This window comes from Eretmochelys imbricata, chromosome 5 (assembly GCF_965152235.1).
Source record: "Eretmochelys imbricata isolate rEreImb1 chromosome 5, rEreImb1.hap1, whole genome shotgun sequence".
Taxonomy (NCBI): domain Eukaryota; kingdom Metazoa; phylum Chordata; order Testudines; family Cheloniidae; genus Eretmochelys; species Eretmochelys imbricata.
This window is the reverse complement of record NC_135576.1, coordinates 13,534,973-13,672,352: the sequence shown is the minus strand read 5'-3', so window position 1 is coordinate 13,672,352 and position 137,380 is coordinate 13,534,973. Positions and strand designations below refer to the sequence as shown.

The 137,380-nt window shown below is 43.2% G+C and overlaps 2 protein-coding genes across 8 annotated transcripts; one reads left to right on the top strand and one right to left on the bottom strand.

The window, feature by feature from the left end:
• Positions 1 to 21,595: 21,595 nt before the first annotated feature.
• Positions 21,596 to 78,574, top strand: PIAS2 (protein inhibitor of activated STAT 2). Of its 7 annotated transcripts, XM_077816651.1 has the most exons (16): positions 21,622 to 21,691; positions 26,418 to 26,573; positions 33,728 to 34,202; positions 48,405 to 48,489; positions 49,954 to 50,004; positions 50,128 to 50,218; positions 51,336 to 51,470; positions 56,463 to 56,568; positions 57,234 to 57,307; positions 58,474 to 58,634; positions 59,387 to 59,520; positions 60,228 to 60,399; positions 62,886 to 63,025; positions 65,130 to 65,167; positions 77,330 to 77,440; positions 77,562 to 78,574. In XM_077816651.1, the coding sequence occupies exons 2-16, from the start codon at positions 26,451 to 26,453 to the stop codon at positions 77,595 to 77,597; spliced, it is 1,932 nt and encodes a 643-aa protein (XP_077672777.1). In that variant the 5' UTR covers positions 21,622 to 21,691; positions 26,418 to 26,450; the 3' UTR covers positions 77,598 to 78,574. The 7 variants fall into 7 exon arrangements, with proteins under 7 accessions (XP_077672776.1, XP_077672773.1, XP_077672777.1 ...); XM_077816647.1 differs by having other exon boundaries at positions 21,612 to 21,691; positions 26,339 to 26,573; positions 77,330 to 78,574; XM_077816645.1 differs by having other exon boundaries at positions 77,330 to 78,574.
• Positions 78,575 to 79,097: 523 nt separating this feature from the next.
• On the bottom strand, positions 79,098 to 102,279 carry LOC144264997 (elongation factor 2-like). The gene is made up of 12 exons (XM_077817084.1): positions 102,112 to 102,279; positions 98,642 to 98,856; positions 97,162 to 97,343; positions 96,548 to 96,685; positions 93,707 to 93,759; positions 92,710 to 92,891; positions 87,691 to 87,796; positions 86,983 to 87,096; positions 85,606 to 85,744; positions 82,996 to 83,191; positions 82,455 to 82,713; positions 79,098 to 79,211 (listed from the first exon to the last, which is right to left on the bottom strand). The coding sequence occupies exons 1-12, from the start codon at positions 102,277 to 102,279 to the stop codon at positions 79,098 to 79,100; spliced, it is 1,866 nt and encodes a 621-aa protein (XP_077673210.1).
• Between the last annotated feature and the right edge of the window lie 35,101 nt (positions 102,280 to 137,380).

Sequence of the window (137,380 nt, the reverse complement as noted above, 5' to 3'; positions counted from 1 at the left end):
AGAGTTACCACTGTTCATAACAACTACTTATGATTTATCATTTTACATCCTAATAGACTTCAAAAAGGAATATGTACGTAGAAGGATAGTTCCCCTTTGTCTCCTGGAACTGTGCACTATCACAGCAACAACAGAAAGAAGAAAGGTACCAAAATGTGGTTTTGGGTGGTGTAACATAGTGCATAGCCAGCCTTCCTCTCCTTGATCAGATTAGAACTATTCCGCTCCCCTCTACACTCTGCAGCATGGAGGGTACCATATGCCTGTAGCAGGAAGAGAGCCTGAGACATAAGCCCTTTTATCTGGGCTAAAGTAGTGGTCAAAGCTTTGCTAATATAAAGCAAAGTCAGCAAGGTTGTAAAAGCAGGAGTCATGCTCTGTCTGTGTACATGCTCACAGAGCCTGGCAAGAACAGGACTGGTACTGCAAAAACACACACGTTCCTAAGAAAGGCTAGGCACAGCAAACTCACGCAAACACATTCCAGAAGGATGGTACAAGAACACCCCTATACCAGGTATGTTATAAACACGCCCCCCAAAAATAAAAGGAACATACTCTTAAAGATGAGGTCAGGATGACAATATAATGGATAGAGATGTTTTGATCGAACCAGCATGTACAAGGTAACGAGTGGTAACAATCCACATCAGGGGGCAGTAACTAACCACGTCAGAGGGGCAACATATAACTTGTTTGTATTGGTCTATAAAATGGAGTCTCAGAGGGAATGTCTTTGGTCAGCCGACGGGGAATGGAAAGTCCCGCCATTCACTGAGCTGCGTCCATTGTCATGGGCATACATGTGCTAGTGTAACTCTAGACATTGATTCGGGGAGCTAAGACCATGCTTTGTCGACAATAAACCTGGCTGGGTGCCTTTGTACCTTAATGGACACTGTGGTCATTGAGCAGTTCGCTCGAGGTCTGCTGTGTCAGCTACCTGCGGAGAGCTGGGATGCCACACAGAGAGAGAACATACATGCAGCCAAACATCTAACGACAATGCCATTCACCTTCTGACTTATGTATTTGAGATAATATGGCAGTTACTTTATTTTAAGGCTGGTGACTATCCCTCTGTTTGTTCCAGAAGGCTTTTATTAATCTGTAGAAAAACTGGGAGGCAAGGGAGGGGGTCATCACAGCTATCATATCTTTTCCCTTGGAAGTTTGATTTAAGTGCAGAGCCATCTAGTGGAAAAGAGGGAAACATTTTTACACAAAATTTTCCCAGGATTTGAAAATTGTTTCTCATTTTACTTAAGTCATGGTGTATAAGCTTAATTTCAGATTTCTAAAGGGAAAAAGATGAGGCAGTTCAAGAAAGAGGCATTAAATTACAATCCAAGCTCTAACACTCCCTACTTCTGTTGCCTTGGGAAAGTTACAACTCCCTCTGCCTTAGTTTCCCTGTCCTTATTACAAGTACAATAATACTTTCCTATCTCCAAGTGGCAGTGTGAAGATTAATATTTTATAAAGCACTCTGAGGATGAAAAGGGCAGATTATTATTATTAAATTCTAGTCTGGGATAATTTGCTTGTACAATCACAAGTGCATTGACAGGGATGCTGAAAGAAGACGGATTAACTTTGTGGCATGTTCTCAGCAAATAAAAACAAACTTTGGCACAGGTGGGATGAGCGATTCTCTCACAGATAGTGTTTTGAAAATAATCTTAAAATTGGGGCCCTTTTACAATTCATCCTAGAAGACTTGTCTTTCTGTAATTACAGTTTGAGGGGTGGGAAAGGGGTTAGAGTTATTACTACTGGAGATGCCGGGGGTGGGAGGGATTGTGGTGCCTCCCACCCCCTTATATCCATTAGCCCAATGGTAGAGCACTTACCCAGGCTGTAGGAGGCTCAGGTTCAAATCTCCACTCTATCTGACCCTAGGGCTCCCACCTCCCAGGAGAGTGCATTAACCACAGAGCTGTAGGGTATTCTGGGGGGATTTGTCTCAATCTCTCCTGCTGAAGTGGTTCCACTTGATAGAAACATTTAAATATTCACGGAGCCAGAGACAGCATGAATGATTCTACAACCTAGTGGTTAGCACATTCACATTGGAGACCTAAGTTCACTTCCCATTCCGGTGATGGCACCACCTTCTCCGCTGTGTCTTGTGCGGAGCGCAATCTGGTAGGCATGCTCTAAGACTGTTTACAGTACTGTTGCTCCCACTGTTGATAGCGATGGTAGGCCTTTTTGCCAAAAATTTCCCCATGAAGAAGCCTCCTAAAAATGAAAGGGTAGTTTAGTCTCCATGGCCCATTCATTGTTTGTCTTCTGGTGAAACTGACACTAAGAGTGCGACCTGTGATGGTTAATTTTGTGGTGTAGAAACCTGTGCATGATAATGGCCCAAGTTGATTATCATGCACATTGTAGGGAGAGTGGTCACTTTGGATGAGCTATTACCAGCAGGATAGTGAGTTTGTGTGTGTGGTTTTTGGAGGGGGGTGAGGGGGTGAGAGAACCTGGATTTGTGCAGGAAATGGCCCACCTTGATTATCATGCACATTGTGAAGAGAGTTGTCACTTTGGATGGGCTATTACCAGCAGGAGAGTGAGTTTGTGTGTGGGGGGGGTGGAGGGTGAGAAAACCTGGATTTGTGCTGGAAATGGCCCAACTTGATGATCACTTTAGATAAGCTATTACCAGCAGGACAGTGGGGTGGGAGGAGGTATTGTTTCATGATCTCTGTGTGTATATAATGTCTGCTGCAGTTTCCACGGTATGCATCCGATGAAGTGAGCTGTAGCTCACGAAAACTCATGCTCAGATAAATTGGTTAGTCTCTAAGGTGCCACAAGTACTCCTTTTCTTTTTGCGAATACAGACTAACACGGATGTTACTCTGAAACCTGTCCATGTGGACCCTCCTGAGGCACATTAACAGTCCATTAATGTGCTCTGACCTAGTCCCATTTCAACGAGGACTAGATCAAAGCGCATTAATGAACGATTAATGCATGTCAGCAGGGTCCTCATAGACAATCCACAACAGTGAAAATAGATTCACCCCTTCCCAGCTTTCCACAAAACTAAATGTTTGTGTAACAAGCCCTAAGACTACCGAATCATCTCACATAGGCCACCAATGAGCCAATCAGATGATAGCAACTTTCATTATCAACCAACCGAGGTTGGATCGGAACCAAAAATATAGAGAAGTAAGCCTCTGATCCCAATCCTGTGACATGCTGATGAGCCCCACTGAAGTCAAGGGGAGTTGGAGCCATTGAAAACCTTACAGGATGGATCTTCTATTGCATAACAAATCTAATGAACCACTGAGTCACCCCACCCGGTATATTCCATACCAGCAGACAGCCTGAAAGCAAACTTTGACAAACTATCATCACACCAAGGACTTCAGCTCTGGTTAGCAAGGAAGTGGTAAAATCTAATACATATGTGAAAGAAAAGGAGCACTTACAAGTAAAAAGTTATTTAAAATTCAGTTTAGCTTCATAGTGATTTAGCCTTGCTGTTTAATTAGTATTTAGAATGGCATGTTGTTTATAGTCATTGGTATTTCAATAGATGTTTAAGTGTTTAAAGTTTAATAAGCTCCTATTCTTATAAGAACAAAAAATGTGCGTAATTACATTTTCAATTACTATAGAGAATTTTTTGGGTCCATGCAATTAATAAAAGCTTAAGGCACTTAAACATGATCTTGTTTTAAAAGCTAAATAGTTGAGCACTTCACTAATTAGCTCCAACACTTAGTGTTTTTTTCTAAATTAACAAAATAAAAATGTCATGTATTCGTTTCTTTGTAGCTGTTAAAGACACATGAGTTTGTAAACCAGTTTAATTTTAAAACTGAACTGTTCCCATATTTAATTCCAAATCTTTTTTTTTTTTTTTTTTTAAAAAGGTACAGGTTATGGGTCAAACTAGTTTCTGGTGTAGCTCCACTGATTTCAGGGACTTCAGTGTAACTCCACATACACCAGGGATTAATTTAACTATAATTCTTTGTTATTATTTAATCCTATTTTCTACATTATAATGTATATTACATATAAAAAATTAGAAGTACTTGTTGCAAAGTACTTCACTCAAAAGACAGAAAATCCCAGATATACACTTGCCCTTGACACTTTAATTCTGTGTCTGTGTGCATCCAACCTATGCACTGAATAAGGCACGGGTCTGGTGGAAAAAATAGTACGTGAACTTGTAATTAAAGATTGTATCATAGTGCATATACACAAAGGACCTGAATTAAAGTCGCATGGACAACCACAAACCTGACATTTCATAACTTTCTAGTCCTTGACTTTCTAAATAAGACAAATAACTTTATTGTACCAGTCTATTTGTATAATGGCATAATTTCCAGCTCAGGTAGAGGTACACATGCTAGTTTTGATCATGCTAGAGCACTAAAAATGGCAGCGTTGCTGTGGACAAGCTGCCTGATTATTTACCGAGGAACAGACTGTACCTGGCTGGCTATCCCATGCCACCACCTATACTACCACAGCTACACTGCTATTTTTAGCACTCTACTTTGATCAAAGCTAGCTCATGTACATCTACCAGAGATGGAAATTACACCTCCAGATGCAGGGTACCTTTCATTAGCTAGTAGCAGGACAAAGCTGTTATCCCAGAGGCAGGACAGGCCACTGAGGACATACACTGGGTCCACAGGGTGGAGCTCATCCTTGCCTGGCTCCTTTTCTGTTCTCTCCCCAGAGGGGTAGGGGGATCCTATCCCATATAGTGTCTCAAGAGCGGGGGATGAAGAGAGGGGGAAGCTTGGCCCAGTTCTCTCCTTGCCCTGACAGGTACGAATGAGGCTGTGGCACAGAAGTTGAATAAATACTCAATTGATTAAAAAATTATATTAAAGCTAATGTTAAATATATATATATGTAATACATAGGCTGGGAAAAGTGTGTCTGTACATCTGGGTATAGTGCTTAGATTATCCACAAATATAGTTTTTAAAAGTCATATAATACATAAAATACATGATCAGCAACAACCCAAATTTAGATGAATAGATTTAACAATACTGTTTAGATATTAGAATCAGATTACTCGGGTACATCACTCATGAAAAGCTGTACAGAGATTTGGTTGTGGAAAGCAAAATATATCAATGAGTGGAGATTGTCTCTCAGTAATTGAGAATTAGGTTGGTTGTCCATTTAGAAAATACAATCCATGAGGAAAGTATCTGTTACTTTCTTGACTGCGCTTCTTATCGGCGCTCCAGCTCATTATATCAAATATTCGATTGATAAGAACAGATTTAAAAAATTTATTTTAGCCAGCAGGTGGCGCTAAAGGGACAGGTTAAGGAATACAGTCTACTGAACTAGCTCTTACTGCACAGTCAAGAACAAATAAAGAAGAAGGATGTCAAATATGCTGGACCACCTCAATTCAAGGCTTTAAAGTAAGTAAAGTCTTTAAAATAAAAAAAATGTATGTTTTGGTCAATATTTTAAGGTAGTTGTGATTTTAATTATTTTATAGAATTGCAAACATTCGCCATTGATTGTTTTTAATGCCATTCCTAGGGATGCAAGAAACCACAAAAATCTGCAGAGGAAGATAAATGGAAAGAATTGCAGTCCAGGAATCTGAGCACAGGAGTGGGAAACAGGAACTCAGGACTGCTCTAAGTGTTCTGCAATTTTTTGCTGCCCAGGATGGAGAACATTTTCAGCACAAACACACACACACACACACACAGGATGATTAAAAAAAACAACAACTCCTCCACCAAAAAAATAAATAAATAAATACCCCAACCAACACTGCACAAGCAAAACAAAAATAAAACCCCCAAACCGGCCCGGTGCAGAGGAAACAAGCAAAACCCAAAAGAAAAGGATGGTGAAGCAATGTGGCACCCCAGAAGTTGGCACCCAAAGCAATCATCCTGCCCACCCACCCCTAAGGCTGGCCCTGCAGGAACACCTTTGGTCAAGTCTCTGAGGGACAGATTTTCAAAGGTATTTAGACACCTTAAATTAATTCAGAATTAAAATTCAAAATAAAATGATCTGGACAAACTGGAGAAATGGTCTGAAGTAAATCGGATGGAATTTAATAAGGACAAATGCAAAGTACTCCACCTAGGAAGGAATAATCACCTGCACACATACAAAATGGCAAATGACTGTCTAGGCAGGAGTACTGCAGAAAGGGACCTGGGGGTCCTAGTTGATCACAAGCTAAATATGAGTCAACAGTGTAACGCTGCTGCAGCAAAAAAAAGCAAACATCCTTCTGGGATGTATTAGCAGGAGTGTAAGCAAGACACAAGAAGTAATTCTTCCACTCTACTCCGCACTGATTAGGCCTCAACTGGGATATTGTGTCTAGTTCTGGGTGCCACATTTCAGAAAAGATGGGGAAAAATTGGAGAAAATCCAAAGAGCAACAAAAACGATTAAAGGTCTAGAAAATGTGACCTATGACGGAAGATTGAAAAAACTGGGTTTGTTTAGTCTGGAGAAGAACAGACTGAGAAGGGACACCATAACAGTTTCCAAGTACATAAAAGGTTGTTACAAGGAGGAGGGAGAAAAATTGTTCTCAAACTTTAAGGACAGGACAAGCAGCAAAGGGCTTAAATTGCAGCAAGGGCGGTTTAGGTTGGACACTAGAAAAAACTTCCTGTCAGGATCGTTAAGCACGTGAACAAATTGCCTAGGGGGAGGTTATGGACTCTCCATCATGGGGGATTTTTAAGAGCAGGTTGGACAAACACCTGCCAGGGAGGGTCTAGATAATTCTCAGCCCTGCTGTGAGCGCAGGGGACTGGACTAGGTGACCTCTCCAGGTCCCTTCCAGTCCTGTGAGTCTAAAGATAGAGAGAGGTGCCTCGTGGAATAATTTTCAAAAGCTCCTAGAAACTGACAACCGGGAGCAAGGAGGGCAGAACACCCAGCGCCTGCGCACTGACTGAACCCTCCCTCTCTGCGGGGCCCTCCTCCTGCCGGCAGGGTGGTCCCTCTTGCCCATGCGCAGTAATGGCGCCCGCAGCCGCCCGGTCTCTATAGTAACGGAGAAGCGCAGCGGCCTCTCTCCGGCACTCACCGCCTCCTTAGCCTGGTGGGTGGTCTTCAGCGTCTGATAGGAAAGCTCCATGGGTGCGGGCTTTGCGGGAAAAGACCCACCTAGCTCACCGCACCGGCGGGAGGCTATAACCGGCTCGGAGACTTGGGGCAGCCACCCCACAGCGTCTCATCCACCCACCACACAGCGGGAGGGGCTGTCTGAGGAACTAGCCAATCAGCGGGCTCTGTCCGCAGTCCTAAGCCATTAGAGCCCCGGAAGGTGGAGACTGTCTATCTAACTGTCCAATCAAAAGAGGGGGCTGCTTGACGAACTGCCCAATCGCCATATAGGGAGCAGGGCCCGCCTGTAAAACTGTCCAATCACCACATAGGGCAGTGGCGGGCCCCCCCCTTTTTTTTTCTTTAAACTCCTGAGCCAGTAAGCAGGTGTTGGCGTGCTGAGAGCTTGGGGCGAGGTGGGGCGAGGTAGGGCTCAGCTGCGATGGGCTGCGCCGGGCTGCGCCGCCTGCAGTTCCTGCCCCCGCGGCTGAGGCGGGCCCCACCGTTAGCCCCTCGCTCAAGGCCCAGGCCTACTGTGAGCAGTAGAAGACACTTGTCCATACGTACCTACTCTGCCATTAGCTTCCCTCTCCTTGCCAAGGCGTATTGTGACTGGCACAGAACAACTGTCTATACATGTTTCAGAGTAACAGCCGTGTTAGTCTGTATTCGCAAAAAGAAAAGGAGTACTCGTGGCACCTTAGAGACTAACCAATTTATTTGAGCATGAGCTTTCGTGAGCTACAGCTCACTTCATCGGATGCATACTGTGGAAACTGCAGCAGACATTATATACACACAGAGATCATGAGGTGGGGGGTGGAGGTGGTATTGTTTCATGATCTCTGTGTATATATAAAGTCTGCTGCAGTTTCCATGGTATGCATCCGATGAAGTGAGCTGTAGCTCACGAAAGCTCATGCTCAAATAAATTGGTTAGTCTCTAAGGTGCCACGAGTACTCCTTTTCTTTTTGTCTATACATGCCCACCCTGCCATGATTCAGAGTAACAGCCGTGTTAGTCTGTATTCGCAAAAAGAAAAGGAGTACTTGTGGCAGCCAATTGGTTAGTCTCTAAGGTGCCACAAGTACTCCTTTTCTTTTCACCCTGCCATGAGTTCACCTTTGCACAGGGCACATGCTGAGCAGTGTAGGACCCCTGTCAACATGTTCCCACCCTGCTGTTAGCTCCCTTTATGGCAGTGTTGGGGACACTGGGGCATGGCCACTAGGTAACTAGAGGGGATGGAAGACCACGAGTGTCGATGAAGCCCCCTCGCACTAGGCCCAGGTGTCCTTGCCCCCCTGCCCCGGAGACATTCGCAGCAGCTCTGCGTACTAGGCCCAAGTGTCCTTGGCCTCCCCCTCCCCCGGCCTGGAGGCACTCACAGCAGTTATGCTGAGGATCTGCAACAATATGCTGCAGAGTAATGATTGCCTGAAACTAAGCAAGGCCAAACAGGGCAGATATGGAAGAACAATGCTGAATAAAGCAGCTTTATGTATAGTTTAACAAATGATACAGAGAACCAGGGAACTAGCTGGGAACTGGATTGGCTGGCTATATGGATACTTGGGGCAGCTTGCTATTGGATAAGTATGCTGGGAAAAAGGATGTATAAAAGCCTGTGTAACTTCCTGCTCTGTGTGCAGGATTTGAGATTTTACTCTCCCTGTACCTTTTTGCAGCTTTAAATAAACTTTTCTGCTTCTCCACCCCGTTGTGATTATTGGGTGTAGCACACCAGGTAACGAACCAACTCAAGCTGTTGTTCAGCCTCTTGGCACTGGGTGCCGGCAACAGCAGGGAATATTCTGAGGGCTAGGGAACACATCTCAGAAGGTGTTTCCCCCATGTTTCCATCCTCTGTCATAGCAGGGTATATTCAGAAGGATGTGGGATATCTCAGAGCATGCCCACCCTCACAAACCACCACTTGCACCTGATAAAACAGCTGTTGTTTGCCATCTGAGGAGGTGTGGAGCCAGAATGTTTAGTGGGTCAGGGAGGCATTTCTGATGGGAGGTAATATGGGGGGATGTGGTTGAGGCAGGTAGGAGTTTGTCAGAGGATAATATGAGGGACATAAATGGGGAGTGATGGGAGTGTGCCCCGATAGATGATACCTAGGGGGCACAGCAGCTGAATTGGTTTAGGACAGTGCAAGTAGGGATGGCATGTAATTGTCCAAAGATAATTGACCTTGGTGGGTGTCGATGCACTGAACCAATTGAATTTAAAACAAGTTCAATACAACTGGTGGCTTAATTAAAAATGACGGGTTTCAGAGTAGCAGCCGTGTTAGTCTGTATTCGCAAAAAGAAAAGGATTTCTTGTGGCACCTTAGAGACTAACAAATTTATTTGAGCATAAGCTTCTGTGAGCTACAGCTCACTTCATCAAATGTTTCAAGTCGCTAGCATAGGCAAGGTCCTGATGGTAAAGCCAATCCTAAATCTTTACTTTGCATCAGGTAAGACTGCTGCTTGGTAGTTTAAAATCAAAACCACTATTTATAGAAAGACCTGGAGTTCTACTCACTGAATGCAGATTCTGAAACAATGACAGGAATTTCCAACAACTTTTAAAAAAGGAATCTTCAAAATACATTGTAACTATACCTATACTAAAAGCTATAGGTAAGATTGCAAAATGGTTTCAGTTATCCCGTTTCCATTAGATTCTGAAAAGTTTTCCTTTTGGGATGAAACTGCTCATATTTGGTCTCAGGCTAAAGGTTGGTTTTGTTTGTTCAGTAAGAGGTTAAAAAACTATATTCTCTTCCCATTAAAAAACATGAATCATGATTTTTTTATTATTAGCCAGAACTACAGCAAAAACTCCTAGAGTGTGAAAAATTGCATGTATAACATAGTACCTACTGAATAGTGCTTTTGCAAGTTGTAGAAAACAATGTTTGAAAAAGAATAAGATACCATATAGGCAACTAAGAAGAAATGCTTGAGTAGCAGCCATGTTAGTCTGTATTTGCAAAAAGAAAAGGAGTACTTGTGGCACCTTAGAGACTAACAAATTTATTTGAGCATAGCTTTCGTCAGCAACAGCTCACTTCATCGGACGCATGCTCAAATAAATTTGTTAGTCTCTGAGGTGCCACAAGTACTCCTTTGTAAGAAGAAATGGGCATTTAAGGCTGGCTTGTTGAGCAGGCTTATTTGCTTCTTTGTAATATCACTGCATATTTTCTCTCCACCTAGCTAGACAGATGTAGGGCTGCTAATAGGATTAAACTATATAAGATTGAGAATAGACTGCTAAGTGGTTTCAAAGCCCCTCTCCAAAAAACAAACCTTGACAACTGGGATAGGAAAAATTTCAGGATTGAAAGTATTGTGGCTCTAGCAATTTTTATTTGGTTTTGATGTATCTGTACCACTACAAATTCTGATGGTTTTTAAAGGCCCTGATCCTTTAAGCACATGAATAGTCCCATTTACTCTAATGGAACTGTATGGTTGCTTAAAGTAAAACACACATGTAAATATTTACAGGAGTGGGTCATACACTTCTTTCTCCTTCCATCATGAGACTAGGAGTCTCAGTGAAAATTAATATATTGCTATCCCTTTAATTCAGCCTACCAGAAAATATCTCCAATCAAGCAAACATGGAAACTCAACATGTGCTCTCATTTCACACTAATGGGATGTGAGCCTGGAAGCATAATTGGAGACCCATGAATACTAACATTATACATAGGAATTTCTCTTTAAGAATGATGAAAATAAAAAACCAAGCACAGCAGGTAAAAGGTAACAAAACTTACTCCGCTGCAACATTAAGGTTGTAAAGTTGAAATCAATACAGAAGTTAACATTAACGTGGTCCACATTGCACACCATGTATATTTTATTGTCTAAATCTAGTAAATAGGTATGCATTAAACTACACACTTAGCAGGAATGAAAATACACTGCAATGTAACTGAGTTAATATTCCTGGAGGAACCTTAACTTCTACATTTCCTTATTTTTCATTTTAGCTCTGAAGCCATAGCCATTACTTTGCATTAAAATATTTTTTGCATTTAATATTGCTTGCTCAATATATGTTTTAGATATGGTATTAAAACTAAGCATATCCCTCCTCTTAACTCACCAAGTAAAAGCCTGTTTGTAAAGAAGCCAAAGCTAATGAGTGGTGTTTTGTAATTGGCGTATTGATCATGTCATGTCTATGCATGAATGTTAAAATTCCATCTTATAAATTTTGTTCCTTTAATGGTCAAAAATGGACAGCCACTAGAGCTGTTTGCTATTCCATTTGGTCCCCAGCAGGTGTATCTACTTGGTGCAGAGACCATGCATCTTGGGGTGGTGCCTCACTGGTGTGGTGTTTGGCATACTCCTAAGGGAGCTCAATGGTCGGGGTGGGGATGGGGTGATGGCTGCAAGACAGTAAACATACTTTTCAAGGGGTGGGATAGCTCAGTGGTTTGAGCATTGGCCTGCTAAACCCAAGGTTGTGAGTTCAATCCTTGAGGGGGCCATTTAGGAATCTGGGGCAAAAATTGGAGATTGGTCCTGCTTTGAGCAGGGGGTTGGACTAAATGACCTTCTGAGGTCCCTTCCAACCCTGATATTCTATGATTCCATGAAAGTCTGTGCTTGATTTCAGTGGTTTCAGATCAGCCCCAACACTTAGTGGTTCAGGATCCATGGACCCATGCAATAATGAAATATGGCATTCCATACAGCTAGGACTATCCTTAGGCTGTTTTCCTGGGATGGGAGAAGGGGGAATGCCCTGGTGTACTGGGCAGTATATTCCAATAGTATTGTTGTCCATGCACGGACAGCAGGACAAATAATGGGTGCATCCATGGCCTGGAAACTGTGTTGATGTGACTGCTCACCATTAAAGCGCATGGTTGGCAGAATGGCATTGCACTCTCCTTGCTCACTATGGGCTGCTGGCAATACTTACATCTTGCACATGCCCAGTGGGTCACAGTACTAGCTCTCCTTCCCAATGAAAGACATCCCAGGCCTAGTAGAGCTAGCTACCTGTAGGTATTGTGGCAGCTGGTTGCTCTGGCACTTGGGAGTTAGGCACCTAAGCGCTTTTGAAAATCCCACCGAGAGTCTACCTGCATCTTTAGGTGCTTTTGAAAATCTGATCCTAATGCTCTCATGGAGGGAAGAACCATGAATAAATCATTAACAAAAAACTCTGCAAACTCACACACACACATAGCAAGTGAGGCTATTTCCTATGCTGTAAAATGTTTATAAAAACTCAAACCCCTATCTTGCAACTGGTTCTGCATGAGCTAGTCCCGCAGGCTCAGGGTTGCAGTGGGCAATTTAGTGGTTTACAAGGAAGTGGGCAATCACGTAATCCAGGCCCTAAATCTAGGGTGGGTAGAGGGGAAAAACATACCAATCCATTTAATAGAAATATTTTAATTAATTTAATGATGATTAAACGATGTATTCCTTGACATTAAACAGTCTCCTGTTGTGTTTGCAACCAGTACTTTGGAGCACTGTGCTAGTATATGCGAATAGGAAAGTAAAACAGGGCACACTTCTTTTTCAAAGCTAATCAAAGGACAAAAAGTAAGTAGTGAAGAGAATTTAGATTAACTTTCATTTTAAGATGTTACTATTAGTACTATAACCAAGGAAGCATTGCTCTATCTGGATAACATGCGTTTAAAACTATATGGATTATTTTTATCAGCTGGTACAACAGATACAGGGTTGAGTTATACTGCTGCCTTCCATTTCTAAGCTTTGTTGTGCCAATCATCAGGCCTACAGGTCATTTCAGGAATAATGCGTAATGGGTGTCTTTCCAACAAAAATTAAGTTTTCTTCAGCTATAGATAACGGAAAAATAAGGTTTACAACAGGCAGAGCACAAACTGAAACTATAGACAGTAGGTTTGATTCTCCACTAGGCTTGTGTAGTTGTTAACACCTGTGTAAAGAGGGTGTTAAATGCTACTAAATTAGAATTCTCCTCTCACTTTCATTGGAGCTAATATGTTACACTCTCTTTGCACAAGTGTAACAAGACAATGAATCTGACTCAGAACTTGCAGCTTAAAGGTTAAACATCTTTATGGTTAAATATTGTGAACCCCATTCAGCCCTTACTTGTTTCAGCCTCAAAACACAGCCTATCCCTGCTGCTAGTTTGTATTCATCATCCATATACCTGCTACCAGTAAGGCTAAAGAACATAGGAATTTGTTGGGGTGTAATGCTAATAATTTGTTAGATGGCTGTGAGCAGCTGTGGGGTTTCTAACTGCCTGGCCCAGGGTTTAAACCCTGGCTTGCAGGCACCACCTAGGCTTTACTCATGCTATCAATATTTTGTTAGGCAACAAAGCTATACGAGAGTCAGTATTCACCAGCATGCATGGCAAATGACCTTGAAAAGATTATTATTAAGCTAATGATGTATTTCTCCATTAACAAGCCTATCCCTGTGAGGGGAGAAAGCAGCCTACTTCTAGAGGCTTAGCTCCCCAGTTTGAGCAGTGTTTGCATAGAAAACCCTGCAGTTCTGGCTTCCTACTAGTAAGAGGTACTGAGGGGCTGCTTTCCTGATGGCTACTTCACAGCAAGGCAAGGTGTCTGATCCACAGATAGCTACCCCCTCATCCAGCTCTGTGCCTTTCACTACAAAACAAGAGAGGGCAGAAGGAGGAAGTGTGGGAAATGCTCCTGGGGCAGGGGCTTCCAAGAGGCTGAGGAGAAGGAGGAGGTGGAAGAAGCTGCCAAGAAAAGTCACAGTTGAGGTAAGCATGTTTAAAGCTTAGATGAGGGGTTGGATCATGGGGGGGTTGCTGAAGTCCTAGCAAGCTGCTGGGGGTGACAAAGGCTCAGGGTGGCTGAATATCTGATGGCTGGGGTATGCCCTTTTATGTGGGGAAGCTGAAAGGCAGGGGTTTGTCTGTATGCACAAGGGGTAGTTTGAAATTCTTTGGGGATGCTGAAGGGATGATGCACTAGGAAGGGAAGGGGAACATCTCCCCCATTTGAGTGTAATTTTCTACTTCTGGGGGATGTCCCCTAATGCAATGAATTGAAAGATAGCCCCGGGGTAGGAAGAGAATGGGGCAAGACCCTGAGTGAAAGAAAGAATGTGAGGGGGTGGATCCCTGAGAAGGTGGGAAGCAGGAAATGAGGAGGAAAGGGAGATGGCAGCTTTGGGGAAGGAAAAAGGGGAGATAGGGAGGAGGAGGATGGAAGGGGGAGAACACTTGTGAAAAGAAGAGAGTGGGACCTTGGGAGGGAAAGAACATTGCAGGAGGTGGTAAATTGGGAAGTCTTTGAAGAAAGGGAATAGAAAGGGCTGGGGAAGAAGACTGGAGAACAGAGGTGAGAGGGAGGAAGGGTTGAAAAGAAGAGTTAACAAGAGGGAAATGAAGCCAAAAGAAAAGTGGGAGACAGCAGACGGAAAGCAAGGTAGGCTAACTTTCTTATTGTCTTATAACATGTTAGATGTCAAAACATTCCAAAAACAGTCTGCTTGCTTATATAGGTCACCTGACATTGGGAAATGTGATTCTATAGGTTGCTGGGTGGATAGATGTGGCTGTGAGTTGGAAGAGGATAGAGAAGCCTGGCATCCCTCTGTGTGAGGGAGAAAATATCATGCTTTGGTGTCTCTTCTATGTCTCTGATTCTGTCTTGAATATGTTTTCACATGCAGCTGAAGGGAGAAATATGAGGTGCGTTGTAGGGAATGGCGGGAAGGGTCTAACATAAGAATGGTCATATTCGGTGAGGTCAGTGGTCCATCTTGCCCAGTGGTTCCCAAACTTTAACAAGCTGTGAACCCCTTTCACTAAAATGTCAAGTCTTGTGAACACCCTCCTAAAAATGAATATTTCCAGGGATTTTCTTCTTTATCTGAGTATAAATTATAAAAGCAGTGATCTTGGAAATATAAAATTTGCTTTTATGACATTTATTAATTATTTATCATTACAGTATTTTTATTACATTATGAAAATGGCAACACTCTTCCAAGATCTCCCTTTCATAGCTTGTATCACCTTGAATAAGCCTGTTATAAGACAAGGCTCCTATGTTTCATCAAGGAGTATCAGATATGAAACAGAATGAAGGTATTTAAGAAGCCAACTCAGAGAGTTCCTCCTACACAAGCATTCAGGTCTTGAGCAGTCCAGGCAAACGACACATGTTACAACAAAGCTTAAAGTTGTTCTTCATAATAATTTTAAAAACCATACTAGTTGTCCATTTAATTTGAAAAACAGCAAAAAAAATCCATCTCCCTTTCCATTTCTTATAAGGAGTCTTGAAGTTTAAATCTCCTCAGTGTGATAGATATTCTTGCTTTGATCTGCTTAGCTCTTGGAAGTCCAGGGGCTCTGTGCTGCTGGCCCCGGGCTTCCTGGGTTCCCTAGGGACAGCTCTGTCCATCATTAGGGAATTTTTCCCCAAGAACCCCCTGTAACATTTTGCAAACCCCAGTTTGGGAACCACTGATCTAGCCCAATATGCTGTACTCTGACAGTAACCAGTGCCCAATGCTTCAGAGGGAATGAACAGAACAGGGCAATTATCAAATGATCCTTCCCCTCTCATCCAGTCCCAGCTTCTGGCAGTCCGAGGTTTAGGGACACCCAGATCATGGGATTGCATCCCTGACTATCTTGGCTAATAGTCACTAATGGACCTAACCTCCATGAATAAGATCTGGTTTGGTTGGTTGGGCTGCATGATGTGTGTGTAATGGTCTAACTGAACCTAACTTTTTGTGCTAGAACTTATTCTAGTACAGAATTTCAGATGCTACGTGGGTTTATTTAGTTTACTATCTTGAATTTTTGAGCCAGATTATGGTAGGTTGTACAGAAGGGATGGGACAAGGGCACCAGGAGCCTTCCTCCCCCTAGGCTAGCTGCAATGGGCTCGTCTTTGCTAAATAAATAAATGACTAAATCAAGTTGTGTTATGACAATCTTGAAGAGTTGTGACAACTTTGTTAAACATGAGTTTACAGTCAGTAGGCAGGACAAGTCATCCCTAATCATGGTTTAACCTTGATGGAACCATGAGGTCCATCTGCAACCAGCTGACATGGTGCTAAACACAAAGGTCCCTGTCTAAACTGACTGCAAATTTGTGTTTAACATTGAATTAATGTGACACCTCAAGGTTATAACATGATGCAATCTTTTAGAGTTGTTGATCCCAATGTGACAAGCGAGTGTAGATGCTGTGTGTGGCGTACCACTACCAGCCTCCCCAAAAGAGCAAGGGCGGTGCAATGTTTGCAGTCTTCCATGGTCAGCAGAGCTGATTGGGCTTGAGTGGGGATTTGCATGTTGCCCTCTGTCCCAGGGCAGTGGAATTCTCACTTCAGTATGCGCTCCCCAGAAGAGTTAGCCAGAATTCTTCCTGACAGCACTCGTTGCAGTGTGGCCTGCTGCACAGGCCGTGGCTAACTCATAGTCTAGAGCCTTCTGTTTTTAAATGTTTTTTAAAAACATTTTGTATATTTGATACAAGCTTAAAATAAAAGTGTCCCTTCTTGCTGACTGCAGGAAATTTTGGAATTTCAAAACCTTCTGGGGCAGAAAGCCTGTATCTTCCTTTTTTTAATGCCTCTTCTGTGTCTTCTCACAATCTCCCTACGTGAGCTGGTCTGGTTGCTTGCCGGTTTGTTGGCTCCATATTGCCTTTTAATAAATTGGTTGTTTGACTTAACAGCAACATTGCCAACAAAACTGAATATTGTGACTAGGCAATTATTGTAATTAGATAATTCTCTCTAGCTGCTTTTGAAATATGCTTTTCAGTTGCACTTCAGTGTTTGTTTTGCTGTAAATGTCTCAGCATTTCCTTTGCAGCAGGAGACCCATTATTCCATTTCAAAATTTACTGCCAGTGACATTTTTTACTACATTTTTATTAATAAAAATGAAGCAAAAATATCTCATTATCACTTCTGTTGTGATGAGACTGTATCTGATAGTAAATGGATAAAACTGAGAGCAATGAAATTATGGGATAATAATTTCAATATAGATAGATATTGCACTTTAACATGTTCAGACTTATGACAGCTATGCTACCTTCCCTCACATTAATAGAATAACATCACTTCATATAAACAAACAAAAATTCAATAGTTGAAGCTCACACTTCTGTCCAAAAGAATAATAAATATTCTTGTTAAGGTGCTGGACAGGGATTCAGGAAATCTGGATTCTAATATCAACTCTGCCACAGACTTCCTCTTTGAGATTGGGCAAATTAATTAATTTCTTTGCTTCCATTGCCCTTCTGTAAAATAGGCTAATACTTCAACAGCTACTACAGTGCTGGAGAGGTCATAGGTAAGACTATAAATAAAGACTTTTTGATAAAATATAGATAAATGCATTCTGTACCCATATGTTGTAAGACTTTTTTTAGAAATTAAATGTTTCTTTGGTAAATGTTTGACAGTCATGGTGGCTGAAATCCTCTATCCACAGAACAGGAACAGTAGCAATGCAAGCTTGTGCTACCACTTCCTTTCATATGCCTTAGTCCAGACCTGGAAAGATGGTTTGTGGGGTGAGGAGGTAGTTTTTGTTTTTTCTAACTCCACACACAATAGTGCCAAATAACTCCTAGTCTTCTGGCTTTTATGATCTGGATGCTTATTCACGAAGAACTGAATTCACCAAATGGACAACCAACACTTTTCAGTCATTATTTATCTGGACTAGATTTGAACTAGCTGTAGTTCAAGACTAACTAGTTAAGATTTTTGTTGTGCTTATCATCTTTCTGTCATGTCAAACAAGATTTATAGGTCTTTATTAGCATTCTATGATTTTCTACTTCAGTTGTAAGCTTTCTGGGGGCAGAGATGTCTTTTAATGTACGTTCTGTGAACAAAGTGGGCTCCGATCTATGACTGGGGCCCCTAGGCACTGCTGCAGTACAAGTAAATATCAATTTTGAGGAAGACTCCATCGTGAATTAGTTAAAAAGCATTTTAAACGTATTTCCCTATTACCGCATCTAGCAGTGGATTATTCTTTTGAAAACAATTATCTTGTATATTTCTAAAACTCCTTTTACTGTGATATGAGATACAATATACAACATTTGTAAAAGTTTATGAGGCTTTACAAACATATATGGTGATATTCCCTGACCAGTCCAAGACAAGAGAATGGACAGTCGTTCAGAAGAGGGAGGGTTTGAAGACGAGGGACTGGTAGAAGTGGTGGATTTTAAGGAAGATACGAAGAGGAGGGGGAGGTATTCCAGGCATAGGGGGCAATTTGCAGTTCAACATGATAGATTTTTAGATTGTAAATGGTTTATGACAGGGCCTGTCTCGTTCTATGTGCACATTGGGTATCATATAAATCAAGAATAGTTATATTTGGAGGTTGTTTTGTGATGATATTCTGGGAGAGTGGGACAGTAAGTGATGCTGTGCAGATGGTGGTGTGAGGGGAAGTCAAGTGTTGAACCAGACTGCAACAGTGCAGCGGGGTCATGTTATGAGGGGGCCAGGCCATGATGCGGTATGAAGGCCACATAATGTGGAGGGACAGTCCCTTGGGGGAGGGATAGCTCAGTGGTTTGAGCATTGGCCTGCTAAACCCATGGTTGTGAGTTCAATTCTTGAGGGGGCCATTTAGGGATCTGGGGCAAAAATTGGGGATTGGTCCTGCTTCGAGCAGGGGGTTGGACTAGATGACCTCCTGGGTCCCTTCCAACCCTAATATTCTATGATTCTAGTGGGGAAGATGTGATGCTGTGTGGAAGCCTCATTGCAGGGGGCTGCCAAGAAGGGGAGGGAATGATGCCAGGTGAAGAGGGGGGCATGACGGGAAGGTGATGCTGTAAGGAGGCCTCATGGGGAGACAACAGTGACAGTTGTGTTTGAGACAGTCATAGTGATGTCTATGGGGTGGCCTTGTTGGCCTTGTTGCAGGGGGGGCAGTGCCAGGTGGGGAGGCTATGTGGTGGGGGATGTAGTAAAGAGGAGGGTGTCAGGTGGGCAGGGTAGTAGTGGGGGCAAGACATGGTGATGTAGAGGGCAGGGTATGAGGGATGATGCCAGGTGGGCTGTAGGGAGGATATGTTGTAGGGAGAACAGTGCCGGCTGGGGGGGACATAGTGGGGAACACAGGCTGTGGGGAAGTATGTGGGGTATATGGTGTCAGGCCAGGGAGAGATGGGGGACATTGTGATGCTGTGGGGAGGATATGGGGGGGACGGACTGTGATGCCATGGGCATGGGATACTGTCAGGTACTGGGTGGAATGTGTGATATGGTGATGCTGCCCTAGAATCACAGGATTAGAAGGGGACCACCAGGGTCATCTAGTCTAACCCCCTCCCAAGCCAGATGGCTCTCCAGCCTCCTTTTTGAAAACCTCCAGTGAAGGAGCTTTCACAACCTCTCTAGGCAGTCTGTTCCATTGTCTTACTCTTCTTACAGCTAGGAAGCCATGCGGGGGGGGAATGTGTGAGTCATGAGGATGCTGTGTGGAAAGGAGTGTAGTGAGGAGGGGGGATTATAGGGGTGCAGTGGGGAGGACATTGGGGTGCTGTCTGTGGGTGAAGGTGGGGGATGCTGTGGGGAAGGGACACTGTTAGGCATGGGGGTGCTGTGGGGGAGCGGGTGTAGTGGGGAGGGCATGGGGGTGCTGTCGGTGGGTGAGGGGTGCTGTGGGGAAGGGACACTGTCAGGTGTGGGGAGGGCGTGGGGTGCTGCCAGGTACGGGGGTGCTGTGGGGGCAGGGATGCAGTCAGGTGGGGTGTGAGGGAGCAGGTGGATGCTGTCGGGAAGAGGGATGCTGTTGGGTGGGGGTGCATGCAGTGCTGTGGGGCGGGGATGCAGTAGGTGGGGTGTGAGGGGGCAGGGGGATGCTGTCGGGTGGGGGTGCATGGGATGCTGTCGGGCGGGGGATGCTGTCGGGTGGGGGTGCATGCGGTGCTGTGGGGCGGGGATGCAGTAAGTGGGGTGTGAGGGGGCATGGGGTGCTGTGGGGCGGGGATGCTGTCGGGTGGGGATGCAGTAGGTGGGGTGTGGGGGAGGGGGATGCTGTCGGGTGGGGGTGCATGGGGTGCTGTGGGGCGGGTGTGACGGGGCAGGGGGATGCTGTCGCGTGGGGGTGCATGGGGTGCTGTGGGGCAGGGATGCTGTCGGGTGGGGTGTGGGGGGCAGGGGGATGCTGTCGGGTGGGAGTGCATGCCGTGCTGTGGGGCGGGGATGCAGTAGGTGGGGTGTGAGGGGCCATGGGGTGCTGTCGGGTGGGGGTGCTGTGGGGCGGGGATGCTGTCGGGTGGGTGTGAGGGGGCAGGGGGATGCTGTCGGGTGGGGGTGCATGGGGTGCTGTGGGGCGGGGGTGCTGTGGGGCGGGGATGCTGTCGGGTGGGGGTGCAGTAGGTGGGGTGCTGTGGGGCTGGGGATGCTGTCGGGTGGGGGTGCTGTGGGGCGGGGATGCTGTCGGGTGGGGATGCAGTAGGTGGGGTGTGGGGGATGGGGATGCTGTCGGGTGGGGGTGCATGGGGTGCTGTGGGGTGGGTGTGAGGGGGCAGGGGGATGCTGTCGCGTGGGGGTGCATGGGGTGCTGTGGGGCAGGGATGCTGTCGGGTGGGGTGTGAGGGGGCAGGGGGATGCTGTCGGGTGGGAGTGCATGCCGTGCTGTGGGGCGGGGATGCAGTAGGTGGGGTGTGAGGGGCCATGGGGTGCTGTCGGGCGGGGGATGCTGTCGAGTGGGGTGTGAGGGGGCAGGGGGATGCTGTCGGGTGGGGGTGCATGGGGTGCTGTGGGGCGGGGATGCTGTGGGGCGGGGATGCTGTCGGGTGGGGATGCAGTAGGTGGGGTGCTGTGGGGCGGGGGATGCTGTCGGGTGGGGGTGCTGTGGGGCGGGGATGCTGTCGGGTGGGGATGCAGTAGGTGGGGTGTGGGGGATGGGGATGCTGTCGGGTGGGGGTGCATGGGGTGCTGTGGGGTGGGTGTGAGGGGGCAGGGGGATGCTGTCGCGTGGGGGTGCATGGGGTGCTGTGGGGCAGGGATGCTGTCGGGTGGGGTGTGAGGGGGCAGGGGGATGCTGTCGGGTGGGAGTGCATGCCGTGCTGTGGGGCGGGGATGCAGTAGGTGGGGTGTGAGGGGCCATGGGGTGCTGTCGGGCGGGGGATGCTGTCGGGTGCGGGTGCTGTGGGGCGGGCATGCTGTCGGGTGGGTGTGAGGGGGCAGGGGGATGCTGTCGGGTGGGGGTGCTGTGGGGCGGGGATGCTGTCGGGTGGGTGTGAGGGGGCAGGGGGATGCTGTCGGGTGGGGGTGCATGGGGTGCTGTGGGGAGGGGGTGCTGTCGGAGGGGGTATAGGGATGCTGTGGGGTGGCGATGGCCTGGGCACGGAACCACCCCTTCTCCCCACCCCCTGAGGGGCCCGTGGCCGAGCGCCCGCCCCGCCCCCGTGCGCAGCGGGGCCGGATGGGCTGCGGAGCCCGCCCCGTCACGTGGGGAGCGCACAGAGGGTGCAGGATGGTGGCGGCTGCGGCGGCGCCCGGCGGCGGCAGCGGGTAGAAAATGGCGGATTTCGAGGCGCTGAGGGTGAGGACAAAACTCGTCGCTACCCCGAGCGCCGGCCTCCCCGCGCCCACAGCTCGGGCTGGATCCCTGAGCCGGGGCCGGTCACTGATATAGAGTCTACCCCCCCCCCCGCCCGCTCCCACTGGCCTTTTGGGGGTCACCACCTCATCTGCCAGCCCCCACCAGGGTCTTCCCTCCCCCGCGTCCTTCCAGCCCCTCAGGGTCTTGACCCACTAGCCCGGATCTCCCCCCCCCCCCACCGCGTCTCCTTCCCAATCTGCCGCCTCAGGGTGTGCGGCCCCCACCCCCCCCGAGTGCTCGCACACTGCTGAGGGCCCAGGTTAATTCATAATTCCCAAACGGGGATGGGGGGCGGGGGCAGTCCAAGTGGAGGTGTCCTGCCCTTGCTCCCCAGATTTGGAGCTTTCTGTGATTGCATGCCCGGGCATTGATCTCTCGAATTGTTATTTGCCAAAGTTAGGTGGGGGAGAGGAGAGGACCCCCCCCTTTCACACACACACTTCATTGTAAATGTGGCTTTTTTTTTTTAATCTAAAAAGGGAGAACACTTAAGCTGTCTTTTAAATGTGACTTGAAGTTAGAGATGAATGCAGGCCTCAAGTTAAGGTGCTTTGTGCGCACACACACACTATCTTTCATTAGCACATCTCAATGACCTTGTAGTCCTCACCTGTATGTTCTTTGACTTCAAGAAAAATGCTTTCTATTGTCTGACTTTTTTTAGAGGTAGAGGAGTGGAAAACTTGCAAATCCTGGTTTCCATTTTCATGTTGAGATTGTTTTCCGACATCTTGAAATAATCCTTATGATTACATCCAGTTTACACTAGTATAGAAAATTTCTGCCTACTAAGTAAGATGATTTGTAATTGAGATCTGAAAGGAGACAATTATGCAGTCACATATGGTACCTTTTTTCTCTGTTTCACAGAAATGTGTATCATTTTGTATTAATTGGGGGCTAGGAGGACTCTCAAACTGATTTTTAAAATCAGATTTGAGAGGTTAAATTTGCCATCCAAATATATTGAATGAATTTGTGAACAGTATACCAATTTCCATAGCCCTTGCATTTGTGTATTTTTTTGTGGCAGAACTATTCCATCTACCCTTTTTCACTCGATATCTTTTTACACCGTTACATTGAACTCCTATAAACACTTTCAACATCAAGCACATTTCTTCCTTTGAAATATCTGTTAAAAGTCTAATACAAAGAGCTGACTACATCTGCTTTTTTTTAATATCTTTTTAATTTCCTTAAAGCATCTGCAAACATCTTTTTTTGGTATATGACATTTTCCTTCATATTCTTATTTTTAGTAAATACAGCCCAAGTCTGCAAGAGTGCCATGCTTGCAGTGGGAGTTCTATGTGTAGGTTTGCAAAACCACTCTTAAACTTTGTCTACGGTAGGGATTTCTGCTGTCACCAATTAACATGAACCCCAGTGCTAGCACCAGTGGGAGCCCTGGTGTAGAGAAGACTCTAGTAGGTAGGCTCCTTTTCACCAGGCTTAACTAACATGTGGGAAACGCTGGCAGTTGCCAGAGCTCTGCCTGTGTTAGGGCTCCCGCCAGTGCTCACATTGGTTCAAACAAATTGGTCACAGGCCTGGTGGGGAATTTTCCTAATCCAGATAGGATTTGAGGGAAGAGCAGAGGTTGGTCTTCCTGAATATGAGCTTTCTTTCTGAATTGATTTAGTAAGATTTTTTCTTTTTTCTCTTTTTTTTTTTTTTTTTCCAGGCAATATAGGTGTGGTTTTGTTTTGTTGGCTTTTTTGGGTTTGCTTGTTTGGTGTTCCAACCCCCCTTCCCATGTCCTACTATTGATGGTCTTGTCTCCCTGCAAACTCTACACCAGGGAACTTCAGTCTCTTGTTTTAGCTCACTTGCAGTTTGCAATAGAAAGGAGGATATAGCAAAATGGGTGTTGTCTCAAAGGAGGTATAAGATAAAAGGTTCCCATAAAGTTCATTCCATCTAGCCCCTAATTACATTCCGAATGAATTAGAAATATACATCTGAAATGTCCAGTGTAGAGGTGGACATCCTGAATTTCTTCACTAGACGATGTAGGTTTTGACACGGCTTAAATTATCTGGAAGGGACTCTTCCTTCTCCATACTTCTATAGATAGAAACTTCTGTAAATTCTCCCCTTCTACAATTTGATTGTTGGTTGTGCTGCTTTATCTTCCCCTCTATTTTTATCTCCTCATAACGCCAGATAGCAGGAAGTAAGTTATATGTGGTCTTTAAGCATATTACTACTGTGCAGGAGCATAGCTAAAGTAGCTTTAACTGTAAGCCCTTTGAGGGATGTGATTTGTATGGTGCATTAATAAACTATACACATCTATGTAGATTGTCCCTTGCTATGGCTGATAGAGGGCTGTATGATCCAAGAAAGCTTTATATTATTACTAGTCTGGTGAATTAAATGATCCAGGAGAGCAGTGGTTTTCAAACTGGGATACGCATACCCTTTAGTGGTACGTAAGATTTCATTGAGGCATGTGAGAAAAATCCTGTATTGGCAGACACGCATGATGTTATCCCTTACAGACCGTATCTCTCTTCTCCCCCCCCCCCCCCTTTTCATAGGTATATGGCGACCCTATCTCTAATGGGGGTACACAGTAGACTGCATTATTTGGAAAGCAGGGTACACAGTTTAAAAAGTTTGAAAACCATTGCAGTGGAGAATAGGGGCAGGATCACATTCATTGTAAATTATAGGAGCCTCCAACTTCCATGATGAGGGTAGGATTTGATTAGGAAAACTATGCTTTCCCTTATCCTCATACCCAGTTTATATTTCTGCCTCAGTTATTGGTTTAGATAAGATATATTGCTAGGGGAAAAAAAAAATCCCCATTGTCGAGGCACCTCAGTGACTCTCAATCCTCAATGTAGATATTTTCAGAACACTTCCTCTGAGCGGAAATGTTGTTACCCCCATTTTACAGATAAGACAGTGGGGCCAGAAAGACTCAGGCACAGATTTTTAAAAAGAAAAGGACTACTTGTGGCACCTTAGAGACAAATTTGTTTGTCTCTAAGGTGCCACAAGTGCTCCTTTTCTTTTTGCGAATACAGACTAACACGGCTGCTACTCTGAAACCAGATTTTTAAAAAGTATTTCAGCATTGCTCTGCTCAACATTGCAAGACCTAAGTACCATTAACTTCAGTGAGACTTAGGCTCCTTACTCACTCAGCAATGCAAGGCCTATGTGACTTATGTTCATATTTTTAGAGGCATTTAGGTCGTAATGACTTGCCCAAGGTCACACAAGAAGTTTGTAGAGGAGTAGAGACCTGGGTCTCTTCAGTTCCAGGCTAGTGCCTAACCCCTGGATTGCCCTCTCTTTGTAAGAGTTGTAGGGTAATGCTAGATAGTGACTGTTGGTCCAAAGTGATGGCTCTGATGTTTCAATTTCTATTTATCTTATTTGTAAACTGGGCTGTCTGTGATCTGGATCCTCTAGTCCAGAGACTATCTTGATGTCTGTTTAGCACAGGGAAGGTGGTGGTTTATGAGCCCTTTTTGTGATCCTATGTTGCTGCTGGAGAGAGTGCAATGCAGTGCATGTCTAGCCATTAAGGCCTTTATTCCCATTGATAGATCACAGTTTAAAAGACGGAGCATGAAGCTCACCTGTTTGGATTAGTGATCTGAATTACAGAAATTCAATTCACAGATATCCTTTTCTTTTAGACAGTTTCTTTTTGACAGCCACTCCTGCATGCCCCACAGTCAAGGAGGAGAATGTCGTCTTCTCAAACTGCTTTTATGGATAAACCTCCAAAAATTTCCTCCCTAAATTACTGTTTTGTGGATTAATCTACAGTATTGTCTGTGGCAGAGTTACTTGCTACACTGATGCTGAGCAAGCTGTTCACCTCAATATGTGGTCTCTACCTGTCTTGTGAAGGGACATTAGGGCAGCTTGGAAAGCTCAATTTTTATAAGTAAGGTCACTGGCAGTTTAGAAGCAGCAGATCAGAGTTCAGGCTTCAAGCTTGATTCTGGGGTTTTTTAGGCCAATAGAGTGTGAGAATGCTGTAGAGGCAGTGTGCTCAGCTTTCTGGGGTGAAAAGGCATTTTTATGTTGTGTTTTATGATTGTGGTATTAACAAACTGTGTGGGGAACCATTACCAAAAGGTTGGGGGCAGTAAGCCTTTCATTGTAGTTAAAGAAAACCAGGAGATCTTGTAGCCACCATATTCCCAATTTTTTTGGAGGGGTGTCACGGATTGTCACGGTACTCTATTTGTTTTGTAAAATTGAATGCTTTTTATTATACTTTGGTGTATTTGTATAAAGACTATTGCATTAAAGTATAAGCTTTTGTTGTCTCTCATACAAATGGTCATTGTCGTTCCTGAGCAAAACAATGCTCTGAACGTAGTTTCAAGAAAGTCTTGAGAAAAGTTGTTACCAAAAACATCCAAAGTAAGCCTTACCGCTCACAGACCTTAACATTGTGGAAAGATAAGGTGAATATTGATCAAGATGGTTTAACTGCATAGTGTATAATGGTATTTCTTTTAAAAGCATTGTGGCAATCTGAGGAACTCTAAGGTTTAGGTTGAAAGAAGCACACATTTGTGCTTATCTCTTAATATTTTGTGTTTTTAGAAGGAAGACTTCCATCTGTGTGGACAATAGAAAAGTTTTAGGTGAACAAGAATATACATGTTCATTCCTTTTATATTAGGAAACAAATTAGGTGTGACATTGGGAACCTGTCATGCCATTTGGAAGGAAAGAAGAATGTGCCAGCAGAAAGAAATTCAAGTGGATCCACATTTCTGTACCTAAAAAGAAGTTTGAATCCACATCAGGTTTCGTTAGGGCTTGTAAACAATGGAAAGTAAGTAGCATCTCATTTTAATAACTACATCTGCTTTCTGACTGGGTAATACTTGCTGAGACTCATCTAATCAGTGAACAGAGCAAGGGACTAATAATATCCTACTCAAAAGACACAGTGGCTGAGAGGAGTGCATGCAAGTTCGGAAGTCTCAAACTTCTGAGTTTTAAACTTCAGTTCCACAACAGAATCCTTGTGCAGCCATAGACAAGATACTTAACTTTTCTGCATCCATTTCCACACTTTGTAAAATGGGGAGAATAGTTGCCTACTTAACGAGAATATTGTGAGGATTAGTTAGTATTCGTACAATGTTTACAACATGTAAAGTGCTATATGTGTCCTTAGTATTAAGAAATAGAGGAAGAAAATGGTAATAGGATGTGCAGGTATACAAAACGTTTTTGTATATCTACAGTAAACTGTACTATTGCCATACTGTGTAACATTAGTTGTTCAAGTATAAAATTAAAACCACTGCACTTAACCCATTTAATTTTATCCAGTATAATAATGCATTTTAAAGCATGGGTTCTCAATTGCTAGCTAGGAAGGAAACAGCATATTATAAAGTGGATGAATTTTGTTTATCTTATGTCCCATTGTGCACATCTTTCAGTTTTTGTCATGTATTACTTGCATCAAGGGCTCTGGGTTTATGATTTCTAACCCAAAGCCAATGTGTAATTCTTGATAAAACTTGAGTGGTGGAATGCAGCTGTGACTAGACAGTGAACAGTTGTCTGTAACTATATGATGGAGAGATCTCAACATTGTTTAGAACATTCCATTCATTCAGTTTAATAAAATAACTGATTAATTGTAGATGGAAGATAATCTGTAACACTTGGGACTTCATCCTGCAGTCCCTGCACACAAGTATCCCACTGATTTGAACGGATTTTGTGTTACAGGTTTGGTACCTTAGATATTAAATTTGCGGGGCGGGGGGGGGAGATGAATTGTAATACTCTAGATTTTTAAAATCCAGTAATTCACACAAGCGATATTTAAAGAATGTTAACGGGGGGAAAAAAGTGAGATAATCCATTTCATAGGGTAAAAAAGCTATGGGGTTGCTCCTTAATACCTGAGTGGTGAGCATGTAGGGCCACGTTTTCAGAGATTTGTGGGCATCCAACACAAGCATGCAATTATGGTTTACAATACCATGCACTGGGATGCATGCAGCTTTGAAAACCTAGTGCTTAATTTCTGCATTTCCTCATTAGCTATACATTGCATTGTTTTTCTTGCCCTCCCTATTAGGGCCAGATAATCAGATGGTGTAAACAAGAATAGCTCCATTTATTTCAGTGCACATACTTATTTTTGAGTTAATCTTGCTAACATAATTTTTGTTACATGAGTGTAGAGTAGAGAACTAGAATGAGGAGGCCTTGTTCTGTTCATGAGTCTGTCACAGTGTTGCTGAGCCACCTTGGCCAAATCACGTAAACTCTCATTGCTAGGGCCCTTCCAAATTCATGGCCATGAAACATGTCACAGACCATGAAATCTAGCTATTGCAGGGGAGGGGCAGTGATGGGGGCACCCCAGCCAGGGGCTCCTACCGGGCCGTGGCTCCTGCTGCTAGTCCACCCCTGGACTGGGAATAGACGAGACTTAATCTTCCCCTGCACAGCTGCTCTGGGCAGGGAGATCAGACCCACCTCGGGCTACCTACCCCAGCTGCAGGAAGCTCCGGGGCTGGGCAGGGAAGAGCAAGTCCTGTCCCTCCCCAGCCTGGCTGGGACTAGCAGCTAGGAGCCCCTGGGGCACCCCCAGCAGTATGGGGGAGGTCAGACTTACCTCCACCTCCAGTAACCTCCTGTGACTGCAGGAAGCTCCAGGGCTGCTGCCTTCAGAACCTAGCTCTGAAGGCAGCAGAGAAGTGAGGATGGCAATCCCATGGATCATGCCTTCTCGTACTTACACACACACACACACACACACGCTTTGCCACCTTCCCCCATGACTCCCTTTTGGGTCGGGACCTCCACGGTTACAACACCCTGAAATTTCAGATGTAAACATCTGAAAATGTGAAATTGACTAATTTTCAAATTCTGTGGCCATGATATTGACTAGAATGGACTGTGAATTTGATAAGGCCCTACTCATTGCCTGTGACAGTCTTGAGATCTTTGGCTGAAAGGTGGTATGTAAGTGCATTAGCAGCACTATTAGCAGTCTGCAGAGTAAAAGATGAGTTGGGAAAAAGAATGTAGAGATTCAAGTACTACTTGGTTGAGTTTTTTTCCAAGTGGAGTAGTGGATGTAGACGTGCTTTCCATTAATTTCAGTGGAAAATACCTAAATTCCCTAGATTACTTTGGAAAGCTCAGCCACTGTTCACCTGCTACACTTAAAGCTTGAATTGAAACAACCATGACTAGTTTTTGAATAGTAACTACTACTTAGGAAAAGGAAGAACTACTTTGATTTCAACTTCTTTTTAAATGGGTGAAACTTTCCTGTCTATATTATTTGGATCTATTGACCTTCAAAATCTTGTTTTTGCAAAAACACACTTGAATTATAAAAGCACAGGAAAAACCACTTGAAGTTCCCAGACTATTTTTCCTGTTTTAAAACTTAAACATGGTCCAACAGAACTTCCTTCAAACTTTCTCCTGCCCGCTGCAACACCCTCTCCCCTCCCCCACAAAGAAAAAGGAAAGAAGCTGATCGGGTGCAACTTTGACAAAGCATGAAGTCATAGCTGGAAGAGATTTGATTTTTACATCTGAAGCTTGCATCCGTGTTTAAAAAGGGTGATGGTGGTTATATGTAAGAGAGACTAGAAATTAAAACTAAATCATAAAAACACCATCAATAGCCCATATCAGATCAGTAGTGTGAAAAACACACTGGTAACTAGGCTATAGTTTTGCAGTGTCTAGAGAACAAACAAAAAATGAAAACAACTTTTTGGAACCTACATTAGGTATAACTTGTAAATGGAAATATTTACTGGAAATTACTAAGGCATGATCTTGCAAATAGATCCACAAGAGTAGATGCTTATGCCTGTACAGGTTCCTGTTGATTTTAATGGGAATCCATAGAAACATAAGGTCTGTTCTGATGGATCTGTTTGCAGGATCAGGAAGTAAATTATGAAATAGGGACTTGATCCTGCATTCCTTACACATCCAAAACTACTGTTGACTTAAAGGGAAAGCAGAATGCAGCTCTAAGTGGGATGCTCTGTTAATGAGAGTGTTTAATCACTTGCAGTAAAATCAGTGTTAGCAATATTTTTCTTCAAAAGCACAAGTTTCGTACATCAGTGCAGTGTACATATTTTTCTACTTACAAGACGTATCTGAGGTGCATTGACTCTCCATTTAACTTGGGGGTTGTGACATTGATACCAATATGCAATAGCAAAATCTAGTCTTTAGAATTTCCACATTAAGCATGAGTTGTTTCTAGACATGCTTGACTGCAGATTTTGCCTTGATTAATTTTCAGGAATGCACACAAGCAGCAATAAGAGAAATGGAAAGCATACTGCAAGACATAGCCTTTTCTTTAATCCTTGATCAAAAGAGTTTCCACATTACATTTTGGTTTAAATTCTGTTAGTCACAATGGATTCCATAAATACTATCAGCAAAAAGTTTTGTTCCCTAAACCTAAAGTAAGAATTTCACAATGCTATAACATTTCTTTGTTGCATTTGGTATATAAACAGTCTGACCTCCAAGAGCATGTTAAGCCAATAAAGCATTTTTCTTTTTAATATTAAAATTTTATTATTTTCTTATATTTTTCTAAATTTCAAATACATTGCAAGACTCTTAATTATACTGTTAATGTAAGCTAATTTTTTTAAAGCCCCAATGTTTTCTTTAAATCTCCATCCCAGGCCCAAAAATAAACCTTAAAAATTTGACTTCATAGGGAGCATGATTGGACCTGAAGGAGGGAAATATGTCAAAGGATTTAAAATGTATATGTCCTTTTGACAGTTTGAAAGTCATTTCTGGATGGCTGGATATGTATATTTATCTCAAATCCATTTTTTTTCATGTTCAGTTTTTGGAGATTTTCCGCTTTCACTGAAGGGAGTGAGAATTTGAGGTGACACTTTTTTTTTTTTTTTTGGCAGTCAACTTGAGAATTCTGAGTGTGCTAATTTTAGCAGATGTATTATACTGTATAGTGGGAGAATAATTGCATATCTACCGTAAAATTGTTTGAAAAATAGAAGTTCAAAGATCATGTCAATACCTGCAATATGGCTAATAACTGCTGACAGCCAATTTGATTACAGTGATTCTAATACCAAGTTGTTACGGAGAAATAACTGTATAGTGCGTGATGTGAATTGGACATACAGAGCTGGGAACTATACAACCATGGGGTTGGGGGGGGAAGACTAGGATAACAAATCAGTAACTCGTTTCAGAGTAGCAGCTGTGTTAGTCTGTATTTGCAAAAAGAAAAGGAGTACTTGTGGCACCTTAGAGACTAACAAATTTATTTGAGCATAAGCTTTCGTCAGCTACAGCAAGTGAGCTGTAGCTCATGAAAGCTTATGCTCAAATAAATTTGTTAGTCTCTAAGGTGCCACAAGTACTCCTTTTCTTAAATCAGTAACTGTGTTACATCTCTGCTCTGGTGGAGGCAACTGTGGTTTAGACTAAAAATAACTTTTTCCCTACTTACCTAGTCCACAATTATATGATGGATTTATCTGCTCTAATACCAAAATAAGGGATAAAACTATCTTGAAATGTATTGTCAACAGTTTCCAATATCAATATTTTATTTACTTTCAAAAATTCCAAGACCATTTAGGAGTTGGCAGTAAACAAATAACATTTTATAGAATCCTAGGTCCCTGTCATTTCAAACTCCTATTTAGGTCATCTGGTTATCTCCCTGGCTAGTTAGTATTGTTACTTACAGTACATTTATGGATATCCTGGACAAAATACTAGAATGTGTCAGATCATGGGACTTCCTCTACTTCCTCTGGAAGACTTCCACACTGCACACCTTACTGTGTTTCAGTCTCATGAAATCTCTCCTGTTAGTCACCCTAATTCTTCCCTTCAGCAGTTTTTTGATTCTGTAACTTCTAGCAATATCATGTATCATTCTACATAATTCCTCTCCACCTTTTACTGTTCAAATAACTGTAGCCAGTTATCATAGTACCTTTAGATGGCATCTGTTAGCCAAGTATTAATGGGAATTCCCACTAAAAAGATGTATCAAGACTGTCCAAGACTTTATCACACTCTTATGAGAAACTACCTTTCCAATCTCAATTACTGTCAACTGCTAATAGTCTAGGAAAAACACACCCCACTTCAAACATTTTAGATTGTAAATATTCAAGATGAATAATTAAAGGATAATTGTTTAATGGTGATGGGAAGAAATAATAGAAACGTATGGTCTGATTTTCCTGTTTTCCCTTCATCTTTCTCCCTCAATTCCAGCTGAAGTCAATGGAAAGTGTGGGTGCTTCACACCTTCGAAAATGAGGCCCTTAGTTGTCATCATAATAGGATAGAAAGGCGTGGTTTACAGAACATTGTCTGGGAACCAGGAATAAACTACAGTAGAACCCCATTTAACTGAGCCTCCATTATACAGCTCTCCATATTTATCAAAGCACCAGCTGCCTGGGGCAGACAGTGGCCAGGGCTCGGGAAACCATTCTCTGGGTTATTTGGATTTTTGGTTATCTGATCTGGCCCCAGTCCCAATTAGATCAGATAATCTGGGTTCCACTGGAATTTTAACACCAGCTCAGCAACTGGTCCCCCTGTTGTGTTGAGTGAGTCTTTTCAAGGAACTCTCAACTTTCAATTTTTTGTTAAACTGACTAGATTTCAAGTAGCTTTATGTATTAACCTGCCTCTGGCAGGGGGGAAATAAATCAGTCTTGTGGTTTTGCATACACATTTTCCAGTCGTGTTTCCCTCTCTCTCAAAATTATCTTCTCTGTGGAATAGTCCTCTACAAACAGGAAAACTGACCGACTAGCTGAATATACAGGTGAAATAGTAAACGGTCTAAATACAGAGAACTCTCAAATTCACAGAGTAAACAAGCTGAAGAAAGACTTTATTTTTTTAAAAAAGAAAAGGAGTACTTGTGGCACCTTAGAGACTAACCAATTTATTTGAGCATAAGCTTTCGTGAGCTACAGTGAGCTGTAGCTCATGAAAGCTTATGCTCATATAAATTGGTTATTCTGTAAGGTGCCACAAGTACTCCTTTTCTTTTTGCAAATACAGACTAACACGGCTGTTACTCTGAAACCTTTATTTTTTTAGGTGCTACTTGTGATAATAGGAGGGGAAAGGTCAGGTGGGTGTGAAGTTTTAAGTTGACAGTATCCTTTTAATTTTCTAAAGCATGAAATCAGATCTGAAAATTAATGAGTTAATTATGAAATGGCATGTAGTAACTATTGTTTGGGACCTAGATGCACTTTAAAAAAAAAAAAGGTAATCAAAATTACCTTTAAATGAGCACTAATCCTTTTTAAAATGTTGTTTTACTTTGAAAAAATCAGTGACGTTGAATAGTAACAATTCATAATTCATATAAATTTTTGCAAAATTAGTTATCTATCTAGTTCATGGTTTCCCTAACTCTGGAAAGTTGAGCCCTTCTTCAGGAGAAGAAACCAACTGCACCTCCTTTTGATCCTACCTGAGGAAAGAAAAGGAGTACTTGTGGCACTTTAGAGACTAACCAATCTATTTGAGCATAAGCTTTCGTGAGCTACAGCTCACTTCATCGGATGCATTCAGTGGATTCCATCCGATGAAGTGAGCTGTAGCTCACAAAAGCTTATGCTCAAATAAATTTGTTAGTCTCTAAAGTGCCACAAGTACTCCTTTCCTTTTTGCAGATACAGACTAACACAGCTGCTACTCTGATACCTGAGGAAGTGATCCCGCTCTTTAGCAAACACTGGTCTAGTTGAATAGGCAAGATCATACTCAAATTTTGGAAATGCGCAAGGGGCAAAGCTATACTTAGGGAGAGGCACTACTGGTTTTTAAAGAATAAATACTAAACCTGAGCAATAAAAATCTATGTACTTGCAGAAATGAATTTTATATGCTGTACATATTGGGAGTACTGTGCTAACCTTATCTTTTTTCTCCCTTTAGAATATGGTATCAAGTTTTCGAGTTTCTGAACTACAAGTGTTGTTGGGCTTTGCTGGACGTAATAAAAGTGGGCGCAAACATGACCTCCTGATGAGGGCACTGCATTTATTGAAGAGTGGCTGCAGCCCAGCCGTTCAAATTAAAATCCGAGAGCTCTATAGGCGTCGGTACCCAAGGACAATTGAAAGTCTGTCTGACTTGTCACCTGTAAAACCTTCAGTTTTCAATTTGGATAGTAGCTCCTCTCCTGTGGAACCTGACTTGGCTGTTTCTGGAATCCACCCACTACCTTCTACTTCAGTCACCCCTCAATCCCCTTCGTCGCCTGTTGGTTCTGTGCTGCTTCAAGACACTAAGCCTCACTTTGAGATGCAGCAACCATCACCTCCAATTCCACCCGTCCATCCTGATGTTCAGCTAAAAAGCCTCCCATTTTATGATGTGCTTGATGTTCTCATTAAACCTACAAGTTTAGGTAAGTGTTAAATTAAGCAATCTGTAGAGTTTGTTGTTAAGACTGACTAAAGCAACCATCATTTTGATCATTACATCTGATCAGTAAATCCAGATCCATAAAATAGTGAGCTTCCCACATTAGACACTTGTATAGAGGTCAACATTTCCACTTTTTGAAGACAGACAGTGCTGCTTGTCATTTTATAAATTGCTCTAATTTCCACTCCCAGAAGCAATAATGTTCTTTACCTGCAGCCAAGTGACACTCAAAATCATGGTTCTCTTCTGCCTTTGAAAATACTAAAGAAATGACTTCCTGTATGATCTTTGCAGCAAAATGTACCTATGATCAGTATAACCAAGAAGCAAACCTATCAGGGCCAGTAGAAAATGGATTTTGGAAATTTTTGATCCATGTGGGTGATCACAAATTGCGCCGTCATGTTGCTAGAAGGAAGTTGTCAAGGCTAGCAAACTGTCCTCCAGCTACAGAAAATTTGAGATGTTTGTTTTCAGGGTAGGCCAAGAAGAGCCCAGCTCTTCCATAATGAATGTGACATTATACCAAATGAGTGAAGTAGATTTAATCACTTGATGAATGTTGGTTGTGCAGAAATGATTGTTCACCTTACCTGTTGTTGACTGAGGCTGTGGCTACATTTGCAGAGTTTTTACACGGTCAGTTTCACCAGTGATAGGGAACTGGTAAAAGAAAAGTGCTGGTTTGTGTTCTCGCTTACTTCCACAGGCATCAGATCATGTTCACATTTGTAACACTTACATTGCCAATGAGAGCAGCGCATTGAGGGCAATTATCCCACAGTGCAGCTCTCTCCATTTTGAGGATAGGTCTGGTGGGAAGGAGGGGTGATCGCGGGGCATCCTGGGTCTCTGCACAGTCTCCTCTCCCCAAACACTGGTCAGCTCCAGTAGCTCAGCACTGCTCTAAGCAGGGGATCATTTGCTCTGATAAGTGAGCACGTGCCAAGAAAACAGGAAGGGGAGTTTTAAAGTTCCTGAGGCTTTACAGCGGGTGGGGTAGGACATCTGTTTACATGGTGTCAGAGCTGCTGGCCAGAGTGGTCACCTTAGGCACTGTGGGATATCCTCAGGAGGCTAAAAGCCATGTGAACAGGAGGAATGTGTCTTCACTTGCACATCACCACAAAAGTGTCACCTGTAAGAACTGTACGCCTCTTGTGGAGGTGGTTTTCTGTTTGCGGTGAAACGTCTGAGTTTCACAGCAAAAAGTCATTGGCAAGTGTAAACGCTCTCGTGGTTTTTGCGCAAAAAAGGGACTTTTTGCGCTTTAAATGACAAGTATAGACATGCCGTGACTGTTTTTATTGGAGTACAGAATAGAACTGTTGTGTGCACTTCAGCAATTTGAAGTCCTGCTTATCCTCAAAGGCCCAGATTTTAAAGGTATTTAGGCCTTGGCGCACTCAGTGTTGCAATGCTTATGCGATTTAGGGACCTAAATCTTGTTTTCAGAAGTGTTGTAGGCACTTATAGCCTTAGACTAGATCACTTCTGAAAATGAGATTTAGGCTCCTAAATGATGTAGGCATTGCAACGCTGAGTGCACCAATGCTTAAATACCTTCAAAATCTGGGTCTAAATTCAGCTCCTGGAAAACATATTGTATCTTTATGAATGTTGGTTTCTGCTTTTTTTTTTGAACTTCAGTTTGTTGCCTCACATTTAATATTCATGCCTCCGAGACTGCGCATAAGATGGTCCCTACCTCCATCTTTGCTCTCATTTTCTCTCACGCTCACTGCTAATTGTGGGCATTTTTCTTAATTCCTTTGTTTTTTCCCTTCACTCTTCTGTACCTGCCCCCATGACTATGATAGGCTTTTTTATCATTTGTTAGTAGCTCCCTCTTTCCTTAAAAACCCATTTCTTCACACAATCTCTTATAAGTGATCACTATACTCTTCCCTCAACTGAACTTAATCTTTTGGATTGTAAACTCCACAAGGCAAGGATTGTGTCATTTTCTGTTTTTGTACAGTATCAAGCACACTGGTGCTGAGCAAGTAATATAATAACTAGGGCTGTTGATCACAGTTAACTCACACAATTAACTTAAAAAATTGCAATTAATTGCAGTTTTAATCACACTGTTAAACAATACCAATTGAAATTTATTAAATATTTGTGAATGTTTTTCTACATTTTCAAATATATTGATTTCAATTACAACACAGAAAACTAAGTGTACACTGCTTACTTTATATTATCATATTTGATTACAAATATTTACACTGTAAAAATGATAAAATAAATAGTATTTTTCAGTTCAGCTCATACAAGTACTACAGTGCAATCTCTATGGTGAATGTGCAGTTTACAAATGTAGATTTTTGTTTGTTACAGAACTGCATTCAAACAAAACAATGTAAAACTTTAGAGCCTACAAGTCCGCTCAGTCCTACTTCTTGTTCAGCCAATTGTTAAGACAAACAAGTTTGTTTACATTTACAGGAGATAATGCTGTCCGCTGCTTCTTTACATTGTCACCTGATTGTTAGAACAGGCTTTCACATGGCACTTTTGTAGCCTACATTGCAAGGTATTTACGTGCCATATATGCTAAACGTTCATATGCCCCTTCATGCTTCGGCCACCATTCCAGAGGACATGCTTCTATGCTGATGATGCTTATTTAAAAAAAAAAATGCATTAAATTGGTGATTGAACTCCTTGCTGGGAGAATTGCATGTCTCCTGCTCCTTTTTTACCTACATTCTACCATATACTTCATGTTATAACAGTCTTGGATGATGACCCAGCAAATGTTATTCGTTTTAAGAACATTTTCACTGCAAATCTGACAAAACGCAAAGAAGGTACCAATGCGAGATTTCTAAAGATAGTGACAGCACTTGACCCAAGGTTTAAAAATCTGAAGTGCCTTCCAAAATCTGAGGGATGAGGTGTGGAGCATGCTTTCAGAAGTCTTAAAAGACCAACACTCCGATGCAGAATCTCTAAAACCTGAACCCTCAAAACAGAAAATCAGCCTTCTGCTAGTGGCATCTGACTCTGATGATGAAAATGAACATGCACTGCTTTGGATCGTTATCGAGCAGAACCCATCATCAGCATGGACACGTACTCTGGAATGGTGGTTGAAGCATGAAGGGACATACGAATCTTTACCGCATCTGGCATGTAAATATCTTGTGACTGGCTACAACAGTGCCATGCGAACGCCTGTTCTCCCTTTCAGGTGATATAAACAAGAAGTGGGCAGCATTATCTCCCGCAAATGTAAACCGATATAAACAAGGAGTAGGACTGAGTGGACATGTAGGCTCTAAAGTTTTACATTGTTTTATTTTTGAATGCAGGGGTTTTTTTGTACATAATTCTACATTTGTAAGTTCAGCTTTCATTGATAAAGAGATTACACTCCGGTACTTGTGTTAGGTGAATTGAAAAATACTATTTCTTTTTTACGGTGCAAATATTTGTAATAAAAAATAAATATAAAGTGAGTGCTTGTACGCTTTGTAGTGTGTTGTAATTGAAATCAGTATATTTGAAAATGTAGAAAACATCCAAAAATATTTAAATAAATGGTATTCTCTTGTTGTTTAACCATGATTAATGACACGATTAATCACAGTTAATTTTTTTTAATCGCTTTACAGCCCTAATAATAACTGTTAATTTTTCAGAGTTGTGAACATGTCTTAATGATTTAATAAATTTGTTGATTGTAAATAATGGCTTCTCCAGTAGTGTGAATAACTACCAGTTAGATTTTCAGCATGATTGTGTTCAACTGGCAAACTTCGGAAAAATACTTCTATATGGGTACAGAATTACTTTACACAAGGATAGGTTTCAGAGTAGCAGCCGTGTTAGTCTGTATTTGCAAAAAGAAAAGGAGGACTTGTGGCACCTTAGACGGATGAAGTGAGCTGTAGCTCACGAAAGCTTATGCTCAAGTAAATTGGTTAGTCTCTAAGGTGCCACAAGGACTCCTTTTCTTTTTACACAAGGATGTAAGTGTAATCGAGCTATTTATATATCACTATAGCATGCTTTATTGGGTTACTACTAACCAGGTAGTCTAAAGCACTTTCTCTGTATATTGGTATAGCCTGGAAGAGAGTAGTGCACCTGTCTTGATTTTTAGCCAGTGGCTAGATCTAGTTTTGGAAACTTTTTGGATGTTCCAGGTCTTGGGGTTGGGGTTGGTTTGTATGGTAGTATACGTAATTTTTCTGGGTTGGTTTGTTTTTTGAGGAGGAAGGTGTGACGGGTTGGATCACAGAAGACCCCTTGGGAACTGCCAACTGATGTGCTTAGACTACCTCTAAGCCTGTGTCCCCTGCCAGCTTGGGACTTCAGAGCCCTGCCTGGTTTGAGCCAGACACACTTGCCTGCTACAGACCCAGACCCAGGTCTGAACAACGTCCCACAAAAGCTGCAGGCTAAACTGGAAACCGCCTAAGAAGTGTTCCTGTCTCTAACACTCAGATGTCCAGCTCCCAGTGGGGTCCAAACCCCAAATAAATCCATTTTTATCCTGTATAAAACTTATACAGGGTAAACTCCTAAATTGTTCACCCTCTATAACACTGATAGAGAGAGATGCACAGCTGTCCCATCCCCCAGTATTAGTACATACTCTTGGTTAATTAATAAGTGTAAAGTGATTTTATTAACTACAAAAGGTAGGATTTAAGTGGTCCCAAGTAATAACAGACAGAACAAAGTAAGTTACCAAACAAAATAAAATAACAGACAAGTCTAAACCTAATACAGTAAGACAGTGATTACAGATGAAATCTCACCCTCAGAGATGTTCCAGTAAGCTTCTTTTATAGATTAGCCTCCTTCTAGTCTGGGTCCAGCAATCACTCTCACCCCTGTGGTTACTGTCCTTTGTTCCAGTTTCTTTCAGGTAGCCTCTCCACCCCGAAAGGATATCTCTTGAGACAGCTGAAGACAAAATGGAGGAGTTTCCAGGGGCTTAAATAGACTTCCTCTTGTGGGTGGACACCCCTCCCTCCCCCTGTGTAGAATCCCAGCTACAAGATGGAGTTTTGGAGTCACATGGGCAAGTCACATGTCCATGCATGACTCAGTTTCTTACAAGTGGCAGCCATTGTTTACATGCTACCTTGAACATCCTCAGGTAGACTTCTTATGTGGATTGGAGTCTTCCAAGATCCATTGTCCATTTAAGTGTTTCTTGACTGGGCACTTAACTTGCAAATTCCTTTCTAAAGAAGCTGACCAAATGCCTTACTAAGGCTGCTTAAAATCAAACAAGTACACAGCCAATATTCATAACTTCGAATGCAAAAATGATACACGCATACAAATAGGATGAATATATTCAGTAGATCATAACCTTTGCAGAGATATGTTACATGGCATATGTAGCATAAAACATATTCCAGTTATGTCATATTTACATTCATAAGCATATTTTCATAAAGCATTATGGGGTGCAACATCACAGAAGGTAGCAAACCTGCATGAAATTTTTGTTTTCCAATATTTCAACCAGCTCTGGCAGTGTCCATATCTTCCAGGGTGCACTGCTGTAAGTGAAAAAAGAAAAGGAGTACTTGTGGCACCTTAGAGACTAACCAATTTATTTGAGCATGAGCTTTCGTGAGCTACAGCAGTTTGCTGACAGAGAAACGTGAGGCAATGAAAATGCTAAGTTTTTGAATCTACGTAAATGTGAACTGTTGCTCTACAATGGCTATGATTAAAAAGGAAACTGATTAGGTTTTGAAAATGACTTGATAATTGAGTATTACAAGCACTGAACGAAGAACAAACAAATCAACATACTGCAAGGAAGTTGTAATTGAGATTTGGTGGTTGTGTCAAATTTTCTTTTAAGACATTTATTAATATAAAGTTTGCTTAAAGTTTTGTGGATTGTTTGTTTATAAACCATCTATACATGTTACTATTCTTAAATGGCGGGGTACAGGATAACTTCTGTTTTTTCATTGTTGTATAACATGAACAATAAAAGTTTAAACTGGTCTGAAGTACTCTTCAGGAAAATATGGCTATATGCAGTAGGTACTCTAGCCATGGCTCAAATGAAAGTCCCCATGTAGATTGAAGACGGATGTCCTAGTCTTTGAATATATTGGATGCTTATATACTATGGTGTTGGGTGCCAGTATAAGGACACAGTGACATAAGAATGGCCATACTGGATCAGACCAATGGTCTATCTAGCCCAGTATCCTGTCTACTACCAGATATTGAGGGAATGAAGAGAGGCAATTATTGGGTGATCCATCCCCAGTCATCCAGTGCCAGCTTCTGGCAGTCAGAGGCTTAGGGATGTTGGAGCACGGGGTTGCATCCCTTACCATCTTGGTTAATAGTCGTTGATGGACCTACCTTCCATAGAATAACCTAGTTATTCTTTTGACCTTCACAACATTCCCTGGCAACGAGGTCCATAGGTTGACTGCATTGTACAAAGTACTTCCTTATGTTTGTTTAAAACCTGCTCCCTATTTATTTCATTGGGTGACCCCTGGTTCTTGTGTTATGTGAAGTGGTAAATAACACTTTCTTATTCACTTTCTCTAATCCATTCATGATTTTTTCAGACCTTTCTCAAGACCTCTTCTGCCACCCCTCCCTCAGTTGTCTCTTTCCTAAACTGAACTGTCCCAGTCTTTTTAATCTCTCCTCGAATGGAAGCTGTTCCATACCCCTAATAATTTTTGTTGCCCTTCTCTGTACCGTTTTAAATTCTAGTATGTCTCTCTTGCCATGGGATGGCCAGAACTACATGCAGTATGCAAGGGGTAGGCATACTATGGGTTTATATAGTGGCATTATATTTTCTCTTCTTACGTATCCATTTCCTAATGGGCTCTAACAAGGACCACTTTTGCTTTTATAATAGTAATGTCAGTTAGTAGCGTCAGCATAGGAAACCTTTCCAAAGAGATCTGGGGTCAAATTTTGATGTACATGTGCATGGCTTCTTGGCGGGGATAGCATTTTCCTCACAGAACTCAGTACGTACTCTTTTAAAAAATGACTCCAATATTAGAGTGAAATTTCACTTTTTTGCATCTGTATACCCTTGCAAACCATGAAAGTGAAACCATATTTTGCAACTGCAGTGAGTTATGGCATCCCAGCTGTACGTTTTGAGCAATGCTAGTTAAGTACCTCTGTATCTTCTAGTGGTATTGAAACTTCATTTTGTTAGTATTTCTGTAGGGCATTAAATTTTAAAAGTACTGTGCATTGTGCCTCTAGTGATCTCCACTTTTGGGTGGCTTGTGGAGCTGCTTTTGTTTTAGTCATGATGAAATACTTAATTTTGATTTAGGGATATTCTTTTGTAACCAAGTGCAGATTTCATACACGATTTTTAGAAGGTTTCTTTACCATATAAACTACCTAAACCAGGACACGAACCAGGAGTTTTTCTATCTGTTGGAGGTGTGTGTTTGTAAAAGCAACTGGTAGTCTTGAAAGATAATGTTAAATTAGACATAGTATAGAACCAAACCGTAGAATTTCCTTGAATGATTACTACAGTGGGAACTGCCAGCAATAAGGGGAGACTTGATAAAAATTAATGCTAAATCCAGGAAGAGGAAATGGACAAGTATTCCCACCTTGAGAATCTGGCCACAATATAAAAGCACAATTGTGCTACATGTTTGCATTCCTGAAGCAATTAAACCCTTCTCCTTGCTGGGTATCATGCTTATGAATTCACTTTTTAAAAAATGTTTTCAACTGCAATATTTTTCAGCCTTTCAAAGCCATAAGCATCCTCAAAGATAGGGTGAGATGGGCCAGTAAGACCCTTTCCATTAACTTGCAAATTGTGAAGAGGAGTGATATTGAGCAGTTGTTGGCAGTATCATTTGTTGGCTTCCCATGTTTGAAGAGGGCAATGACTGTCACTTCATGACAGCTTTTTAGGCTTGTCACCTGCTAAGTATGACTGTCTTTTAAGAGTTCTCAAGGTGAATAACGATGATGATCTACTAAGAAACTCATGCTGCAGATTACAAGCAAACTGCAAGATGCAATATTAATGGTTATGAACTCATTGCTGCTGTGAATGATGTTCAGTGCAGCCTGGGCATGGTCTTAAAGATGTCTCAGTCCTGAAGGATCCCAAGACCATGGGAATTTCTATTGCTGCAGTAAGAACTTGGACAACTGACCGTAATGAATGCGTGCAAACCTCCAAATTTTGAATGGCTGAAGCCTGCATTTCCATTTTTTCCCCATTTGGCTGTGTACCTTGGTAACTTAAATAGCCACCACTCAGAATAGGGCTATAGCAGACATGATGCAGCTGCTGGACCTCATTTTGCAGATGTCTACCATCTTTGTTTAGGTTCAAAATCAGGGACTTCTTGCTTTGGCAGATAGAACACTGAACGCAAACTGGACCTCTGCTTTCTGATGAAAGACAATAGTGGTTTTCCTCTGAAAACTCAGACAGTGCTTGGAGACTTTGCTTGCAGCCAACACTGTTCTGCTATTCTGCAAGTCAGTTTAGATGTGCATTGCATATGCCGCAGTAATTGTAGAAAGGATACACCATATCTGATCAATCCCAGGACTCTGACCGCCTTGTTTATGTTCTTACCAAAGGTGCTGTGAAACATATTTCTCACAGCTATCACATGGTCTATGCTCCTTGTGGCAGCTGAAGAGTATGAGAAGAACTATGATCTGGACACAGCAAAAGCACTAATTGTCATGGAATGCTGCATGCCTGAAAAGATGGAACAAAATAATGGAGGATCTTCGCTACGCTCATTCTAGTAGTAAAGCCTGGGCAGTCCTCTGTGAGCTTGAAGTCACTGACCTGGGAAAAACTCTGTCAACCAAAAGTGACAGCCAATGCGATCACCTCACCGACCTCTTGTAGTTCGAAAACCAAAACTGACCCGTTTGGCTAGACAGAAGGTTTAGAAAGAGCTCTTTCTAAACATCCAACAAAGTTCTGCCACTTAACCTGTATATCCCCGTATTCCATAGTAGAAAAAATCAAGGGTCTTGTGGCTTCTAAAAAAGGAAAAGCTGCTCGCAAGGATAGCATTGTTAGCATGTTAGAGTAAGGCTGTAGAAGTGATTTTGGGCAGTTGGGAGGAACATCACCACTTAACAGATGTGTTCTCTGTGCATATTCTGATTTAATAGAAGTCAATAGAAGTGTTTTACTTCTGTTAGTCCTGCACAATTGTCAGTGAGTCCAAGAATTTTGCCTGATGAATTATTACCAGTGATGACGCAGAAGTCAAGAATTTTTGCTTGATGTTCAGATCCTAGGCTGTTTGCAGGACTGACAGGAAAAACACTTAAAATAAAATAAATTTAAAAAAAAATTTGTAAACCAGGCATGCTTGAGCTAGCGTTTTATTGAGAGAGAGTGAACCCTTAAAACGCCATTTTTACTGTCAGTTTGAAGTACACATCAAGCTCTACAAATTAATATTTAGAGGTTGGCTGCAGCCAAGCCCTAAACAGAGGCAAGCTAGTGACAGAGGATGTGGAAAAAGCTAATGTACTCAATGCTTTTTTTGCCTCTGTTTTCACTAACAAGGTCAGCTCCCAGACTGCTACGCTGGGCATCACAAAATGGGGAAGAGATGGCCAGCCCTCTGTGGAGATAGAGGTGGTTAGGGACTATTTAGAAAAGCTGGACGTGCACAAGTCCATGGGGCCGGACGAGTTGCATCCGAGAGTGCTAAAGGAACTGGCGGCTGTGATTGCAGAGCCATTGGCCATTATCTTTGAAAACTCGTGGCGAACCGGGGAAGTCCCGGATGACTGGAAAAAGGCTAATGTAGTGCCAATCTTTAAAAAAGGGAAGAAGGAGGATCCTGGGAACTACAGGCCAGTCAGCCTCACCTCAGTCCCTGGAAAAATCATGGAGCAGGTCCTCAAGGAATCAATCTTGAAGTACTTGCATGAGAGGAAAGTGATCAGGAACAGCCAGCATGGATTCACCAAGGGAAGGTCATGCCTGACTAATCTAATCGCCTTTTATCATGAGATTACTGGTTCTGTGGATGAAGGGAAAGCAGTGGATGTATTGTTTCTTGACTTTAGCAAAGCTTTTGACACGGTCTCCCACAGTATTCTTGTCAGCAAGTTAAGGAAGTATGGGCTGGATGAATGCACTATAGGGTGGGTAGAAAGCTGGCTAGATTGTCGGGCTGAACGGGTAGTGATCAATGGCTCCATGTCTAGTTGGCAGCCGGAGTCAAGTGGAGTGCCCCAGGGGTCGGTCCTGGGGCCGGTTTTGTTCAATATCTTCATAAATGATCTGGAGGATGGTGTGGATTGCACTCTCAGCAAATTTGCGGACGATACTAAACTGGGAGGAGTGGTAGATACGCTGGAGGGGAGGGATAGGATACAGAAGGACCTAGACAAATTGGAGGATTGGGCCAAAAGAAATCTGATGAGGTTCAATAAGGATAAGTGCAGGGTCCTGCACTTAGGACGGAAGAATCCAATGCACCGCTACAGACTAGGGACCGAATGGCTAGGCAGCAGTTCTGCGGAAAAGGACCTAGGGGTGACAGTGGACGAGAAGCTGGATATGAGTCAGCAGTGTGCCCTTGTTGCCAAGAAGGCCAATGGCATTTTGGGATGTATAAGTAGGGGCATAGCGAGCAGATCGAGGGACGTGATCGTCCCCCTCTATTCGACATTGGTGAGGCCTCATCTGGAGTACTGTGTCCAGTTTTGGGCCCCACACTACAAGAAGGATGTGGCTAAATTGGAGAGAGTCCAGCGAAGGGCAACAAAAATGATTAGGGGTCTAGAACACATGACTTATGAGGAGAGGCTGAGGGAGCTGGGATTGTTTAGCCTGCAGAAGAGAAGAATGAGGGGGGATTTGATAGCTGCTTTCAACTACCTGAAAGGGAGTTCCAAAGAGGATGGCTCTAGACTGTTCTCAATGGTAGCAGATGACAGAACGAGGAGTAATGGTCTCAAGTTGCAGTGGGGGAGGTTTAGATTGGATATTAGGAAAAACTTTTTCACTAAGAGGGTGGTGAAACACTGGAATGCGTTGCCTAGGGAGGTGGTGGAATCTCCTTCCTTGGAAGTTTTTAAGGTCAGGCTTGACAAAGCCCTGGCTGGGATGATTTAACTGGGAATTGGTCCTGCTTCGAGCAGGGGGTTGGACTAGATGACCTTCAGGGGTCCCTTCCAACCCTGATATTCTATGATTCTATGATTCTTTACTTGGTGTAATTAGTTCCATATGAGTTTTTTACATGAAATATATCAAGATAATTAACTACTGATTTTGTGTGTGAAAGAGAACTGGTTTTAAAATAAAACAGACTTGGATTATGCATAATCCGATTTAGTAGACCCAGGAAGGCTCTTGAGACTGAAAACAAACAACTCGCTGTGTGTATTTGAGAATTAAGGATTTGGAGGGCAAATAGACTCTTATGGTTGATTTTAGAGTAACAGCCGTGTTAGTCTGTATTCGCAAAAAGAAAAGGAGTACTTGTGGCACCTTAGAGACTAACCAATTTATTTGAGCATAAGCTTTCGTGAGCTACAGCTCACTTCATCGGATGCATCCGATGTAGTGAGCTGTAGTTCACGAAAGCTCATGCTCAAATAAATTGGTTAGTCTCTAAGGTGCCACAAGTACTCCTTTTCTTTTTTCTTATGGTTGAACAGCTAAGGAGTATAGTTATTTCCATATGACTTTTTGAAGGGATGAGTAGTTCATATATTTGCATACTAGCAATGTAGTGTTGTGTTGTTTAATCTTAAAAAACCAAACCACATGTAGGCTAATGTAATACTGCTGCCTTTCCAAATGATCATGAGACTTTTACCAGCTCAGGCTCCCCCTCAACCCCCCCAAAACAAAAACAGCCTATGGGCCCATCCTTAGCTCCCTTTCTGCATAGTAAGAAAAACTTGTTTATTATTTGTTTAATATTTAATAAAACTTGTTTAATATTTTCTGGATCCTGACCCTTCCCACAATCTGAGATTTCTGGACTACTGCCCTCTTTAGATACTGGCAGCCCAGGCTGTTATGCGGCTCAGAGACTTGGCCATGCCACTTATGACCTTGCCCCCAAATTCTCTGCCTCCAGTGGTACAATCAACATGGCAGTTCAGGGCTTCCAAGTTGCCTGTTGCAATCCTAGTTTTTATAGGCAGTCTTTGGAGCCATAGCGGCAAAACCCACACCCACTCTTTTCTACTTTTAAGAGATGAAAATTTCATGGGCCTTTTCTCACTGACAGGGAGGACAAATGGAGAGCCCCCAGACTTGTAAACAAGTCTGAACTGCTTCAGTATTATGGGTGAGATTGGTCCCAGAAAAGAAATCCATAAGGTAACACGTTTTGCACCCTGTTCTCATGTTAAAATAATTACCACCACAAATGGCCAAGTAGGAGTCAGTAAGAGGATTCTGCCATTAGTCTGATTTCCTCCCTGCCTCCTTAAATATCATAAGGGGGATCCCCAGGCATATTTAGGCCTTGTCTACACTACAAAGTTTTGTTGGCAAAAGTTATGCCGCTTTAATTAAAGCTCTGTGGCATGTCTACACTAGCTCCTTGTGTCATCAGAGTGCATCCACATTCTTGCATCAACAGAGAGCAGTGCATTGTGGGTAGCTATCCCACTGTGCAACTAGCCGCAGGGTGCTTTGGGAAGGGTTTGCAATGCCTCGGGGGGAGGAATAGCTCAGTGGTTTGAGCTTTGGCCTGCTAAACCCAGGATTGTGAGTTCAATCCTTGAGGGGGCCATATAGGGATCTGGGGCAAAAATTGGGGATTGGCCCTGCTTTGAGCAGGGGGTTGGACTAGATGACCTCCTGAGGTCCCTTCCAACCCTGATATTCTGTGATTGGGCAGGCACAATGTCACATGACACAGATTTCTCAATCCCATGTTCCAGGTATCCTAGTAGATTGTCAGCTGCTTTTCAATTGAAATGTTGGGGGGAGGTAGAGGAGAGTGGTGTGTGTGGGGCAGGGGAGACATCAGGCTGACTGACCTATCCTATCAGACCCCAGCTCGGCTAAGCAGTCTCTTCCCCAAGTCTCTTCTGGCCGGCCTGCCTGCCTGGGGTTTTCTGTGATTCCCTCCGAATTCTCCCACAGCCTCTTCAGCTGCTGGAAGTGACATCCTGAGCAGCTCTGTGAGCGCTCCCTGCTGAGGAATGTCAAAGCAGCACAGCAGTTGTCCTGTTCTCCCCCGCTCCCCTGTGTTCCTAGTGCAGGGCAGAACAGGAGCATTCCACATTAATGATTTGCTCTTTGTTCCCCAAAGGGAGCTGCACGCTCAGCTGTCAGATACTTCCTGGAGCTTTGAAAGGGAAGGGGCGCAGGGCAGCAGAGTTCAAAACAGTGAGCAGAGAGGTCACGGCAGGCATTGTGGGATACTGGTGGAAGCCAGTTATGTCGACAAAACAAACAGCAGTGTCTACACTGATGCCTTGTCACTTTGCCACAAAAAGCTTTATGCCTCTCGTTGAGGTGGTTTTATTTTGGCTGCAAAACAGCTGACTTTTGCCACCAAAATAGCTAAGTAGTGTGTGCATGCCTCCCGTGTTGTTGGCAAAAGCTTTATAGTGTAGACAAGGTCTTCGTATAGATGGTTTTCTTTAGCATTGAGGTCTGGTAGTTTCCAAAGGTGTAACTTTCTTCACCACTCCTGGGATTAAAGCAGTTTTCCAGTGAATCGTTGTTCTCCACCTGGCCAATAACAGCTTGTGCACATGCTTGTCTGATAACTACTTACTGTAATATCTCAAACTCTACTTATATTTTTATGAGGATATGTGGGAGGAAATGCAGGGTTGATGTTTGCTTTGCATGTTCGCCTGACACCCAGCGAAAATTCTGGGACACTTCAACCCTGTATAGTCCCTTGTAAAATCTAGGAATAAAATAAACCTAGTTTTCCAAGCTTCTGAAGAGGGCAAAAATGTCATTTTAGTATTAAATGTAATTTTAATATTAAGCTATCTGTCTATAATTGAATGATTCATATCCATTCCTCATTGATAATTGCATGCAATCAGCAGCAACTCCATTATTATGTGACCTTTGTTTTGTTCAAGAAAGCAGAGTTGTGGACTCTATTAACTCACCACCCTTGCAATCATTTGGACTTTTATTAGTGGACCATTCTGTTTTAAAGCTGCTTTGCATGTCTTCTCTCAGTACAGAGCAGTATTCAGAGGTTCCAAGAGAAGTTTTTTATCTTTGCTTTAACACCTCAGCAAGTCAGAGAAATCTGCATTTCCAGGTAAGAGGGAGTGCCTGGCATTCATTTGTGAGCATGTGTTAAATCACTGCTTTTGCAAAGTTGCAGGGGAGTTTCAGAAAAATCTTCCTTCACATCTCTTCGCCTGTGGAACAACCTTTCAAGTAAAGTGGTGGGTGGGAGCCTATTATTCAGTACACCTAAAACTAGTGTTTGTACAAACACATAATGGTTATGTTGGGGGACAATCCTACATCATCAGGGAGTTAGATAAGAAGATGGGACCTGATTATTTGAAATCAAATAGCCTTCATGGCTGCTGCAAGTGTGGCAGACTGTTTTCTTCCCGTGTTCCCTGGTTGCTGGTAGGGATGTAAAATATTAACTGGTTATCCATCCGGTAAGTATTAGTCTAACCGTTAACCCACCCTAACCATTAACCCCATGTGTGCGGGTCTCGACCAGGTTCTGGCAAGAGGTGATTATGGCAACCAGGAAGGGGTAGGCATCACGAGGGTCAGTGGGAGCCCACCCCTGTCTTAAAGGGGCTGCGTTGATATTAACGCTCTAGCCCAACAGGGTTTTTGTCCCAGGGGCTTTGCAGGGATGGGGGAGGGTGGGCACGGCCAGCCAGGCAGGGTGTGCGTGTTTGGCCAGGGAGGTGGGCAGGGGCTGCGGGCCCTGTCGGGGGGGTAAAGTCGTCCCCTGGCTTCTCCCTGTGCCACTGGAAGGGGTTTGGCTGCAGAGGCAGTCTGCACACTGGTAAGGAAAGCTGCTGCTGGGGTGGCATGGAGTGTGTGCGGACGCCGCATCGGGACAAACTAGGTACCTGTGGCCCCTATCCCTTTTCCTGGGTACTGAGGATGTGGGGGAGGTCCTGGGCCCCCTCAACTACTCTAGGCTCTCTTGGCTAGGCCTGTTGTCACCCCTGGTATGAGCTCAGCTGCCCTTCCCATCTGTCTGGGGCAAGGCAGGGAGGGGAGATACGCCATCCTCGGAACAAAGGTGCTGCCTGAAATGGAGAGAGTCCTGCACATCAGGCCCGAATCTCTGTTTAAACTATTAAATCTGTTATCTTTTAAAACGATATTTACATCACTAGTTGCTGGGGTGGGATGCTGCTTCTACCCTCTATCCTTGTTTGTCAGTGGAGTGCGGTAGGGAGGACCTCCTTTGGGCTGGTTTTCCCGCCTCAGGTGGCATCGGATTTTTTTTCTCCCCTCTCTCTTCACGACTTCCTTGGAGTCCCAAGACCTTGCACAGACCTAGTTTATCCTTTTAATTAATACAAATAGATTGTTTTGGTTACAAGTGCTTTGTTCTTGTACTACATGGGTAGTGTAGTAATGAGAAACTTCAGAGTCTTGAAAGTAACTAGAGATGTTGGAGCAGGTCTGTCCTTTTTTAAAATGTGATAAATTGGGGTGTGAGATTTTGTTTCCCCTCCAATCCCTGCCCCTATCTTTCTCTCAATGGACTTTCTTTTTTTTCTTTTTCCCTCAACAGGGACTTCTTGCCAGGGGGCAGGAGGGACTACACAGTCCAAGTTCAGCTAAGGTGATATACGGTTTTTCTTACATTAAGTTTGTACTTGATTATTTTAATTCAAATATATTTTAACACCTATAAATAGTTTTGAGTGTAACTCACTTAAAAATGAAATTTCTCTTTTGGAAATAGGTTATGCTTAGCAGAGACTAGCTGCCCTCAAGAAGATAACTATCCCAATAGTTTGTGCATTAAAGTAAATGGGAAGTTATTTCCATTGCCGGTAAGTTGTTGAAATTCTATTCAATATGTAGCTTTTGCTGATAGATTTGTGTTCTTAAAGTCTAAAGTAGGGGAGAAAAAGGGCCTGACTTTTTTCAAAAATATGCTCACAAATTTATGCCTAATTTGCCTGTACAGTTACTGATCTATACATCGGGCATTTTTAGGCACTGATGATCACTAAGATACCAATGCTAATATTTATCATTTTACATGTTAAAAGTACTATGTAGATATTAATTAATTTTGGTCCATTTGTGACAAAGATAAATTGCAGCATAAAGATTCATCTTAAAAATTCTGACTGTGGCTGTGAGGGAAGCCTCTCTACTTAGCATCTGCAAAAATCTTATCAGGTTTGCTTTGGTTGTACGTAGTCTGTTTTTAATCTGAGTGTGCTTTCTTTTTTTTTGTGCTCAGTAGATGGCTTGAATTCCTGGAGTTGTGAGGAAATTTTGTAGAAGATATCTCACTCCAAAATTTGAGCCATTTATAGCTGTTGGTATATAGCAATATTCATGGTGAGGATGAAGGACAGACAAATACTAGGCCAATAGACAAATACAAACACTGACAAAAAGTGGTGGAGCCAAACAACGTTAGCAACTGTGGGAAACTTTTTTTGCAAAATCTCCCTAGCACAAAGAAGGCTAATGTGAGACTCGTTTCTACGGGCAGGTGTTTTCATAACCGTTAACATTTGGGCAAGGTCGTGACTGGTGTGCATTAGAACTCTGAAGCTGAGGGTAGATGAAAATGGAGGCGAACATTACCCATTTACAGACCATCTTTGTACAGCTCTGTAAAGCTGTACAGAACTTTTCTATATGGATAACAGTTTCGGGACAGAGCGTGTAACTTGATGCATACCCAATCACTAGACTGAAGTAAAGATCTCTTTGCTAGTGATTAGAAGAGACTTATTGGGGTGGGAGAGAAGGGTAGGTATGTAACTGATTTGTGATGGCAAAATACAAAATGAGTGCCAAAAAATAACTCTGTATAAAAACTTCTGTTTTCCAAAAACCTTGTAATGGTGTCTCTTTGGTAGATTTCAGAGTACAGTCAGAGGAGTTCCTAAAATTTTAGAGAGACATTTCTTTTCTTCCTTATTGCAGGGATATGCTCCACCACCAAAAAATGGAATTGAGCAGAAGCGACCCGGCCGCCCGTTGAATATTACATCTCTAGTTAGATTATCATCAGCAGTGCCAAATCAGATCTCCATTTCTTGGGCATCTGAAATTGGAAAGGTAAACTATGTTCTTTGAAGTATGAGAGTAACCTCACTCAGTATTACTCCTTCCTGATTGTTGCTGACCAGAGATGTGCTAACATATGTAGCCTGTACTCCTTCACTGTAAAGATTTCCACTCTCTTCCCATCCAGTAGCTTGCTAGGAAGAAAACATTTATCTTAGAAGCTTTAATAAAAAGTTAAATAGTTTACAGGAATGTAGGGCTTGCAGAAAAGTTCCATAGAGCGTGTGCATGATTAATGACTATAGGAGAAAATCTGGTGCCATTGAAGTTAATGGCAAAACTCCAATGAGTTCAGCAGTGCCAGCATTTCACCTGAAACTTATTAAAGTAAAACAATAATGTAAAAGGATTTAGAATTCCTTCAGAGAACAGTTTTTTTTATTCTTCACTGTTTGTAGTGAGATGAATAATAAAAATGACTAGTAAAGAAAGGAACTTGCCATTTCCTAACTTGATATAGTTTCTGACAAAGAAAATGCTCTGTAGCATGAGTCTTCTATGAGGCAGTTGGCCATTAAGATCAGTGAGAGAAATCAGTGGGCACAGGAGCAGACATTTTGAAAATGACCAGACATGCCTTGTCTCCAGCCACCCTCATACAGACATGCGTTTGAGTTTCCTATTTTCTACCCAAATGCTGTTCATTTTTCAGTAATGTTTTCATGAAACCAATTTTAATTTCACAATTTAGTAAATAAAAGAAGTTACTTGAACATAGCTAAGTCTCCAGTTTTTCTCTCACACTAAGTTCAGTGGCACTGCTCATGATAAAACTGAGCATGTGCATAATTATCTGTGGTTATAATGAGTAGCGTAGCATATCATCCTCTGTTGCAAATGGAGCCTGGTCCCTCAAGGGGCTGAGTGACTTCAGGGTGGGTGGAGAGGAAGAGACTCAAAGTAATTCTCTCCTTTCCCTAGTCTCCATTTTTCTAAGGGAGCTGTGGTACACCTTTTAATTTATATAAGCTTTAATTGTTTCTAGTGGAAAAGAGTATTTTGAACTCCAAGTGGCAGGGAGGCCAGCGCGCGCGCGCACCCCCCTCCCACCCCCGCACTCCAGCCCCCCCCAAAAAAGCAGCTCTAGAAAATCTCACTTTCTTGTGAAAATACAAAGGCCACTGTCAAGTAATTTAGGATTTAAGATTTTTTTTTTTTTCAAAAGAGACATATATTAATAGAACTGTTTTCATGATCCTTTTTAAAAATTCACATGAAAACTGTTTGTTAGAATTGAAACTTATCTTCAGTGTGTATGCAGTTCAGATATTAAAGCATTCTACCCATGCATGGAAACCAGAAAGATAAACTGATCAGTTTATTTTCACTGCCTGTGATGAAAGTGGAGTGCAATAAGTAAGCCACATAAATTGTGTAAAGTAAAATGAGACTAGGAACTGCTGAAAGATGAGGCTTTTTTAAAAAACAAAACACTGCAAGTGGAAAAAGAGGGAGTCAGCCATACAAAGTTATAGACTTATGTAAATTTTCATGGAGAAGACAAATAAGCAAAAAGAACAGACTGAGTTTGAGCTACGCTACCAAAAAAAGTGTGCTTACGGTGGGTTTGTTAACCTATATTAGCTAATGTAAGTTAAAGTAGCAATGAAGACATGACAACTCTGACTTGATCTTGGGTTAGTAGCTCAAGTTCAGCCCCAGGCTCCCATATGGGCTTTAGCTTTAAGTTGCTACCTCGAGTTAAAAGCAGAGTTGCCATGTCTTCATTGCTTATTTTAACCCGAGTTAATACATTTATTTGTAGTGTAGACATACTTTCAAGAGGCTAAAGGGAACAAGGGTGTTTTAGAAAAAAATGTATTAGAGGAAAAATTAGTTCTAAAAGGAATTTGGTTTTAATAAAGGAGGGAAATCAATGATGGCTGAAAAGGTTGATACTGAATTTGTTTTTTAAAATGTCTTTGACAAGAAAGCTAAAGGAAAGAGTTCGGACAACTAGGAGGTGAGGAAGACCATATTAAAATGGCTATTGATAAAGAGCAGGTAAGGGATACTTGAAAAATTTCAAGATCTATAATTTAGTTGGTGTGGAAGATAGTCGCCCTGTGATTATTAAGTGAAGTTAGCAAGGAACTTGCTGTATGACTGACACTTCAGTTCTAAAGTTGGGAAAACTGATGAGATGCCAGAAACATGTAGTATCTTTACTCAAAAAAGGAACAAGGTTTGATCTTGACAACTACATTCTGTAAAATAAATATTAGAGAGGAAGACAACCTGTAATGATTCCCTCATAGTATTCAGCATTTATGTGAAGCCAGTGGGAAAGCTGGTTAGACAACTTAGGTCTAGTGACATTATAGCCCATCTCATTTCAAATATACTACAACTGATGCTAAACGCATCAAGCCATCTGCATAGCAACATGGATTGCTGCAGATACATCAATGCGGTATTCTCTGTGCACTGGTTCCCAAGGCTCCTTTTGTGCAAAGTGTGAAGTACTCTGACACTGAAGCCTGTGGGACTACTTATAAGATGTAATCTAAGCACACGGTGAAGTCCTTTGCTAGATCCAAGTCAGAGTGCTCAACATCTTGCAGGATTGAGCCCTGAATTCAGTAGTCTGGTTCAAGGTCTCTGTCATGAAATTAGAAACCTCTCATGGTATTGATCCCAGCTTCTGAGAAATCCCCTCTCCCTCAATGATCATAACCTCCCACAATAGCTACATTCACCAGTGATAAATCTGTTAACTGATAGTGGAAGCCTTGTGAATGCAGAACTTTCACAGGAGCTGGATCTACACTGTGGAAATTGTGCCTGCAAGAGACAAGTATGATCACAGACTGCTTTAGAACTCATTCAAAAACTCTCTCCCCGGCTTCCCTCAGTCCCCTCACATGCATGTAGACAACTTTTGTGCACCCAGACATGACTCTTCCTTCAACAGGTTTCAAAGGAAGAAATGTTTTTGTTTCTATTTTTAAATACTTAGGAGTGTTTCTGTATTTAAATAGGAGGCACTCTGATACTACAGTGATGGGAGCCATAAGACCACAGCTAAAAGAAAACTGGCTGTGAAGAACTGTAAACAAAGGGTTATAAGCAGCACATTTTGTTGGAGGGGAAGTGTCTTGGGGGTACTGTAGTGTCTTAACCTTCATCAGTGAGCTGAAAGAAGTGATAAGTGAGTTAATGAAATGAGCAGATGGTATGAATTAGGGAGCAGTGGTAAACACCAGTGAGGACCGAAAATTGCAAACTGAGATCTGATTTAGAAAATATAAGCAAGGAAAAATAGACCAAAACAGGTCAATAATGGAGAAACCTCAAAAGTAGTAATAGTACAAGAATACACCAGACTAGGCTTGATTTTGCTATGACACAGTAGTAAATAGACCAATAACTTCACATATGTGGCGCAAAGTTATATCATAGCCCAGGAAGGTAATGGGTGTGACCACACCTGAAATAGTGTGCTCTGTTCTGAGTTTGACCAAAATGATGGTGACAAATTGAAGGGAGTTCAGAGGAGAGCATCTAAAGTTATTTGAGGCCAAGAGTGCTAAATTTGCAGGAAGAGTGAGTTAAATATTGTTTCATTCATTTGAGTGATAGTTATGTGTGGGATATGCCTTCTAACATTGCCAGGATATAAATAACAAGAACAGGTGGAGGTATTGTTTGACATCGTAAAAGGAAGTATAACTGGGAGTACAGGGTTGCAGGTAAGAAGGGGAAAACTTAGGGTAAATTGGGGAAAATTTTCTGTTGGTGAGATCTGTAGTACTGAGGAATAGTCTTTCAAGTGAAGTATCAGAGTTCAGTTCTTGTAATACAATTTAGACAATACAAGATATTAATAACTACTACAGAGAACTATTGCACACTGGAAGTAGGATAGAAGAAATTAAATAATCTATCTCTACATTATTACTTTTTCCCTGAAGCAAACTCCCGTCTTGAGCTCTGATCCACTCTGCTACTGGTATTGGAGATGTCTAGACATATTACTCTCCTGCAGTTGTTCATTTGGGAGCCTGCTAAAGAGATGTGGGAGAAAGTAATAGTGTTAGAATTAGTCTGAAATCTGCACTAATAATGATTATGTGGGCAGGCATGTGCTTTTGTATAAACAGTTTTATATTCTGTTTTGGGTCACCTTTTGAGATACCTACCATAAAACTGACAAACACATGACTTGACATTTGGCCAAGTTCTCTGTTGGTGTAAGAGGGTGGAACTTTGTGAAGAGGTGCACTGTCGTGAACCAATTGTGAATTTATCCCACTGATTGCAATAGCTTCAAACTTTGGTCAGCAAATTAATAAATGGCTTTACTTAGGAAGAAATTCCATTTCTGCACCATCATTAATCTATAGAAATATTTCAAAAAGGTGTGACCAACGGAGAACTGATTTACATTTAATTCTACTAGCATATTTAAATCTTACTGTATTGTGAGGTATGTCTGTTACTGCATGAAATAAAACTGGTTGTTTTTGTATTTTTTTTGTTTTTGATTTAAAAGGCAGGGAAACAAAAATGATTAGGGGACTGGAACACATGAGTTATGAGGAGAGGCTGAGGAAACTGGGGATGTTTAGTCTACAGAAGAGAAGAATGAGGGGGGATTTGATAACTGCTTTCAACTACCTTAAAGGGGGTTCCAAAGAAGATGGCTCTAGACTGTTCTCAATGGTAGCAGATGACAGAACAAGGAGTAATGGTCTCAAGTTGCAGTGGGGGAGATTTAGGTTGGATATTAGGAAAAACTTTTTCACTAGGAGGGTGGTGAAACACTGGAATGCGTTACCTAGGGAGGTGGTGGAATCTCCTTCCTTAGAAGTTTTTAAGGTCAGGCTTGACAAAGCCCTGGCTGGGATGATTTAATTGGGGATCAGTCCTGCTTTGAGCAGGGGGTTGGACTAGATGACCTCCTGAGGTCCCTTCCAACCGTGATATTCTATGATTCTATGAAACTTTTCCATCCTTAATCATATTTTTCTTCCTTTGTAGAATTACTCCATGTCTGTATATCTTGTTCGGCAGCTCACTTCAGCCATGCTTTTGCAGAGGTTAAAAATGAAAGGTATCAGAAACCCAGACCATTCCAGAGCACTAAGTAAGTTGGTTGAATTTTTCTAATTTTTTTTGTTTTTTGTTTTTGTTTTTTTTAGAGAGATCTAGAATTGGTGAAAGATACCAGATTTACAGAAGTCTTCTATCCCCAGTAGAGAGAGAGCTTGCACTGCTTTTGCTCATTCCAGACCATGTGGGAACACCTACTCAATGCCTGGATACTCTCCTGATATTGCTAAGAGCACCTCTGCAGTGGTGGGCTGTAAAATATAGCACTTGTGTTGGCATCAATATCCATTAATCTCTCCACATGTATGAGGTGCCGTTCACCTTCCTGTGACGTGTAAGGACTTTTTTGGAGGCCCCCTTCAAAGGTTGTACTTGATTCAGCCTATATATAGGTTAGGGCCTGCTCTTGCAAACAATACTGTGTCTAGTGCTAACTGCTGTGGGTCATCGGTGGGATTACTCTTGATGGCAGTAAGTACTCTGCCTGCCAGTGTTTGCAGGTTTGGGCCTTAAGCTAGGAAATCAATGCAAATTTGATACTTGCTGCAAGCAGATTTCCCAGCTTCTCAATATAGATGGCTTTACATGAAAATTAAACCGTATATTAATGAGTATCTACTCAAACACCTGAGTGGTAAGAGTGGCATTTTTAAAAATGGTTATGTAATATAATTTAAATTGTGTTTTTCATTGTACTAGTTAAAGAAAAGCTTACTGCCGATCCTGATAGTGAAATTGCCACAACCAGTTTGCGGGTATCTCTGATGTGTCCTGTAAGTAAAGTTGTGAAGTATAATATGCAATTAAATTTTGGGGGGAATCATTCTTTATTTTTGTTCATCTTAAATTCAAAGTTGGATTATTGTAAAAAGTACCCACAACTCAGAACTTTGTAAAATAGCTTTTACTGTAAGAGGGATTTCTATAATATAGTAAGTGGTATGTTGTTTTTTAAATACAAACAGTAGTCAACAAGTGAGAGCATTAAAGTGCTGTGAGAGCATCCAGTGCAACATACTTGATCATGTGTACCTCTCAAGACCTTTTAAACAGGAGAAGACGTATTATCATCTCTCCCCACCCTTACCCCCCTTTTTTTTAAGAGGGTGAAACTGAGGCATTAAAATTGACATGACTCATCTAGAGTTTCTCAGCAGATAAATGGCAGAGCTGAGCATAGAAATTAGATCTCTTGACTCAAATGTTCTACCTACTATACCACACTACCACCTTTTTATAAGAATAAGCCAACTCTTGACCACTTTGTCACTGAATGTTACCCAAGCATAAGACCTACAAATAACTTTGGGATTCTCTTTCAGCCTATTTAAATTGAAATCATGCAGGAAATAATGCTTCAAGTCTGTAGTAGTGTAATCTTTTTAACAAGAACACGATGCCTGGGAGTCAGAACTCTTTTTAAGTTTTTTTCTTGGCTCAGTCATGATTTGTTTGTGTGACTGTGACCAGCTGAGTGATCTGCTTTGTTCAGTTTACCCATATAAAGTGGGTATAATACCAATTCAGAAGTCAGACTTCACTAATCAGTGTTCATAAAGCACTTTGAGATCCTGGGATAAAAGGTACAAAATATTATGACTACTTCAAACATTTTACCATAACAAAATTTTAGCAATAGAACACGGACATAGGGCCAGCACAATCTGCTATTAAAAATGTCTGTGCTGGGCCTTGACATTTAGAAACATTGGTTTTGCCTCTGTGAATGACACAATCCTGTATTCTTTCTGCACATGCAACTCCTGTTGATTTTGATAGGATTTATGGGCATACCAGGACCTTGGGACTGGGCACTTATTTACCAACAGGAAACCATTCTTATCCCGTGATTGGTTTATTTCATTGTTATCTCTGAAAATGTATTTCAGTTCCCTCTTGTCTGTCATGCTGATACTTGTTTCTATTGCATCTCTTGCAGCTGGGAAAAATGAGACTGACAATCCCATGCCGTGCTGTTACCTGCACACATCTGCAATGTTTTGATGCTGCTCTTTACCTACAAATGAATGAAAAGAAACCTACCTGGATTTGTCCTGTCTGTGACAAAAAGGCAGCTTATGAGAGTTTAATATTAGATGGGTAAGAGATTGAGTTTGTCATTTAGCTTTTTTACAGTAGTTCTGTATCTTAGAATGTGAATATAGCAAGTACAAACCTATGCTATGCTTTCAACATTGAGATTTTCAGTTTCTGGCTATCTTATTTCAGTGTTACTTTATTTCTTTGAATATTCAGAGATGTCAATGCCAGAAGGGACCATTTATGATCATCTAAGCTCACCTTTTACGTAACACCAGACCACAGAGCCTCCTCCATAATTCCTGCATCAAGCCTATAACTTCTGTTTGAGCTATAGCAGATCTCTTAGAAACACATGAGTCTTGACTTAGACATCAAGTGATGGAGAATCCACCATGTCACTAGGTGTTTACATAGGCAGGCTGTACTTCTGAAATCTTTGCATGGAATTGGACTGTAAAATATTCTGTAACTGCTTCAATCAATGTCAAGCATTTATTCTAAGGCTATAATTTTATCTTTAATCCCTATTACTCCCCTGAAAAGGTTCATAAATACCAGTAATGCTCCCCAGGTGGAGTGGGTGTAGGCTGTGGTATTCTGAACAGACTTGAAATCTATAGAGAAGGACAGCTGTAGTAGTGTGATTTGTAGAGTAATGTTGTAATACCCCAGGTAGATGAATTTTTTTTTTCTCTCCGTAGCTTCCTTGATGTAATTCACACTCCATCATAGCTGGCTTTTAACTTCATTACTTCTGATTTAGCTCAGGACTGCAAACAAAACCAAAGCAACTCAACTTTATTTTCCAGGCTCTTTATGGAAATCCTCAATGAATGTTCCGATGTGGATGAGATTAAATTTCAAGAGGATGGTTCTTGGTGTCCTATGAGGCCTAAGAAGGAAGCCCTGAAAGTGTCCAGTCCTCAGTGTACCAAAATAGAAAGTATGTATATTTGGGTACTGAATATCAAACGGATAAAAATATCCAAACATTATAGACTCTCGGATGTAATGAGGATAACCCTTTTAGCTACCAGCAAAGACTATGGGAGCTTAGTATCCTGGCCCTTCACCCATTTAGATTTTAAAAGAACATCCCTTTCTCTCTCAGAATATTCTTTCATGTTGATTCTTTTGGGAAATGGACCGTTCATTATCCCTGGGAGAGGCCCAAGAAGCAGTTTGTTCCCCTCGGTTTAACACAGAGATGCACTGGATGATCCAGGTCTTTCTGGGGCTGGTCTTCACTATGGCACTAAATCAGCACCACTGCGATTGATTCAGTGGCGTCAATTTAGCGGGTCTGCTGAAGATACAATAAGTCGATGGGAGAGCGCTCTCCTAGCGACATAGCATGGTGTAGACACTGCAGGAAGTTGATGTAAGTTACGTCACTTTGGGGTGGTCTTTTTACACCCCTGAGCGACGTAACGTACGTCGACTTAGGCGGTAGTGTAGACAAGCCTTTGTAGCACCCAATCTTTGGTGTAGGGAGTAGAAATCCCAAGGTTGCTTCTGAATTCCGATTTCATATATAGAGGCCAGAAGGGCAATGTTTCAGGTCAGTAGGGTAGAATTTGAGAAGCTATTCGTACCACAAAGGAAATGGCTTATGTTAACATCGCTTAAACAATCATGCTTTTTCTTTAGGTTCCAGTGTTGTCAGCAAACCATGTTCTGTGACAGTGGCCAATGAATTAAACAAGAAGAAAGTAGATGTTATCGACTTGACAATAGAAAGCTCTTCTGATGAAGAGGAAGATCCTCCTGCCAAAAGGAAATGCCTATTTATGTCTGAAACACAAGGAAGCCCAACCAAAGGGTTTGTTAATTTTAAAGTTAGTTGTTATTCTGTAATGTCTCAGATAAGCTAACATGTGGATGGACTTGTAAATATCTCTTCTGGATGCAGTTCCAAATTTCCACATCAGAACTTCTGTTAGCCTTCTGCAAGAAGTAGCCTGTATTAATATATGACAGGTTTCAGAGTAACAGCCGTGTTAGTCTGTATTCGCAAAAAGAAATGGAGTACTTGTGGCACCTTAGAGACTAACCAATTTATTTGAGCATGAGCTTTCGTGAGCTACAGCTCACTGCATCTGATGAAGTGAGCTGTAGCTCACGAAAGCTCATGCTCAAATAAATTGGTTAGTCTCTAAGGTGCCACAAGTACTCCATTTCTTTTTATTAATATATGGTATCTTCGTACAGGTGATTTATTTTATATAGTTTTACATCACACAGAGATTTGCCCTCACTTGCTGTGTATGCAGTAATGTACTTTCTTGGTGTGATAGCTGTGGCAGTGGGGGTTCCCTGTGCAAAATGCTAATGCGTTCCTGCTAAACTAGCTTTCATTTAAGGGTTGAAAATACCACAAATAGTAAAGGGCCTGCCTCCTGAATATCTGTAGTGCTGTTTCATTGATATGCTTAAGTCCAGCATGTCAGCCTTGGAAGGGAAACCCTATACTGTGTTGAATCAACTCCTAGATTTTCCTTCCAAAGTCTGCATGCAGCTGAATTTCTTAAACCTGATAATCAGCCAGAAGAGAGACAGGGAACACTGTGTGTGAGAGAGGAAAGTTAAGTGGGATAGAAGAAGCAGCAATGGGAGTTAAGGACCAAAAAAACAACCACCACCCCAGAAGATTGGCGAAGATGGCAAAAAGCCATCCTGCTAAAAACAAGAAGGCCATATTCACTCCTGGTTACAATTCTGTTGCTTTAGTAGAGTTACAAGGGGGATGGATTTTGTTCAGTGGCTCTTGTCAGGCACAGTCAGAAGTGCTGCTTCCTAAAAGTTCTCTTATCTCCTCATCTCCACGTTTTTCCCAGGTAGACACAGGATTCCTAACTTCCAGTGAAGTTCTTACCGTTACCAACATTTCTTTCTCTTCTGGGTCCCTCCCATTTTTTACATCACTCAACTGCAGTCCCTGACTACAACTTCCCATCAGGGCTTTTCAGTTGGAGTACTCTGGGGGCCTGAGAGACTTTCAGATACTCATCTAAAGAAGGGGAGTATTTGTTAGGCTGACCATTATTAGAGCTGAGCATTGCTCCACCAACCCATTCCAGAGGGTCAACCTTCTGGCATTACTGACTGGTCACAATCAAATTTCCTACAACATTTGAGAGTCACAGCATAGTCACTCATGTCTTTCCTCAAGTAAATTCTTCACCCCATGCCCAAAACTTACTACTTTTCTCCCTTCTGCCACCTGATGAAATATTGAGCATGCCCTGTTCACACTGCAGCAACGGGTGTTTACTGCTCTTTTGCAAGTCTATAGTTGAAATTACTTTTTCATAGATTTCCAGTAGTGACCCTCTTTGAATTCCCATCACTTGTTGTGAGAGCAGCAGAGGAGTCAGACTTCTTCCCCTCTCAGTACTGATTGCAAATGTAAATAGTCCTAAATATCTTCAGGAAAGAATAGGTTTAATAGTAACCTCAGATGCCAGTGACTTCCTTTCATAGTGCTGCTGCTGCCACTTTTTGGCAAGATGGGTGGAACCAGCCATATGTTTATGTCCTATGTTGGTCTGAAGTATTCCTGTCTGTTTTCTGAGCACAAAAACATCAGCTCTGCTTCTGTAGAATTAAGGTGTCTCTTAAGCCATATTTTCAGTGTCTAGAAATGCGTGCATTGTGGCATCTTTCGTGTGTAAGTTTCTATCACTGACTTGGGGTTACAAAAAGATCTTCTTCAAATATTTGAGGGGATAGTTGGCCCTGTGAGTTACTGTACTGTCTTGCACCTTTGGAGAGCTGAATTTAACTCTTGCTTTAAGTTGTGAATGAAGATGAGTTTGGTCTTTTCATACCATACATTGGTAAGAGAGGACTGATAAATGCTGGACCAACTTTGTGGCACTAGAGATCAGCATTGAGAAACATGGGCGTAGCGATACGTGGGGAAGCTTAAACAAGTGCCAGCTTGGTCATGGCTCCAGCTGGTTCTGTCAGTTCCTCACTTCCCCAGAGTACTTAATTCACTTACAAATATCCATTTATATTCCTGGATGATAGTGTTATAAATGACCTGAAGCCCTGTACTTTGTTTTAATGCCAACTTGCTCCTATGTCACAGCTGCTGTTGAGAGCCAAGATACGTTCATGTTATAATGAAGACTGTTATGAAAGAGGAGATTAGAGTGGAATACTGTGTAGTGAGTAGCCACAATATAGTTGTGTTGTAACATAGTGACCTTGTGAATGAGAATGCACTGTGGTGCAGAATTTCTCTCCTCTTAACTAACAGCCAGATTGTTTGTTTGTAATTTCCCATGTTGTTTAAAACAGGGTTCTCATGTATCAGCCATCTACTGTAAGAGTGCCCAGTGTGACAACAGTTGATCCTGCTGCTATTCCTCCTTCGTTAACAGACTACTCAGTACCATTCCACCACTCACAGATATCCAGTATGTCATCAGACTTGCCAGGTAGGTGGTGGTGAATTTTTTTTTTAAACATATTCCAACACTCTAATAACTAATGAGGTATTGCCTTACTGAGCCAGATTATACTGAGTGCTGCACTGATGCTACATCTAAACAAGAACAGTGCAAGCAGGTCACAAGGGTGTCTTTCCACACTCAGATTCCAGTCGTATAGCTTCCAAAATGGTGATGTCAAAAACAATGCTCTAATGAGCACAAACTCGAGTTTGTGTGTTGGTAAATCAGCTAGAGGAGAAGCCTCACCATGATGGATTAGGTTTTGTTAGTGTGATCACCTGGCTGATGTGCTTTAAAAACACGAGACAGGAAGAGTAAGCATCTAAAGTTGGGACAGCTCACCTCAACCTTATCTTGCCTCTAGACAAGGAGAGAAACCTTTTACTTCTATCTAGCTGGTTGAGGTTTGTTCCTAGTGTTACTCTGTCTAGCCTAGGAAAAAGGTTAAGGTGTGAGCTACAATGTGTAAGCTCTGACCTCTGTTGCCTTTTTTTATCTAGACATACCCTAAATGCCCATGATGCATTCTTCAACACTGCTGCTAATAGCAATCAGAAGGTGGGAAATGGTGGTATTTTCTATCCTTGCTCTTTACAAGAATGCTGTTTGTGAGGATTCTTGGGATTCTTTCTACCTACACTAGTATACAGAGCCTTGGAAAATGGTTTCAGCCAACACCCACCCCTTTCCCTGACCTGTCCGTGTCCTCCCTGCTGCACTTGTGCCTTTTTTTTTCCTGTTCCAGCCCCCACCTGGATGATGGTATTGGGATAGATCTCCTCCTCTGTGTTTCACTGCGCTCTCTGGTTCTTTTATTGCTCCCTCCCTCCCAACACGCCTCCCTTAAGAAAACCCAGTGTCTTTCTGTAGAATACTCAGAAAAGCCTTCAGTTCACCTTTAATTCTCTCCTTAAGGTTAAAGTGAATTAAAGTTCTAGAATTTCACAATGAGTTGTGGATCCCTTATGGGCGCTGTAGAGAAATCTCCTGAAACAAATCTCCCATCCATTTTTCTCAGTGGGTGGGGGGAGAGACAGCCTGCTGGTGAGGGAACACCATTGCCTAGATCCAGTTGAAGGTGAGGGCTGGCTGACAAGGGAGGGAGTAGGAGGTGAGTTCTACAGTAGCCCATTCCATTCTCTATTCTTTTGTCTTTCTTTCTGTCAATATGGGGAAGGCAAGGCCAGGATTTTCAAAAATACAAGACTAAAGTCTCTCTAGCATTGGTAGGCTTCTGTTTTTGAAAGTTCTACCCTAAATGCTTAAGCACTGAAGGTGTATAGGATGGAAGAAATTCAGTCACTGCCCCTTGAAGCTTGTAGTTTGAACTGCTTCTGTATTCCTAATGTTTCCAGACAGCTTTAACACCATAGGGATGATGTTAGAAGTGTTTCCTTGCTGGCTGCCGTTGGATGGAGGAGAGGCCTGCTGTTTGGTGGTGGACTTACTTCTCTACAGCATGCTTAATATTATGACTCACTTTATGTCCAATTGATAAGTTATGGTCACACAGTGAATCTTGTGCTATGCTAAACTTGCATACACTTGCAATATCTCCAATTAGCTACCTCCTCATCTATGCAACTATGTTAAAATCACCCCAGTATATCCAGCGCCTTGCATAATGACAGGTTTCAGAGTAGCAGCTGTTGAGAGTCAAAAAGAAAAGGAGGACTTGTGGCACCTTCGAGACTAACAAATTTATTTGAGCATAAGCTTTCGTGAGCTACAGCTCACTTCATCAGATGGAATCCACTGAATGCATCCGATGAAGTGAGCTGTAGCTCACGAAAGCACATGCTCAAATAAATTTGTTAGTCTCTAAAGTGCCACAAGTACTCCTTTTCTTTTTCCAGTATATCCAGTGAATCACCATCATCGCTGTACCTTCATGTAGGGGAAAAAACCCACTTATAACTAGACAACTTTATTTTTCCTGGCTCCTGATAATTTGAGACGGGTGTTATCACGTGTCCTTCACTAAGTACTCTATAGCTAACACTAAGCAATTTAACTATGATAAAACGTTTCTTAAAGCTGTACAACTCTTGATAACAGAGGAGACAACATTAATCTCTTATCTTTTTAGGTTTGGATTTTCTTTCACTAATCCCAGTTGATCCACAGGTATGTTTCCTGGCTGCACTGATGGCTTTTAATTTTTTAATGTTTTGTTTTTCATGGTTATACACTTCAGAAAAATGAATTGCAAACTATCCGGACTAGTCGGGTCCTCCTCTTAGTCTGATTAGTGGTCCGATTAGTCAGGAATCCTTCTTAAACAGTGGCTAGTACCAAACATTGAGAGGAAGGCACAAAGCATCCCATGATAGACCAGTATAGAATCCCTTTTCAATAAGGGAAGACTCCCTCTCTCCCCTCCCCCCAAATCCTCAGGTAGGTAGGTAGCTAGTGTCCTTTTCCCAGAAACATGAAAGTTTCTGTCCCTTTGTAATGTAACTGACTCTAGGTCGGGTATCAGACGTATTACAATCCAGTCCCCTGCATAGGCAGGAGGCTATATCAGATATTAAATGGATACTACACTTGATCTTGATCTTAATTAAATGACCAAGACAAGAGTAGGATTTGAGACAGATTCTGATCCTCTCCTGAGCTTTCAGGACAACTGTCATCTGTCCAGTCCTTGGAGAAAAAGGAAGTACTTAATGTTGCGGTGTCCGATAGTACTTTATGTGCCAGATGGGCAGGGGCATGCGCAGGAATTTAAATGTGAACACTTTTGGAGGGACACTAAACACACACAAATGACAGGTTTGAGTGGACCCCCGTTTCTCGCAATGCCCCCCGCCCCCGTTTCTCGCAATGCCCAGCAGCATCTCCCCCTGCAGCCTGGGCAAGGAGGAAGCAGCAGGGCACCTGGTCACAGGCTCCTCCTCCCCCGTCGTTTCTCCCCCCCCCCCCCCCCCCCCAGCTGCAACCTGCTGCTGCTTCTGTGCTCCTGGAGTCCCAGTGCTTCTGCCTGCTTTGCAGACACAGCTGAGGTGAGTCAGGGGCTGGAGGCAGAGGCAACATGGACTCCCAGTAGCAGGGAAGGAGAAGCAGCAGGCTGCAGCTGTAGGGATGGGGGCAGGAGGAGCTCAGCCAGCAGCCCTGCCACTTTCTCCTGGCCCAAGGCTGCAGAAACACACATATGGGGGGGCTCTTGCCCTCCTTTTTGCATGTCCCTGCAGATGGGCCCTATAGCAGGGGACTCAGTTGGGGATCCAAAGGCTGCCAAGCTGGGATTGATAGAGGCTGTACACACAGGATATAGATTGAATATATTGCTGTAAATCAACTTCTCCAGCCAATTCAGACATTACAGTCTGATTCCAAACACTTGCTGTGACCTGAGATCCCAGGGTGGGATGGTTTTGAAGACACCACAACAGTATGAATCCATTTAAAAACTAGTATAGTACGTTTTTAGAGTGCATCAAGTAGGTAAAGACTGAAGATGTTCTGATCCCTTTTGGGTATGAACTCGTTCAAACCTGCTAGAGATTAGTAGTGCCTTAAACATTCCTCCCTGTATTCAACCGTAATAATGCTAGTTTAAAAGGAGGTTCTGCCAATTCAGGAAACCTGTTTCGAATTTGCATGAGTTTAGTTTACAAAAAAAAAATCCGACTATTACAGCCCATTTGTCATTGGTAAAATGTTCTTAGAGTCAAGTATCTCTTCCTGTTAAGTGGCTGCACTTCAGTGGCGTGGATGAACTGATTCTTGTAGACACACAATTTGCAAAGCACTCTTGTGTCATTCAGGATTAAAAGTGCTATGTAAATATAAGGTGATTACACAAATGACAGGAGACCCTCTTATACTTGCACATCTGCAAATTATGAGGTAAATTTTCCACTAATGAGATGTCATAGCAACACAAGACCTTGCCACAGCTCCGTACTAAGATTTCATAGTATGCCAGTAAATGTTCTGTAGCATATGTATTTGAAGTAGTGAAGTGTTGTTAAAACTAACCTAGCCTTCTCAAATAAATGAGCAGAATATATTTTGATGCATTCTTTGCTTGCTGTGTTCTTGCTTGCTGGTTCTTATTATGCATGTATTAGCAAGTTTCTGTTATAGTTAACTAACTTGTTGTAGGGAAGATGCATCCTCAGAGCTTATTTTCCCTTGTGCAGTTAAGTCTCTTCCTTATCGGCATCATTGTTTGTTTCAAGCAGTACTGTCCTCCTATGTTTTTGGATAGTCTCACTTCAACCTTAACAAGCAGCACCCCTGGCAATATCATCACATCTACCAGCCACCAGGAGAGCAGCACTCACGTTAGTTCTTCAAGCAGGAGTGAGACAGGAGTCATAACCAGCAGTGGGAGCAGCATTCCTGACATCATCTCATTGGACTGAAACGCTGGCAGCAAAAAACTCTAGGAGTAATTGCACAGAGCTGCTCGTCATGACTAGAGAAGGAACTGCAGTGTCTTGGAAGCTATTTTGATATTTATTAAAGAGACAGATTGATTCTGTTGCCTTCTGAAAGTCGAGTAAAACTACATCTACAGTAGGAACGGATATGATTAGAACTCTGTCCCCCCCCTACCCCCCACGGTCATAAAATATTTGGAGTAAAAAAGATCGTCAGAACAAATGTACTGTTTGGCTTGTTCTGGGGAAACTGACTTTGTTTTGTTGTTGGATGGATTCCTACACAGCAATAATGTAAAAAACAACTTTTTTTTAAATAAAGAAGGCACTTAACCACTCTAGAATGAAAACAGCATATGTTTATCCTGGATACAAGAGAGAGGTGCAGAAGTCTGCATTGCTGAATTCTTTCACTGCAGCCTGTAATAAACTTCATTTAGAATAATGAAGGTTTGTGAAATAGCCATGATTTGTGCTATATTTGTTTGTTCCTTACATCCTTCTTTCCCCTTCTTCCCCCTTCCATGGGGGGAAAAAAAATCCTGTAAATTGGTTCCGGACTGTGTTGTTTACTTATGAATGCAAATTCCTAAAGTGTTCTTCCTTGTGTATTTTGGAGAAAAACTATGCAAACCCTTCATAATACAGATGTTAATGTGTGCTTTCAATTCACAAACTGCTATGCAGAACCTGGCTTTGGTCCTTTAACTTCTGGCCAGGCCTCTTCTATAAGGTGGAAAGTAAAAAAACAAACAAAAAAACCCTGTTCAGACGATGAAATCCTTTTTCTTCCTTCATGTAATTGCCTACCCATACTAGTTCATAAAACTAAACTGTGTCCGTCAGTGCAGCTGTTGGAATCACGAAGTAGTTACTTATCTGTCTAGTCTGTCTTTGGTCCAGTGCAGGATTGTTCTCTGTGCATATTTGCCAAAGCTTTGTCTAGTTGAGCTTTAAATGATTCAAACAGCTTCACCCGCCTTTTTGGCTACTGCACAGTTTGACACTACGTTTGGGAAACTTTCTTTACTCTTTCAGCCCATTACTCCTTGTTAAACTTCATGGTAGACTAGAGGGTTTCTTTGTTGTGATAATCGTCAAACAGGTGTAGACACTGTCCCTGCCTAGCCAAAATATACATATAGGGCCAAATCATGCAAGGTTTCTTAACAGTCCTATTGTGTATAGTGTCTAGAAGGGTTTGCTGATCAGGACTATAATTAATCTTTCCTCCTAATCCCTCCCTTTAATATTTTTGATCTTTGCCTTCCTCTTCCCTGATATTTTCTTTGGTGGTACCCAGAATTTTACATAGTATTCTATGGATGTTCTCAGTGCTGCATGTTGGAAGGGGTTATAGACCAGGAAAGTGGTAAGGAAATGCTTTGCTTTAGAGCTGGAATCTTGGTATTGTCTGTATATCTTGACATTGCAACTTCTCCAAGTATAGTGTTTCTATTGACTATATTTAAAATTCTTCCCCTAACAACTCATTTTCATTCTTTCCTGTCTCTTCCCTAATATATTTTATTTATTTTTGATACTAATGAGGAAGTGTTGCATTTAGTTCAGTGTGCTTTATGCCTTCCGAAAGCCATACTCATGGCACTTGTTACCATCGTATTTGAACTAAGTGTAAATACAGGAGATGTTAAAACAGGGCTGATTTCAGATCCCTTTGTCATCCTCCACTCCCACCCCAAATTATCGGCATTCCTGTTACTTGTAGCTTTTTTGTATGCTCTTTCAGCCAGTCTTCAGTTCATCCCCTACTCTTTTCCCTTTGTCTACTTACTAACTTTGTACCTATTAAATGAGCAAGTTTTTTCTGGCATGATTTGTTAATAAAGCCAAGCTGCTTATTGTTTCTAATTTTCTTTAGGTGATTAGTGTTTTTCTCTATACTAATTGCATATTTGAAGTAAAAATAGCATAGTCCTGCTAATGTTGAGACAGTAAAGATAAACAATATTAAAGTTCTCTTGTACTAAGAACATCTGGTACTTTGCAGATGCTGGCATGGATCAGTATTTGTCACACACACTCAGTACCTGGCCTGGGCCGGGGAAGCTAACGATCCAACCAGCAGACTAAATTCAGTGGTGAATCTTGGTTATGTGCCACCTGAGGCACGTTGTGCATACGACAGCTGGAGTAGAAGTCAGTGACCAAGACTGGTATTCTGATACACTGGATCATAAACTAACATGTGAAGCACTGAATTGCAATATGCAATTCTATAATTTCCCAGTCTGTTGTATCTGCTCAATTAGAAAAAAAGATTTCCTTTTCTCAGAGCAGCAGATAACTGAGGAAACATACTTACGAATTGCCCAGGATCAGATTTGTTCAGTGCTCCCTTCCATTTGAGCAGGGTGGAAGGGTATGCACAGTGTACCTGTGCCTCGTCTGCTTGCTTGGAACATCCATACTGCAGCAGTGAAATGAAGTGACAAGCTGTCCCTTCACAATTTGAGAACTTTATGCAGAAGGTTTTGCCAGTGGTGCCTGCAGTTCTACAGCAACTAGTATAGTCTGTTTTTCACTTCTCAGATGGAAGTCTAGTGCATTGGTTTCAGTTGCCGGAAGTCAAAGTTGTGTGGTATAACTACCTTAGTCCTAGTCCAAAAAGAAATTTCTGGTTTGACCTGTGTAGTTGCATGAAGATTATTTACAGTATGTAAAACTGGGTGGAGAGCCAAAAGCCCACAACAACCCTTTGACCTGGACTGGATTTTAAGAACTGGCTGTGCAGCAATGAGAAATGGACTTCACCAGCGCATAGCCACAGGACAGATTGTGCCACTTCTCCAGGAGTCCCAGCACCAAACATACCCAAGAGGCAAAAGGTGGCTTTAAGCCACACTTTTTCCCTCTGCCCAATGCTTGGTTGGCAGGAAACCTGCTGTGGGCCGAGTGTAAATTAGAGCTACTGTGGGGATATACTAGTATACAAGGGGCTCCAGAGGGCTGCTCTGCAACCAAGGACAAGAAAAAATGACTCACCTGACAAACCCACTCCAACTTAGCGCAGCAGGTAACGGTGGGCTGCGTCATGGGTGCATGATGGCCAATGTATCCTGACAGAGCGAGCTCCCTACAGAGGCTGTAGTAGAAGGGATAATCCCTCTCAGCTTTCATGCTTTGATCAGTGCTCAGTTTCTCAACAGTACATTCTTTGTGAGAGACTCAGTAATGGAATTTATAACAGAACTGAAGTATTTCCTTGGCACCACTAGTTGGTATGTAGCAAACACTTCATTAGTATAAATCAGGTGCAGGGGGAGAGGAGCTATTCAGCCATATAACAATGATCATTATGTTAAGTAATTGGGGCAAATGCAGTCTTCACTTTCAAACACCGCTCTTCTCGGAGAAGTTTACAAGCACTGAGAGGAAGTCAAGTTTGAGCTGTGTGTGTGATTTTTAGCTTGACAAATGTAATTCAATTTCGTCCATCGCTGTTTTCGTCGGTTGCAAACTGGCAATTGTAGAATGAGATGAGTTATCGCAGCAGTTTTTCAAAGTTGGGCTGCTTTGTTTTAAAAACTGGCAAAACTTTTTGATGGAAGTCCTATGCAAGGTTTACATTCAATTAATAGGAAAGCATAGTTCTAAATATCAGGCCCAACAGTACAGTGAGAGCCATAAATGCAATTGAAAGACTTCCATGGACAAATTATAGCTGGCTACAGCTCTAATACTATACAGATGTACATATAGCAGCTACTAGCTAAGATATTTGTGGATGGTTCCTAACAGACTGCTTTGACATGTCAGCCATACCAACCCTTCTGCTAGAAAGTCTATACTGAATATTTTGAGTACTCTAGGGAACGCAGTTTGCAGTGTTGGAGAACATGCTGAATTGGGCAGCATAGGGTACCCTTATTGCACCCATGCAATAGGGGGAACATTTAAGGCTTTGTACTTCAGCATGTTCCTCGCTTCATAGCAAGATTGATATATATTGAGGGTTTTTTTAGTGTAATAAAATGTAAGCACTTCCATTTAGCTTCCGCTGTAAAAGAACCTTTTTTTAAATTGAACTGAACAGGGCCAGATACTGTTCAGCTGCTAGAGGAAAGTAGTTTCTACCACTTTAAAAAAAAAAAATCCCTACATTATTACATACTCTGAGGGGTAGAGAAAATAGTGGTAGATAAAAGCAAAACTAGCCTCACCCCCCCAAACTGATGATGGCTATTATTTGGAGCAGCTCGGGTGAAGGCTTTCCCAAACACCTTTTTAGTTACATTATTAAATTCTTTCAGAAACTGGAACAGGCTAGTAAGAAATTGGGGGCTGTTTTTTCTAATTGTCTACTTCAGTTTCCCTAATACCAAAATAGATAATCTAAGTTCATTCAAAACTTTAATCTTGTGTTAAAAGGCTTGGTTTCTAAGATCACTTTCACTATATCAAGAACATGTATGTTTTCAAAGGGGTAAGTGAAATAGATTATTAGCTTTAAGGGGACTAAGAAGAAAAACTTAAATTTAGTTAAGAATTCCTGCATAATTCTATAGTAAAGCAGCTGCCTCCACTGTTTTCTACATCAGGACAGTTCTGAAACAGACTACGTGTTAATGGAAATAATCTCTTTTGTGAAAGTTGTAGGTAACTACTGAGTGGCCTGCTTACAAAAATAACCCCTCTAGTCAGTCAACATAACTTTTTTTTTTCAGGTTTTTTTTTGTGGGGGGGGAATGAACATGATATAATTGCAATATGCTGGATTGTTTGTATTCAATGTGATATTCTCAAAGCTTACTACTTCCTTCCTGGTTTTGAGGAAATGTAACAAGGTGAAACTGGGCATTGTAACATGATAAACAGAGAAGGTGGTTACAACTTATCTAAGAAGTTGTCTAGAGGTGGAATACCCTCCTTCAAGCCTTTGCGCTTGCGTATTTCAGCCACAACTTGCCAAAGACTAGTAGTTGTATCATAAGGATCTCCAGGCAAAATTTGCCAATGATCAAAGATACGTTGTGGAAAAGCTTGACCACCAGTGCTGGACCTCAAGTCAGCAGTGAAACCTGGTGGGGAGGAAAGCAAAGTCAGCCAGTCATACCTGCTGTGTCTAGGCAGAGTTGGAAGCCCTACTGTGGATTGAATAGTTTTTTGCTAGAATGGCACAGTGGAGTGAGATTCTTGAGGTGCGTTTGGCTCTAGAGCAGAATACCCAGAGAGACAAAACATTGAACTCCAGTTCCGGTACAAGAGAGAGCCTCTCCTTTCTAAGTGTGTAAACACCGAGAAGCTAAGCTCAACTTGGGCAAGAGCATGATTAGAAAGCATGTTAAACCATTACAATAGCCAGTGTTGTATTGTAATCCCCTCATTGTCCACTGTTTAATTCTTAGAACATCAGTGACAATCACACAAGGCACCTGGTTACTTCACACAGGAGTCTGGCACCTCTAATCCTTCCTTCACACCTACCGCTTGTGCTCCTGCTGCAATCGGTTGCTCTGTGCTGGTTTCTTAGCGGAAAGCAACAGCCATGAAATCAGAGAAAAGGTTAGGGGATAGGGTGGAGCAGTCCTAGCTCGACCCTTCCTTTCCAACAGCTAGGAAGTCTTGTGTGGTACAGTGCTGTACATGTGCTGTCCCAATTACAACCTCTGGGAAACTGACCACCCTGAAGTTTACCATTTTGTTTTTTTCCAGGTTTCTAACTGAGCACATTAACCTCTTGTTTACTTTTCACCTAACTGTAATTACAAGTGAACGACTAGTAACTGTATTGCAATGGTTAACTTCCTGGTGGAATCTCAGCCTCGACTTAGGCACCCGTATTCATTGTACGATGCACAGGGGAGACCTAAGCACCGCAGAAGCTAGCAAGCTGAATGGGGAGCTGCCTAAATTAGCCATGAGTGAAATGCCAAGAAGAGGAGGTGGATGGGGGAGAAGAGAACCCCTCCATTACATGCAGGGTACTCACCTGGGCTGAGGGCAAGTCAGGTTCAATCCCTGCTGGGGACTTGAACCTTACTCCCTCATCACAGGTGAGAGTACACTGACTCCTGGGTTATTGTGCATTCTGGACATACACACCTGTCTCATGGATCGGGGCTAACCCCACAGGTGTGCTCTGAGAGTGCCTATACCATCAGGCCCTAGGGGGAGACAGGTGAAGAACACGAGCCTGAAAAACTGCAGGGTTTCAGCAAGAGCTGTGGTCCAGTGTTAGGACTGCTGCTGGCTTTTATACATAGCAGAAACGCAGCTGGCAGCTGAATGGCAGACACACCTAAATGATGGACTTAAGTACCTTTGTGGATCTTGCCCTTTCTCCTAGATGAGTGAGTCACATGCATCAGAACTACTTGGGATGTAAGTATACTTATTAAAGAAGGATGACTGACTTATTTCACCTTTCCCTCTTCACCAAACAACGACTGCCTCCTTTTTTCTTTTCCAGCTGCAGCAATTCAGCCATGTGACTAGCTCCTTCCCAACTGCGATATCAGTACTCCTGGGAATGCAACTTAGTATGAGCTGTACGGAAAATATCAGTTTTTGAAACAGCTTCAGTTCCTCAGCTGAGAATGACAAGCCTTACCTATACCAAGGAAATCTAGGAGCAACTGTTTCAGCATTTGGGTTTCTACAAGATGCTCAAGGTGCAGAATAATGTGCAACCTCCACAATGTATCCTATCATTAGAAAAAGTTCAAACTTCTGATTGCAAATAGCACCTTCCAAATAGGAAACAAAGAAACCCATGTACTGTCTGTCTGAATCTCAAGACACAAACAATAGTTCTGATGTGTTAATTGTCTCCTTACAATGTTAACTCTGAAATCTAAAGATGATCCTTTAAATACTCATTTCATATTGATAATTTCAGCAGAACTATCCAGTTAATGTGCTTCTCACACTATGTCAAAAGCCCATCTGTTATCTTGTCCCCCTGCCCCACAGCTGGCAAAGCCTCCAGCTTCACTACTAAACACATCCCCACTGCGAAAGGGCAGTTTCAGTTTATATATATTTAAAAAAAAAAAAAGCACACTGAAAATTGACAAGTTATGGGCAGTGAAAGGAAAGGGATATAATATCAAGTTAATCAGTAAGGCTATGTAGATTGGGTTATTGGTTTAAAACATCAGGCTACCTCCTCAGCTGTGGTAAGCTGGTACAGCTCTGTGTTACACAAGTTTGCTAGAGCATAAGATCCTGCTTTTAATAAATATCTTTAGTGACAGAAGTAGGGTCCTGGTCACCCTGGAATGTCCTCAGCTGGGAAGAGTAAGTTGCATGTGTCCGCACAGGGTGCCAAGAAGACATTAAAGCCCAGTGGAGAAGGCTGCCTGTCAGCACAATGAGTTGAAGATGCAAAAAACACCAGGAACGAAGTCAGATGTAAGAATTCCCATTTCATTAACTCCCAGCCATGTTGTTGGAAGCCCTCCCCCACCATCCAGACATACTTAAGGAAGGTACAAGGAGTTGTCTAAAGACAATATGGCCTCCTTACCAAAAGACTCATTTACATGTAGATAAGCCTTGACCACAAACGTCGGGGTTCCTGCCATTTGGAATTTGTCAAAGACATGGCCCCGTTTCCTGTTCAGCACACCATGGATACCTCCAACCACTTGTTTGGGGCACTATGAAGAAAAATGTTACTAAGTTACATACAAATAGCAGTGGCTTGGTCATTGAACATAGCAGCACTATGTTCTTAGCACTTAGCACCAGACAATCCCTTTGGATTCTTCTCCCACCCTGGAACCACATCTATGTGTGCTTGCCTCCCTTCTCCAAGGCGTTTCCTCACCAACCTCTGCACCAGTCTCGGGTTGTACAATCTCCAGCGTGTCATTTGTGTCTGCAATAGACCACACTGCAGCATATGTTTGTGCAGCGCTGTCCAAAGGTTTTGTGTTCAGTAAAGAACTTGTGCTCACTTTTTGCCCTAGAATAATAATTCTCTACGTCTTTTAGTGAAAGGGCAGATCAGTGATAGGCAGGGCTCCCATCATTTGTCTAAAACTAAATGCACACTAAGGTAAATATGTAAATGGAATTATTTAAAAGAATGCTTGACACACACTGATAACGCTATGTTAAAACAGTCAAGGCACTACTCCAGGTGCTAAAAAGAACGGCTTTGCAGCAGTAGCCACAGCAAGCAGATCCAATTGTTCATTGCAATGCCCTCACTTGGCTGGGGGGACTGTGGGAAAGTGATGTGATTCAAGCAACTCTGCTGTTAGAGTGTTTTCTGGTAGGGGATTTTTACCACTACACATTTCTAAATTATGGCAGGCATTGAACTTGAGGGTTTTTTTTTTTAAAAAAAAGGCAAACCAGTATGTGTTTTGCTGTAGAAAGTAATACATACTTTTAGTACAAATAGAAATTTCCTGAGGTCTTGCATTTACCAAACAAAGTAATTTGAACCCTTCCTCTCCCCAAAACAAAACAAGAGAAGTGAGTGTTAGGCTTGGTCTACACTACAGAGTTAGGTCGACATAAGGCAGCTTATGTCAACCTAACTATGTCAGTGTCTACGCTATAGCCTTGCTCCCACCCATGTATGTGCCCTACTATACCGACATAACTCCATCTCCACAAGAGGCGTAGTGTTTAGTGTCTATGTAGACACTGTGTTCCTTACGTCGGAGTTGTGAAATTGATAAGAAAGCCGGCTCCCAGCTGGGCTGCCACCCAGGCTCCCAGCTTGGGCTGCTGCCTGCCCCTCTTCAGTTGGTGGAAGTGCTCCTGGTGGCTATATAGGTTGATTTAAGATCATAGTGTAGACACAGAGTAGGTCAAAACTCTAGAAAAACTGCTGTTTAAGTATACAGAGACATATTTAGAAATAGAGCTGCTTATACTGAGTGGCACTGGCAGTTCATGAAGAACAGTGTGATTTAACCCAATGCATGTAGCTCTCACTGCTCAAACTCTACCCTGTTCCAGACACACACAGCTCCAACTCTACCATCCTCAGAAAACAGGACCAACTTCCTAAAAAAAACCCAAAACCATAGCAAGTGCAACTTTCTTAACAGTACTTGTACAATTACATTCCTTTCATGTCTCCTCTAGCTCACCCTCTTACATACCTGGATCTCCACGAGATAGATGGGCTCCATAAGTCTGGGTTGTGCTGTAAGAGCAGAGGCATACAGGACACTTCTGACCGTGGGAAGAATTTGTGCACCACCACGGTGGACCGCATTGGCATGCAGAGTAACATCATGGATATCAAAACGAATGCCCCTCATGTTCTCCCCACACAACACACCCTGCAAGAGAGTCAATGACCTTTTACAGAATTGAAAGGAAAATGGTGGATTTGATAGTGTCACTTTTTACTACTTTGAACGTTTTTACAGATATGGGAGTTCACGTGGAAATATATTTGACAGTGTGCTTACACTGACACCTTGACCTTCAACTTAAGAGTCATGAACACTTCTTTTGGTACTGAGTAGGTATCCTGAAGGAATAGAAGAACTATTCATTGCAACATGGAAATGCAAGTTTTAAGAACACAGGCGTTTTCACAACAAAGCTGCACTTGGAATCAAAGTTCAACCACTCGCAGACTGCAAACTATTTAATATTTGGGTGGAGGAATTCCATGCATTTACAATCACTAGAAATCATTCATCTAAATAGAGTTTCAATTTTTTTTCTGTTCTTTGCTGAAACTGTTCATAGTTTTGTGTAATTTCCTAACAGTTCTAATAAATAAGTTGTCTTTTCCTAAAGGTTACATATATATTCCATCAGTAGCTAAAAAGATGTTTGGATAACGTCAGAGATTTTTAATATCTAATAATATCCTGCATGTAAACTATTATTCATACTTAACTTCTTTTGTTGCCCATTGGAAGCCAGCAACAACACTGTCTTTGATTTCATTTAGGTACTGGACACCCCTGGTGATATCGACCAAGATATTTGGACCAGTTCCATCAGGTCCAAAGCACCAGATCTTACGAACTTCAGAAACATCCCACTCATATTTCTCTGCCAGGTAATGGGCACGCTGCTTCAGTTCTTGACGGGAACTGACTTCTCCTTTGTCTATGTCCTCTGCCAAGCCATCGGGGAAGGGCCGAGCTTTCATATATACAGCCTGTTGTGTTTATTGGCAGATTTGGACAAGCACATCTGGCTCGATTCTTCACTGACTGTTTCACGATAAGATACAACTGGGTCTGATTTCTGCGAGGTAGCAAATAAATTCCAATAAGATTGTAATAGTGACCATCCAACGTTTTACACTAAAATTACAAAAGGAACCTACTACGTCTCGTCATTCCCACATCTGTATTATTTGCCCTTTTTATAACAAAGTTCTAAATCATTTCTTTGCCTTAGGTAGCAGGTTTTATTTTGTACTCCTGGGGGGAATTCTATGCCACTGCGCACACACACACAGAGTAATCATGTCTGGTGCAGATTCCCCCCACGCCCCCTAAAATACATTCTACCCAAGAAGTCCTGCAGTTCTGCCTTTCGACCACCAGAGGCTGCTGTGCTGCCAGAACACCTGGCTGACCTGCAGAAACGGCATTCATCTGCCTGTGGAACCAGGTTCAGAGGCAGAGTGGGGCACATGGGGCTGTTGGGGTGTGTGTCACAGACTGAGGTTCAGAAGGGCTAGTGGGGTGGACAGACTGGGGTGCAGGCTCAGGAGCAAGTGGGGTGACAGCATTGAGCCAGGGGCTGAATGGGAGGTGGACTCCAGGACCACCTGGCGATAGGGGCAGATGTGCCTGACTGAATGGGAGAGGCTCGAGGTCAGCTGGCGTCTGCATGGGGGAGGCTTCCCAACTCTCTAACAATCTCCTTCTCCCCAAAAAGAAACTGTTCCATACTTTTCCCACCCACACCCAACAGTCCTCCAGGGTTCACTCCCAGGCTCCTTCCCTCTGCCTCAGCTCCTCTATTACCCCTGGCTTCCCCATGCCTTTGCACTGCTTCTGAGGGGTGCAGGAAATACTTTTCTGTATTGTAGTTTAAATGAATTACCCAAAGTTCTGTATTAATATGCCTAGTAAGGAATCTTTGTCAAAAAAAACATTTCCTGAAACTTTTTTTTTGTCTGTATTGTTACAGACATACTTGCTAACAGGTATTTTGAAATAAATTATCAAAATAATTGAAACTGGTGTGATTATATTGTGTTATTTTGACAAATAAAATATGCAGAATTTTGCAGAATTTTAAAATATTGTGCACAGAATTTTTAATTTTTTGGCGCAGAACTCCCCCAGGAGTAATTTTGTTCAAGGTAGACTTTAAAGTCAGTTTCATTCACTAGTACAAGTGTTCCCTGACACAGACCACAGACTGCTAATTTCACTGAGACAATAAAATGCAGCTGAAGAACTGTGCTCTATTGACAAGTAGAATCATTATCTTCTGATTCCAAGATTTTCTGTGGAAAAAACCTCAGGACTTATAAATATGGAAATATCCTGTGAGAAGGAATCCTAGTAACAGAAATATTTTTCCATGGCCAAATAAGTTTTAGTGCAAATGAAGATGTCTGATATTTGGATGGTATTTTCAAAGAAGCCTAAGGAAGTTAGATGCCCAATTTGCATCAAATACCCTTTGAAAATCCCATCCTTAATGTGTAATCATCTTCTGTACATTGCAGATATAGACACAAAAGAAGCCTTTTATACCTTGATTGGAATGCAAGCATGATCTTCTTCCAGATCTTTAAGGCAAATTTCTAGATGCAACTCATCAGCTCCAGCAATGATATGCTCACCCGACTCTTCAATAATACACTAGAACATGAAATACTAGTTGTGTAAGAGTAAAAAAATATTTTCTTAAATTAATTTAAATCAGAACATTCCACAGGCATTTTCTATTAGATTATTCTGTGACTTATTTTTTTCCAAAATTGCTTAGTAATAGCTGTTATTGTGGAGATTAACCAAATATCATTACATTTATGAAGTGCCTTTCATCCCAATGACTTAACAATGAATCACCTGACTCACCAGTGAAATGTTGCAGGTGGTCTAACATCATACAGCAAAACTACACAATAGCTTACAATAGGAAGTGAAGAGCGCTCCATAACATTGGAACTGTATATGGAATTCAGACAGGCAGAAACTGCCCACGCTAATTTAGCCAGACACTAAGCTCTAGTCTACACTACAGGGTTAGGTCGAATTTAGCTGCATTAGGTCGATTTAAAAATGACTGCGTCCACACAACGAACCCCATTCCGTCGACCTAAAGGGTTCTTAAAATCGACTTTTGTACTCCTCCCCGACGAGGGGAGTAGTGCTAAAATTGACCTTTCTGGGTCAACTTCGGGGTAGTGTGGATGCAAATCAACGGTATTGGCCTCTGGGAGTTATCCCAGAGTGCTCCATTGTGACCGCTCTGGACAGCACTTTGAACTCCGATGCAGTAGCCAGACACACAGGAAAAGCCCCGGGACCTTTTGAATTTCATTTCCTGTTTGGTCAGCGTGGCGAAGTCAGCAGCACAGGTGACCATGCAGTCCCCCCAGAATTGTAGAGCATAGAATGTTTCTACACTCCTCCTATCATCTCCATCCCTGAGGTTATCACAGATTAGGAGGCAAAAAAACTGCACTCAGGATGACATGTTTTCTGAGCTCATGCAGTCCTCCCGCACTGATAGGGCGTAGCTTAATGCATGGAGGCATTCAGTGGCCGAGGCCAGGAAAGAATTAAGTGAGCACGAAGAGCGGAGGCAGGACGCGATGCTGAAGCTAATGGGGGAGCAAACGAACATGATGAAGTGTCTGTTGGGGGAGCAAACAGACATGATGAAGCAAGAAAGCCAAAAAGAGCACAGATCCTCGCTGCATCCACTGTATAACTGCCTACCCTCCTCCCCATGTTCCATAGCCTCCTCACCCCGACACCCAAGAACGTGGAGTGGGAGGCTACGGGCACCCAGCCACTCCACTCCAGAGGATGGCCCAAGCAACAGAAGACTGTCATTCAAACAGTTTGATTTTTAGTATGGCTACAATAAGCAATGTGGCCTTGTCCTTCCCTCCTCCTCCACCCACCTGGGCTACCTTGTCCGTTATCTCATTTTTAAAAAATTAATAAGAATGCATGGTTTCAAAACAATAGTTACTTTATTTCGAAGGGGGGAGGGTGGTTGGCTTACAGGGAATTAAAATCAACAAAGGGGGCGAGTTTGCATCAAGGAGAAACACACACAACTGTCACAGCAAAGCCTGGACAGTCATGAAACTGGTTTTCAAAGCCTCTCTGATGCGCAGCGCGCCTACCTGTGCTCTTCTAATCGGTGTCTGGCTGCTCAAAATCGGACGCCAGGCGGTTTGCTTCAACCTCCCACCCCGCCATAAACGTCCCCCCTCCTTACTCTCACAGATAGTATGGAGCACACAGCAAGCAGCAATAACAATGGGACTGTTGGTTGCGCTGAAGTCTGACCAACAACGCCAGCAAGCTTTTAAACATCCAAAGGCACATTCTACCACCATTCTGCACTTGCTCAGCCTATAGTTGAACTGCTCCTTACTACTGTCCAGGCTTAATGAGCCATGGGAGCAAGGGGTAGGCTGGGGTAGGTGCAACCATGTGGTGCTGCTAACTGGGAGAGCAGCCTGGGGCAGAAGCTTGCAGGAGAACAGAAGAGGAGAGTTGCAGCGGAAGCGGTGGAGCCATACACCATGCCCTGGAAGTTGCTAGGAACCGGGCAGGGAAGACGTTCCCAGAACCCTCGGCCAAGCTACATGTCCGAGAATGACTACCAGTCCTACTACACCGTCTGCTGCGGAGTTGCAGAAGAGCAGAGTTGCAGCAGAAGAAGTGGAGCCATACACCATGGATGAGGACAGCTAGCAGTCCTATTGCACCATCTGCTGCGAAGGCACCCAGGAGCTGCTGCTGTGTAGCAATCCCAGCTGCTGAAGATGCTTCTGTGTCGAATGCTTGGAGGTTCTGGTAGGGCAAGGTACCTCGGCCAAGGCAAAAGAGCAAGAGCCCTGGAGCTGTTATATGTGTCAACCACAGAAGTGTTATGGGGTGTTACAACGTCGACCGGACTGGAATGTACGGCTGTAAGACTTCTTCACCAGCAACAAAGGACAGGAATATGATGCACCTAAAATCTAAAAAGGCCCGCACATTTGCCAGAGTCACTACCCTTGATAACAGAACATCAATGATTGCATTGGCTACTTGGATCACAGCAGCCCCCACAGTAGACTTGCTCACAACAGAAGTGGTGACGGTAAGCTGAGCAGGCTCCATGCTTGCCGTGGTATGGCGTCTGCAGGGGTAACCCAGAAAAAAAGGAGCGAAACGATTGTCTGCTGTTGCTTTCATGGAGGGAGGGGCGACTGACGACATGTGCCCAAAACCCCCACGACAATGTTTTTGCCCCATCAGACATTGGGAGCTTAACCCAGAATTCCAATGGGCGGCGGAGACTGCGAGAACTGTGGGATAGCTACCCACAGTGCACCGCTCCGTACGTCAATGCTAGCCACGGTAGTGAGGACGCACTCCGCCGACTTAACGCGCTTAGTGTGGACATATGCAATTGACTGTATAAAATCGAATTCTAAAAATCGACTTCTATAAAATCGACCTAATTTCGTAGTGTAGACATACCCTAAGACTAATAACATCCCCACACTTGGAAAATCTGTAATGACAAGTAGTCAGGATCTCGGTTTTATAATCTCATCTGAAAAGCAACTGCCAACATCATGCTGGGACATTGTTTCAATGCTAAATCAGAGGGAAGAGTGCTGCCTAATGAATAACCAATACTACTCACTGCAAAACCTGGGTTTTCCTTAGAGACTTCCTATCCAATTTCTGACTAGGCCCATCCCTGCTTAGCTTGTTCAGTCTCATATGATTACAATGTAAGTGGTATGGCTGCAGATTCTAAATGTCAGATTATGAAAGCTATCGTGAATAAGTATCTTTTTGAGTAAAGTCTAGTCCCTCAGGAGTACTTCACTGAAAACCAGCAACTCTAAAACTAACACTCACCTGAACCATGGGATCAGACTTGGCCAGACGCTTTAGACCTTCAACTAGTTTTGGTAGATCAGCAGGGTTTTTTGCTTCAACAGCAACACGTACAACAGGACTAACACTAAATTTCATCACTCGCATGTTGTGTGCATGCTCAAAGGTGGTAATTGTACCCGTCTTCACCAAAAACTGGTCAACACCAACTAGACCAACAATGTTGCCACAAGGTACCTTCTCAATGGGCTCAACATAACGACCCATCATCAAAATGGTTCTATAAAGACAGAGGTTGGGTAACAATCCTTATATATCTGTTGAAACTATGCCTTTTTTTATCTTAGGAAGTTTCTGTAACTGCCTTTTATTTGCCTGCATTCCCTCTGGTACTCATTTTGTTACGTAAGCCAAAAAAAAAATCATACAAATCTGGTATTTTCATTGACAAAAGTAAACAATGCTCCTTTTATTAGGTTCCCAAAAATAGGCTTTGCAAGCATCTTGACTTTTTTTTTTTTTTGCATGCATTCTTCAACAGAAGCAAACTATTTCCATCTACCTTTGAACAGATTTTAGGAAGAGATCTTCCTTTTTGCCAGGTGTGTAGTTTGGTCCCATGATTCGAACTTTCTGTCCAGTGGAAACAATACCAGAGAAGACTCTTCCAAAGGCATAAAAACGTCCCTTATCAGATGTGGGGACCATTTTGGAGATACACATCATCAGAGGGCCCTTGGGATCACAGTTTTTGACACCTACAGTAAAACAATGCATTTCAATGAGTCTTCAAAAGCTGTTTAAAACTAGGCCTAACGCTTTACTGAGCATTTCCTTCCCCTTCCACTTTATAAGCCTTGTTTTTCATATGGTACCCATTATTGTGAATGCCTCCCATGCATCCGATGAAGTGAGCTGTAGCTCACGAAAGCTTACGCTCAAATAAATTTGTTAGTCTCTAAGGTGCACAAGTACGCCTTTTCATTTTGCGAATACAGACTAACACGGCTGCTACTCTGAAACCTCCCAAAATTAAATATGCCTAAAGTTATAATTAACAGCTCTTCTACTTTCCAGTCCAGAGGTCACAGGTCTGTGTTTGTGTGTGGCAGGTGTATAATGTGGTAGACTAGCTCAAAGGAGTGGGTTTTGGTTTCTGCTCTTTGGACACAGTGGTTTGTGGTCAACGTTATGTCTTCCAGGTGTGAGTTCCACAATTCGGCCAGTCATCAGTAAATCTCTGTCTCCTGCAAGCACAAGTTTTACTTTTCTGGTAGCAAGTTCCATTGCTCCAGTAGAACGCACGTGTTATGGAAAGCCAAGATCACAGAGTGAGGTGGTCCCTCATGTAACTTGGCCTACTTGGACGTAGATCTTGAAGAGGAGGGCAAAAACTTTGATTTTGACACACCAGGAACCAAAGCAGCATACTGTGCACAGAAGTGACATGTTGCCAGTGGACTGTACAGAGGAGACTGCTTGACATTAGTGACCAACTGATTTTTTTTTTAAGTGGTCACCTGTTTCAGACGTAGGTACAGAGAGTTTCAGAAATCAAGTCTGGAGGTCATGAATGCCTGTTCACTGTGGCTAAGTCCAGATCTGACAGGAGGCTGCGCTATCTTCTTGCCAAATCTAGATGGTTTTTGGATCCATATTTATTTGGGTTTCTAAAAGCAGTGAAATATCAGGTGGACACTGAAGCTGCAGACTGTCTTCATGACCTAAGGGAAGAAACCATCAATGAAGGGCAATATTATAGAGACGATGAGTTCTGGACAGTACTTCCTTCTCCCTACCAGCATCATTTCAGTCTTTCCCAGGTTCAGCCTCAGCCATTTGCTCTTTATCCAATTGCTGATCTCAGCTAAGCCTTTGGATAGCTGGTAGATGGCACCATTTGCCTCTGAGTTAATGGTAAGGCACAGTTTCCCTTAGTGGCTTCATGCAGATGTTGAACAAGATGCAGGTGATGATAGTTTAATATGGGACTCCACATAAGGAGTTTGGAAGTGGAGGAGCAGGTGCCCATCATGATTCTCCAGGTTTGGTCTGATACAAATAACCAAGACATTTCAGCATGATCCCACTGTGAGGGGGTAGTCTGCCCCATTAGGCATGCTGAGGCCTACAGATCAACCCATCCCCATCACATGTTGTGGCCTTTTAAGATTTTGGGAGGTCTGATATATACAAGGACCCTAGGAGATATTGGTAGAGAGAAAATGGTTCTGGGAATTAGTGTTGGGAGGACATGCCATTACCATTTCTTTAAGGGACCAGGAGCCTTGCAGAGTGGGTGGGACAAGGCTCTCCTCTCTCCCAGCCAACTGGAATGATCCTTAGGAAGAGGATCAGCATATATACTGCCTCATTCACAGCAGAAGGCCTGCCTGCTGAACCTGAGGACTAATTGGGGAAAAGGAGCAGCTGGGTAAGGCCGTACAGCTGGCCTAAGCTATAACCACAGCTCCAAGAGGGGCACTGGGGAATTCCTGCTTGGGAGAAACCATCTGAAGTACAAACCCAACTCCAGGAAAGAGCGCCTCCTGAATAGAGGCAAGAAAACCTATCAAGACTCTTATATGGAGCCAGAGTGTGCATGAATTCCAGCAACTAAAGAAGTGATTTAATAAATCAAAACTCCAAAAAGTGGGTATGTGCTCTGAACTAATCCAGCCTGGGTACTGACTGGAAGAGTCCGAGTGGGTGCTGTGAGCAGTGTACTTGCACAGCCCCCTAACACGTCATGTCTCGAGAGGGACAGCACGATTCCATCATCCTCCAAACTCATCCCACCCATGTATTCTCAGGGACTGAATTAAAGAGTACAGTTTCACACACAAGACCATCCAGCACATAAGGAGGTAAAGTGGATTGTGCAGCAGCATGAAAACACTGAATTATTATTACTGAACAATTGTATTGTGGTAGCACTTCGAGACCTCAACCAGTTTGGAGCCCCACTGTGTTAGGCACCATACAAACAGAGTAATGGAACAAATTAAATAAAGAAAAGGCCAGCACAATGTAATAACCAACTCTGAGCCAGATTTATGTGGCTTGTCAGCTAGTCAGTTTTATTCCATCCGATGTGTATAACAACGTATTTTTATCTTTGCTATGGGCATTGTGTAGTTAGAGTTGCAAAGTCAAAGAGCTCCCTCCTTACCCATAGCAGCTTCATCGTCAGGTGGCCCCTCATACAGAAGTTCACAACGATACTTCTGTGCCGTTACAGGGGAAGGCAGGTGCATGGTGATCATCTGAAGCAAGGCATCTCCAGCAGGCAGCCAGTGGCGCATCACAGCCTGAGAAACACAAATGCTGCATCCTCACTGAAACTTTATTTGAGGTGATAAACATAACAACTGACCCCAGAAATAACTAATGCCCTTCTACACACTAGCCAAAAACAGAGTTGGGGCAAAAACCAGGACAACTAATCAAAGCTCTCCTGGGACCATTTAAAAGTTCAAAAGACTTTAATCTAAGCAGTTATTCCACTCATTGCCTGTTTTTTTTCTTTTTTAATGAAAATAATTAACATTTGAATTATTCAAATGGAGCATTCTGAAAACTCACTTTTTTCAAGCTGGTGCACTACATTTCAGGAGGAAACTATGCTTCGGGCCACATTAAACTCTGAAGCTATGAATGGAAGCAGCAGTTTTAATGTTTATTGACAAACCATGAGCATAACTGTAACTTTTCTATGTGTAGTTTTGCCATCAAATTTAACTAATCAGTTGTGGAAAATTGTAGAAAGGAGACCCAATTACACCATTATTCATGACATTTCTAGGAGTTATTAATTCTGTGCTCTACAGTAATAGTAATTGCAGCTCTTTGTGACGGCTGGCTCTGCACAGCCACACTACCCGCCTGCCTTTCCCTCTTCCATGGAGTCTTATACCCTTAAGGATTCTGGGGTTTAGCAGAAGAACTGAGATAAAGCTTCTTACAGCCTCTGCTCTGAACACTAAGTGCTGCAGAACGGTACCTGTGAGGTCCCAATAGTCACTGCTTTTCTAGACATTTCTCAAAGCTCAATGGACAAGTTAGCACATCCCATATGTGGGAATGTGCAGAGGCAACTTTGAAAAAGTTATAGTTCTCAAGGCAACTGATGCAAAATATATATATGTTGCAGTAGCAGTTTTCTTCAGTTATTTATTTACCTGAATGTGCAATCTACGTTCTCTCCCTCTTAACCAATATGCCTTTGTTTGGTTGTACAGTATCAGACTCAAATCCTGTTCACATATCTCAAGGGCTCACACTTCTAGATAATTTATTGTGAATTGTGGCACTCTAGATACACAAGGTTGTCTTTGTTTGCCTCCTATGATTAGGTTGATAAATTTGAGATTTGCAACTGACAAGTAAGGTAGGTCCTTCTAAGACCCATAAAGTATTCTGGAGGGCTGTGCTGTGTAGCAAAAATAGAAGGGGACCAGCAGCAAATGTTGCAACTCCATTAATCCTGACTATTGGGTTAAAGGAAAAAAGTCAAACTGAATTATTGCATTAAATCTTTTTAAAATACCTTCAGAAGTGGTTTGCCTTCTTTGTCTCCATCTTTAGCATCCAGCTTGATGTTAAGTTTCTCTATCAACTTGGCTGTCTCTTCCTTGTTAAAGTTCATAATAGCATCAAAGATCTACAGAGGAAAGTGTGGTAAAAGATTTACCATTATACATCTTAAATCTGTTCCAACATATTGCTGTAAATAGTGGATCTGTAACATGCAGATTGAAAATGCCCTCACAGTCTCCAAATTTAGGTTTTTATTTAATAATTCTTTGTTCTGTATAAAAAACAAAATTCATGATTTCCAGCAAAGATCTGAAAGATGACAGTCACACCAAATGTATTTTCTAAACCTCCCAATGAAAGATAATTCCTAAACCTTTGATTTGGATAACACCAAAATAATTTCTTTTATATATTAAAACAAATTCACTGCACTAACAATTTTTTTTAAATGGAGAACAACAAGACCTGTGCCACATTCCATTCCTCTTTCAGACTTTGTGTTGCCTTCTTTCTCCTTCATGCTGTTGTATGTAGTTTACCTAGATCATAAATTCTGGAAGGCAGGGACTGCACACATGGTGTGTGCTGTACAAATAACCAGCTTATGGAGTCCAGGTTTGGTGAGTGAGCCTCTGTCTTTTTCTAGGCTGAATCCTACACTTATACCACCGAATGAAAATGCCAGTTGGGTCAGCTACAGATTAACTTTTTGTTTTACCTTAAAGATGGGATCCAGAATGAGCTGGCAGAACGTCCGTGGCAATTTCTTTCCATCTGGGCTGGTGGCTGATTTGCTGAATTTTCCGGTTGCTGGATCAAAATATCTAAATAAAAAGTTGAAGGAAGAGACGAATTAAGATTTATTTGGGCCTTGGGCACAAAGAACATTTGGGCCTCCCACACTCCGGGGGCCTAAGGGCACCAGAACTAGGTGGGCCAGGGTGGCCATGGCCTGCCGACTTTTTAACATGGCTGTAGTAGCCTTGGGCAACGCGCCCCGGGGAGTGAGGACACGGGCTGGGGGCTGCTTTCAAGCACCCCAGCCCCTGCCCAGGTAGGTGGAAGGTCTGGGGCTCCCCACAGCGGCCCGAGCTCCCTTGGTGGCTCTTACCACAGCCCAGCTCCAACTTCCGGCTGGGCCAATGGGTGGGGCCCCAGGGGGGAAGAAAAGGAGCAGGGGTAGAGCTACCATTCTGGCACCAGTGGTCCCACCCCCACTTTTACACAGGTGTGGTTAGATGTTCGGCTGCATGTGTGTGTTCTCCCTGTGTACTGCCCCAGCTCTGCACAGACATCCGGCAGAGTAGACCTTGAGCAAACAGCCCAATGACCACAAGATCCGTTAAGGTACGAAGGCACCAGGCCAGGTTTACTGTCAACAAAGCACGGTAATAGCACCTGGCAAACTTGACAAGAATACTAAGACATGCCTGTGACAATGGACACAGCTCAGCGAATGGTGGGACTTTCCATTCCCCCCTCGGCTGGACAAAAGTACTCCCTCTGAGATACATCTTTATACCCTGATACAAACAAGTTAGTACTGCCTCTGACATAGTTAGTTACTGCCTCCTGACATGGCTATTTATTACCCATCACCTTGTACATGTTGGTTCAATTAAAACATCTCTATTACATACAGTCATCCTAGCCTTATCCTTAAGAAGGGGCCAGTGTGTTCCTGTTATCTTTGGGGAATGTTTTTATACCATCCTTAATATTGGGATGTTCCGGTACCACCTAATATCGGAATATGTTTGCATAAGTACTCTATGCTTAGCATTTCTTAGAAATGTGTACTTCTGCATTATTAGCCCTGTTCTTGCCAAACTTTGTAAGCAGGTCTTGCCTCATACCAGGCCTCTAATACAAGGGCTTATGTCTCAGGCTCTCTTCCTACTACAACAGGTTCCAGTGCCCCTCTGGGGGGCCCCAGATAGCCCAGGGCCCTTGGGCGTTAATCCGCCACTGATTTAAGGTGCTTTACTCATCCGGTTTGAACTTTAGAGGAAAAGTATTCGAAGAGATGATAATCATCCATGGTTTGAAAACTTTTCAAGATTTCTACTGATCAATCACTTTGTGAGAACAAGACTGTGCTTCAGTGTGGAACACCTTGAATTATGTACAGGGCACTAAAATAGTAGGAAAAGGAGAGATTCCTACTTGGAACATTTCAGAGCTGTTACATTCATAGGGAGAAGAGTTAGTTGCTTTGGATAAAAGAAGTACAGGAAGCAAGTGTTTTTGTTTTGTAAGAGATACCCATGCACTGGGATTAGATTTGTGTTTTCAATCACCGAAATTGGTCTAGTGGCTTGAGCAAAGAATTGGGTGCCAGGAACTCCTGCATCTACCTAAAATACCTTTTGTTATCTTGGATAAATCACCTCAACTCTATGCTAAATATCCCCATAAACTTGCTTATCTCATGAATAGGACCTTACTAATTTCACGGTCAATTCTGGTCAATGTCACGGTCATACGATTTAAAAAATTGTAAATTTCATGATTTCAGCTTTTTAAATCTGAAATTTCAGGGTTTTGTAATTGTAGAGATCCTGACCCAAAAAGGAGTTGTGGGGGAGTCACAGTACTGTACACTTACTTCTGTGCTGCAGCTGGCGGAGGTGCTGCCTGCAGAGCTGGGCAGCTGGAGAGCAGCGTCTGCTGGCCAGGAGTCCAGCTCTGAAGGCAGAGTTGCCACCAGCAGCGGCGTAGAAGTGTAAGGATGGCCTGGTATGGTATTGCCACCCATACTTCTGCGCTGCTGCCTGCAGAGATGGACCTTCAGTCAGCAGCAGCTCCGAAGGCAGTGCAGAAGTAAGGGTGGCAATACTGCGACCCCCCTAAAATACACTTGAGACCCCCCTGCAACTCTCTTTTGGGTCAGGACCCCCAATTTGAGAAACCCTGGTCTCCCCAGTGAAATCTGTATAGTACAGGGTAAAAACATAAAAGACTAGATTTCACGGTCCATGATGTGTTTTCCATGGCTGTGAAATTTGGTATAGCCCTAGTCATGGAGTAATATTAGATTTTATTTAACATCTGTAAAGGACTTCGAACTTCCGTAGTGCCTTTAATCTGAAAATTTCTTTCTAAGCATTAATACATCTTCTAATAATTAGCCTGTAACTTTCAAACAATGCAGTTATAATTCATCTGTGCATAATTATTCCTCCTGCTATAAGGCATGGTCCAAATGTAACCCCAGAACTTGATATTACTGAAGTCAGCCATTTTGTGTGTCCAGCGACTTCTAGCTGAAAACCAAACACCACATAGCTAGAAATAATTTTAGGGCTCTGAGAGGCAAGGCCAAACAGCTTCATGATTGCAGTTTTGCTAATCAGAATCGGAGGATGGGACAGAAAGGTAACATATCATGAAAATGAAAAGAATGGTTGGACAGCCAACGTTGGTTTTAAGTGCTCCTGACATATAAATTTTATTGTTGTTATAACTAGAAATACCAGAAATGCTTTAATAAGAAATAATGAGTAGTTTGCTAAAATTAAGAAAATTGGTGACCCACTAGGGGTTAGTATGCTGACCCACTAGGAATCACTATGAGTTATGCTTTGTTTAAGCTAGCTATAAAAAAATTAAGCAAAAGAATATGCTTTGGAACAGTCCAAAGAAGCTTTTCTTCGGGCAAAGAGTTGACACCTAAACTCCCCAACAGCTGGACAAAAGGAGGCCCCCCGGAAGCCTAGCTGTTGATCATGTGAAACCATTTCAAACATTGGTTTCAGAGTAACAGCCGTGTTAGTCTGTATTCGCAAAAAGAAAAGTAGTACTTGTGGCACCTTAGAGACTAACCAATTTATTTGAGCATAAGCTTTCGCGAGCTACAGCTCACTTCATCGGATGCATACTGTGGAAAGTACAGAAGATCTTTTTATACACACAAACCATGAAAAAATGGGTGTTTACCACTACAAAAGGTTTTCTCTCCCCCCACCCCACTCTCCTGCTGGTAATAGCTTATCTAAAGTGATCACTCTCCTTACAATATGTATGATAATCAAGCTGGGCCATTTCCAGCACAAATCCAGGTTTTCTCCCCACCCCCCCAATTTCAAACATTGGGTAACTATAATATTTGGGATACTCTGAACCTACCACTACAGCATATATGTGTGTGTGTTTAAGACCTGAGAAAAAAGCACTCTGGTTTGTACCAATCATTTAGCAGACGGAGGAACTGTGTCCCCATTGATTTATTCCTGACACTGCCTGGAGAGAAACATTTAAGTTACCACTGCTTTGGGTTCCGAAAACCCTGGGTAACACAAAGCCCTCTGAATTCAGTAGAAAGACTGCAACTGATTTCAGTGGGCTTTGGATTAGGCCTATAATCTAACTTGCTGCACATTCAGTTTATCCACACAGTGTAATAAAAGCAAACTCCATCCTAAAGTTTTGGCAACAATCCAGTCTCTCTCTCTCTCTCTCTCCCACCCCACCATGCCATCAGAATCCCCCTCTGGAATATATTTGTATCACATACGTGTAGTATTCCTAATAGTTTTATATATACACACACACATGCACACAGACATATTGTTGAGCCATACATGTTAACTATGTCTAGTTCTTCAGGCTGCTCATTAACATTTTTTTTTGTAAAGGCATAAGCTACTTCTCCACAAACTGTCTGGATTAAATATGTATACTGGAACAGGGTGCCTTGCCCAGGGGCAGGAGAGCCTGGGGCTAAGCCAGCCCTGATTACAAGATGAGCCCCACCTAAGAGAAATCAAGGGACTTCTATATAAAGTGCAGCAGGCAACTGCTGGGGATGGTGGATGAGAGAGCAACTGAGACTGCTAGAGGCAGGAAGCCTGATACTAAGCCAAGGAAGTTCAGGAGAAAGCTTTCAAGGCAAGGAGAGATCCTGCCCAAGAAGCAGGGGACAGATAGCAAAGGCCTACCTAGAATGACCTGCGGAGAAGGACAGACTCCAGGCAAGAGGTAATGGGAAGCAGACAGAATCCTCAGGAAGGATGGGGCTGTGCCTAGCTGAAACTGGGGTCAACACGGTGAGAGTCTGTGTTCTGTTTTCAAATACACTGCGGTATTTTGGACTACTGAGAGAGAGACTGAACTGGGGTTGGGGCCTGGAGGGCCAGTGAGTACTCTGTGGAGTAAATAAATGGGACCCCTTGTGGGACTGGTTGAACTACTCTGAACTATAAGTAGGGGTCCACTTAAATTGTGGAGTAATCACACATTTTTGCAAGTTGGTCATGGCATAAATAGCAAATTTCATGGATACGTTCATACCATGCTACCCTTGCTTCTGGGCTGCTGCTGGTGGCAGTGCTGCCTTCAGAGTTGGACACCCAGCCAGCAGCTGCTGCTCTCCGGCCACCCAGCTCTGAAGGCAGTGCAGAAGTAAGGGTGGCAATACCGCAACCCCCTGACAATAGGCTTGTGACCCCCTTTTGGTCAGGAGCCCCAGTTTGAGAAATGCTGTATACTTTTGTATACTTTTACAGTATAGGGTAAAAGTACCCAAAAGATCAGATTTCATGGTTCATGACACATTTTTCATGACCGCGAATTTGATAAGGTCCTAACTATGAGTTCTTAAAGGGCCCTAAAGGGGTGGCGGGGGGGACTAAGCCACTGTGCTAAATATATACACTTTATTAAGCTATTCCTGAACAGCCTATCGCTGTGGTATCTAAGCATGTGCCTATGTATACATGTGTATTTCATCACTCACTTTTCTCCCCAAAGCTTTTTCATCATATCTTCTACTTTCTTTGAATGTTCGGCTGGAGGGAGTTGTGCTTTTTCACCTTTGGCATCAAATTTGGCCACATACATCTCAGCAAACTGCTTCAAAGTAAATGCCCAGCCATGTAAACCAGAGCGAAACCCAACAGTACCAATAAGGGGATCAATCTAAAAACACAATGATAGTTAATGCCTGGGACAAGACACTTTGCTTTCAGTGGGATGTAGCATGTGACTGAGGCTCCCAAAATATTCCGCAATCTTGACAAGACTGGTCTTGTCGGATCTTACTTTGAAGCAAGAGTTCTATTTTGTCCCATTTTGCTAATCCAATTACACCCAAAGAGTTTTGATTATATTTTACAAAGATATCTACAGCAAAAAGTTTGATTAAAGCCTTCCAAATATTTCCATGAATTTCTGTGAATATTTGATATTGAATTACCTCTGGAAGTTGAAACCTGGGTGCCTAAACTTAGGCAAAGTGGTCTGATTTTTAGTGGCTGGGTATCTGCAGCTCCACTGAACCCCAATGTGGAAGAGCCTAGGATACAATCCTAGCTAATAAGCCCTCGTTCTAACCTCCAGACCATGATGTAGTAGGTTGCGACAGAGGCCATTTGGTGGTTTAGTACTCTTTGCAGCAGCTCTTGTCAGGCCTGACATACTTACTACACCTAACACACTGTTACCTTTTAGATACAGATTATGATGTTGTGTAAGATATCAGTGCAAAACTAATAACTCACTGATCATTAACATTCTTGCATGATATAGGTACCAGGTGCATAGAAAGTTATGAATATATGTTAGAGTTATGTGCTTGGCAAGCAGTGCATAAGCCCAGTCTGCCCTAATGGAACAGTGTATTTGTTTGTCTGAGCAGCCTGGCCATCAGACAGAGCCAATGAAGGTGCATTTATTCGAAAGGTAAACAAAACCATCAAGCTAACAAGGGGAGGAGGTAATGACTCAATTATCACCAGTTGGGGAGGAATCAGCATGAAGTCTTCACCAGACAACATGGCGTCCCTTCCTAGAAGGAGAAAAGGATCTTTATCTGAGAATACATTTCAATGATTTACTGGACTATAGAGACAGGAAGTCTAAATATCAAATGATAAGTAATTTAATCAACTGACTATATACAGACGTTCCCCGACTTACGCAAGTGTTCCGTTCCGGAATGCGCTGCGTAACTCGAATATTTCATAAGTCGGAAACGTATCTCTGACCATTAAGCAAAAAAACCCCAACAACCCTCCTATTTCTAGCTTACGGAACTTTTTCCATAAATGCGGATTTGCGTAAGTCGGGTTAGCGTAACCCGGGGAACGTCTGTACAATATTGCTGTATTATAATAAGTGTCTCAAGGAAGGTCTCTTATTAATCACCAAGGTGTCATTAACTTTCATATAATTGTGAAATGTAAGTATTAACACTGCATGGAGGAGTTATGAATACTCATTATGGTTTAAAGTTTTGACAAAAACAGGTTTTCTCCCAGACAGGTGGGAAGGCAGCTATCTACCTGTCACTGCTGAAATTAAGCAAGGTGTGACCAAATATAATGAAAGCCTCATTTACGTACAAATAAGCAGGGGGATGGGAACTCCACAGTTAGGGAAGAACAATATGAGGTTATCCTGAGTCTGGAGACAAAACAGTGAGTTGGGGAAGCTATAAAGGGAGAAGAAGACGCCATCTTGGCTTCCATCACTGCACAGATACAAAGGGACAGAGCTCTTTCAATCTCAGAAAGATAGGTCCTTCAACCAAGGGGTTGAAGACTCTGGGAACTGAATATAGGTGAGAAAGCTACTTAGGCAAAGACCTTTTACTGAGAAAGACAAGGGGAACTAGCACCTTGTACTTCTGTGGAAGGTCTTGACTGAAAGTCAGCCGTGGCTGGAAAGAAAAAAAAAAAGTAAGAAATCTACCTGGAACTAAGGCTATAGCTTGTTGATTTAAGTCTTAGCCACTAGAAAGCATATTTTACTTTTCTTTGCTTGTAACCATTTTGATTTTATCCCTTATATTTGAATTCAACACCTCCATTTTGATTAAATAAACTTGTTTGACCTTTTAGTCTAAAATCTAAATCAACCCCTTACTGTATTTGACTTGATGTGATTATTAACTCCAGTTACAGCAACAAGCTGCTATGCTTTTGACTCTTTAAAGGAGCAATGAACCTTATTATGCCTCCAAATATTCCAGGAGGGGGCTGGACATTTCAGGGCACACACTTTTGGGGAAATTAGGGCCTGGGGATGTGTTGGGGTCACCCTGCAAGTAGTAACCCAGGCTGGTGGAGACCACGGTGCGGCTGTTGTGTTGTAGGCAGACTGGTGGGAGCAGAGTACTGTACAAGGGCTGCAGAGCACACAGATATTCAGGGAACTGCATATTTGCTGGCTGTTGGTGTGCAAGCTGTGAACCATAGCAGCAGAGCATTTAAGGCACCTACAGTTACAGGGCAGAAGAAGATCCTATTCTTATTGGTCTGAACCCCAAAATGTGACATGGGTATTGTCAGTTTTATCAGTTAGCTGCAAGACAAGTTAGTTCTTTGAGGTAACAATTTTCAAAGTTGGTGACTTCTAAAATTAAATATGGATTTAGAAGCTAAACTTTAGGAATCCAGGTCTGAAATGTGTGGCCATAAAGAACTAGCTTGTCTCAGAGCTAATGTATGAAACTGATTACACAATACTTACTACAGCATGATCTAGTGATTAGAACACAGGACTAATAGTCAGGATTATATTTTAAACTCTTCCATACTGACTGTAACCTTGGGCAAGTCGCATCATTTCTCCATGACTGTTCCTAAGTGCAAAATGGGAATAATACTCATACATCTATGTCAAGCACCAGATAGAACAGCTTTCATTCAAGGCTATGTATAACATATTATTACAGGGTCAATGATTTTAGCTCCCAATAGCCTAATTAGGTCGATCAGAGGACAGCAAATCCAGTTTGTGTGCCACAAAAATGTTATAAACTTCTACTACCAGATGCCATCTGATGATTTTGAAGGGCTTCACATACAATTGTTGAAGGAGCCTCACAGGATCACTGTGAGGTAGTGAAATATTGTTATCCTCATATGGGGAAACAGAAGCACAGCAAAGGAAGTGACTTGCACAGCGTCATAAATGAGTTAAATAGCAAAATCAACAAAAGAATCCAAATCTCCTAACTCCTGGTCCTTGGTGTGAATCCCAAGGCTATGCCTATGTCTACACCTTATTCTTCTCTCAAAGGCAGAAGAAATGCTGACCCTGAAATGCTTTAAAATTCACAATATTTTAATGTCAAAACATGCATTTAGGAGTATCTACATTTCTCTCCTCTTCTTCAAGCTGTCTTCCCTCCTGTTGCTCCATCTATTCCCCACTATCTCTCTGACGCCCTCCTGCTACCTTTTCTCCCCCTTCAGCTCCTGATTTCTAGTTGCTTCCTTTCTCAACTGGTTGCCCTCTCTCATATATTTCCTGTTCTGCATGAGGATGAAACAATACAGGTGGCAGGGGGCTGACCAGAAGTACCTTCAGGTGGTAGGCCAGAGGATCTTGAGTTCAGGAAACTGCCAGCTTCCACTGTAGAAATATTTTAATTCATTCTCCTATACAAAATCTACAAACATGTTTGCGACAGGATCCTGGTAAGGAAGTGTGAACTACCACAGAAGCTTCTGGATATATTTATTCTTGGTACCATTTAAAGCAAAAACTTGAGTTTTCTTTACCATAATATTACCCATCGGTCCAGTTTCACCTTCTCCATAGGTGGACATTGACACTTTCCACAATACGCTGGAAGGTCTGATAAAGTTCCTCTGGTTCTAGCTGTAACTCCAACAGAGCACAATCCATCTTGTTCATCATCAGTACTGGCTTGATGCGCTCAGCAACTGCTTGACACAGAACAGTTTCTGTTTGAACACACACCCCTAAGAGGAAAAAAAGTCAATGGTTCAGATTTTTCAGTCTGCTAAGGCCACTTTATGCTATATAAACTGGCCAGAGAATCCCAGCACAGAAATTCCTTGTGTAGCCTCAGTACTTTGTGCAATTGGCAGGGACAGACTGCAGCTATTATTCCAGTCTATAAACTGGGATAGCAACTGTAAAAGGCTGGGGGGAGAAATGGGGAGTTTGAGCAGCAGCCTTGCATTCTGATGCTGGGTTGGAGGATGGATTTCACTTCCCCAGCCACTCTACACTTCACCCACAGAGCCTGAATGGTCAGATTCATCCCTCGTGGTGTGAACAGGAGAACATGCTAGGGACTAACACCCACCATCAATTCACTTTCAGTCTAGTTCCAAACTGAATCTAAACCTTCAAAGCAAGAAGGCCTGTGCATTAAGTCACCCACCAGGCTTTTTAATGATGTTGCAAAATCTTTTAATTAAAGCACATTCACCTGAAACACAGTCAACAACTACAAGGGCACCATCAGTGACACGAAGAGCTGCTGTAACTTCAGAGGAGAAATCTACATGTCCAGGAGAGTCGATTAAATTAATAAGAAAACCCGAACCATCTTTGTACTCTTTGATAAAGGCCAAGTCATTGTCCGAGAGCTCATAGTACAGAGAGATTGCCCTACAAGAGAGAACATTTTATTTCAGTAATTTAAAATGTATATTATGGAGTCTCCTGTAGCTCCTCTGTAAAAAACACAGTCATCATGATGTACATAAACTAAAGGAAAATGAAAGAGGAACTACTCAACACTATTTTTGGGCTCATAAAATTCTTGGGATACAACATTTTGCTCTGGCTGTAAGGAATTTCTGTTTTGATTCAAGACCAACACAGCAGGATAGTTGTCATGCTATAACACTGTAGTCCTGGCCCAAATCACTTGCTCTACAAACTTATTTTCAACTGGTTGACACCGTTGCACGGAGTCATATGTCACATGTCAAGATGCTATTCTCAATCATCACAAATGGCCAGATTCTGCCACTTCTGGTCAATGAGTCGTATTTTACTCTGCTGCAAGTAATCCTGTTAAGATCAAAGGAACTACTCAGAATAAGGTACTGCTCATTATGAGTAAAACTGTCAGAATCTGGCCCAGAGCAAGTAGGAGAGACCACTACATGCTGTTTATAAGATGAACCCTGATATCGTCCATTTTACAAAAGTATTTGTTACAAAAATAACTCTAATATAATTAGCACTACCTACGTTATCTGCAAACTAAAATAATTTAAAAACATTCATATTAGATTCTTAAAACTAAAAGCCATCAAAGTATTTCAATTTAAGTTCTACGTGCACAAGTGAAGAAAAATGGCAAATTTAATACTAAAAAAGAATGAAGTGTCAATTAGTGGGTTTCATTTTAAATGTGTGCTGTTTCAAGTAACAAACAGAAAATATTATATTAGGAGAAGAGTGCAAACGTAAGAATCCACTTGATGATTTAGCACTTTAAAAAATAAAGATCACAACATCTGTATGGAGGATATAATATGTATTCTCAATTCAAAAAGCATAGCTGCAGGACATATTGGCTCAAAAGAAACAAGTGGAACAGCAAATAATTAACAAAGAAGATATCCCCAACTACCCTGTAAATTAAAGGTCCTAGCATTGACGTAGCAATGCTTTGATAGTACTATATTCATTTTATTAATTCAACTGACTAACATTTGTATCTTCTGTAGGTAAGGAATTCTGAAAATAATCGCTACTATGCTTTCAGCAAAGTATGGTGATACAGTCAACAGATAGCATGGCCTATTAACATTAATTTTATTAACAATAACATTAATCCATATATGAATATTCTCATAAAAAATCTGAGTGTGTGTGGGGTTGTGAGGAGGCAGTTTTACAGTGTTGCATTACAAGATTCAGACAAAGGTTAAAAATAACTTTATGGTACTTACGTAGACTTGATTGTGATACATCTTTCTTGTTCATCTTTCTGCGTGTCTGTGAATCGTGTTTCACTAGCTTTGGCTGAAGCAATGATACCTGCTTTAGATACCAAAGAGTCTGTCAGTGTCGATTTGCCATGATCAACATGAGCAATCACAGACATGTTCCTGATATTGGACTTTTTGTCCATGATCGCTCGGATCTGGTCTACAGTGAAATTCACCTGAGGCGGGGAAAGAACCAGTGTTATAGAAGGATAGTACTGTATTTTATACTTCAATGACATCTGAAACAAATTACATACACACTTCCCCTCACAAAAACTGCCTATTTTGTATTATTGTTAATTGTGACATTTTAAATCATCACCATTAGGCTTCAGAGCTCAAATACAAGAGAGCTGAATGGAGTAGTTCCTAACTCTCTGAGCTACTGTTACAGATATCACAGCATTGAGATATACTCAGTTCACATTTTGCAGATAGTTTTTGTAACTATAAAGGCTAGAAACTTAATTTTAAAAATTACTTTGATTTCACAACACAAATTGGCAACTTCTTAAAAAAATGTATCAACTTGCTGAGGCAGCATAAGCTGGCCCAATGAGACCCCTTCCTATTTCTCACAAGTCAGGAGATACAGAGTTAAGGTGGAACACGTGTGTGGCTATAGATAACTAACAAACAAAAGTATTATGAGATGTGCTCTTACTAATTAAACCCTTTCCTTCTATATTTGTAAATACCCTTACTTGCATGTCATAGGAATCTAGGCCAGGCCTACACTAAGCTACTTTATTAATTTATGTAAATATTGTATCTTTATTTCCTTGAACTTTGTCATTTATTTTGTCCAGAACATACCTGGTTTGCCACTTCCCCCCCAATACAATGCTTATATAAGTAGAAAGTTATTTCTACACATATACATACAAACAATGTACAGTATACTCCCATTTATCCAAAGGGCCTGGGGGACATCCAAAGCTTTTGGATAACTGGGCATTCAGATAAGCAGAAGTTCTATGACTAACATGGGGATGCACATGGATTCAGATAACCAGGATTTTCGGACAAAGGGAATTTGGATACCTACAATGATACTATATTTGTTTTGATTATTTATCTTTTGAAATAAGGGTCAGAGTCACATTACCTGTTTAGGCCATGTCTACACTACTGAACTTACAGCAGCACAGCTCTCCTGTCTACATAATAAAACCACCTAAACAAGAGCTATGTTGGCAGAAGCACTGTGCACACAAGTGCTTATGCTGGCAAAACTTATGTTGCTTGGGGGGGGGGAGTTTTTTCACACCCCTGAATGACACAAGTTTTGCCAACATAAGTGGTAGTGTAGACATGGCCTTAAATTTTCTGTATTCTTTGCTTTAACACAGTTGCTTTCCATGCAGCTGTTTAGTTTTTCATTATTAGTTGTCAGCTTGAATAAAAGTAATTCCAGTTCACACACTTCTTTCACAGGACTGGGTGTTCTCTAAAAGGTGTTAAAGCTGTTCCTATAATTTGAGTTACACTGATATCAGTGAGAAGATTTGTACATTGCAGATTTGAAATGCCATGTATTTCTAACATCACTATTTATATTACAGTAGCAACCTAAGGCCCAACCAGGAAGGGGGCTTTGTATTAAGTGTTGTAAAAACATATAGGAAGATACAGTCCCTATCCCAAAGAGATCTGAAAAGACGAAAAACAGATGTAGGACAAGCTCTTCAGGGCAGGGACTGTCTTTGTTATATATTTGTACAATGCCAAGCACAATTGAGCCCCAGTCCCTTACTGGGGCCTCAGATGCTACTGCCATGCTAATAATTAATAACGGCACAAGAAAGGCACAGTGACCCAGTTCATCCCACACACATGGAATGTCAGTTCTAAGGGTTTGTCTGCTTTTTCATTTTTAATATTTATATTACTATTGCTTTTGGGGGAGTGGTTGAAGGGGTAAAGAAGGGGGTACGTAAACAGAGGGAAAAGAGGAGAGTGGTAGATGGGAAAGGAGATAAACACAACAGCAGAAGAGTGAAGTTAGGCAGGGTCAGGGTGGGATGAAGGGGACCAACAACCAATGGAAGTCAGGGGAAAAAATTCCAGGGGAGTTGCTAGTGTAGTTCCACTGAGTCACTGAGTGGAGAAGCAGGCTCCCAGATGTCAAGCTTCAGAGTTGAGTGAATATTGGTGTCAGAAGACCTGGGAGGCTCCTCCTGGCTTCTGTCTCCCATGGGGAGGAGAGGCCACTGGCCCAATAACCAGGGCAGATCCCTCTGTTTCAAGTGTGTATGTCCATAGAAGGTGGAACATAAGAGAAGTGGAAAGCCCTGACTTAAACTCTGTGGCCTTGGCTGTGGTTGGCGCTAGCTACTTTAGGAAAGGAGCCCCAAGGGTCTGGAGATTTCCATAGTTTGTCCATTACAAGCTTTCTCACTACTGCTCAATATGTGGAGAGAGTAAGAGGGAGGCTGCTGGTCATGCTTCCCTGGGCAGACCCCTCTAAGTCCTTCTAAAACTTACAGTGAAGACTAGCTTCTCATAAGCCGAAGAATACATTACTATGTTTCTATGTATCATTGCAATCAGTGATAGTAATGCATTTATGGTAATATAATCACAACTGATTACATTCTCATTTTCTTAAAATTGGCCTAGGAAGGATTTTACAAAACAAAGAAGTTAAAATTGTGCCTTTTTTGCTTACAATGTATAAAGGTAGCCTGCAGCAGGGTTACACTGGCAAAATCAACAAAACTGGAGTGAATCTGGCCCTAAACTTCAGCTATATAAGTCAAACCAACAAAGTTAGATATACAAGACAGGAATCCGATGAAGTGAGCTGTAGCTCACGAAAGCTTATGCTCAAATAAATTGATTAGTCTCTAAAGTGCCACAAGTACTCCTTTTCTTTTTGCAAAGACGGGAAGAGGGACTTATAAATCAGCAGCATAAAGACAAAAGTAGAAATTACAAAAGCAGATGAGAATATCCAGGAATAAAGTTTAGAGAGAGAAGAGAAAGGAGTAGAAGACAGAACCACCCTGTAGGGTTCCCATAGAGAGCTTTCTCAGGACAATCTACATAATGGTTTGCAGTCAATTTAAGTTATGACATGTCTAGATGGTTTAGGAGTCAAACATTACTTTCCACTATCTCCAGAGGATCAAAGAATTCTGGAATTAAATGTTTATTTCCAAATATGCCCAACTGTTATAAATTACATCTTTAAAAAGAGACTTAACATACAACTACGAACATCCCTTATAAGCTTCTATAAATGTTCGGGATATGAAAGAGGCAGAGGCACCAACTTCCCCAGTTCCCAGGGGGTGCTTGACCCCCCACTCTGCCCCAGGCCCTGCCCTCACTCCACCCCTTCCCCCATCCTGACCGTCTCTTCCCGCCCCACCCCATTCCACCCACTCCCCCTGCCTCGTCCTATCCCCGCCCCTCCGCCCCAGCACCTCCCACTCCATAAAGTCTTCCTGTTTCTTCAGTTCAATTTCAGGATGAACTGCGGGGTTCGGCACCGGTGCTGCCTCTTTAGCAAAATAAGTGTAAATGGGTCTTCTCTTCTGAACATGAGCTGGAGCACCCATAGGCAATTCAGGTTTCTTGGCGTCTGTGGGCATTTTGTAAAAGAACATGGCTGTTTTGTCCAGGCTCCCGATTTTAAAGTTGCAGTTGGAAAAAATACATGGCTTTGAACACATTGAGGAGTTGGCGGATGTGATTGCAGAGCCATTGGCCATTAACTTTGAAAACTCACGGCAATCGGGGGAAGTCCCGGACAACTGGAAAAAGGCTAATATAGTGCCCATCTTTAAAAAAGGGAAGAAGGAGGATCCTGGGAACTACAGGCCAGTCAGCCTCACCTCAGTCCCTGGAAAAATCATGGAGCAGGTCCTCAAGGAATCGATTCTGAAGCACTTAGAGGAGAGGAAAGCGATCAGGAACAATCAGCATGGATTCATCAAGGGCAAGTCATGCCTGACTAATCTAATTGCCTTCTATGAGGAGATAACTGGTTCTGTGGATGAAGGGAAAGCAGTGGACGTTTTGTTCCTTGACTTTAGCAAAGCTTTAGACACTGTCTCCCACAGTACTCTTGCCAGCAAGTTAAAGAAGTATGGGCCGGATGAATGGACTATAAGGTGGATAGAAAGCTGGCTAGATTGTCGGGCTCAACGGGTAGTGATAAATGGCTCCATGTCTAGTTGGCAGCTGGTATCAAGTGGAGTACCCCAAGGGTCAGTCCTGGGGCCGGTTTTGTTCAATATCTTCATAAATGATCTGGAGGATGGTGTGAATTGCACCCTCAGCAAGTTTGCAGATGACACTAAACTGGGAGGAGAGGTAGATACGCTGGAGGGTAGGGATAGGATACAGAGGGACCTAGAAAAATTGGAGGATTGGGCCAAAAGAAATCTGATGAGGTTCAACAAGGACAAGTGCAGAGTCCTGCACTTAGGACGGAAGAATCCAATGCACTGCTACAGACTAGGGACCGAATGGCTAGGCAGCAGTTCTGCAGAAAAGGACCTAGGGGTTACAGTGGATGAGAAGCTGGATATGAGTCAACAGTGTGCCCTTGTTGCCAAGAAGGCCAATGGCATTTTGGGATGTATAAGTAGGGGCATTGCCAGCAGATCGAGGGACGTGATCGTTCCCCTCTATTCGACACTGGTGAGGCCTCATCTGGAGTACTGTGTCCAGTTTTGGGCCCCACACTACAAGAAGGATGTGGAAAAATTGGAAAGAGTCCAGCGGAGGGCAACAAAAATGATTAGGGGACTGGAACACATGAGTTATGAGGAGAGGCTGAGGGAACTGGGGATGTTTAGTCTACGGAAGAGAAGAATGAGGGGGGATCTGATAGCTGCTTTCAACTACCTGAAAGGGGGTTCCAAAGAGGATGGCTCTAGACTGTTCTCAGTGGTAGCAGATGACAGAACGAGGAGTAATGGTCTCAAGTTGCAGTGGGGGAGATTTAGGTTGGATATTAGGAAAAACTTTTTCACTAGGAGGGTGGTGAAACACTGGAATGCGTTATCTAGGGAGGTGGTGGAATCTCCTTCCTTAGAAGTTTTTAAGGTCAGGCTTGACAAAGCCCTGGCTGGGATGATTTAATTGGGGATCGGTCCTGCTTTGAGCAGGGGGTTGGACTAGATGACCTCCTGAGGTCCCTTCCAACCCTGATATTCTATGATTCTACATGATCAAATGCTCATTGACTAGAGTTTTTCAAATAATCCACTCCGCAACAGCCCATTTCTGAAAGGCTCTTGTTTTAAAATCTTGTCATGAAAGGACTGACTCAAAAAGTGCATTCTGTGATGTAGCTGTAAAACAGCTTCTGATTGGTCCACCAAGAGGCGGGGATACTCCCAAGGTTCGTCTCCCAGAACAGCTATCATTTCACTACCGGCAGTTGCTGGGGTAGGATGTTTCGCTCTGCATGTGTTCAGTAACACAGACTCTCTTATTGCTTAATTTTTTTTTATTCTCTAAATCCTTTTTTCTTTGCCCTGTGCTTATTTTTCCTCTCTTTCTAGTCTTTAAAATCATCTCTCCTTACTAAACCTAACCAAACAATCTTTCTTTCCTTTTTTCCTCTAAACCAGGGGTGGTCAAACTTTTTGGCCCGAGGGCCATATCTGGGTGGGGAAATTGCATGCAGGGCCATGAATGTAGGGCTGGAGCAGGGGGTTGAGGTGTGGGAGGGGGTGCGGTGTGCAGGAAGGGGCTCAGGGCAAGGGGTTGGGGCACAGGAGGGGTGCGGGGTGTATGGGGGGGCTCAGGGAAGGGGGTTGAGGTGCAGGAGTGGGTGTGGAGTGCGGGAGGGGACTCAGGGCAGGAGGTTGGGGTGCAGGAGGGGTGTGGCATGGGGCTCAGGGCAAGGGGCTGGGGTGCAGGAGGGGTTCAGGGTGCAGGCTCTGGCCAGGTGCTGCTTACTTGGAGTGGCTCCACGGTGGCAGTGGTGTACACCGGGGCTAGGGAGGCTCCCTGCCTGGCCTGACCGCACGCCGCTCACGGAAACGGCCAGTACCACGTCCCTGCGGCCCCTGGGGAAGGGGGCAGCAGAGCGCTCTGCGTGCTGCCCTCACCTGTGGATACCTCTTCCAACGCTCCCATTGGCTGTGGTTCCCCGTTCCTGGCCAATGGGAGCTGTGGGGGGTGGTGCCTGCAGGCTAGGGCAGCGTGCAGAGCCCTCCCCCAGGGGCTGTAGGGACATGGTGCCAGCCGCTTCTGAGAGCACTCCCGTGGTGCCGCAGGCCAGATCCAAAGCCCTGATGGCCCAGATCTGGCCCGCGCGCCGTAGTTTGCCCAACCCTACTCAAAACCTAACCAAAACTTTATTTTTTAAAAAAACTCATTTCCTTTAAGCTCTCTCACTCTATTCTTTCAACCTTTTCCTTTAAATAATCAACCAAACGCATCAAAGCACAATCACACAACATTCCCCTGACCAAACATAATAAGAAGAAAAATTTTCAAAACGGCGGACAGCACGAAACCTCGACACCAAGGGAAATGGAAACTGAGGGCGGGACATAAGCCCAAAATGGGGCATGGAAACCTGTCAAAAATACATGGTGATGAATGCTATTGAGCCATATACTACTCACATTCCTCTCAAATTGTGTCCCAAAAGCCCCAACTAAAACCTTACTCAACTGTAAAAACCTCTAAAAACACTCCTGACAAATTCTATGTTACAGTAACATATTCCTCATACAAAAATTTTTGGCATAAAGAAAACTGGAAATACGGACACAGCATAAAAAGTGTTATTCTTTATATTCAATTAATTTACAGGATTTTGTTTTACATTTAAACAAAGCTGCTGCTGAGTTTCCAGTCTTCTGCACCAGACTGCCATAGAAAAGAATCCTGCCTCAAAACGTAGCTCCAGCTTGCAATAGAGTAGATGGGGCTTAATAGTATGGAGACAGGGCAGGTGAAAAGGCAATCCAAAAATGTAGCGTATTAAAATAGCACCGTGTCAACAGCCCCAATCCGGAGTCAGGGGCAGTTCGGAGCATTGTGACGCCCGCACAAGCAGCGGGCAGGCTCAAAGCAGCCGTTTGGGAGGGTCCCCACCCCGTATAGCTCCCACCCCGTATAGCTCCCACCCCACTCGGAGGCTCCAGCAGCCCCGGGGCGGGCTCTGCGGGGGGCTGATCCCGCTCGGGGGGACCCCGGGACCGCAGGCGGGACTCAGCAGCCCCCCAGGTCCCGCCCGCCTCAGGACAGACACGCCGCGGTGTCAGGGACCCTGCCGGGAAAATGGCCGCGCCCAGCCTCGGCTGCCTTCTCCTCAGGCCCCGGAGCAACGGCGGCCCGGCTCGGGGAGGCGCGGCGGCCTGCCGCCCGGGGGGCACTCACCATGGCGGCGGATGGCTCCGACGCCGCCCCAACCCCCGGCTGCCGCTGCGCTTCAGGAGCCTCCGCCCCAGCCGAGACCGAGCCAGGCGGAGACGGGCCCGGAGCAGGGAGATTCGGGACGAGGCGACACAGCCGCGCGCGAGCGCCCGCCTGCCCGCGGGGCTCGGGACTGCTGCGGCTGCCCCTCGCCCAGTGCCGGCGTCCCCCGGTAGCAGAGGTGCTGGGGATGCAGGAGCAGCCCTGCCTTGAAGCGGTTCCCGTCAGATACAGGAGGGTTCCTTTGGTTCGGTGGGTTTCAGCATTCCTCAAGTGGTTCCCACGGTACTGCCCGGTACCCAGCGATTCCACCTTCCCCAGTGCCCTGTCCCCTGTCCCCTCCCGTGCCAGCTCCCCCCAGTACCCAGCGATTCCACCTTCCCCGGTTCCCCTCCCGTGCCAGTGCCCTGTCCCCTGTCCCCTCCCGTGCCAGCTCCCCCCAGTACCCAGCGATTCCACCTTCCCTGGTTCCCCTCCCGTGCCAGTGCCCTGTCCCCTGTCCCCTCCCGTGCCAGCTCCCCCCAGTACCCAGCGATTCCACCTTCCTCAGTTCCCCTCCCGTGCCAGTGCCCTGTCCCCTGTCCCCTCCCGTGCCAGTGCCCTGTCCCCTGTCCCCTTCCATGCCAGCTCCCCCCAGTACCCAGCGATTCCACCTTCCCCGGTTTCCCTCCCGTGCCAGCTCACCCATCCCCTGTCCCCTCCTGTGCCAGTCCCCCAGCCCCTGCCGTGCCAGCTCTCCCCAGTACCCAGCGATTCCATTTTCCCCAGTTCCCCTCCCGTGCCAGTGCCCCGTCCCCTGTCCCCTCCCGTGCCAGCTCCCCCCAGTACCCAGCGATTCCACATTTCCCTGGTTCCCGTCCCATGCCAGTTCCCCCCCCCCATCCCCTCCCATGCCAGCTCCTCATGGTACCCAGTGAATTCCCCTTCCCCTGGTTCCCCTCCCATACCAGTTCCTCCCGTCCCCTCTCATGCCAGCTCCTCATGCTACCCAGCGAGTCCACCTTCCTCTGGTTCCCCTCCTGTGCCAGTTCCCTTCACCCCCTCATTGTCCCCTCTTGTGCGAGCTCCCCCCCGTCCCCTTCCATGCCAGCTCCCTGTGGTACCCAGGAGATTCCACCTTCCCCTGGTTCCCCTCTTGCGCCAGCTCCCTGCATCAGCTCCAGTGCCAGTTCCCCCCGGTACCCAGCGATTCCACCTTCCCCTGTTTCCCCTCCCATGCTAGCTCCCCAGGTTCCCCTCTCGTTCCCCATGGTACCCAGTGATTCCATTTCCCCCGGTTCCCCTACTGTGCCAATTCCCCCTGTCCCCTTCCATGCCAGTTCCCCCCGGTACCCAGCTATTCCACCTTCTCCTGTTTCCCCTCCCGTGCCAGCTCCCCCCAGTACCCAGCGATTCCACCTTCCCCCGGTTCCCGTCTTGTGCCAGCTTCCCCACCATTCTCTCCCTTGCCAGCTCTCCCGGTACCCTGCTATTCCACCCTCCTCCTGCCCTCTTCCCATGCCAGTTTTGCCCCAGTACCCAGCTATTCCACCTTCTCCCCATCCTCCTCCCATGCCAGCTTCCCCCCCCCCCCCCCCGCAATTCCCTCCCATACCAGTTCGCCCCTGGTACCCAGCTATTCCTGGAGGGGAAGGGGGCATGGTTCGCAGTGGTGAAAAGTGGATGGGCCAGGCCCTTCCACTTTTGAAAAGTGGGAGGGTCGTGGCCCCCTGGCCCCATCTGTTCCGGCACCACTGCCTCCGGTATGAGCTTCCTCCCACCTTACCCCCACCACCCAGCTCCGCCAGAACATACCCCTTTAGTCACATCCTGCTCACTATTGTAATAATCTTTGTACAAAGTACACCTTGTAAGGTGTCATTTGAAAACTCATCATTTGCCTATCAATATAATCTGTTAAAATATGTGTGGCAACATTGTGTGTGAGGTGATAAGACGTTTCTGTATGGTGTTATTAACACATGTTCCAAACTGAGGTTGGCAAACAGGTCTGTCTTAAACAAAGGAATGTGTGCTCTGCTTAATTTGAATTTAAGCCATAAACAGAGTCATCAAACAGGAAGGGAAACAAAGGAAGCTCAAACAAGTGAGAAAAAAGTAGCAGGGAACATCTTTCCCTGTAGACTTTTTGTCTCCAGGTACCCAGAGGGAAATATTCTTCAGTCCGGGGGACAGACGCCCCAAGGTACTTTCCCCCCCTCCCATCGACTCACTGCACCTGGAGGGATAAAGGAAGCAGCCGTTGGACTGGGGAAGGGATCCTGACCTAAGAAGTTTGGATGATAAGACTGCTGAGAGCATGTGGTTAGGAAACTTTGCTTTGAATTTAACATAGTTTGTTAAGTTAGGCACCAGTAGTGGTTTATATTTATTTTTCTTGTAACCATTGACTTTTATGCCTCACTACTTGTACATACTCAAACTCTATCTGTTTGCAGTTAATAAACTTGTTGTATTGTTTTATCTAATCCAGTGTGTTTAAACTAAAGTGTCAGGGAAGTTCTATTTGGGGTGGCAAATTGTATGCATATTATTCTTTTTAAAGAAATAATAGACCTAATATAACCTGTACTGTCCAGGAAAGGACTGGCAGGACTTACATTTCTGGGGAAAATCTAAGACTGGGGATGTGTTGCGGTCATCCTGCAGTATGACCCAGGCTGGTGAGAACCCAGAGTGTAACCCGAATGTGGCTTGCATGCTGTTATGCTTTTTGTGAGAGGCCCAAGTGGGAGCTACTTCAGCAAGGTATTGTAAGGCATTCAAGGTTGCAGGGCAGAGGTAACACAGCTGCTCATTAGTTTGGATTGTACCCTGGTATGTCACAGCCACCATCCTGTGCCAGCTTTCCCCGCAGCAGACGTCCCAAAACTGGTGGTTATTCTTCCATGAGATGTACTAAACCAGAAACAAAAGTAAACTTCTGTCTCACCACACTGGCTAACAAGAAGTCAGAAATGCAGCCTCCTTAGGTATTCCAGTCCTGGATTCAACACCCAGACACTAGACTTAATGAGGAGTGGTTATTTAAAATCAATTTCATAAAACAAAAGGGTTCTTTTGATCCCAAAGGACCAGACACATAGCCAGGTCAATCTACAACTCAGATCTTATTCAATAATCATGCTGATGCCAATCTTTTAGTATCTAATATCTAAAGGTTTAATTATAAAACAGAGAGGTGAGAGTTAAAATTTATTAAAAGAATCAAATACATACAATAAATGCAAAGTTCTTGGATCACATTCGTAGCAGTGATGGAATAAACTGCTGGCTTGTTAAGTCTCTGGTTGCTTCCAAATTGTTGGAAGGTCCTCAGTCCCTTGGTTAGAATGCTTCCATTAGTATAAGTCCATAGTCCAGATGTTTGAGCAGGAAAGAGGCAAAATGGAGCTGTTCCCAGGGCTTTTTATAGCTTCTGCCAAGTGTAGGGAAACCCATTGTTCTGACTGTGGAAAATTACAGGGAACAAGATGGTGTTTGGAGTAACATGGGCAGGTCAGATGTCCATGCATGCTTTGCTTAGTCACAGTAGAAGCCATCACAGGAAAGTCCATTAAGTGTAGATAGGCATCTCCCATGGTCCATTGTGAGTTAAGCGTTCTTTGATGGGCCATTCAACTTGAATAGTTCCTTCACAATGTACTGGCTAAATATCTTGTGTGTGTTACTCAGAAGCAAACATGTTTGAAATACAAATATAGAGCCAATATTCACAACTTCAAATACAAAAACGATACATGCATACCAATAGCATAATCATATTCAGCAAATCATAACTTTTCCGTAGACATCTTACATGCCACACTTTGTACAAGATTTGTTGTAATTATATAACAGTGGTAGCAACAATGATCTATGTGGTCATATTTTAATTAGATAACGTCACAGGCACTTTATATTTTTTCATACAGCTTTTCATTCAAGAATATCCTTTATGAATATCAACAATTTAAGCTTCAGACCAGGCTGTGAAGTGCAGAAAGCATGTACGTAGATCTTGTTACCTAATTCTGAAATGCAGCAGCCTCTGGGTTGGAACATGGTAGGTGTTTCAAAACTCCAGAGCAACACTACACACACATGTAAGACAGGAAATGAAGAATATTATTTATTAACATGTTATCTATATAGCTCCATAGATGTAACTGGTGCTTTACAATCACATAGAAAGCCTAGGTCCTTGTCAACAAACATCTTTCCACCTAAAACCTTGACCATGTGAGCTGTCTGCATATGGAACTACCATTGAGTTCCCCTGAATATCTGCCCATGAAGGGCTTGTAGGATCATGCCCCAAATTAGACACATTCAACAAAAGCAAATATGTTGCAGAAGCCAGAGGAGCAACAGAAAGCCCCAAGAAGAAATCAGTTTTGGATGTGCAAGGGTGTTTAGAAAAGCAGAATGTAGGATTATAGCTAGCACACCAGGATTAGCACCCTGTGACCCAGGGAGTCCCTCAGTGCCAACTGGCAGTGGGCATACCATACTATCACTCACATCACTCTCATTGCCCCAACTGTTGCCATAATCTGTATCTAAAAAGTGTCTTGGGAGGTATATGCAAATTGGTAGCATACTGGTCATTATTATTATTGTGTGATGTACGTAAGGGGGTATGTGTAAAGAATTGGAGATGTGTGCTGGAAATATGTTCTTAAAAGGTGTTTTGCAAGCAGTGCCTAAGCCGAGCCTGGCCTAGACAAAGGTATGTTGTTTTTCTTGTTTCCCTGTGTCTCCGATATAAATTGAACCAGGTAATGCCTCAGAGAACAATGAAAAGTACATGTACATATAAAGTAAAAAAAAACCCATCCGGCTGAAATAAGAGGGGGAAAATACCATTTAACAATTACAATGAGTGATGGAGCCTGCATTCCCCAGGAAAGCTTCCTGCCTCTTGAACATACACAATAGACCAGGGCATAGGCACTGACTCTGTGGGTGCTCCAGGGCTGGAGAACCCATGGGGAAAAATTGGTGGGTGCTCTGCACCCACTGGCAGCTCCCCACCCCAGCTCGCCTCCTCTTCACTTCCTCCCCCAAGCTCCCAGCGCTTGCCGCCGCAAAACAGCTGTTTTGCGGCGGCAAGTGCTGGGAGGGAGGAGGAAGGAGGGGGAATGTGGCTTGCTCGGGGAAGAGGTGGGGCCGGGGTGGGGATTTGGGGAAGGAGTCCAATAGGGGCAGAGAGGGGGTGGAGTTGGGGCAGGGACTTTGGGGAAGGGTTGAAATGTGGGTGGGAGGGGGCGGAGCAGGGGTGGAGTTTGGGCGGGGCTGGGGGGGTTAAGCACCCACCAACACTGGGAAAAGTTGGCGCCTATGGACCAGGGGTGGCCAAATAGTGGCTCATGAGCTGCATTTAGCTCTTTTACAAGTAAAATGCGGCTCACGGAATACCTCCACTCCCCCATTCCCAACCTACCAGACTGGGGTGTGGGGAGCTCAGGGTTTCTGCCCCATGGTAGGCACCTGCCAGGGCTCAGAGCTTCCACAGGAGTGGGGCTGAAGCCCCGAGCCCCAGCAGGCACACCTTGTAACAGAGCATGAGTCTGTAGAATATTTGCCAAATGAACAGGCTCCACCAAAGGGAGGCATTAATCTGGCTCACCCTCCACATATTGTTTTACATCATGTACAGGACCTTCTCCCCCTAGAAAACTGACAGTTCTCTTACCCAAAGTACCTTTTGACTTGTACACCGTTTACAGAACTCTCTTTAAAGGCTGCTAGTTCTCTTCCTCTTCCTGCTCTTTATGGTACATCCACTGACACTTTTATAATTCTCAGGATGCTGCTGTCCTTATTTTCTCCTTCACAGCATAAACTTCCAGCCTCTGCTGTCAGACTGTCTGCCGCTAGACTACACGCTGCTGAATTAACTCCAGGTGTAACTCCACTGAAGCAAGGTGAGGGAGTTGAAATTAACAGAGTTATGCTTGGAGAATGAAATTCATCCATATGTACCCTGGGACAGGAACTGTCCCCAAAAGGTGCAATTTCTCTCCAGCTGCTTCCCCTGCCCGCAGGCAGTATTGCTCCAGCAATGCTAGCTGCCTTTGGCTTAACCCCATGGTATCCTGCACCATGCTGGCCTTGGGGAGGACTGTGAAGGACGTGCTACAGCTCTGAGCTATGTTACTTGCTGCTCAGTTTTCCATGAAGAAATTGTGTAGGGCATAGTATTGCAGAATGGACAATATCCTGCTGCATGTCTTTTTTTGCCCTGTATCCTGAACTCGGCAGAGCTCCAGAATAGGGACATCCACATAGGCAGAGAGGGATTCACGGGTGGAGAGTCCCCTCTGTGTGGATCCCAGAGTGATGATCTGGTTTATGTTCCAGGATATTGGTGAGGCAAGGTCTAATAAAATATTACCTCACCCACTTTGTCTCTCTAATAGTTCTTCTGTTCAGATCACAGTGGAACCATGGGAATTATCCTGCTGGATCAGACCAGTAGTCCGTCTAGTCAGTATCCGGTCTAACGGGGGCCAGGACCAGTTGCTTCCAAGTGTAAGCAGAGTCAGGATGAGCTCCACCCTGACATCTGGTGGTGAGGTGTGGCAAGTTGTGGAAAAGAACTTCAGGGGCTGATTTCATTTGCATAGGCACACCCACCCTGCCTAGCATGAGCCCATAGCTGCCCAAATGGTCACTTTGGCTGCTGTGGGATCCCTAGTGTCTCTGTTATTGGGACAGGAAGAATAAATTGTTATTACCCTGATTATGGGAATCAAGGACAGAGGAACTGTACTTGGCCTTTTGTCATGATGGAGGGACTCGCCATCAACTAAGTAGCACTTGCTAGGCAAGGGACATAGGTTCCAAAACTCTGTGAATTGAGAGAGGTTGGGGACAGGTATTAATACTTGGTGGCATAGGTCCCCTGATGAGGGCCTTGCATGCTAATTGCAATTCCTCCTCTCTTCACTGTGGAATATCAGAGCTAATTTTGATTCCATTAGGAGTCTAGTTACAGGCTGCTGAGCTGAATTCACTTTGGGCTGATGGTGCACCAGTACTGAGGTTCCCCTACTACAAGCTGAAATCACAAAAGAGCTAAACTTACTAAGAGCTGAAATCACTGAGTGTTGTGTTAAGTAGTGGGGGAGCCTGAAGCTATATGGCAGAGCAGATTGCGGGATGGCGAGCGGAGCGGCTGGTGGAGCAGAGTAGTTTGCGGGACGGCGAGCGGAGCGGCTGGCAGAGCAGAGCAGTTTGTGGGACGGCGAGTGGAGCGGAGCGGCTGGAGGAGCAGAGCCCCATTGAGAGGTGGGGCCATCAGCGTTGGACCACGTAAGGTGCCCCTTAAACTGCCCCCCCCATCTCCACCCAGGTTGGGAGGTAAAACCCTGCAGATAAACTTTTGAACTCTGAGGCTGCCCTGACCAAGGACAGAGACTTTTGGGTCGTTGGACTTTTGGGACTTCGGGTGATTTTGGGTTGCTGGACTCAAGAACCAAAGGGAAAGGACATGCCCCAAATTTGCTTGGGGTGGGTTTTGCTCATGGGTTGTGTTATGAATCCTGTTGGTGGTGTTTCCCCAACATAATGCCACATTGTTTCTCTCTGTTATTAAAAGGCTTTTTGCTACACTCAGACTATGTGCTTGCGAGAGGGGAAGTATCGCCTCTTGGAGGCGCCCAGCGGGGGTGGTATATATTTGTCCCAGGTCACTGGGTGGGGCTCGAGCCGGTTTTGCATTGTGTTATTGGAATGGGGCCCCTAGATACTGAACCCGGCCCTTGTTGCTGTCAACTCTGACAGGCAGAAGGGTTACACAAGGAAGGTGTGTGAATCCCTGCAAGGCAGAATTTTCGAATCATCAGCCCACAGGGGAAGTCTTTCTAATCTCAGGCAGTTTCGTGGTCGGTGTATGCTCTGAAGCAGGAGAGGTTTTATGCCTTCTAAAACTTGTTTCTGTTTTCTCTAATGTAAATGTGGGCATATTCAGTATCCAGCCCTTTGGGAAATCCTGCTAAGCTCATGGCCTCCATAATATCATGTGGCCATAAGTTTCCAGGAGCACCATTAACTCCTACAGAGTACCTGCTGTGGATGCTACTGAGAGTCTTTGGGGTGGGAACTCAGCCAATGGCAACAGGGCTCCGACTGGAGCCATACTGCTAAAGGTGAGGTGACAACCAGCACAGCATCTTTAAGGGCAACTCTCTGTGCACAACAGCTCCTGTGCCCATGAGTTCAAGGCTTGCCATTCCTTATGGGTCACCTGGATTTGAGCAGTAGGCTTGTCCTCTCTGTGTTTGCTGTCATGCCTAGAGGGAGTTGTGGTCTGAAAACTCCAGGAGAGTTACCATGTGGTGTTTACAGTCCATTGTGGTCACCTCCTGCTAGCCCCATTGTACCACATGGAAAAAAATGAGGGGACCCCATCACAGGGCACAGACTACTTGCAGTGCCTCTTGCTGGCCATTCTGGGGATTAGCTCTCCTAGCTTGCACTCTCCCTTTGATATGGCTTTCTCCCCTCTTGTCTTGCTCTGCCACCGTGCTCACTAGGGCGACCATATTTCTGAAAGAGGAAACAGGACACCCCCAGCTGCTCGTCCGAGGGCCCCCCCGCTGTTGCCCAGTCGCTGGAACCCGGTGGGGAGGGGCGCATGCTGGAACACTGCATCCTCCCCCTATGGGGGCGGGGTAGCATCTCTGCTCACCCCCTCTGCACTGCACCCTACAGTTTTGACAAAAGTGGGCATTTGTCCCATCGGTTCTTGCACCAACATCTCAGCAGAAGCTTTTTTCTGTGCAAAAAAATGAAAAATATGTGTGGCTTATTATTGATGTGTGCATGCGGTAGCACAGAATTCCCCCAGGAATAATCTACTCTGCCTAGGCATGCAGCAGAGGGAGCTGCTTTGCCAAAATGATCAATTTTGCCTGGTGTTGGGTTACAAATCACTTTATTGCAGGGGTAATGGAATGTTTTCATCCTTATTGTATGAGTAAAGGATGGCAGAACTATACTTAGCCTGTCCTGATTCAGGGATTTCCCCTAAACTGTACCTCATCCCTACCCCTTGCTTAGTGAGTGCCAAATCCCACGGAAAGAGAGACAGAGAGGGTGGGGACAGGTGTTTCTACTGGAGGGTGTGGGCTCTGCCTAGAGAGTTCTGGATGCTATTTGGCCCTTCTCTATTCGCTGTTTAAAGACAGAGCTGATTAGATTCAACTGAGAGTCCTTGTTTTGTTAAGTGATTGCTAGAGCTGAAATGACTAATAACCAGGTGCTGAGCCATGGACATGGTGTGGGACAGTATTGCAGTGAAAAAAGACTACACAGTCTGCACTATCCGTGAGTTCTCCACCAACCACTGAAATCATTGAGAGCTGAGTCAAGTGGTAGAACCTCGGAATGTGCCCTCACAGCTGAGGCATTGCTCAGTACCCCCCCACCTTGCAGGGGGTGGAAGGTGAATTCATGTGAATGCACCTCTCAACTCTGGGTCTTCACTGACGCAGGACAGCAACTGTCAGTGGGGTGCAATGGAAGAAGAGGGGAGTGATGTGTTAAAGGAACATTTGTCGTTGGACTTTCACACCACAAGATGAGAAACTGAGGCGAAGGACACTGCACAGTGTACCCTGGGGTGGGTGTTTGCAAATGGTCAGATGCTTTTGAATCATAGCTGAGGTGTCTTCCCAAATTAATGCTGGGTTCCTTTTCTCTTTTTATTAAGTTTTCCTTGCTATACACGGACTCAACGCTTGTGACTGGGGAAATGTTGCTGCTGAGCGGTGCCCAGGGTGGTGGTGAATTTTCCCAAATTACTGGATGGGGGCTCGAGCTGGTTCTATCTTCTATTGTTAAGGGGAGCCCCTACATATTGAACCCAGCCCTTGTTACTGCCGACTCCTCCTGGCAGCAGGGCTACATATACAATAGAACAGCGGTTCTCAATCAGGGGTACCTGTGTCCCTGGGGGTATGTCAGGGACTTCCAGGGAGTACATAAACTCATCTAGATATTTGCCTAGGTTTACAACAGGCTACATAAAAAGCACTAGTGAAGTCAGAACAAACTAAAATCTCATACAATGACTTCTTTATACTGCTCTATATACCGTACACTGAAAGGTATGTACAATATTTATATTCCAATTGATTTATTTTATAACTTTATGGTAAAAATGAGAAAGTAATTTTTCATAGTAATAGTGTGCCGGGACACTTTTATTTTTATGTCTGATTTTGTATGCACGTCGTTTCTAAGTGAGGTGAAACTTGGGGGAACGCAAGACACATCAGCCTCCTGAAAGGGGTACAGTCGTCTAGAAAGGTTGAGAACTGCTGTAATAAAAGACTGTCCCTGCCCCAAATAGCTCATAATCTAAGACCCTGACTCTGCAACTACTTATCTAGCTGCATGGAGAACTTTACTCACCCAAGTAGTCCCAAAGAAGTCAATGGGACTGCTCACATGCAGGATCAAGGCCTAAATACATTTTTAAATAAAACTATTTTTGGCTTACCTTATACATTTTTAAAAAACTAAATTGATTTTGATTTTTGTTCACATTTGAAAGGGAGGGAATCCCCGCCAACAGGGACTAAAACCTCTTTTTAAAGTAATACGGTTTGATATCAGAAATGCTACTAAAAGAATCTCAAAGGGACGTTGGACATCTCTGCAGATCAGTGGCACATCATGAGCCAAGCAGAGGTTTCACTCAAGGCACAGGCTGCTGTGCTAACAAAAACAGCTGCTGTTGTCATATAAAGGAGAAGGAAAGCTCCTGAAGAAATAGGCCAGATATTGCAGATCCAGCCGAAAAGGGGGGCTGAAAGGGAGTGAAGTATTAACAGCTCATGAACAGCATGAGCCTGCTCCTATCGCTAATAAAGTCATGAAACTCCCATTGACTTCTACAGGAGCAGGCCCACGGGATTCCTCTGTTTGTCCCTTGCTGACCTCCTAGGCAGGATTTCAGTGCGGGAGGGCACACCAGCTACTGATACAACTGTCCAGACGAGGGGAGTGTTTTGTGCGCGGACTGAAATTTGACATCGGGGGAAGCTGGAACAGTGAATTGGTTGCATATACCCGTGAGGCAGAGGCTGGATCTGGCTTGACGCATATAGGAGGTGGTGAGGGGTGGGGAGACCTGGTGATCTGAAGAGTTTAAGAAACATGAGATTGACAGTGGAGGAGAAGCAGAAAGAGAAGGGAGCAGGAATGATAGTAAAGCTGCCACACTCACTGAAGGTAAATGAGAAATCATAGTCTGCCAATCTGTTTGGCAAAAGTCTGATTGCTGCTGACTTACTGTTCTGTCTGGAGCTCTTGCAGCTGATAATGTGTGATGTTCTCTGGGGCACTTTCTGATCTGTTCATTCAAACCTTTACACAAAATTTAGATCCCTGGTGATCTGCTTAAGCCTCCTGGATTTTAAAAATGCAAATCAACTCCAAACGGTTTAGGATTTCATTTTCAAAATGGAATGCCTGAATGCTAAAGTGAGATGTTTTGTGTCTAAAAATGAGAGAGTTCAGAGGAAGGTGCAGTACAAATGAGATGTCAGATGCAGGCAGATAAATGCATAGTATCAGGAGGGAGATTTCCAAAGGCATGAAAGTGAATGGGAGTTAGGCATGAACTCTCTTTTGTGCCTTTGAAAATCTCCCCCTAAAGAATTTGGTAAAGGGATTTGTTAGGTGTAATAACTATGCTGGGCTTGTCACCTGAAGATCTCAAAGTGCTTTAATAACCATGATAGTTTATGGTAATAATGGAAATGTGTAGAATGCTAACAGAAGTAGGAAATAAATAGGTGTCATAATGAAAGATGACTGTTTAATGAGGAATAAACAAATGAGAAGTCAAATTTAGTGATATGAGATATGACCCAGAAACTGGCTTGACTGAACTTGACTTCTTAGGGTTGTTTGTTTTTTTTTCCCCAGCTGATATATAGATGATCTTTAACTGCTATGAAGTTAATCACAGCTGAATATTCCTCACAGATGTCCTTTGAGGAGACCTATCCCAGATCTTATTTCCTGTTTCTGAGTGATGCTCTGAATTTGGATCCAATATAAACGACTCAAAAATGCTGGGTCAGTTACAGTAATGAATCTTTCAGTCACTTGCCTAGTAGCATTGCACCACCCTGACTTTCTTTAGGGTGGGTGAAACACAAAAACAGAGGAACAAGATGAAAGACATAAAAACCAACAGATCCCTAATTATATTGGAATCAGTATATTCTAGACCAGCCCCAGTAGGTAGGAGGCTGCTTAACACTTTTGCACTTGTCACTCACCATGAAGAATACATTCCACGTAATGTAAGTTTTCCTGGGAGACTGTAGAAAACAAGCCAATACCTGTAATCCTCCTAATAGGTGGCGTTCACAGCTGTGTCGTATCAAGCCCTGCATTTCTATAACTTGCTACCTTTTTTTAAATGCATCATTTTGAGGGGGAAGGATACTGATACCTGAGCCACAATATTACTCACAATTAATAAAGCATGGTTCAATTTCTTAATGTTCACATAAAGTGTATTAAGAATTTTCTTCAATTATAGTGTATAAGAAAAGAATCTTGGAGTGACAAAGCGCCTCCTTATTCCACTTGTGGAACTCTAATGGACTCCCTGTGAAACCATTCATCTAGTAGTAGAATCTGAATGGTATAAAATATCACAATGAAAGGACCAAGCCCTGGAGTTTGGTTTCAGAGAGGAACGTCTTCATATTTCAGGTCTATTCAGATCTGGAGTTTTCGTTGTGCTCAGTATAGAGACAGGGTTCAGGAACATAGTCTGGTTTTCAACCCAAACATTTTGGCTCAAGCCCATCTCTGCACTAGGACTGTTCACAAAGCTTCACACACACTTAAAAGTGAGAGGTGTTTATAAGAACCCTTACAGCATATGACTATTTTATAGCCTTACAGTATAGCAGAGCTGAAGGCCATGTCCATCTTCAAAGCATCTTGGAGTCATCAAGTGATCTTAAGTATTGTCAGATCTATGGTGCAGGTCCTACTTATCTTTGTGAGTAAGGATCCAAGTGTTAGTTTTTGTCTTGTTGCCTGAAAGCATGCAGTAGAATTAAACACCGCAGAGTGAAGTAACAAGTTGTGGATTCAACCAAAACAGTATTTTAAGATACTGTAATCCTCACCTATCTTGATCTAAAAGCCTAGCTACAGACTAATAGAGACTGCTTCTCACGTGGATTGAAGCTGGCTATTCTGTCTTCATTTAGTCAAATTCTTCTATCAAGCATGCAACTGACTTCCACCCAGCTGTCAGTAGCTGTCAGTACACAAGAATGAAGACTTCATACATGATCCTGATCCTCCTCTCACTGTAGTTCATAGCAAAATTACTTCACCGAGAGGATTGAATTGTTACAACCGGGCTCAGTCCCACTCTGGATGCTCACCAGTTTGTTGCAAGTGTATCCAAGTGTTGGGCCCCATATGCTTCCAAATAACTAGGTCTACTCTGAATCTAGTCACTGTTTCTAGATCTGGGTCTCTAGGGACACTCCCAGGCTCAGACCTATTGTTGGGTCCTTCCTTGGGATATGAGATTCAATACTCCAACCACCCCAGACCCTGGACCCAGAGTCTCAGACCTTCTGAGCCCCTCAATTGCTTACATGCATTCCTCCAGAATTCCATCTTGCTGTGGGTGATCTGACTTCTAATGTAATTACTTTGGGGACAAAGTGGCAAGAAAGCAAGAACAGAGACTTAGCAAAATAACTTCTTAATCCTAGGAGCTTTACTCTTCAAAAAGCACTAGAGAGTTACAGATCTTTGCAAAATAACGAGTCCTGAGATGCACCCCCTGCCCTTAATCTAATCTCGCCCCTTCTATGAGTCTGAAGTCTCCTCAGTGGTTCAGACTAGGTGGAGTCCCTCCCGCCTTCTCTCTCTCTCTCCCTTTCTCTCCAGCCCTCTCTTCTTGAATATGGTGATGGATGTTCCTCTCTGCCCAGAGAAACATCCTCGTCTTAAATATAATCTCCCTCTTTGGCTATGGGGCCTGGGTGAGAAGCTGCAGATCTACCAGCCATGATGGTGCCCCGGTGTAGAAAATCCATTGTTCCATGGGGTTGGGCCATCAGCTGAGAGACAATCAAAGTAGGTATCTGTAGATTGCTCTGTGATGGCTTCTCGGTCATAGTCATTCATTTAGCTGTTAAATGCCTTTCCTGGGCAGGTTGGCTGCCTGGACTACATTATAATAGTCTTAGGTTAATCATAATGTAAGCACACAACACAAAATAGCTCTCCTAATCCAAAATGGAGATTACAACACAAAATGGTGCTCACAATCAGATCCAGTCATATCCTACTCTGTCCCATGGATCACATGGTCCTGATCCAGAGACTGGACTGAAAAACCCAAGGTTTCAGAGTAACAGCCGTGTTAGTCTGTATTCGCAAAAAGAAAAGGAGTACTTGTGGCACCTTAGAGACTAACCAATTTATTTGAGCATAAGCTTTCGTGAGCGACAGCTCAAAACCCAACTGACTTCTGCCCCTATGTGTGTAAGTGAAGTAGTGATGAATAAAGTCCCCAGCTACTGGCGGAGCTTGAGCACTAGAAAGTAACATTATTAGCCCCAGAATTATTATGAATAGCGACCTTCATGCTATTGCCAGTGATTATGTCAGCATACTCTTTCCCTGTAGAGCCGGTTTACTGGGTTGGGGCTGGTGAGTCTGGCTTTTCCCTTGTACAGATAAGACATGCTGCAATGGGCCACACTGAGTTAGCTCCTCTATAAGGGCAAACTTTGCCTTTCTGATCTGCACTGGCTGTCTTGTGGAGCTTCCCATTGGCACCAGTGATGAGCCTTCATGTTGAGGAAATGCAGTATAGGCAATAGAGAGCCGCAGTGCAGATAAGAGTTTTGGGTGGAGATCCAAGAGGAGACGTTTGCCTTAAAGGTTATCTTTGATGTAGGTGCCCTTTGCAGAGCTGAACTACTCTTCTGTTTCCACTAGATGGCATTTAATTTCCTTAACAAAGCTCCTCTGCTTGTTTTCCAACAATTTCTTTCTCTATTATTATGGCCATATCAACGTTAGCCTCTATTTTATATACTTTTAACATCTCATTTTTTGTCTATTTTTTATCCCCTGAAGCCCTCAGTTGCTTTTTTCCCCCCTTTGGCTCAGGCTTGAGTGCATTGCCTGAATCTCAGACTGGAAAATATAGGCGAGTTTGTATCCTTCAAGGTGACCTTAAATGGCATTAATAGAAGGAAAGCAATCTGATGCCATTAACAGCATTCTCCTGGATTAATGGCTGGCACAAACAAGGCTCCTTGGTGAAGATGCCCAGAGCCTTCCTGCATCATTGTTATTTTGGGCCCTAGGATTTGTAATTGTGTTACCCAGCAAAGCTTAGCTAAGCCACAGTACCAGGTTCTTAGTGCCCTGGGATTTTTTCCCCACATTCCCAGCTGGGTTGACACATCTACACAGCCAGCAGCACCAAGCCTGAGTCGCCAGACGTGCTACAAATAGCTGTGTAAACAGCACTTCTAAGTTGCGGCTTGGGCTCTGAAGCCCACTCTCCTTCCTAGACTTGCAAGCGAGAGCTCTACACAGCTATTTTTAGCATGGTAGCCCAAGCCCCACAACCCCAGGTGTGTTGACCCGGGATGAGAGACTCACTGCTGTGGGCTGTGTAGACATACACAGAAAAGTCAAGTGCCTTGGTCAAGGTCACACAGTGAATCAGTGGCTCTGCTGCATTTAGAACCCAACATCTTTCTTGCTCTCAGCCCTTTTGATTTAATCACCTGTCACAAGGTTGGCCCTTTAAAGGAGTCAGATGCCCAGGCTACCAGTGACAGGGTTCCCTGAAGGGCATGAACCAACCCAGGTCCAAACCTGGAGCCACAGTGTTTATAGGATGAGTCACACCCCTTATCTGGTAGCCTGCTGATATTTGCTTTCCTGGGACCCAGTCCCAGTCCCAATTTGAGGCTCTGCCCCTGCAGTCTTATTGGTGGAGCCCCAGAGCAGCTAATTGGCCTGCTGGCCCTACTTAAGCCATCAGCAGGAACAGGGAGCTGTTTGAATAACTGGGCTCCACTCTGTTCTGGACTGTGTGCTTCCTACTCCTATTCCCCTGGCTTGATTTCCTCGTATCTGATTCGAGGTTCTGACCTCCAGTTTGTCTCCTGCTTCTGATCTCTTGGTATACTGACCCAGCTGACTCCTGTATTGTGACTGCAGACTCTGGATCTGACTACTAGGTCTGGCCACTCCTGACCCGGATGCGACACCTGGGTCTAATCAAAGGCTTAGGACAGATCAGTTAAATGAAGCTCCTGAGGAGGGGAGCTTCCCAGAGAGCTTGAACTAGGCAAAAGCTTTCTAGTTAGGGAGGCCTCAGAGAGACCCTGATAAAGTAGAAGAAAATTTTCCAGACAGGGAGACCTGGGAGAGACCCAGTGTCAGGCTCTCTAGAGTAGGTCATGGGCTTGAGTGCTAACCTCAAGGCAGACTGTCAAGGAACAGGGCACAAACCTCAACCTGATTGTATGGTCTACTATTAGACTTCACCAACCAAATAACATATGTGAACTCCTCAAGCACTAGAACAGCCTTAACATAGAGTCACCTGGGCATTCTGGTCTATCTTGCCACCCAGGCAAGCCTGCCTTTGTGATCGATGGTCCCTTACACCAAAAATCACAATATTCAGGTTACTACCAGTCCCAAAGGACCAGTCATTTACCCCAGGTCAATTGTACTTCAGACCTCAAACCAAAGACAAGGCTTGTAGCCAATCCTACAATACTAACTAAAAATTTATTAAAGAAGAAAAATAAATGAATTATTTACAAGGTTAAAGAAGGTAAACATACACACGCTTACACATGAGAAACGTTCTCAGGTTCCAAAAGGTAATAGAAGCTGCTATAATATGCAAGCTCTATATGTCCTTTAGGGCTAACCCAAAGCAAGCAGCTTGGGGATCCCTGCTTATGCTTAGAAATGATGCCCTCTGAATTCCAAGCAGCACAGTGACAATTCCTCTTTGGCAGGGATTTTTATTCCCCTCCCTTAGCGTTCAAACTGTGATGGGATGAGTGTTTGTGCATGTCTGCCCTTCATGGGGGGTGGGGGGACATGTCCACTCATGTTCCACAATGGTTTGTCTGATATCTATAGGCCTTCTTTTGTTGGGCCGGAGATGACACCTCTTGTGTTGAACTAGTGTTCACATTTGGTCATGCTTTTCTCCTGACTCGGTGGGTTTCCAGTCTCATAGTAAACACTTTTTTATAGTTACAGAGAAAACACTTATATCTGTATCCCATGTTCTAAAGTAGTATTTAAGAGAGATTAATGCATGCAGCAGTTTACGAGCATTTCATAAAGTCTAAACACATTGTTATAGACGTATAAAAATATCTATTTTTACAATGCTAACACTCAAGTGAGTCAGGCTGGTTTCCAGCTATGCATTTGTCAGTGTTCAGTGAGGCCTAGGGGCCTTGGCGTGAGCTGGCACCTGGTGTGCCAGCGTCATGCCCTGACCAAGCAGGAGGGAGACTGCAGAGCTCTCCAGGCAGGGGAGAAGCCTGAGGCCTTGCAGCAGAAGGTAAACTGCTGTTGGAACCCAAAGACTTTTGTTTGGGGACTTTTAAGTTTTATTTGGGCTCTGAGGTAAGAGCCTTTAAACTTATGTAGGAGTGTTCCTTTCAGAAGGCTTTACTGAAGGGAGATATACTGCTGTAAAGCAGGATGCTTGGCTTCTCCTTGACTGGGCCTCTTATGTGACCTCATTGTGACCTTATTGAGATGGGGAAACTGAGGCAGGCCACATTCAGCCATAAAGGGGGTGCTCGGGAAGCAACGATGCCACCTGTACACTGCTGGATGACCTATCCCTTTTTATCATCTTTAGTTGAACAGACTGGCTGCAGGAAAATCAGCTCAAGCTTTGTAAAAGTACGTGTATACAAATATATATAATGGGTGACGTTGTCTCACAGGTTCACCAGCAGTTGTTGGGAATGGCTGCCTTTCTCATGAGCAATGAAGCCACAAAACACTTATTCAGGACACCCCAAACATGGACCAATAAAACCTTTATGCCCCACCACACCACTTACAAGAAATCCACCATCTTTTTGCTTCCCCCTCTCCCCCAAAAAAGTCTTGTCTGAAAGCCACAAACATTTCTCTCAAGAAGTTGTCCAAAAAAAACCCCTACCAATTTTACAAACTTTTTTTGGTCAATAATATTTTTTTCAGAGAAGACACCAAGTGTGTTTATTGCAAAGCAGCATTCTCAGAAAAAGCTGCTGGGGCCAGTTTTGTTGCCACTGAAGTCAATGGTCATTGAGTTCAGTAGGAGCAAGATCAACTCTTACTTATATTTCAAGGAACGTCTGCTGCAAATCCAGCAGTTTCTAATAATTCCCACACAGAGGCAGCTGCAGGGGAAAGTCCTTTCCATTCTGGGGGAGCTGGTTTTTGTAATACCTTCCCCTCCCCCATCCAGATGGGCTGAGGCAGCTGCAGGCAAAGTCCCTGGGGAAATATTACAGAACTAATTACAATGATCAGTTAATGCTTTTATCAGTGCTATAAAAAACAAAATTAAAAAACAAAAGGAAAAACAGGTGGCCTGAAATGATCTTTCTGGATATAGATCCTGGAAGATGCTGAGTGCATTCTGGACACTGCTAGGAGCCTTCAATTCTTGTAGACTTCACTGGAGGATAAAGGTGCTCACTACTTTGTTGGACTGAGGTTGTATGTGCCTGCTTCTACGCCACTGATGTCAATGGGAGTTTCACCATTGACTTCACTAGAAGCAGGGTAAGGCCTTCGTGGCCATTTTTTGTGTTAAGCTTACACATGCTGGTCGGGATGCAGAAACCCAATTAGATTCCTGAATTGACATAACGTAATGATCCAGATTGTGCTACCTCTATCTATCCCCCGTGAAAATCAATAGACAGGCTCCCATTGATTTAAATTGGAATTGATTTGGGCTCTATGCCAGTGGCGGCACTGAATCTGGCCCAATTATTCAATTTTATATGAGATGTGTGCATTAAACACTTTGGGCCAGATTCGTCCCTGGCATAACGCCACTGAAATTTGGCATCTGCTCACTCATTAAGTGTTTATTATTAAAGCATCGGTTTCTATTAAAACCTCCAAACTGTACAGAGAGTGAAGTTTCCATTTGTTAGCAGCTGGCATTTTAATGTCTCTTCCTGAAGTATTCACAACAAGCAGAGCTGAGTACTAGGAAGCGTAGCCTTGGTGAGCAGGTGTTAGCAACCCACATAGCAAAAATGGTGTTTAAATTTTAAACTCTGGGAGCATGACACAACCAATGTGGCTTAGGTATGACTTTAAAAAGGAGGGGCTCTTTCAGAGTGAGTTTGTGAATCTCCCCATCCCCCCTTCAGAGCCCTGACATTGTTCTAATTCCCTCCCTTTTCATATTCCTCGCCCTATCCCCCTTGTCCATATGATGACTATCCTCAAGGGTGAATTAGGTGCTCAGATATCACAGTGATGGACATGGTGTAAAGACGAGATTAGATAGAATTAGGATTAAGCTTTATAAAGAGTAATCCTTGACAGTGCCATGAAAGATCAAACCAGTGCTTCGTTTTTTCCCATATCCTGTCTCTGACATTGGCTAGTATTAGATGCTTCAGAGAAAGGTGCAAGAAAACTCTGTAATGAATAGTTACTGAATAATCTGCCCCAAAGCAGGCTGTGATTGATTTATGCCCTGAGTCCTGAAGGTTTATATGTAATTGTAAAAGTTTTTATTCTCCATTCAAAGACACAGTCAGATCAGTTTGGCGAAGTCTTGACACTGTTGCGGCGAGTTCCCAAGGCTCTGCTTTGTATAAACAAGCATTTCCTTTTACCAGTTTTAATTATTTACTTTTAAGTTCAATTAAACCCTTTCTCACAGTACTAGAATTTAGGATAAGTGAAAGCACCTGATTGACCTTTCATTATTGTCTATACCTCTATCGTTTCACGTCTCTCAAATAAGTAAAAAATGCAAGGTCCCAAAGCCAAATCCACTCTTGCATCTGCTGCTGAGTAAAAATATTGATGAATATGGGATCCCTAGTTTTGATTGTTGTTTAAATCGTAAGAGCAGGAGGGCTGGTAATGGAGAGGATTTACCAGGAATGAGGGAGCATTAACCGTCGAGGGCCAGGATCAGTCGATCCGTATGACCATTCTTTAATCCACCAGTGACCGCTGCCCATGATGGAGCCTGAAAGGAAGACCCAAGTACTTTGAGGAAAGCTTAACCCACATTCTGTGCCAATGTCCCAGGCTTCTATGGCCCTTTGGTACAACAGCCTGGAATTTTTGTGGCAGTTTCACTGAAATTAAAATATAGATGCTTTCAGTGAAATAAATATGAAACTGAAAAACACAGTCAGCCCCAGTGCTATTTGTTTGGATATTAAATTCATTTTATGCTATCCCCCAATTTTCAGTTTTTAATACGCCAAAGTTGAAGGTTTTATTTGGAGCACTATACCCAGATGCACAGACACACTTCTCCCAACCTATGTATTATATATATATTGAACATTAGCTTTAATAATTTTTTAAAATCTGAGCACTTCACAATCTTTAATGTAGTTATTTTCACAGCACACTTGTGAGGTAGGGCAGAACAATTATCCCCATTTTACAGATGGGAAACTGAGGCACAGAGAGAGAAACTAAATGAGTGGCCCAAGGTCATGTAGGAAGTCTGGCAAGCAGGGAAGCGAGCCCAGGCCTCCAGCTAGCACCCGAAGCACTGGACCATCCATTCTGTTAGCGGTTGGTTGTTGATAGTTAGGGCTTTTGTCCCCTCAGGGTGGTGCTGAATGTAGGGTAAGGGTGATTGGTGCTCGTGGACCCCTGGGAAATGTGGGAGACAATTTGGGGGGTTGGAATAAGCACGTGTGTTGGACATTTCTGCTAAAACAATCAGCTCTGAAATAGTCAGTGTTGATATTTGAATTGCCATCTTTTGATTTTAGTGTTAACAACCCAGTCTACACTTCCTGTGGCTGACGTTTGCCGCAGCCTCAGGCCTGGCCTACGCTTAAAAGTTAGGTTGACATAGCTACGGCACTCAAAGGTGTGAAAACTCCAAACCCCGGAGCACCATAGCTACGCCGACCTAACCCCTGACCTAGATGGAAGAAAACCCCTTTGGTCAGCGTAGGAAGTGTCTGCACTATAGCAGCGGCACCATAGTTGTGCCTCGGTAGCACCCACAGTGTAGGCGTGGCCTGAGGCAGATATCACTGAATCGCTTCATACTCGCTGCACGTTTTCAAGTTGGGCTTCACCGTGAGGGCTAGAAACGTAGGATTGATTTTTTTTTAAAAAATGAAAGCTTGGATTCTGTGGCTCAATTCTGCTGTAGCGGGGGGGAGGGGGGGCGATTCCATGGCTGTAGAAATGTGAAATGCAAAGGCCATGGCTAAAGGCAAGCCGTCCGTAATAATTAGGGAATGATGAAGGGCAGATTCTAGGCTGCAGCTCCAGTGAATACAAGTGTTTTTTGGAGTCAGGAGGGTTGCCTGTGTGTCACTTGCAGCAGAATTTGACCCTCCGTGTGTTTGTTCTTATAAAGTCAGTGGCCGTTGAAACAAATTCACTGCCTGTTCATGGGTGACAGAAGTATGGTTATAAGGAAACTATGGTGAGGCAGGCCAGACAGTGATTGTTTCAGTGCTTCGTCAGCTGGAAGGGATGCTAATGAGAGAAGAGATCTGCTCCTCCTTTGCCCAGGGATGAGGCAGGCTGCCATCACAACTAAAAAGAAAAGGAGGACTTGTGGCACCTTAGAGACTAACAAATTTATTTGAGCAGAAGCTTTCGTGAGCTACAGCTCACTTCATCGGATGCATTCAGTGGAAAATACAGTGGGGAGATTTATATACACGGAGAACATGAAACAATGGGTGTTACCATACACACTGTAACAAGAGTGATCACTTAAGGTGAGCTATTACCAGCAGGAGGGCGGGGAGGGGGGGAACCTTTGCTCATACTTTGCTCATGCAATACTGTAAATACTGTCTTCGGCTGTGCCCAGACAACTCTCATTGACTTCAATCAGGATTGCAAGTGTGAACTGGAGAGTAGAATGTGGCCCTAAATTCTAGGCAGAATCTTTAGCTGTGTTAGGCACTTCCTCTGAACTATGGTAGAATCCTTTATAGTAACTAAAGGTGTATCTTCATCAAACAGTGCACAGATGTAACACATACGGCTTTAGCTATGTGGGTCCTGTGGTTTAACTTGGAGAGGCCATGTGCCTAGGACTTCAGGGCCAGATTGCCAAAGGTAGAGGAAGAAAGGTACCTAGTGGGATTTTCAAAAATACCTAACCTGGTTAAGTGCCTAACTCCCATTGGAAAAAAGGGAGTTAGGCACTTTTGAAAACCCCACTAGGTGCCTATCTGTACCTTTAGGCACCTATATACCTTTGTAAATCTGGCACAGTGACCAGCCTACACAAACATGACTGCCCCAATAATAACAAATACACCAGGCCTTAGCAAACTAATATTCCTATCCCAAATATCCCTGCAAATAATCTCTTTGTTCTGCCCTCCAGGTGCCCCTTCACAGAGAGTAATAGAACTGAAACCCCCATGCATCATTCTGAAAATAATTAGGTGCTGTAAACTGTAGTAACGGAACTCTGACATTTGTTATTAAACTACAGGGAAATATCTACCTGTGTTGGCTGGGACCCAGATCCTGCCCTCCCTTGCTTAGTATCATGATTTTTAAACTGGAGACATTTTATTAAAGAAAAGAACTAAACGCATAGATCCAAACAACCAGACTTCCGCGCTGCTTGTGGCTGTGATTGCAGAGCCATTGGCCATTATCTTTGAAAACTCGTGGCGAATCAGGGAAGTCCCGGATGACTGGAAAAAGGCTAATGTAGTGCCAATCTTTAAAAAAGGGAAGAAGGAGGATCCTGGGAACTACAGGCCAGTCAGCCTCACCTCAGTCCCTGGAAAAATCATGGAGCAGGTCCTCAAAGAATCAATCCTGATGCACTTGCATGAGAGGAAAGTGATCAGGAACAGCCAGCATGGATTCACCAAGGGAAGGTCATGCCTGACTAATCTAATCGCCTTTTATGATGAGATTACTGGTTCTGTGGATGAAGGGAAAGCAGTGGATGTATTGTTTCTTGACTTTAGCAAAGCTTTTGACACGGTCTCCCACAGTATTCTTGTCAGCAAGTTAAAGAAGTATGGGCTGGATGAATGCACTATAAGGTGGGTAGAAAGCTGGCTAGATTGTCAGGCTCAACGGGTAGTGATCAATGGCTCCATGTCTAGTTGGCAGCCGGTATCAAGTGGAGTGCCCCAAGGGTCGGTCCTGGGGCCGGTTTTGTTCAATATCTTCATAAATGATCTGGAGGATGGTGTGGATTGCACTCTCAGCAAATTTGCGGATGATACTAAACTGGGAGGAGTGGTAGATACGCTGGAGGGGAGGGATAGGATACAGAAGGACCTAGACAAATTGGAGGATTGGTCCAAAAGAAATCTGATGAGGTTCAATAAGGATAAGTGCAGGGTCCTGCACTTAGGATGGAAGAATCCAATGCACCGCTACAGACTAGGGACCGAATGGCTAGGCAGCAGTTCTGCAGAAAAGGACCTAGGGGTGACAGTGGACGAGAAGCTGGATATGAGTCAGCAGTGTGCCCTTGTTGCCAAGAAGGCCAATGGCATTTTGGGATGTATAAGTAGGAGCATAGCGAGCAGATCGAGGGACGTGATCGTTCCCCTCTATTCGACATTGGTGAGGCCTCATCTGGAGTACTGTGTCCAGTTTTGGGCCCCACACTACAAGAAGGATGTGGATAAATTGGAGAGAGTCCAGCGAAGGGCAACAAAAATGATTAGAGGTCTAGAACACATGACTTATGAGGAGAGGCTGAGGGAGCTGGGATTGTTTAGCCTGCAGAAGAGAAGAATGAGGGGGGATTTGATAGCTGCTTTCAACTACCTGAAAGGGGGTTCCAAAGAGGATGGCTCTAGGCTGTTCTCAATGGTAGCAGATGACAGAACGAGGAGTAATGGCCTCAAGTTGCAGTGGGGGAGGTTTAGATTGGATATTAGGAAAAACTTTTTCACTAAGAGGGTGGTGAAACACTGGAATGCGTTACCTAGGGAGGTGGTAGAATCTCCTTCCTTAGAGGTTTTTAAGGTCAGGCTTGACAAAGCCCTGGCTGGGATGATTTAACTGGGAATTGGTCCTGCTTCGAGCAGGGGGTTGGACTAGATGACCTTCAGGGGTCCCTTCCAACCCTGATATTCTATGATTCTATGATTCTATGCTTCAGCCCCTGCTTTGTCTTCCTTGTTTACCATGACCTGTCCTGAATTCTATGCCAGAGGGTCTCAACCTTTTTCTTTCTGAGGCACCCCGGAACATAATATAAAAACTTCAGGACCCAGCAGGGGGGCCTCAAGGCTCCTGGCTTCAGCCACGGGATGCGTGTGGGGGGCCTTCAGGGCTTTAGCCCTGTGGGTCTTGAGGAGGCATTAAGGGCTCCGGACTTCAGCCACCAGGCGTGGGGGGGAGGGTGCTGGAGCTTCAGCTGTGGGCGGGTTTGGGGCTTCAGACCCGCAGCTCTGTTCCCGGTTTCAGCCCTGCAGGGGCACTGGAACTCAGGGCCACGTGCTTCAGTTGCAGGGATCCGCAGCCCCTGGTTGAGAACTGCTGCTCTATACCGCATACAGAGACATCTAGTATCTGAATAATATAGAGCAATTCAACACATCATTTCATAACACTTAGGGCCAAAATAGCAATAGATGTTGCAGGTGGGATCTGTATTACCCTGGTGCAGGGGATCAATCATCAGAAACACAAAGGGTGGTTTGGGATTTAGGGTTGGGTGAAAGTGTGGTCGGACAATCCACCCTCAACCACTCTTTTTGTGAGAGGGAGGGTAGCAAACCCAGGGGGGTTCTGCTAGTGTTCTGTAACCTGGGGTGAGGTGATGAAGGATTCCATTCCCCTGCCGCCCTTTGCATTGTGCAGCTCCTGTTACCGCCTTTCAAGCTTCGATTTCCTGCAGGTTATCTGTGTGTGTTTGTCATTTGACAGCAAAAAAAATAAATAAATAAAAAATTGCAAAGTCCACAAAACGTCCTGGGAAGTTTCATTTGTTACCAGCAAGCCCTTTCTAGCAACAGCTCGACAAAGCATCAGAAAGTGCCAAAAGAACGTATTCTTTTTTTTTTAACTTGCTTCCCTGTTGCTAAAATAAGGCTTAATTGATTGGAAACTGCTCTCAGGCTGACTTTTTTGTGGAGGGTTTTTTTTTTGTATTATGAAGTTTCAATTTAAAGTGATTTAAACTGACTGAATTACAGTGTCCCTCATACACCTTCCCATCCACTCTGCAGTGAAAAACACCCACAGACCTTTTAACTCCAGAGGAATTACTGCGTGCAGCTCGAATAGAATGTCTAGGGTTGATTGAAAGCAATGTTTAAATACTAGTACTGCTACTCATGATGATCATGCAGAAGCTTAAAGGCAGGAAAACTCATGGCTAAATGACACACATTGCTTCCTTCTGCTCAAACTGCAGGTCTCCTGGGGATGCTTGTCCTTGTCAAAGACTTTTCTGCAATACCTGCTTATGCAGCACTGCATCCCGTAGGCCAAATGCTGTCCCAGCTTCCCTGCATCTTGGATTAATAATGGGTTGTGGTTATTATCGTTCTTACGATCATGCCGCCTTCTCCCTTTGTCATGCTTAAAGGAAAAAAAAACCCACAATCAAAAACAGTTGTCTCAATTATTTAAACAAATGGCATGTTGCAGCCTCCCCGGCTGCTTAAATAGCAGAAGGGTAAAGCCATTGCACGGTTGATACCACACACTGCTAAATGCAGAAAGCATTTGACCTGAATTACAGTGACCTATGATAGCAATGCTGTGCTAGCTATGTACTGTTGGGTTGAAGTAAACTGCTGGGTTCTATAGGATAAAGCAAAACTCAAAAAAGCTCAGTGATGGGATTATGCCTCCTTGGCAGCACACCCCAGCGGTTTCAGGTCTGACCAGAACTGCTTTAGTGACAGAGGCCCAGATCCTCAAAGGTGACTCCTGACTTCCACTGACTTCAGTAGAAGTTAGGAGACTAAATATCTTTGGGCCAGAGGCACTGTGTTTGATCCTATACAGGATCCTACACAGCCCCATTGATCGCAGCATTGAGGGCTCTTCAGCTCAGGACTTGACAGGATCAGGCCCCATATTGGAACAGGAAATCTAAGAACTACTAGCCTTAGCCTGATCCTGAGAAAACTTCATTAGCTTATTTAATGTTTTCAGTTTTTTTCCGAAATTGGACTATGGAGATATTTTATCAGCGTGACTTCATGGGTAGTTGCAATTTGCTGGAATATCATAGCATGTAGAAATGAACCTGAAATAATTCCCCAGTTCCAAACATCCCAAACTTTGGATGTGGTTGAAATCTCAGCATGGATCTTGGTCCTAACTGTAATCTTGGGCAAGCCACTCAATCTCTCTGTCCCTCATCTGTCAAATGGGGCTAATAATACTTCCTTTCTCCCACCTTTTCTCTGTGATGTCTATTTTGATCATAAAATTGTCAAGGCAGGGATTACCTCTTACTGTGTTTAACCCACACACCTTCTGGGTGTGGTGTTCTGTCCCATCTAGTGGCACTGAGACTACTTAGAGAGAGTTAAATGAGTCTGCTCTCCATGTGGTAGAGGCTCATGCACTAAGCTCCAGAGGTCCCCGGTTCGATCCTGCCCGCTAACGACCAGGGGTCTGTTGACATTAGATATGCACATATACCAGGCGTTCTCAAATTTCATTGCACTGCAACCCCCTTCTGACAACAAAAATTACTACACGACCCCAGGAGGGGGGACTGTGAGCGGGTAGGCTAAAGCCCCAGGTCTTCAAGCCCAAGCAAGGAGCTTGTAACCTGAGCTCTGCCACCCAGGGCTGAAGCCCTTGGGCTTCAGCTTTGGCCACAGATGATGGGGCTTGGGCTTCAGCTTCAGCCTTGGGCTCCAGTAAATCTAAGCCAGTCCTGGCAACCCCATTCAAATGGGGTTGTGACCCACTTTTGGGTCCTGATCCACAGTTTGAGAATTGCTGATATATACAGTGCCTAGCACAATGGGGATCTTGTCTCTGTTGTGGCCTATAGATGCTATTGTAATACATATAATAAGTAATACCGGCCTGGGCATTTATGGCAGATTAGAGGATCACACAGTGAATTTTGACCCTGAGCCAAAGGCCCGGTAGAATGACATTGCAGGGGGCTCCAGGTTTGCTTGAACCAGCAGTCACTGTAACTGTGCATGCAAGTTAGGCCTGACATTGTGTGGACAAAATTTATGAATTAGACCCACAATATGAACGTAAATTGAAAACCAAGAGAACCTGAAGGTGTATATCTAGGGTTAGCAGTGTTATCTGGGTAGAGGCTTCCTTCTTTTGGAACAGTTTCAGTAGAAACTCTGATAAGTTTCCATAATGCAGAAAGCCACAAGCCCAGGAAAAATTTTTTTTTTGAAGGGGTGAGGTGTTTGACGTCAATGAAAGTCAGAGGGAGATTTTTTTAAAAAATTGAATTTGTGCCTTGTACTGAAATAATTTAGGGAGCGAGACTGATTCATTAAAATAACAATATTCAGGCTTTTAAAAATATATCGGCTTAGTCTAGAAAATTAACTCGTATGAACATCTGGTCAAAGATCAATCCTTGCTGTTTTCAATATCTGATTACTAATGAATGATATAAGAGAGTGTCCTTCAAAAGAGATTTTATTAAATGAACAGTAGCCAAAGCTGAATTACAGTGGGACAACTGTGGAAATACATGTAACAAGGAGCTAATGAATATATTCATTTTGATTAACCTAGTCTTACAAATGCAAAATTAATTCAGAATGATGAAACACTTTGGACAATGGTGACTTTCACGTCATTTCTGAATTCTGATCTCTTCCTCTCCTGCGCGCATAACTGTGCATGTCAAATTATCAAATCATTCAGTTAATTCATCAACTATTACAATACAAAGGAATCTGTTAGGAGGGGGAAGGGAAAAATGCTATTCCCCCTCCCCATTTCAAGTACTGTTGTTCACTGTCACAGCAAACTATGTGCCAAGACCAGATCTTAGTCATCCTGGTCAATTAAGTCTATCCTTTTGATTGAAATACATCATTGTTACAGTAACATAAATGTGTGTGCAGGGAGAAGCACATTCACAATAACAGTAAAACAAATACACAAAGGGCACTTTGCCATGAGATGAGGTGTGGTTCTAGCAATATTCCTCATTCTAAGCTCAGGAGAGTCCTGCTCATTATACTAGTAATACTGTACCTAATGGAAAAAGAAACTTCACCTGTGCTTGAACTTAACAGGTGAAATCCTGGCCCTGCTGAAGTCAATGGGAGTTTGGCTATTGATTCCAATACAGCCAGGATTTCACCCAGTGGTGCTGATCCTGCTGTCACTGAACTCACTAGGGAGCAGGAGCAAGGTCCTGATATTTTCAAGCATTAGGAACATGCATGGCTCATTCAACAGCTCATGGCTTGTTTCTTTTGAGCCAGGCCTCGGGCCCCCATGCAAAACCCTGAATGGAACCAGTGTAGGTAACACATATGTAAGTGCTGTGTAAGTAATATGGACCAGATTTTTCTGAGCTGCTGGGCACCGACAGCTCTCATTGACTACATTTGGCATTCTGGGCAGGCAGGACCACAGAAATCAGGCTCTGTGGCCTAAATTTTCATCAATGGCTCGAAATTTTGGGTGACACAATTTTTGAGAGCTCTACTTGAGATGCCATTTAGAAAATCAGGCCCCTTTAAGGGGTGGGGTTGAGTTGGAAACCCAAAACCAGAGGTATCCTAAATACTAGCCATTCTGGAAAGTTTAGGTCTATATCAGTCAGACTTCAGTAAGTTCAAGTACTGCCTCATATGAATTAATACAAAAGTAGCTTTTCTTATGTTAATCCCCCACATATATGTAACATATATAAATTATGTGAGATGTTATCACACTTATCTTTATCTCCATTTTCTTCTGTTGGTCACATGGCAATTTTATTACCCAACTCTGTAAAGCACTTAGAGCAGCGGTTCTGAACCTAAGGGGGGGCGGTGCAAGATGCCCTTTCTGGGGGTGCGAGACAGGCCAGATTTTTTTAGAAAGTAAATGATCAAAAACACAAATTAAGCACAGGCACGTAAGTACAACTACTTTGTTTCATCAAACCTATGTATTTATTAATATTATAATTTTTTTAACGATTACTGTAATATACAAATAAAAAATATATCTAGGTTTAAAGAACTGACCTACTTCAATGATTTTTGATAAGGGGTGCGAGAACATATTTTGAGAACCAAAGGGGTGTAGGCTGCGGTAAAGGTTAAGAACCACTGACTTAGAGCTACACTTACAAGGTGCTATATAAGTAGGAAAGTATTTAATAATATGATGAAGGAAGTGGTATGTAAACATTTCAGCGAAGGACCGAACCAGGTGACATTTTTGATACCCCGCCCTCAACATCCTGCCCCCCAACTGAAAAAAAAATCAACATGTTTTATTTTGATATTTTGGAAATGAAACATTTGGATTTTTCAATTTGAAATGGCCTTTTGGATAGAAATTTCCTTTAATTTGAATTAAAAATTTAAAAAATATGAAATGCTCAAAATCTAAATGAAACATTTTTGTTTTGGGTTAAGTAAAACATCTAACTAAACCTGAAATGAATTTTTTTTTTAACTTTTTTGATTTGCCAAAAATTTTGTTAAAATTTCATTTTTGGTTGAAGCCAAAATGAGTCTCTCTCTCCCCACCCCCCCTGAATTGCTGGTGAATGGAAACATCTGCTATTCACCAAGCTCTGGGCAGGAATTGTCTCTCACTGTGTGTGTCTGTACAGCGCTCAACACAATAGGGCCCTGATCTTGCTTTGGGTCTTGGTGTACTACTGTATTACAAATAATAGTAATACTAGATTCAGTACAATGCTCTTTTAAATTCACTGGTTAATATAGCAGCTATTAGAAAGCATAACCCACACTCTGCAATAAGCTGCCACTAACAATTAAAAAATAGCGACTATAGGCTATGAACCTTGACAGATGCTGTGCTGGAGCTCCTTTCCCAAGGAAGAAGGACCCCATTCACTGACCCATGCAGAGATCTCTTTTGCAATGTGGAAAAGACGTGTGTGGCAATCTCTGTGTGTGAATCCCACTCTTTACACAAGTTGCCCATGTGCATGGACTGTAATAGGAATGGAGCTGCTTTCATATTCGCTCATGTGAGTCAATATATAATCTAATAGGCATTCAACATGCAAACCATATTCTACTTCTGTGAGGTCTCATCCCACCCAGGCCATTCCACTGTTAGAGGATATGGAATTGGAATGCCTTTTGGCTTCTATTCATGGCCTCAAAAGACCATGGACACTTTCAGCTTTGCTCACATTTAATATCTGGATCTTAGACTTAACTGAATCACTCAGGGATTTATGGCACCCATGAGGGACCAGACATTGTGTTGGGTAATAGATTATGCTAATACAATTATGTTGGTTTTTATCTGCAACAGATTTAATATTGATTTGCTCTATTTTAATATTTAACAATGTGCTTCATTTAGGCAGTAATTCCACAAAGCACTTACATACAAATGCGAAGTACTCCACTTAGGAAGGGAACAATCAGTTGCACACATACAAAATTGGGAAATGACTGCTTAGAAAGGAGAACTGCAGAAAGGGATCTGGGGGTGATAGTGGATCACAAGCTAAATATGAGTCAACAGTGTAACACTTGCAAAAAAATCCAAACTCCTTTCAGAAGTGTTGTAAGGAAGACACCAGAAGTAATTCTTCCACTCTACTCCACGCTGATTAGGCCTCAACTGGAGTATTGTGTCCAGTTCTGGGCACCACATTTCAGGAAAGATGTCAACAAATTGGAGAAGAGCAACAATAATGATTAAAGGTCTAGACAACATGACCTATGAGGGAAGATTGAAAAAATTGGGTTTGTTTAGTCTGGAGAAGAGAAGACTGAGAGGGGACATAACAGTTTTCAAGTACATAAAAGGTTGTTACAAGGAGGAGGGAGAAAATTTGTTCTCCTAAACTTCTGAGGAAGCACAAGAAGCAATGGGCTTAAATTGTAGCGAGGGTGGTTTAAGTTGGACATTAGG

Excerpts from the sequence above, each read along its gene's own strand:
- PIAS2 (XM_077816647.1), top strand. The coding sequence starts at position 26,451 with ATGCCATTTGGAAGGAAAGAAGAATGTGCCAGCAGAAAGAAATTCAAG. Across the intron at positions 34,203-48,404 it reads CATTAAACCTACAAGTTTAG|TACAGAGCAGTATTCAGAGG; the intron begins GTAAGTGTTAAA and ends GTCTTCTCTCAG. Across the intron at positions 59,521-60,227 it reads TCAGTGTACCAAAATAGAAA|GTTCCAGTGTTGTCAGCAAA; the intron begins GTATGTATATTT and ends CTTTTTCTTTAG.
- LOC144264997 (XM_077817084.1), bottom strand. The coding sequence starts at position 102,279 with ATGCCCACAGACGCCAAGAAACCTGAATTGCCTATGGGTGCTCCAGCT. Across the intron at positions 98,857-102,111 it reads AAGACTTTATGGAGTGGGAG|GTGAATTTCACTGTAGACCA; the intron begins GTGCTGGGGCGG and ends TCCCCGCCTCAG. Across the intron at positions 96,686-97,161 it reads AGTTGTTGACTGTGTTTCAG|GGGTGTGTGTTCAAACAGAA; the intron begins GTGAATGTGCTT and ends TTTTCCTCTTAG.